This window comes from Bombyx mandarina, chromosome 07 (genome assembly GCF_030267445.1).
Source record: "Bombyx mandarina strain Sakado chromosome 07, ASM3026744v2".
NCBI lineage: Eukaryota > Metazoa > Arthropoda > Insecta > Lepidoptera > Bombycidae > Bombyx > Bombyx mandarina.
This window is the reverse complement of record NC_143214.1, coordinates 6,374,701-6,518,371: the sequence shown is the minus strand read 5'-3', so window position 1 is coordinate 6,518,371 and position 143,671 is coordinate 6,374,701. Positions and strand designations below refer to the sequence as shown.

The following is a 143,671-nucleotide window of genomic DNA, read 5'->3' as shown; positions in this document are numbered from 1 at the left end:
TAGAAGTGGATTTTGAATATTTCAGTCCACGTGCCTACGCTATTAAAATCTAATAAAAGAGTAAATACTATTTACGGTAAATTATTGGTGCCTAAAAATGAATAAAAAAGATACGGCAATCGGATCCTGAAAAAGAGGCACACTACATGTTCAAGAATGACTTTCTTGACAAAACAAAAAAATCTGCGCGTATACAAAACGTATATAATCTGTCCCTTTACGTATCCCGCCATCTTGCATATTTTCTACCGCAAAGCATGCTATTTGGTACGCCTAGTAGTTTTATTATTATTTTTCTTAGTTCAAATTTAAAAGTGTAACATTAAATTACTATTAAAAATATACATAACTAAAACCCGATAGTCTAGGTGGTTTTTATTCACAATAAATTCATAAACGATGTCAATCGCCGCATTCTGTTACAAATTCTACATCCTTGTTAATCCCTAACTGACTTCCTCTCTTTATTCTTATTTTGATCATTACAACAAGGATATTGCGGAGAAACCGACAAATATGTATGTATTGAAGTCGCCGCGCGTGGTCTACGGTTAGGGCGCCCAGTAAATTCGTATCGAGCGATGCGATGTGTCAATGTTGAATCCCACAAGCAGGTACCAAATTCTCTAATGAAATACGTAACTACTTAACACATATATTTACGAATGACTTCCTCTTTGAAGGAATCATATCGGATAAGAAAAATGAAAGCTGCAAATTTTACAATTTGCATAATTATTGGTCGTATTATAAGCTCGCACAGGTAGATACCACCACCCTGCGTATTTCTGTCATGAAGCAATAATGCATTTCAGTTTGAAGGATGGTGTAGCGGTTATATTATAAAACTGAGACTTATAACTCGTGTCTCAAGATGGGTAGCGGCTTTAGCGTGATTGATGTCGATGGGCTCCGGGACCACTTAGAACCAGATGAGCCGTGAGCGCGTCTATCCATCTTAGCAATAAAGAGCAAAATGTACCAATAAACACATTTATATAAAATTAATAGTTCGTTAGGCCATTCACACAATACATATTTTTTATGTATATCATGCCTATTTCTCCCGCAAAAGCAGTCATAATCTGTAATGTATGCCAATATGAAGAGCGGTCACCTCAAAATGTTCCTTAATCGCAACGCAACGCAACTGTGACTGGCACATCCGGGTGATGGAAGGCCGGCTATCCTCAACCCACGCTGGTTCTGACTCAGCGGGGTATTCCGTAGGATAGACCATTCTAACCGGCGCCATCTAGGCGGGCTTCGGATAGCCTGCCGACCGAGAGGGCTGGTGGTCGTGGCGCCGACGACCGCCAGTCCGGCGTCCCGAGGGGGAGGGTGATGGGAGAGATGTGCTCCGCACTAAACGCTTCACTTTCCCCCCTTTGCCTTTTCATGAGTTTTGTCTCATGCGAGGTTTGGACGTTGGTTGTTGAGAGACAGGAGGTTTTAGTCGAGGTTCGGAGGTTAGGAGGTTCGACTCCGACATGCCCCGCCCTCCATCCCCAGTGAAGGGCGGAAGTCCGGCGATTTCCACCTGACAAAAAAAAAAAACTGTGACTGGCAGTGGTAGTTTGTGTAGAACTTTTTGTCTCTAAAATTTAACATCACGCTGTCACCTGCCCATCGAAACCTCAAAAAATCTATTAATTTAGATATAGAATTCGTGTAATCCAATAAAACTTTCACGAGGTCGTTTTGTATACACATTAAAATCCAATAGTTACTAAAACGAATGTTCGTAAAAACCGTTCGTATTTCGATATCAATACAAAATAACTTACGTGTGACATAAAGTAATGAAATAGTAATAGTGGTCTAGTTTGTAAATGTAGAGATTCGTGGACGGCCGTCGCGACATTTGGATCATGCTCCCTGGTCATACGAGTTACACATACGATTGCGAAACATTGTTATTATGTTGTTCAAGGTAACGTTATTACCTAGTCCATAGATTACATAGTTAGTGTATTACAAGTAAACAATATTAATCCGAATTAATTTCTCAAATGACAGAATTCACTAAAACAACATTTTATTTTGAAAACAAATAATTTCTAATAGGTCCGGTCCATACGAAATACTTTGCAAATTTCAATTGTGTTGTATAACTAATATTATGATTGGTATAATTAAAGCGATTAAGAAAAAAATCATTTCATCTTAAAAATGCATAGGGTGATAGATGATTATTGTACATATTTTATTGGCAGATATTTGTAAAAGTAAAGTCATTATAAAATATTGTAGAAAGCATAAATGAAACGGGCAATGCTATTTATGTTCACGCATGACTTCAACCATGAAAGAATAATATCGTATACTAAAAAAACAAATGCGTGAAATTATAATTTTCCTAATTACTGCCCTGCCTATTTCTGCCGGGAATCAGCAATGCGTTTCGGCTTGAAAGATCCAATAGTCACTATTACATAATGTATAATTAAGATTTATGTTGAGTATGGCATTGATGTGTGTCTATCTCAATGTATATGAGCTTCGATGAGTAACTAAGGTTGGCCGTGAGTTCTTTCTCCCGTCTAATCTTTATATATAAAAATGAATTGCTGTTCATTAGTCTCGCTAAAACTCGAGAACGGCTGGACCGATTTGGCTAATTTTGGTCTTGAATTATTCGTGGAAGTTCAGGGAAGGTTTGAAAGGTGAAAAAATATAAAAAAGTTCGGAATTATATAAAAACAAACAATTTTGTTATTCCTTTGATGTGTCCCCCGTTGGTCTTTTATTTATCGATTGAGGCACTACGAAGTCTGCCGGGTCAGCTAGTTAATAATAAAAATCGGACACATAAAAGTAATAGAAGATTTTACACCTGTTTATCAATTTAATTATATTATCATAAAACTTTTTTCAGGTTGCCACACTTTTAAACTTTTTTACTTTTTTTTATTTTTTATTGCTTAGATGGGTGGACGAGCTCACAGCCCACCTGGTGTTAACTGGTTACTAGAGCCCATAGACATCTACAACGTAAATGCGCCACCCACCTTGAGATATAAGTTCTTAGGTCTCAAGTATAGTTACAACGGCTGCTCCACCCTTCAAACCGAAACGCATTACTGGTTCACGGCAGAAATAGGCGGGGTGGTGGTACCTACCCGTGCGGACTCACAAGAGGTCCTACCACCAGTGAAATGTGCCAGCAAATAAGTAATAACGTAGTTTATTTGATACTAGTTTGAGAACAATCAACAAGTATAGTATAGACCCGTGCAATATTAGCTCCTTAACGGGCATCCATGATGAATGCATAAACCCGTCCATGTGTCATTTGGGCGGTTCAATTTGCATCACAATGAAGTTTGCAGCACAGGTGAAGGACGTCATCTAGACGAAAACTGTCTCGTGCTCCAAATTGCTAGTCAAGCGGTTGTCATTCTTCGTGCATACAAAGTTGCCGTGTTCGAATAGTAATATAAGTTACATACTATTGAAAAATTTTAGACAATTGTCATGTTTAGTTGTGGAGTAAATACTTTTACTTTCTGCATTCATTGTATTTAATCACCAAGTTAGCTTTGCAAAACATTATATGTATTTGGAAACAAAGTAGTGTAGTTTTTCGTTTCTCTTTTTTTTTGTGCATTTTAACAATTACAGAAAACATCAATAGGAACATTAACAGAAAATGAAGCAACACCAAAAAAATCTGTAATATTTATATATTCTGTGAAGTTAATTTATTTTAACAACATACAATTTCTAGTCATAAATTCATCGATAATAAATATCATAAATATAGCTTTTGCCTGCGACTTCGTCCGCGTGGAATAGTTACTTTGGTATAACGCTAAATTTTACCCGCGACTTCATTTACGTAGAAGTAAGTGTATTTTTGAATAATAGAATGTAAGGAGCTATTTAAGGTACCAAAATCATGCTTTTTAGCCGACTTCAAAAGAGGAGGTTATTAGTGCTCCGCTCGTATTGGTCTTAGCGTGATGTTATAAATAGCTTATAACCTTCCTCAATAAATGAGCTATCTGACACTGAAATATTTTTTCAAATCGGACCAGTAGTCCCTGAGATTAGCGCGTTCAAACAAACAAACTCTTCAGCTTTATAATATTAGTATAGATAAACTTAATCCTGGAATTAACACCGTGGCGTATTTCATTTTCCAGTGTGTGTATTACGTCAAGGCAGGTTGGACACGAAAGCTCGGTGTGCGTTGAGCATTTTCCTGTGCACGTGCGTCCTTCACAAGGTTGCCAACTGTTGCACAACTTTCGTTCATGACACGCAATATCATAATATTGAATCCAAGCATAGTTTTTATTTTATTTTAAGGACATGTTATACTTTAGTGACGTTGTCAGAGTGGTAAATTACGTTTATTTCTAATTACCAGCTAAACATTTTTATGTCTTAGTCCGTGTAACTAAATTATAAAAGTCATGTATTTTTTGTAGTTTTTTCTTTTAGATCAAATTTGATTATTTACGATTACATAATTACGATGGTAAAAATGTACTAGAAGAGCTTTCGGGATTTAGCACCAAGGAATCCCAGCCCGGCAGTCAAAAGCGCCCCGAGCATCGTCGGAGATTTCACCCTTTGAGACACAGCCCACGGGATAGCCCGTTGGATTACAACCAGCGTGAGGCGAGGAGCGTTATATTACACTGTTGCTATTTCTTAAGACACATGTAGAGTAGGCTGTATGTCGTATTTTCGAGTTTATCTCGTCTGCCCTGAAACTAGCATACGAAGAATACTTTTTTTTTCCTGATAGCCTTGAGAGGCTATTTCAGCGTAACCTTAACTAGTAGGTGAACTCACGGGGCAAACCGGAGCGATGCTAACACTGACCTTAGTAAGAGTAGTGCTTCGCAGAATCTACCACCGGACCGGAAACGCGACCCACTGAGAAGATTCGGTGAGAAACTCAGTGGACTGGGAAGAATACCCTAAATCATTACAGTACTAGAAGTCAAATGACATCTAAAGAGAGAAAAAGAGAAAAAAGCACTATCACATGCCCTGTTGCTTCTTTCTGAAAAATAGTTCCCTCGTAACAGCCTGATTTGCTGTTTTATTTCCAAATAAAATTAATACAGATTGTTTTAGTTAATAAACGTTACGATGCAGAATGAAAAATTTTCATTGTGTTGATACATTTATTTAAAAAATCAAGGAAGTGATTCGAACAAATGAGCGGAACAAAATTAAAAATCTTTTGTCTTACACAAAAAAACCTAATTCGATCCGGATTATTCATTTTAATATATTCATCAGATAAATACTATTCATATTATAATTTTACAGCGTCAGCAACAATGAAGATTAAAATGTGATAAATTAGGGAGTTCCGTTTTTTTTTTCACAAAAGAAATATTTATATATTTTTTTTTTTATTGCTTAGGTTGGTGGTCGTGCTCACAGCCCACCTGGTTTTAAGTGGTTACTGGAGCCCATAGATATCTACAACGTAAATGCGCCACCCACCTTGAGATATAAGCTCTAAGGTCTCAAGTATAGTTACAACGGCTGCCCCACCCTTCAACAAAAACGCGTTACTGCTTCACGGCAGAAATAGGCAGGGTGGTGGTACCTACCCGTGCGGACTCACAAGAGGTCCTAGCACCAGTAATTACGCAAATTATAATTTTGCGGGTTTGATTTTTATTACACGATGTTACCTTCACCGTGGATGTTAATCGTGAACAATTGTTGAGTACGTATTTCATTAGAAAAATTGGTACCCGCTGGAGATTCAAACACCGGTGCATCGCTCAACACGTATGCACTGGACGTCTTATCGTTTAGGCCACGACGACTTAAAGTAGTAGTATGTAGTAAGTAGTAAGTACCTTGGCATGAATTACTGACACCATTTTTGAAATAAATATTGTAACTGGAGTACGTTTTTGCGGCCATTTCTTGTAATTCGAATTCAGCAAAATCTCAACATTTTATGGAACTAAATATACTATAAAAACTAGGAACAAATATTGGAATTCAGTAAAGGCTAGCACGATCAATAACTAGATCGGAGCAAATAAATTGAAACAGATCTGTACAATTTAAACTTATCTAAACCTGATTCAAATTATATTAAAATATGTTTATTTATTTATTTATTTATTTAGACACACCAACAGCAATACACACAAAACATTCAAGCTTAAAATTAACATGTATATAATTAAGTACTGGCATGTAAGCCAGTTACAGGCATGTACAGCAATCTCTTATAACAAACTATGACATGTTACAGCAATTTTACAAACAGCGGAAAAATAGGCTAAATTTATATGTTAACAGTACGACAAAAAAAAGTATATTTGAAAATAACATGAAAACAAGAGTTAACTACTTAACATTCTCTAAATATGTACCTAATATTATTATGTTATACATATTATTTCAAAACATCTAAATGTAGTCATCTAAATGAAGTCGTCGTGGCCTAAAGGATAAGATGTCCGGTGCATTCGTGTTGAAGCGATGCACCGGTGTTCGAATCCCGCAGGCGGGTACCAATTTTTCTAATGAAATATGTACTCAACAAATGTTCACGATTGACTTCCACGGTGAAGGAATAACATCGTGTAATAAAAATCAAACCCGCAAAATTATAATTTGCGTAATTACTGGTGGTAGGACCTCTTGTGAGTCCGCGCGGATAGGTACCACCGCCCTGCTTATTTCTGCCGTGAAGCAGTAATGCGTTTCGGTTTGAAGGGTGGGGTAGCCGTTGTAACTATACTGAGATTTTAGAACTTGTATCTCAAGGTGGGTGGCGCGTCTACGTTGTAGATGTCTATGGGCTCCAGTAACCACTTAAAATCAGGTGGGCTGTGAGCTCGTCCAACCATCTACGCAATAAAAAAAAATAAAAAAATAAAATAAAAAAATGTACCTACCAACTTAAACATTTTTTGCGGTTTAACTTTACAAACTTCGTAGTCGTCCGTGACCACGAAAGTATTCGTAGAGTCGAATATATTTTTTTGTGCCTATCTGCGATCAGCCCTGAACTATGAGCAGATGCGTTGCGTGTCCCATCGCGTCGAAGAGGCTCCTCACCAGGAGACTCCTCTTTGATCACCATCTGTCATCAACTCCTTGTATATCATGACGTTTCAGTCGTCTGATGTAACTGACTTTTGTCAACGCATTAGCTAGGGTATTTGGGTGGTCTTCCATTAGTCCCTGTCAATCTTATCTCTTCCTTAACAGTTCTCATGTTCATGGCTTCATGGATCTCAGTGTTTGTCACAAACCATGATAGAATATTGTGTAACAAATAAGAAAAAACTCGAGGCTAAACAGTAAAAGTAGTTTTAAATATCGTGAAAACTAGTGCAAATCGAAGAAAATGCTCTATTGTATTGCAAATCATGAAATCGTTCCCGTGAAATTGGTGTGTCATAATGAAATTCGATCTATACAATTACAAGGATATGGCAATATGGCATTTACATACCGCTAAGGTCATGTTACACGACAGGGTTGCCCGGCTGCGTACGCTATACGCTCGGTACGTGATAAAGAAAGTAAGTAGCTACTTAGCGAATCTGATTGTATCAAGTTATGGATCAATTCAATGCACGAGCCTTTTTAATGCTCTCATTAGGAGTTCGCCCACAAATAAGTTCTAAAAATGGTTGGATATACTGGTGTTTAATGAATTTTGCATAACTCTTATGCATAAATCTTAATCGATCCATTATTCTATCGATCGCACCAATTAAAACATGGTACTTTGTAGGTGCAAAATATTAGATGAAATAATATTTCTTTGGATAGGTTTTTGTCTGCGATTTTTCAACAAAGACAAGGATGGACTTCTTACTCAATAAATATTCAGACTAAGATATCTATGTGTGTGTGTGTTATCTTCAAACGTTGTTATACAACTTTTGTGTGGGTTGGTGTACGTCGTGGCCTAAAGGATAAGACGTCCGGTGCATTCGTATTCAGCGATGCATCAGTGTTCGAATCCCGCAGGCGAGTACAAAATTTTCTGATGAAATCGTACTTTACAAATGTTCACGATTGACTTGTGAAGGAATAACATCGTGTAATAAAAATCAAACCCGCAAAATTATAATTTGTGTAATTACTGGTGGTAGGGCCTCTTGTGAGTCCGCACGGGTAAGTACCACCGCCCTGCCTATTTCTGCCGTGAAGCAGTAATGCGTTTCGGTTCGAAGGATGGGGCAGCCGTTGTAACTATACTGAGACCTTAGAACTTATATCTCAAGGTAGGTGGCGGCATTTACGTTGTAGATGTCTATGGGCTTCGGTAACCGCTTAACACCAGGGGGGTCGTGAGCTCGTGGACGAGCAAAAAAAAACATATTTATATTTATTATTCATTAAATTAAATTGTTTTCTAAATTCAGCTTAGCCTCCCATATGAGCAAACAGTTTCAACTATAAGACTTTCAGAAGAAGGAAAAAAATGACACGTATCCAGTCTCGAACCTGCGACCTTTCGATTAAGTGGCTTACACACGATACCGCTGAGAGTCGTGTGCGTTAGACCTTGGACTGGATTACGAATAAAAACGGGCTCACACATAATAAGTTCACATATTATTATATACAACCGGTTTTGAAATAAGTGGTGCATTTGGATTTACAATATCTTCTAAATTGTTAATGGCATGCTTGACCGTTGCATTCATATTGTGTTTCTGTAACCAGTCCAGCACTATCTCTGTCTCATCGTGCCGCTACAACTCAACGTCGGTTAATGATATTCGGCGAAGCACTTATGCGCTATGCATATGCACTATGCACATGCACTATACATATACAAATAAATGAATATTTACATACTTTTACTTTTTTGTGTGTGTGTGGTTTTTTATTGTCCTTGTAGACAGACTAGCATACTGCCCACCTGATGATGAGTGGTTATCGTCGCTTATGGACGTCAGCAATGCCAGGGGCAGAGCCAAGTCGCTGCCTACCGCTGTTTGTTTGTTAGGACCAAAGAAAAGTTCTTACTAATTATTTTATGTATGTGAATATAACGTCCTCAGTGGCCAAACAATTCCGAGCCGTATATGGTAGCCTAGAAAAGACAAAACCGTCTGTTGTTACACACGTTAATCCTATCAGTATTTAGTTATACAAAGGAGAAACCCCATTTTGGGCCTAAGCGTTACACGAATGGGATATGTACCAAAAAATTCGTCTATTTTGCTTGATTAACCTATTGAAATCTTAGCTTCATTGACAATGGCCAAGTGTAGAAAATAAGTGGAATTCTATTTTTTGTTTTAAACAATCTTTGTAAACATCTGCAACACTTATTTCAATATACGTAACTAGCTCCACAAACGTGCGGATTAGAATTAGAGCATCCCTAAAATCCATCCATTTAGTGGAAAAGTGGATCCATTTAGTGTAAATCGAGTGTAAAAAATAATTAATACTCTTGTTTTACGATAATTGACTGTTTTTATAGGTATTTTAATCAATGTAAATAGAGTATGGCCATCGAATCGTGACACAACTACTTACAATGGCGGCAATTCAAAATATCTACAACTGACAACATCAAATATAGCATGAAAGGGTAGTTTTGCATTTTTATATTAATGTGACTATGCCATAGAAAAACACAAATGTATCAAATCGTGTTATGTTATCTTTAATGTTGCCAACTGAAGATATTTTGGATTGCCGCTATTTAGTTGTGCCATGATTCGCTGGCCAGACTATAAACTTAATCTCATTGAATAACGTAACGTAAAGCACCAAAATCTACTAACAAAAATCATTAAAAGAAATAAATAACTGTGCCATTTAGTTATGACACGAAATCATGTCGGCGCGGCAACTGCGGCAATTCAAAATATTTTCAACTGGCAATCTTAAATATAACATGAAAAGGTCGATTTGGTACTTTGAGTTTTTCTATGGTGTAGTTATATTAATAATTTTACTGGTGGTAGGATCTCTTGTGAGTCCGCGCCTCCCACCCGCCTATTTTTGCCGTAAAGCAGTAATGCGTTTCAGTTTGAAGGGCGGGGCAGCCGTTGTAACTATACTGAGACCTTAGAACTTATATCTCAAGGTGGGTGGCGCATTTACGTCGTAGATGTCTATGAGCTCCAGTAACCACTTAACATCAGGTGGGCTGTGAGCTCGTCGAAGGGTATCTAAGCAATAAAAAATTAAAATAAAAAAGGCATGAAATAAAATGAAATGAAATGTGATGAGATAATATGGGAGCACGGACTGATTTATATTTTATATAAAAAAGTTATCATATAAATATAGTTTTTCATATAAAAAAGTTTTCATTAAAATTAAAATAAGACTGACCTAAAGGTCTTAGTTACCAGGTCATAAAATCCCTTAAAAAAATCATTTCGTGCGCAGCGCGTTTCGCATTACGTTGTTTTTAATTTTTGGCTTTCGTTCGTTTTCGTAAACAACCTAACACGCGATTTCTCGTAACAGGTTCCATTTTTATTTTAAAGCAACCTGTTGCTGCAACAGGTTTCGTAAAAAATTACTTATACTTTACTATATTAAAAATTAATTAATTAATTACTTTTACTATCTTATATTTATTATCCTTTAAGCAATATAAAATATTGTTATTGTGGGAATAGACGACGAAAGGATAATCTTTCACCGAGCGGATGATATTGCATTATATTCATTATGGGTGTCGTTTGTGAACACGTTTTAAGGACGCATGTGGGAATTGAACAGCGGCGTAGTCGCATCGTGCGAAATGACTATACCGGATTATCCTTTAGGTCGAGACGACTTATAACGGGTACCTACGTGTGCGCGATCACAATACACTAGTCCACGCATTAAGCAGCAATCATCATCATCCTCATCAGCCCACAGATGTCCACTACTGCATATAAGTTTTCTCCAAGGTTCATCACAATAACCAGTCTTGCGCTCGCATCCAGCGATTTCAGGACAGGGGACCAGCTTGTTACAGAAAGCTTTGATATTATTGTCATTTTGTGGTGAAACTGAAAGTGTATGATAATCATCTTGTAATAAATACATATTATGAATTCCAACCATCCGACTATGGAATGAGCTTCCCTCCACGGTGTTTCCCGAGCGCTATGACATGTCCTTCTTCAAACGAGGCTTGTGAGACTATTAAGCGATAGTCAGCGGCTTGGCTCTTCCCCTGGCTGAAGTCCATGGGCGACGGTAACCACTCACGATCAGGTGAGCTGTATGATCGTCGGCCTACAGGGGGAATAAAAAAAATCCATTTCGTAACGATCACATCAGATCAACAGACGTCCCCCCTAAGACATTTAAAAAAACCTTCATTTATTAAAGCACCCTTTGATGAGAATGAATAACATTACTCCAAATTAATAACATCATTATTCATTGACAATGTCCACGCTTGCATTTTGGAACAATAGCACAACCTTACCTTGACATTATACAATATAGGTGGATAATGATTGTTATCCAACTGTGCGCATTACTAACCGTCGCTGGTTATCTATTTGAAAGCTTGCATAAACTTAATTGAAAATAATAATTGATACCAACTTTTTAATGACATTTCGAGTTATCTCTTCGTTCAAGTGAAGTTTAATTGCCTTAAAGTTGATCTGGTGAGACAATGAACGCAAACTTTAAAATTGATCGCGATTACAGTTACAAAAGAATACTTATTGTATTTAATGGACGATAGCATTAAGCTCTTCTTTTATTTGTTTAAGTTCAACGTGCTCGCTTAAAATACAAATTAAATATTAATTTAGTATTATCGAGTTTAAAATACTAAATTACCTAACATCCGTCGGAGTAGTAGAAATCCCTTAGATTAATTACTTTATTCTATGAAGTATCCTCGCCAATATTTCTAAAAAGCTTCCTAATGCATAACACTAAACACAAATACAATCTTGAGTTTTCGTACATAAATATCAAGTCCATGTGGATGAGGTGCAGCATCCTGCCTATGACTACCAAGAAGCCATCATGCATTTCGGCTTGAAGAAAACCCATTGGTATCGGTAATTTTATATTTGAAGATAGACAATAGCATGAACATTTTGCTATAATCTTCGATAAGCTCTTAGTAACATTGGGGTTCCAGTAGGATTATCAACCTTACCTATAAAAAAAAATTTACAGAATCTCATTAAAACAATTGAAATCCACGATTCGACATTTAATTTATTTCAATCAAACTTTTAAGCTAATTACACAATTTAGTACAAGCGGAGAGTGTAAGCGAGTGCAAGAATGAGTGCGAAGCTTGTGTAGCTTCATGAGTAGGTAGTTTCGTCTTTTCCAAACAAATGATGCGATTACACTAATGATGGGCTGAAATCCTGCAGTCAATTAACAATTTCGAAGTTCTTCCATGATGCAGGAATAACATCACGAATTTATTCCTGCCTTAGCTAAGCCTAAGCTTTAATTTTTGTTAGCTAAGCCTAAGCTTTAATTTTTGTTACGTGGGCCCATGTGTTTGTACCACGCTCCCTCCTATTTCTGCCGCGAGTTAATCACGCGTTATAGTTTCAAAGACGGAGCAGCTGTTATAAAGTAGTTGCGACCTCAATCTCTTTTTTTATGGACGACCACCCATGTTTCACGTTGTGATCGCCGTGGGCTCCGGTAAGAAGCTAATATCATCTCGTCTATCTATTTACAGCAACAAACGAACCCACCGCGACCCAGTACTCAATTTAAAACCTTGACTGTATTAAGGGCCAACGACTCTGTTTACGGGAAATAATTAAATATCGTTTTATTTATAGTAATTTAAACCGGAATTAAGTGACATTTTGTTTTGAAACGTAATTGTTGATTAATTAACGTTCATTAGATTAAAAGCACTCGTTATTATTATTTTGACTCTAAAACACTTGAAAAGTAGGTTATTTTTCGTTGGTTTTTATGAATGCAATGACCTCAACCTCTATTTGGTATTACGAAGTCTTACTGGAGTTTAAAAGCACATCTAAACATGAAATCGAAGTCTCAATTGTGTTTTATAACGGCTCTCCCACCCATCACAGAGGAACATATGATTATTTCACGACAGAAATAGACAGAATGGTGATAGATATGTATATATTATGTATGTTTACGTACGGGCCCACATGTTTTTTTTTATTGCTTATGTGGGTGGACGAGCTCACAGCCCACCTGGTGTTAAGTGGTTACTGGAGCCTATAGACATCTACAACGTAAATGCACCACCCACCTTGAGATATAAGTTCTAAGGTCTCAGTGTAGTTACAACGGCTGCTCCACCCTTCAAACCGAAACGCATTACTGCTTCTACATACTACTACAATATATTGTTATACTAGCGTTTCGCCCGCATCTTCTCCCACATGCTTTAGATTTAATATCATGTAGTAGATCAATGTTCAGCAGTAAAATGAATGAAACGGAATAGCCTATAAATTATTAAGTAGACGGTCCGCAGATGCTAGGAGCGGACAGCGGACCCATGGGATGGAATTTGGGGCACTAATCACTAAACAACTCCACTGCACTCTCGTCCAAGCGACCGATCCTCCCCAGGTCAGAACCCGGGAGGGGTAACGGGTTACCATGATCAACACTGCAACCAGATAATGCAGCTCAAGGACGCTCGGCTGACGGAGCCTTCGAGGAAACCGAAGGCTCTGAAACATTAGGCGTCTGGTTATGGCAGCTTGTCAGACCGCTCAGGCAGTACAGCTGGTGTCCCGGAACACCCCGCTGGACTAGAAGCAACCTGCCTCGTCAGGACAGGGTACACCACCAACTGATTACTCTTTTTTTCATGATGATAGTGTTCCCCCTCGGCAGTTAGAGTGCAGGTAGCATACCGCGCGCTCTGCCCCTTCAGGTCACCTTTTGACCTTCACCGAGGGGAAGCCGCCTCCTACAGAGGGGCCGGGACGAACATTCGAATTCCCTTTTCCGGTCTACGGCTTGACGGTGACGGATCAGTAGGGTTAGAGAAGAGCTATCTCTCTTTCTCTCTCCTTCCGCCGCCTCCTTCTGCGATATGGTGGACTCGCAGAACTCGAGCATCACCTTGCCACAACAGCCCAAAAATAACATTGTTTTAAATTTGTTACATTTTGATTTGTAAAGATCGTCATTGCGCTTTTTATTATTATTTGTTTTGTATGAATTTGAATTATTATTTCATACACCTAACCAAAAACAAATCCGTATTGTATTTGCCAAAAATAAAATATTGGGGAGCATTGTACGAAACAAAACAACCTCAGTTCTCACACTATCAAAACAAATTGTCGTATTTTTAAGAAGCCATAGAAATAAAACGTGATAAATAGACAATCAGGTTGCCAAAATACTAAAAAAAAATTCAACATTATGTACATATTTTACAGTTCAAATTCACTAGTCTAGTATATATATATATATATATATATATATACGTTTTGGAGATACAAACATTATATAAATAAGGCCAGTTCCAGTGATCTTTAGAGTGCAACGTACGACCTAACGCCCATGGCCTGATGACATATAATACCAACCATTTTTGTGAAGTACTTATGCACCTAGTACGTAAGAAGGGAACCACTACAACGACAAAGAAATAAAATCATGCAATAAAGTTTATCAAATTTTTGTATTCCATGTAAAATGTTATTTTTAATGAAAGTAATATGGATGCAAAATCTGAAGTAAATCATCATCATCATCATCATCAGCCTTTATCTGCCCACTGCTGGACATAGGCCTTCCCCAATGCCTTCCACAAAATAAATGATATAAATAAATAAAATAAAAATAAATATCCAAAATTAAGGAGCGGACGGTTAGCGTGGTATGGACATGTGATGCGTAGAGAGAAGATGCATGTGACTAGGAGATGTATGGAAATGGTAGTGCAAGGTGGAGGGGGAAGAGGTCGACCGAAGAAGACATGGATGGAGTGTGTGAATGACGATATGAGAGAGAGAGGAGTGCGTGTTGAGATGACGGCTGATAGAAGAGAATGGAAGAGAAAAATTAGCACTGCCGACCCCACCTAGTGGGATAAGGTGGAGAAAAAGAGAAGAAGAAAAATAAATATCCATCAAAACGTAATCAAAGATGGCGTGTTGAGTGTGATCTTGCGCGATTACGTACCACGTACGTATCCTTCCAAGAGTTGGAGAGCTATTGTTCGCTATTATTAGTCTACGACCCCCTGAAAAGTCTTGAGGGAGTTAGGAAGCTAAATTTTAAGCGCGTTTAGGTATATGTAGTATTATTATCATCTGAGGCATTACAGCTGCGGGTGGACCTGGTAAATCTCTCCAGTCTGATCTTTTCGTGGCTTTCCTTCTCCAATTCCAACCCCTAAGTTCTTTGTGTTTTATTCGAGGAGATTAAACGATCTGATTTGAAAAGTTCGAGGCCCATTTGTATATAGTTAAATTCGTTAGTCACTTATAGTATAAATATGTAAAAATAGATAACGTAGGTCGGTGAACAAGCTCACAGCACACTTGTTTCAGATGGTTATAAGATAGGCCATAGATATTAGAACATGAATGCTGACACCCAACTTGAGACATTAAATCTAAATCTCAGTTGTATCATTTTGTAGCATTTTCCACCCTTGCAGCGGAGGAACTGACGTGAAGGAACTGATGATTCCCTCACGACAGAAACAGGCAAATTGGTGACAGCTATCTGATCGGCTGTCTATACGCTCTACCATAAGTGAATATTTATTTTACACCACCACTATTTTTTACACGAGACCAAGAAAACACTTGGACCATGACAAAATTCATGTTTACTGCTTTTTTTCTAGGAACTCACCTATCAGCCCCTCGGGGCTAAAGCTCATGGTCGCCTATCGTCGCAGCCAAATAGTGAAAGGGTGCGCCCCCGCTGGTAGTATAAAAGCTACGGGCAATCTTCGTAAAATATCATTCGAGATCCACGATCAAGTCACTCACAGTACAATGGCATTCAAGGTATAATATTAACACTATCGTTAAATTAATTCATTACTAAATTTATTTTATAAATTACATACATACATTAGAAGCAATTTAATTTATTTTGTACATACCAAGAATTAGGTTTAATTATGGTGTGTGTGTATTTTCTTTTAGGTCTCTTACCTTTCTTACCCTTAAATTGATTGCATAGATTTAAATAATATACTAGCAGAACTGATAGACGTTGTTCTGCCCAGTAAAAAAATCCGGGAATATGGTTGTAGCGCCATCTACCAAGCCCAATTCTAAATCTTTGCAAATTCAATTGTCAGTATCCAGGAACGCATTCAGTGCGCACAAAAATTATTAAAATCGTTTCATTTAAATGAAGTTCAGTACCGGTAAAATGGGGCGATTAGGGATTGAGAGGCGAATCGGGAAAAAACCGGGAAAATCTTTCGACGCTCAATATAAGTTTTATATTCGTTGCAAAATCTTCCATTTTTTGTAGTTTAATAGTAGAATGTTGAAAGTTCACAAAACAACTCTGAATATGCATGATAATAGCTGCTAACTTATAAAAAATCGCGTATCAAATTAACTTCCTGTGGTGGTAATTATTTTAGTGCTAGAAACTTTGCTCTCTTTTATTTATTTGATAATAATAGAAGACGACTATGATTTATAAACGTTATTTATTGTTTGAACCAGCATATATATTAAAGGTAAGTCTCAGTTATTATTGGTTTTAATGTATTTGATTAAATAAAAATACATGTAAAAATCTGTTGTTTTTGGGGATATTGGGGACGTCTTAGGTACAAATAACAACGAAAAAGAGGTCAATTGGGATGAAAATACGTGAAATGGAAACGACCTAAGTATAAATAGGTACAGGTTTGTAGGGTTGTCTATGTAGTTATAACAATATTTTTTAAATTTGTTAGTAAAAATCTGGTTTATTCGAAGCGAAATTGGGAATAAGTCTTTAGTTGAAATAGATAAGTAATTTAATATAAGGAAGTCGATTTTGCAGAGACATGTAACAAGATCAATGAAATCTCAAGGTGGACAAAAATGTCTAAGTAATACATAATAAAATATTTAATATTTGTTCAGAGTGGGGGTATTCATCTGATTAATCCATAGAATAACCGACACACCTAGTCTCTTAACCCAGATAGAAATATCAGCCCCTAAGTACTTACCAAGAACGGAGAAATATAAACCGTTTCTAAGAAAGCCCATTATATATGTATAAATATATATATATATATATATATATATATATATATATATATTTGTTAATGCAATTAATGTTGTTAATGCACTGTCGATTGCACCTATAATTGAGGTGATGTCTGCCATGTACTTTTGTCAGTTTTTCAATTTTTTTTATTGATGATCACTTTGTTGGTGCAACTAAATAAATAAATAAATTAAAACTATATATAAAAATAAAAGTAGTGCCAACCCTAGCAAATTTCTCATTTCGTCCCAATTAACCGCAATTTTCGGGTAAATAGGGATTACACCTATTTTTGCATTTTTTGCTTAAACTGTAATGCTAGTTGTATAATTTTAAATTAGACAACAAAGATGCCCCCAAGACTCAATCATTTTGATCCTGATATAGCATTATATACATCAACAACTACCTTAAAATTGCTCATAAAGTTGGAATTTGTCCCTAATCGCCCCATTTTACGGTATCGAATTATCAATAAATATAAAGATTAGAAGCATTAACATTTTCAAATGTTCCATTTAGAATTAGAGTGTATTTCCGTTTAACATTTTAATGTTTCGTAGATTTATCCGAACATTACAATTTGCCTAATTGTATTGTAATATTATATTCTGATATGTTATTTGTTCACAGTTCGTAGTATTGGCTTGCCTGGTAGCTGCTGCCAGCGCCGGTGTGGTTCCAGTAGCGCAATACGGTTACGCCGCACCCGCATTGCACGCAGCACCAGTGTCGTACTCCGCCCCCATTGCTAAAGTCGCTGTCGAAGAATACGACGCACACCCTCAATACAGTTTCGCATACGACGTACAAGATGGCGTCACTGGTGACTCGAAGAGTCAACACGAGACCCGCGACGGCGATGTCGTTCAAGGCTCCTACTCCGTGGTTGACCCCGATGGCACCAAGCGCACCGTTGAATACACCGCCGATCCCCACAACGGTTTCAACGCTGTCGTGCACAGAGAACCCCTCGGCCACGTCGCTAAAGTAGCATATGCTGCACCAGTCGCCAAGATTGCTGCCCCAGTTACTTATGCCGCATCCCCGGTCGTACACTCTGCTCCTATCGTGCACTCCGCCCCTGTCGCCTACTCATCCCCTATCGCTAAATACCCTGCCCCCTTCACCTATTCCGCTCCCATCTACCACCACTAAAACGTGCCAAAAACTAAAAATCTAATTATACAATTTAATTGTATTATTAGTTTATTTTATTAGGCAAATTAAATTATTTTCAAATAGATTCTCTTTTCATTCAAGTCACTTATTATTATTTTTAGTATTTCCTACTAGATAATAATAATAGGTCTTCAACTATGAACTTGCAGTTTTGCAATATTGGCCATTTGAAATGTAATTTATGTATGGCTGGGCAAAAAATCTAAATTCAAATGCATACTATTTTAAAAGTATCTAATTATATGTTCAAGCTCAGTCATTCGTTTACTGATTAGTGTTCTGTTTTCACTTTATTTGTTTCTTTTTCATTAATATGGATACAATTTTCATTTAAAAAATGAAATCCGTGGTCGCCCCACAACTATACTTAACAGCGATTAATTAAAGGCGATAGTGAAAGCTAACGACACTCACGTATCAAGCATCAATAATATTGATCCGTTTTCGTCAAATTGGCGTGATAAAAAAAATAAAAAAATGCAAATATAAAAAAGAACATAATGGTAAGCCTAGAAATGATCCCAACTAAAACATACTCCTAAAAAGTCATGGTCAGTTAGTGGTCTAGTGCCGGTATAATTAATTAATCACAGCTTCTTACCAAGTGGTACCAGCATTACTACGGATGTGTACTGGGAGGAACTGGACACAATGATGGAGAAGCTCGTTAATCTCCGGTCAGCGTTGTTTAATCGCTCATTCCCACTACTCCTAAACGAAAACGTTTGACCTCATACGGCACAACAGACGGTCCCTAAGCTAAAACAGCTAGGGTTGGAAGTTTTGCTTCATTCACGGTACCCACCAAACCTAGCGCCGACAGACTTTTACTTTTTCAAAAGTTCGCACTGCTTCTTGGAAAGAAAAAAAAATCTGAGGCGCCTTTGACAAAATGCCTTTGAATATTTGTTGGCTCCGGTAGCCCTAAGTTCTTTAAGAACGGTATTGGAAAATTACCACTACGCTGGCAGAGATGCATCGATACCATGAGTGCATATTTTGATTGATAGAAATAAATAAAAAATATAGATAAAAAATCATTAACTTTTTGTATACTAAACGACACCTTCATAGGAAAAGACCTGTACCGGTTAGCCATCATACAACGCAATTGACAGATGCCTGAATCTCGCTTACATTTTAAAGATAAGCTTGCATCTATACAAGTTCCGAACAACAACATTCGAACCGTCGGTCTACGGAGCAACATCACCCGCTCGGTGGAAGATCTTCCTTCCGTTATTAAAAACTTCTAAAGACCTATTTACCAAAAATAGTACTCGAATAAAAAAAGACATTTTCCTTTTCTCCCCGCACGAATAAGTACAACCATCCTGCTTATTTTAGCCGCAAAACAATCACGTCATGCGTCATTTCACCTTTGAAACAGGGGCATTTACAATAAATTAAGGTTTTGAAAATGCACAAGCACATATTGTGTCAAACTGTGCGCTTTGATTTTTATGGGCTCCAAATATAAGTAATAAAAGAATATTTTATAATAAAAGAGAATAATGTTTTTTTTCATAGCGAATTATCGGAGTTTTAGATTAAATTATGCATTCTTGTAAAAACAATAAAAATTTAATTACAGAAATATCATAACATGAAAATACAACGGGCGCATTATCGCTATTAATCTTCCAGGCAACCGTAAGATGAACAAAATCATAGAAGAAATAATGATAGCTTGCGGTGTAACAATTTCAAATGCTTAATTGACTGAATGAGATAGAAAAATATTAATTAAAACATAGCATTTTATGAATGAATAAATAAATAAAAAGACATACCTACAGGCGGCATAGACATGTACTATAAAGTATGTAAGTAATAAGAACTATTTTATGACAAAAAGTAATAATTATGAAGAATTATTATAAGAATACACATTTTTGCTCCTACTTACGCCGAAAGTTCGGTTTTCTTCCCACTGTACAGGGAAGAAAGTCTAACTTTTCCTCCCGCTGTACAGGGGAGAAAGTGTAACTTTTCCTTCCTGGGTACTGACAAGTGCGCATGCGCGTTAGTGTCTACGTCTGCTCTCACGCACCTAAAATTCTCCGCCATTGGTGTGCTCGGGTAATTTGCAATATTGTGTTTAGTGTAAAAGTGAAACAAACAAAAGGCAATAAAATTTAATACTGAAGTATTAAACAAGGATGAGTTCATCAGATAGTTCTTATTCAATTAGTAGTAGTTTATTTAAAAATTAAAAAACAGTTACATTGTTTTTTTATGAGTATGGCCCCGCCTACCCCCTGCCAGGGCTTCGCCCCTGGACCCCGGCTCGGTACTCCACGAACTTTCGGTCTGGTAGGAGAAAAAAATAGTATGTGCACCAAGGGAGAAAAGTAGGACATTTCCTCCCGCGTGTAAAATTGCAAACCCGTACTATATACATAGAGCGTTTTTTGTGATAACTAACCATAAAGGTAATATTTTCTCAACATCCCTTTATAGAATTTTAATACTGAGTCAATCTTGATCGACAAAGGAAGTACATCCCATGGCCGAACGGATTCAATAGTTAGCGATTGGTCAAAAAAACTTGAGGATAGGCATCACAAAATGTAGGCTCTAAATTATAACACATTTTAAGGTAGGTAGGTACGATTGAAGATAATAGTCTATTTCAATTTCCTCCAAATAGGTTGAAATCGTTCTACCTAGATGGATTTTGTAGCCACCACTAGTATTTCAAATTACAATTTTAATACTGATGGAATATTCTTGTTAAAGGTAAAATCCATTCGACATTTCTCACTAATTATGCTCCCCACAAAATAACATTATTGAAGTAATACTATTTTACGATCAACAGTTTTCTTAACAGCTTAATAGGGCCAATGCCTACTCCCTACCAAAGCTTCTAAAATCCCCAGAAACTGACCGAAAACATTAAGCAGACCTCTTTAATCTTGTACATTAAATCATAGAGTTTTAGAGTTACATTGAAGCATTATGATCCTAGATTTTTTTGCCTCTCCAAATATCAAATAGAGAAACAAGAATGAAATCGATCAACATGACATTTTGAAATGTAAGCTTTATGCTTTTAAGATAAGAACTATTTAGGTTTAAAAGCTTTAACTTGACGTTGACAGATCCTGACAGCTGAGAGAAACCAAACAAAACAAATATCTGCAGCAGCCGACGCCCAAACAATAATTATTTTCAGAAATATAAGGCGTGTCCAGGGCGTGTCGCGCTACCTAAAATAATAGTACTGTACCGCTGATCTTACTATTGCACACCACGACCTGGAGTCATTCGGACGTCCGCAACCAGTTAATATCGCTAGGTTATTACAGATCATTGTTTTTTTTTTGTGTTTTTAACTAAAATTTTACAAATTTAACCATCGCATTTGTTAAATGGAGTGATTTTATTAAGTTCCCATCGGTTTTGGGCAAGGCATCAGTTAACAATGGTCTCTACACGGGGGCTACGATATAAATTCACTGAGGGGGAACGAGTCCTGTGCTACGAGCCAGACCCTACTAAAGCCAAGGTGCTTTATGATTCCAAGGTAAAATACTTCTTTTTTTAAATATTTTTTTTTTAAACAAAAAACGAGGAATCTACCAATATGTAAAAAACTATAAATGTTTTAATTAAATGAAGCAAAACCTTAAGGCAGAACCTTAATTTAAAAATACAAAAAAAATCCTTCATTTACTTGTGAAAATCAGAATCTGTTTTACTAAAGAACATTTAAAAGTTGACCACACCCAAAACTTTCTTTGTATATAATTAATGTTATATAATTACAATTCAAATAATAGAAGTATATATAATATGAAAAAAAAATAAGAGTGCTAGCTTTAAAAATTTTGATGAGAACATAATCCAAATAATACATTTGCTTTTGGCATCATGTTACTTAAAAAATATTCCAATCAAATATTGCTTTAAAAAGCAAAGCAAGTTGCATAAAATATATTATTTTATTGGTAGCCACACCCGGACCAGACTTGAGATGTATAATCTTAAATAAATTAATATATTACTATATAATGATACATGCTCTACATTATTTAGTAACTTTTTCATAAACCACTTAAACTTGATTATCACAAAGAAACGGAATGAAAAATTATAAAACTTTAACATTTTCTATTATAGAGCTTTTTTTTTACAAACGTCAATCTTAATTTTCTATAAAATACAACAAAATCCTACCTAAACCTATCTGCTCATTATAATTGGAGCAAAAATATAGTAGGAAATGATTTCTTTATATTCATTTCAAGAATTTGCACGAACAAAGCAAACCGTGACCACACCCTATCTCGCACATTGGAAGTGCAACAGCTCATGTGTAGTTAAATCATATCAACATTTTAATGAATATAATGATATGTATTGGAACTGAAAATATTTATATCCAGATAATATATATTTTGAAAACATATTATTATAATAAAAAAGTGAAATTTCGAATGTATCAAACAAAGAATTTATAGTGTGTCTAAGTTTTTTATTTTTTTATTGCTAAGATCACGACGAGCTCACAGCCCACCTGGTGTTAAGTGGTTACTGGAGCTCATAGACATCTAAAACGTAAATGCGCCACCCACCTTTAGATATAAGTTCTAAGGTCTCAAGTATAGTTACAACGACTGGCCCACCCTTCAAACCGAAACGCATTACTGCTTCATGGCAGAAATAGGCAGGGTGGTGGTACCTACCCGCACGGACTCACAAGCAGACCACCACCAGTAAAAAACATATTAATAAAATAATGAAATTTCCATTAAAATGTATTGAACAAAGAATTTATAGTATGTCTAAGTAAAATACTATTGAATTATTTCAATAAATAAACAGGTTCTTGAAGTCGTAGAGAGCAAAGACAAACGAGGGCGTAGAACTGTTGAGTATCTAATCCATTTCCAAGGATGGAACTCTTCGTGGGATCGCTGCGTCAGTGAAGACTTCGTTCTCAAAGATACAGAGGAAAATCGACAGCTGCAACGTGATTTAGCTGAAAAATCACAGCTTCAGTTGTAAGTATTCATCACTACATAGTATAAAACAAAGTCGCTTTCTCTGTCCCTATATCCCTATGTATGCTTAAATCTTTAAAACTACGCAACGGATTTTGATGCGGTTTTTTTTAACAGATAGAGTGATTGAAGATGAAGGTTTATGTGTATAATAACATCCATTAAATAGTGGAGAAATCAATAATAAATTACAGTTTCCGAAGCGAAGCGAGGACGGGTCGCTAGTAACACTTAAATGAATCTTTAATATGAATAATTTTAATAAGTCGTTATAGACAATTTACTGTATTCTTATGCATTTTAGGTCTAAAACTACTAAAATTCCTTTTAAAATTAATTAAATATTTTCCGATCAGAATTAGGCCTATAACAACTCTTATCTCTCGATTTCATGTCAATCTATGTTTTAACAACAAAAAATCGATTTTCGATACATAACATTTGAATATTGTATAAAATTTCTGCAGTTCATTGTCTGCAACAGCCACGCCCTAGGCAACGCAAACATCCCCGTTAGCTATTGCGCATGAAACCTAGCCACGTAGTACATACCTATAGACCTAGGTACCTAGACATATATTAAGCGTATAATTCGAATACATGATGGCGTGTGTAATGAAAAGTATAATTTATTTGTATCTAGGATTTATTGTTTATTAAAAAACAATAAAAAAAAATTAAATCCGCATTGTGCATCCTGATTTGCAAAGTGAATATTCCAAACAAAAAAAAAGCGTAATTGTAAAGAAAAACCTTTGATTTTATTAGTTTGTGAAAAACCATTATAGAATTGCATCGCAGTATTTCCGATACCTAACATTGGGATTTTTTTTTGTTAGAGGGGCTTACTTGTACCGTCGGGAACGAAAGAAGGGTGGTAGTACAAGCGCCGCCGGGGCGGGGCCCGCCAAGCGCACCCGTCATGGCTTTAGCGACGACGGCTCTTCGACAAGTACCCAGCCAGACGGTAAATATAACCATAATCTATAGCACACCTAGGGGGAAGCGATCGTTATTAGCGTTCCGGAGAGTCTGCTACCTCAACATATGTATACCTATTATTTGATTGGAAAACGGCTATGGGGAGAGAGACTGTCTGTTGCAACTCTATCGGATTTTCGTAATTTAATTGGTTGTAGCTTCGTTGAACAATGATCGAAGGCTTGCAGAAATGATATTATTATTAAATTTTTATTAAAATAGATGCAACACAGATTTTTTTAACAGATTTATACTTTACGATTAAAAGTTGAAACAGTCGTCACAGTGGCTAGCAGATATTATATTTGATGTAGATCATGTTTAAATATTTATGAAAATAGATGTAGCTACGCGCACAGGCGTTTTACAGATACATATATAGTTTATTATAACGTACTCTTGAATTTTATAGCAATTTTTCTTGGATTTCAAAGTTGGAACAGTTGTCGTCACAGTGGCTAGCAAATATTATATTTGATGTAGAGAACGTTTCAATATTTATAAAATTAGAATATGCCCGTACAGGTTTTTTTTTAAAACGGACTTTTAGAGGTTTATGCTTTACGATAAAGTGCTCTTGAATTTTGATATCTATTTTCTTGGATACGGTTTATTCAGAAGTCGAAACGGCCGACACGGATTCATCGTCTGCTTCGGCTGCCAACTCTCAGCCTCGTTCTCCGCCGCCTAACAATAACCCTCCAGTCGGGAGAGCTCACATCACGTTACCATTCCCTATCAGGTAAGGACTTTAAATTGTAACTAGAATTTCCTTAACGAAAACCTTTTTTTTATTGCTTAGATGGGTGGACGAGCTCTCGGCCCACCTGGTGCTAAGTGGCTACCGGAGCCCATAGACATCTACAACGTAAATTCCGCTACCCACCTTGATACAATAAGGATATGTATATTTAATTCCCTTCGACTACATTGATTAAATTCGCATATCGGTTTGCTTTATTATTTAAATTTTTATTATTCCTATACGTTCATATGGACGGTGTATTAAATAAGGCAGTTATTCTAACACTACGACCCCAAGTCTCGAAGTGGGCGATCGATATTCAAGTTGCATTGATAACCGCTTAGTACCAAACCGTCTGTTAGTCCGTCTGTCAATAATAAGTTAATGCGTTTTGAAATTAATAAAACGATTTATCAATAACATTTTTTCAATCAATTTATAAATAAATTATTTGCAATCCTAAATTCATTTAATTTGCATTATTATGAAGTCCACTAGTTCTACTTTAATTAAATCAACTATTGCAACGAATAGTAGTCGCTAAGGCAGTGGTCAGACTATACTTGCATATTTTTTTTGACACATATTGATATACCGTAGTGGTCAGTACCGTATAACGTATATTATACATTCATTATAATTTGTTATGTATAAATCTTAAGATTCGAAAGACTGAAAGAACAAAGTTACAGTAGGCTGGGGGAATAGGGACTAGAGGTAGAATAGGGACAAGTCTGAGATATCACAATACTTTTGTCGGGTTGTTAGAGATTTAACTTTATTGAACTGAAAATTACTAAGAATATTAAATAGTTTAATTCAGTCATCAAAGTTTTGTAACTCATTAAAGATGTTAAAAAGTTAATTACCTAAAATCAGGTAGTACCTAACAACAAAATAATGCCAGCCCTATCGAAAAACTCTATTGTCCCCATACCATGCTTGAGTTTTTGTAACTTTTTATGATTAATCTTTAATAAACTATATCTTAATGCATTATAAATAAAAAATTTAACTACCGGAAACATTATGATCTCCGTTTTATTACTATAAGTACAAGAAAAAAAAAACGATAAAAATCAATGTCGAATTAAAAAAGTTTTTTTTTATTGTTTAGATGGGTGGACGAGCTCACAGCCGACGTGGTGTTAAGTGGTTACTGGAACCCATAGACATCTACAACGTAAATGCGCCATATGCGCAAATGAGATATAAGTTCTAAGGTCTCAGTATAGTTAGTTACAACGGCTGCCCCACCCTTCAAACCGAAACGCATTACTGCTTCGTGGCAGAAATAAGCGGGGTGGCGGTGCCTACCCGTGTGGACTCACAAGAGGTCCTACCACCAGTAATTACGCAAATTATAATTTTGCGAGTTTGATTTTTATTACACGATGTTATTCCTTCACCGTGGAAATAAATCGTGAGCATTGGTTAAGTACGTATTTCATTAGAAAAATTGGTACCCGCCTGCGGGATTCGAACACCGGTGCATCGCTATAAACGAATGCACCGGACGTCTTATCCTTCAGGCCACGACGACTTCAAAGTGTCACGATTCCCCCCATTTTACGGTACTATTTATGTGAAATAAATTATGAATGTTATTTTGGTTAGGGATCGGCTCACGTTCGATTTTCACATAGTGGTGAAACGCGGTCGGCTGTCTAGACTGCCGGCCAGCCCCTGTGTTGTCGAGATCCTAGAGTCGTTCGTGAAATGGTATGCGCGCGCCGGGGCCTGGCACCAGCCGAGGGCGCGGCACGACCCGCCACAAAGGCCGGACCTACAGGACGTCTCCTGCAGGTGCGCAATATTATCAAAATTGTTTCGTGTTCACAGATTCAGAGAATTGTTCTTCGGTTTTAGCGAGACGTGGGCGTAATTAAAACTACTGCTGGCGTTTAATCTCGCGTTGTTTATTAAAGAAATAGCATTTAAAAAAAAAAACGTAAGATATATATAGAGATATTTTAAGAGATATTTTTTATAATAAACTACGTTACTACAACATACTACGTTATTTATTTGAACCTAATTATATATTTCAGGCTATTTTTAAATTAAATTATTTATTAAAAATATTCTAGGCTATTTTATTATTATTAATTTATTATTATTTTTGCATAGAAAAAAATTCAAGACTGAGACTAATACCTATAGGTTCTGTCCTTTTCTGTTATATTAAAACGATTCAAAGAAATTTTTTATGTTTTTTCTACCAACTTCAAGATGTACGATTAACTTGAAAATTTTCACACGTATCAAGGTCCTATAATAATACAATACTTTAATTAATATGACCTAACATCTAAATATTTGCTTGACAATGATTACCAAAGTTATAACTTTTTTTATTTAGTTCAGCTTGCTATTAAAACGAGTTTTTTTTTTGTTTTAAATTAGTAATCTTAATATACATATTTTTTTTATTTTTTTTATTTTACTTCTCTACTAGCGACCCGCCCTCGCTTCGCTTCGGAAACATTAAAACACACATGAAACCAAAAAATAATAATTAAAAAATAAATAAATAAAAGTAGCCTATGTTCATCAGGGACAATGTCGGCTTCTAATGGAAAAAGAATTTTTCAAATCGGTCCAGTAGTTTCGGAGCCTATTCGAAACAAACAAACAAATCTTTCCTCTTTATAATATTAGTATAGATTCTCTAGCTCTATTTATTTTACTAATCTTTTAACTTCTATTAAATGAATAAATTATCAGCTCGCATGGAGTGTTTCTACGGCTTTACTTATTTCTTTAAGAAAATAATCACGCTGTATATATATTATTATTGGTTTTTCTGCGTTAACGAAACATATCAGTCCAACAATAAGCTCGCCTGTCTTAGGGGAAACGATACGGGGATGCCTTTGCCTGTTCCTGTGTCCATTCGTAAATAAAAACTATTGTATAGGTTAAACCTTGTACGTGAAGTCGCGGACGGGATCCGTGTGTACTTCGACTTCATTCTCCGCGGCCATCTCCTCTACAAGCAAGAACTGCATCAGTACCATGAGATCTGCGGAAAATTCATAGACGAGTAAGAAATCACAAACATTTTTTTCTTGTTATTTACTAATCTTTTTTTTATTTATTTTCGCAATGTCGACTCAACGGTTGTATATTAGGGAATTAAAACAACAATTTGAAATTAGTTTAAATACCAATGAAATATATCAGTTGTATTAAATACGTGGTAATTTTAGAGAATCCGAACTTTTTTTTATTGCTTAGGTGGGTGGACAAGCTCACAGCCCACCTGGTGTTAAGTGGCTACTGGAGCCCATAGATATCTACAACGTAAATGCGCCACCCACGTTGAGATATAAGTTCTAAGATCTCAGTATAGTTACAACGGCTGCCCCGCCCTTCAAACCGAAACGCATAACTGCTTTACGGCAGAAATAGGCAGGGTAGTGGTACCTACCCGCGCTGACTCTCAAGAGGTCCTACCACCAGTAATTACGCAAATTATAATTTTGCGGGTTTCATTTTTATTACACGATATTATTCCTTCACTGTGGAAGTCAATCGTGAATATTTGTTGATACGTATTTTATTAGAAAAATTGGTACCCGCCTCCGGGATTCGAACACCGGTGCATCGCTATACACGAATCCACCGGACGTCTTTTATCCTTTAGGCCACGATGACTTCTAAACGTAACGTCCGTAACGATATATTTTCGCCGGTGAATCTAAATGAAAGCAATACTTTATACGCAGGCAAGAAGGTGAGAAACTGAAATATGTGTTTGAAGAAGAAGAATGTCACTCCCAGGACGAGTCCACCGTCGTTTCGGTCGAAGAAGATCTCAAGAGCCCAAAAATACCAGAGTATTCTCACTTGCCGCCGGATCCAACCGACTGTGAAAATAATGAAGGTAATTGCATTAGATCTTCAATTGAATCTCGTGTTTATTATTTGAAACAAACTGCCAGACCTTAAGATAGCGTTAGTTCCATTTAACTGCAACGGGTGCAACGAAACATAAATATCATTTCTTTTTTTTTTACAATATTTGGCGGTAGTTAGCGCAGTATTCAAATGTAGATAAATAATATTTCAGGCGTCCACGACCACGAAAACTCTAAAGTACATTCGAAACATCAGAAATAATATTGGAATACCAATAAAATACGAAAAATATCATAATTATTTCTAATTCTAAATATTTATAAACGACATATAATGTATATGTTTTTCTAATCAATAGTTCGAATTTGATAGCAGCCTTTTGATTGCCATATTGCTTGAGGCAAGCAAATGAGTTGAATACTTATGTCGAGGCGTTGCTCATGCTATTATAATAATGTTATTTAGGTATAGGACTGACAACCGTGAGCACTCATTAACTCATTTGACTATATAGAACGTAAGCTTGTGTAAGCAGCAAAAGAAATCTCGATACACTATTTAGCTGTTTATTTTTAATATTCAGCCATTTTATTAAACGTGCCTTTCTGCTGTGCTTCTTAATGCTAAAGAAAACTGGATTTTCAATTTTGAAGAGGAAGAGATCGAAGAAGGTTCTGTAACTATGGAAGAGAACAATCAGGAGGACGAAGAAGTGATGACCGGTGAAAGCGTCGAGAAAGAAGCTTCTAAGACTGATTCGGCCGCCGAGGAGACCGTCGCTGATGACGTCAGCGAGGACGGCGCCCCCGCCCCCGCCTCCGCCCCCGCCGGCGCCGCGCGTCGCATCGGAGCCAGGAGGTGCGTTCGCCACTCAAACACAATGACATGGATTCATATCAAGGGATGAAAGGCTATTTATTTCGCTTAATACGTGACATTTATCTTAATAATTAAAACCCACTGAGTCTCTCGCCGGATCTTCTCAGTGGGTTGCGTTTCCGATCCGGTGGTAGATTCTGCGAAGCACGGCTCTTGTTAGGATCAGTGTTAGCACCACTCCCGGCTTGAGCCCCGTGAGCTCACCTACTAGCTCGATGAATCTAGAATAACTCCTCGAGATTACTAGAATAGGTAGGAAAAATAATAATAATAATTAAAATTCCGTTTTATTTGCTATTAGTAACAAACAGCAGTTCGATATTTTTAATTGGTACTTTAATAAAGCTTAACCAATTCAAATAGCTGAAGTTTTTTTTTGTTATAATATTGTTTTTTTTGTAATAATATTGTTATAATATCATCCACAAGGTGGACAGACTTGATTTAGTCATCTACGAAGTATTGGAATGTACACGTACCGCCACAAATAGAGATTGAGAAGTCCCTCAAAAGCCATACGTAACCGCGACCACTCCGCCAGGATTGTACGACTGAGAAGAAGAACTATTTCCAAATTTTAAACTTTGAATGGAGCTCCTGTTATGTTACAAAAATGTCGCTTAAGTCAAAATATAGCCTTTCACTCCTCGATATATACTTAGATTTTAATGTATAATTCTATATTTCGGCATCAGAATCATGAGGTCGAACTCACTATTTCAAATTTTGAATGGTATTCGTCTGTTCTTACTTTAAAATCGATGAAACGAAAAACGACTAAAAATGACAAACCTATGTTAATATAATATTTAGTACGCGAGAGAACGAGACAGATATACAATTGAAGGTTTCGCTTCTACAGAATTACCTAAATACTTGTCTTAGTTTCGATGTATTGCAACTATAATAAATTGTTTAAAGAAATAATGATACGAAAACTAAAATCAATAGGAGTTTAAAACAATGCATATTAGACCTTATGTCTCTAATGTCTTTGTATAGATTGCCTTGAGTCGTCTTGCTATAAACATGGAGGAAACATTATAACACTTTAGGGCTTTACGCCTTTATATTCTTAACCTTTTGACTGCTATGTAGGTCACCCCCCCACTCCAGTAACAGAAATCGACATAATTACTTAATTGCGCCACGTAGGACACCGGTAACCTACATGGCAGTAAAGAGGCTAAATTATAAGAAGAAAAAAACCTATAGTATTGCTATTACGTCATATAATGTTTTTTTTTTATATAATGTGTAATAATAGATTTAAACACGAATTGTCTTGAAGTTTAGTTACTGTTGTTAGGACCTCTTGTGAGTCCGCATGGGCAGGTACCACCGCCCTGCCTATTTCTGCCGTGAAGCAGTAATGCGTTTCGGTTTGAAGGGTGGGGCAGCCGTTGTAACTATACTTGAGACCTTAGAACTTATATCTCGAGGTGGATGGCGCATTTACGTTGTAGATGTCAATGGGCTCCAGTAACCACTTAACACCAGATGGGCTGTGAGCTCGTCCACACATCTAAGCAATAAAAAATAAATAAAAAAAGTTTCGCGGCTGTCTGCTTTATAAACACTATTACTAATTGAATTAATTCTCATCATGATCATTGCATTTAATGAGTGCCCGGTATTTCGGCGCTGTTCCGAGCGTGATCACGGGCAGTCTGCTTATGACGACAAGAACTCATACAATAACATTGTTTATAATTAACGTATTGTTCTATGCTGAAGTTTGTGGTGAATTATACAGGCTTCGTTCTCACAAGTCCGTTGTTTCGCAATCTGAGAACGAGGAGCCGGCACCTTCGACCTCGACTGGCGAACCGAGGACATTCGAAACACTTTCCTCCAGGTAAATATATTACACTAATGTTTTTTTTCTACCTACCGCCAGTAACTTCAAGGGGTTATATCTACTAGCTTCATCGAACGTCTAGGCGAACTCACAAGGGTTCAATCTCGAAGACTTTGCCGAATTTACTAGCGGATCGGAATCGCGACCCACTGTGACGATCCGACGAGAAACTCAGTGGGCTGTATATTCGTGTATAAGTTTTGTTTAGATCGAATTTCGGATAGCAATTAAGAACCGCTCGCTCTTACCGCTCGCTAACGGAGGAGTTGGTTTTTTACATGCCGGTTCAATTTGACACTTTTTTTAAGGAATCTTATGACCTGGTAACTAAGACCTTTAGATCAAGTCTTATTTTAATTTATAATCTTATTTTTATGTAAAATGATAATATGGAGTGAAATGAAATGAAATGAAGATGATTAATTTGAGACATTAATCAACTGAGATGAAATGAGATGAGATGATATGGGATGAAATATAATCTCAGTAAAATGGTGGTTATCTACTAAGACTTTTCCAGTGGGCTTTTTGGAGGATCCCGAGAAGCTACGTCCAGCGGCTTTGTTTCATTTTCCCACATTTGTACACTTTACACACACAGATACTAAACATTTAATAAACTATTAAACATTTAAACCTGAAGAAACACTAAATAGACAAAATAAAACAAATCACATAACTTCACTCCTCGCGTTCCCGCCAAAAAGTCCTATTTTACATTTTTATCGTAATCGTAAACAAATGATAAAAGGTTAATTCAACAAGAAGCATAGACACGAAATTTTCTGTATATTATACATTCTATTTCAGTTCGCGTTTCATTCTAAACCTAATGGTAATTAAAATAAAAACGTTATTTCGAAGTCACGTTTCTACTTCGATCTGTAGACTCCAATAACTAAATGAAGCCAAGTCGGCCGAGTTTTATTCTATACTGTGGTGCAAAAATAAACGCTACGCACATATATGCGTCCGATTACATGCGTACATACATGCGTGCGAAACGGCGTACATATTACGCAATGTACTGTGAAATGTGATACTCGCTGGCGGTAGGTAGGGTAGGTACACGGAAATACAATTCCAAGCAAGATCATTTAACTTAGAATATTGCACGCAATTATACATGCGTCCGTAATTGAAATTCCTGAGATATTGGCGTGGGAGCTTTCCGTGAATAAACGCTAAGAAGATTATCTAAAAAAGGACGTAAAATATTTAAGACAAATAACGACATGAAATATTTATTGAAGAATACTCGTTTTAAAATATCGTATGTTATTGTGCACACAGAAAAAGGGTTTGACAAACTATGGTGTGTAATAAAAATCAAACCCGAAAAATTTGAATTTGCGTAATTGCTGGTGGTAGGCTGCTTTGTATGACACGTGACACGGCAGAATACGGTTTCACAGTTGAGGCAGCCGTTGTACTGTAAAAACTGAAACTTAGAACTCATGTCTCAAAGTGAATGGCGGCATTTACGTCGTTGATGTCCACGGACTCCGGTAACCACATATCACCAGGTGGGCCGTGAGCTCGTTCACTTATTTACGCAATAAAAAGTGTAATTTGACAGTCGATTTTAGTAGTGTGTAGATTATAATGGGTTACCGTAAATTACGTCCGCGTTGTTTCATTTTGAAGTGTGTCACTTATGGACAGCAGCAATACAATAACAAAACTATGTCACTTCGCTCACATTTCAGTTTTACGTTAAATCGTTTTTATAATAATAATAAAAATGAGATGAAAACACCGAACAAATGTATTATTGATGAAAATACAAAAAAAAGAAGGAAAAAGGCTGTAAAATCTATTATTAACTTTTTTGTGCTGCGAAATAATCGCTCGTCCCGTTAGTCACTATCCTATTAAATTATGGTAACCAAGAAGGACTTCACGGCTCAAAATAATCAGCGGTGTTCATTTTGTGCTATTATTTATTTATTTCATTTACTTCAGATTTTGCATCCATATAACATTCATTAACAATAACTACAATTTCAGAATAAAATAATAATAATAATAAAACAAAAAATAAAAATTTATTTAAAAACTACTTTAACCTAAAAGCTGGTTTGGATCCAAAGTGTTCACCATTCATAATATAATATAGAAATAATTATAATATACCTAGTCAGGTCATAAATTCTGTCACATGTTTAATGTAAAATAATTGAAACAAGTTTATTCATTATGTAACCATTCATATACCAAAATGAACTTATCAAAACATAGATTCTTATGACACTAAAGTTTATTCAAAATGACCTCCGTGATTTTGAATACAGGCCTTCAATCTGCGCGGCCAGTCGTCTACCGCAGCACGAACGAGGTCCATGTCAATATCGGCGGCTGCCTTAATCAAGGATGTCTTGAGTGACTCCAAATTGGGATGAGCCTTTGAGCACGCCTTTTCCTCCAAGTGTTGTAATCTAACGGATTCAAATCTGGACTGGAGGAGGGCTAGTCTTCGTGCCGGATGAAGTCGATTTCACGCGCCGCCAGCCAGTCTTGTGTGCTCTTCGCTCTATGAGCTGGCACCGAATCTTATTGGAATACCCAGTGTCTGTTATTGAACATGGTATGAGAAACAGGTTCCACAAGGTTCGTTAGGACTGTATTTTGATACAAAACTGCATTCGTTTTTACACCTTTCTCACAAAAATGTACCTCTGTTAAGCCCCAATAAGAAACTCCCAACCATACCATGAGCGAGGATGGAAAATGACCTCGTTGGACACGCGGAATACGGTTGCTCGCTTCTTCACTACTGTGTGCGTACACCTTATCATTTTGTTTGTTGTAGCTCTCTTCTACGGTAAAAATTTTTTCATCCGAAAAAAGAATTTCCCGATATTTTTTTCCCGCGTACCGCTTCAACAAAGCGCGGCATCTCTTCAGTCTCAGGTCCATTAGACGAGCATTCAAACGATGTCCTGTTTTTCTTCGATATGCCCGAAGCCCTAAGTGTTCATTTAACACCCTTTTCACCGTGGTTCTGCTTAACCCCATTTGATGGGCCAACAGTTTCTGCTTACGTTTGGGATTTCTTTGAATTCGCGCCTTCACAGCTTTTATCACTGCTGGAGTCCTAACAGATCGAGGGCGACCACTTCTTGACCTGTCATCTACACTAGAGTCTTCATTGTATCGTTTGATGGTACGATAAACGAATCTTTTGGTTATATTCAAAACTTTCAGTATGTTAAAAATTTGAATTGGCGCGTAACCGCAACGATGCAACGCAATAACTGCAACACGGTCTTCTTTAAGCGTCCACTCCATATTTAAAAATGAGTAAAAATTCTAAAAGTATACATTTTTATTTTCATGAACAATTCGAAATTCGAATTCAATAAGCTTTTGTGTGGCCAGCATTCTAAAAGAAAAGTTTTTACTGTGTGACAATACTTATGACCTGACTAGGTAGAACATCTTACATCAGATGGGCCAATTCCCTAATAAAGCCCTTTATACCACATACATATAAGCATAGTAAGCTACACCCGTCCTAACCCTAGTTTTATAACATTTCATTGTGTACTAACAACTTAGAATATAATAATAATTCACAGGTTAGTTTTACAAAAATTTTTCAGCGTGGGAAGTAGCGGCTCGTCCATGAGCGAAGGTTGGACCCATCCACCGAAAACAGCTCCCGTATCCACCAGCACTCGCACTCCGCTCTCGCTGCTCTTGGAAAAGGTAGTGTATACGTTTTTTGGGTATGACCAAGTGCAAATAGATTTAAGCATTCATCGAAATTTACAAATACACTCCAAAGACAAGAAAAAAAAATCCGCCGCTCTTCTTAATATTAAATTGGTTTTATTGTAATAAAGACGGAAGAAAGCGTAATTGTTGTAAGAAAGAAAATTAACTACTAAAGTAAAAAATTGGTATGTATTGATAATAATATAACCAGATAGCCTTTAGATAATATAAATAAACTAGCTGTACCCGTCCAATTCGTTGGGAATTTAAAATTAACATTATTATTTATTGTCATTATTATTAGGGAGTCCAACACTCATATAAATATTAGCTTATCCATTAAGTACATGTATTTTCTACATGGATACCAAGTTTCAAGTCAATCGGATGCATGGTTCAGTATTTATAACGAAACATCCGTAAAAACCACTGTTGATTTATATATTAGTATAGATAACTAAAAATTTTCAACTTTCTATCTCTATAAATATAATATGAGATATTAATTTTTTTCATAGTTTTATGGCTCTGGTGTAAAGTTGGCTTTTTCTAGTTACGACACTTCCGCTTTCTTCATATTCTTCCGTCATTGTTCAAGCGAATGAAGTTACACATGATGGGAGTATACTATTACAGTACTATATCGAAATGATCAGAATCTCGCATGCTTCGATTAAAAATTGAAAAATTAGTTTGAGGTAACGACATGAATGATCTTCCATCGAACGAGGGTTCTTGGTCACTCCGGGAGGTCAACCGTCGAAATCTGTTTTAACTTTGACATAAGCAAGCAAGCCTAACTTGTAAATGTCGCCAGCGCGATTCAGGCCATTATCAGATTTCTTATATTCTGTGATATCTATAAGTATTAAACATTAGTATCTTTATTCGGTTTACGGTAGCCCGCTTGTGGCCTTAACAAATTTAACAATACAGCACTGAAAGTTTGACAACATTTGACAGGATATACATAAATCCATTTACATTCGGACTTCGATGAATCTATACTGATATTATAAAAAGAAAAGATTTGATTGTTTGTTTGTATTGAATAGGCTCCGAAACTACTAAATCGATTTGAAAAATTCTTTCACTGTTGGCAAACTACACCATCCCTGGGTGACATACTCTGTATTATATTCTGCAAAAAAATGTTGGGTTTCTTACTAAAACTCCAATAATGTTACGCTGGGTGAAAAAAAATTACCTAAAGTATTTTTTACCTAAAGTTTAAATCGCGTGCGCTACTACCCGAGCGAAACCGGGAGCGAGCTGCTAGTATCTAATAATTTTAAGAGTTAAATTACAGCTATAGTTAATTCATTGTGTGTGTTAGTGTTTTTTTTTCTTACATAAAACATTATTTCTTAGGTCGCTAAATGGCAAATGATTCCTCGCGACGGCACCGAACACTTGCCGTGCCGCGTCTACGGCGCTATTCATCTTGCCCGCCTCTTTGGTGCGTATGACGATTACCTACCGTTGTTGTTTATCCTACCAACACTGATAGCCTTGAGAGGCTATGTCAGCGTAACCCTAACGTGTAGATGAGCTTTCGGGGCTCAAACCTGGAGACGTTGCTCTAACACTAGCCCTAGCTAGAGAAGTGCTTCGCAGAATCTATCACCGGAAACGCGACCCACTGAGAAGATCTGACGAGAAACTCGGCGGACTAGCTACCGTTACAACAGGGAACCGGGCATATTGTTTTTTCAAAAGTATCACGCAATCTTTACAAAATTCAGTCAAGTCGAGTGACGTCATTTGGGGCCAACAGAAACTACTAGCGATTTACTATTATGCATTGATAAATAACAATTAAACACATTATGAATTGTGATCGATGCTCAGTTAGACATAAAAAAATATCAGAATTCTTACAGTTTATCGATAAAAAAAATATATGTCTCCCAAAAATGTTAAAGCTTTTTAACTGTTTTTTTTTTGTTAATGGTCTCCGATTGCGTATTACCAAATTATATGATCCGCTACGAAAAGTAGATAATTAATTGTAATTGTGAATATTCTCATTACAGTGCGATTACCGGACTTTTTAAACGCTTCTCAAATGCCGGACTGCAAGCTGCGGCTCATTGTCAGGCACATTGACATGTTTGTTCAGTAAGTAGCAAAAAATATCGACTATTTCGTTCATATTATATTTGATTGGGACGAATTAAAAGATTATTTTTTTATTTATTTTTTCTCCAGGTATCTGAACGAACACAGCGAGTGGTTCGGCGAATCTTACTACGTGGCAGACAGCATCTCGCGATCTCATTAATAACTTAACCACTTTCAATATTACTTATCAAGTCTTTTGGCCTCATCTCATAATAATAATAATCAATAATCGTATTTTAGTTTCACTACATAACTACTAGTAGTTTTCGGAGTAATCAATGCATTAGTTGAACGATTCTCTGAGTATATTATTATTGTATTAGTAGCTTCTTATAACTCATATTTGGAGCCGGCGTAATTGTAACATCTGTCACCGTCCAGGTAAAAGAAAAAATATTATCAATTTTTTCTTAGGGAATAAGTCGAAACTGAAACAAGTGACTTCTTAAAACGCCTTTCGTAGTGTTTGTTGAGTAGTCATAAAGACATAATCAACTAGGTTTATGTACTTGTAGTGTTGCATTGAAACGAATGCTTCTAATGTAATCTTTGTATTGATGAAAAGAAAAAAAAAAGGATTGTGTGCTTTTATGAAACCACGGTAAATGTGAAACTTTTTTTCACATTATAGACATTTAACTCTGACAAACATTTACATTAAACACTGACAAAAACAAAAACAAAATAGCGTGGAGCACTGGCACAAATGAGTAATAGTCTATACACTACATGGTCAGCTGCTGCGAACTATTGGCGTCGCCTTAATGGCCTTGGTTGCTCTGACGAGCGCCCTTCACTTTATCCGTACTCCGCGGCCGACCGTCACGCGACATGCAACACACAGATGAAAAAGTTTGAGTCGATGTAATAAAAGTTTCACTTTGGCTATTTATCGTAATAACGTTTTTTGCCAAAATATTATATACTTTACGTACTTATGTAGGTATGTGTAGTTTCCCTATGGCCGTGTAATACGAGGCTTGTTTTTCATTACAGGATATGTTTATGTCAGTAAATGAAGAGGCGTTTTCAGCCAGGATAATTTAATTATATGGATTGTGGGGTAGTCCGATAATTCCGTAGCGGGTAATTAAATAATATGCTTTTGTATATTATGTGCAGTGTTGTCGCACATCGGTAGCTACAAATAGAATCCGCCTAAGAATGTAATGGCTGACCGAATTTGCTGGTCGTGTAGACAGCTATTAGCACTTTGCCATTGTTTTTGTTTCCTTGAAAAACCAGCCTCGGATCAATCGAACGATTAAAGCTTAATTCTCTTACTAATTTCAAAATACACATTTAAACAGTATTAGCGAATAATAGTTTAGGACTGTTATTAGTAGACGGGCTTACGTACTGAAATGATGTCGTTCGAAATAAGAACAACTTATCTATATTTATGTATTCTCCTATTCTAATCATTTTCGTTATGTCAGTTTAATTTAAAAAATTATATGGTTCGTCATCGAAAATCAATACTAAATTAATTTATGATTTGTTTATTAGGCACTAAGTTATGTATTTGTTTATTTCAAGAATAATTTTAACTGTTACCTAAATTTATATTTTGTGAAAACTTCACTCGATCGGTATTAGAATATTATGTGTGTAATCTATGGGCAGAATAGAGGCTTCAGAGTTACACTTTTACTACTAAATTTCCTTATACTCGCATTTTTTAGATATTAGGTTTGTGTTTTGTTTTGAGAAAAACTTTTTAGTTGTAAGTGGTACCTACCGTCACTAGTCCTCAGAGATGTAAGGTTTGATGCAGAGACGCTACTCTTCGCTGTGTGCTTAGTGCGAATTTTTTAACGTTCTCGATAGCGTAAAAGTTAATCCAATTTTGTATGCAGTAGGAACAGCGCCCCTAGCGGCAAACATACGCAAACGATCTAATTCCATACAAATATGAGTTAACTTTTACGCTATCGAAAACGTTAAAAAACTTGCACTAAGCACACCGAACGCACAGAGGACGGGTAAAAGAGAACCCTTCAAAAACTGTAATAACAGCCAAAATGAAAACAGTAAACAAATATATTTGGCATCCGTTGACAACATAAAACTTGAAAGTCGCATATCATATTTTATCGAAAATTGTGTAATCAGAATCTACGAATCGATATAAGAAATTAGAAATAGTCTACCAATATATTTCGTAAAAATCGTAACTAAAAATGTTAAAAAAGTAATTTATGCATTTTTTAAGAATCAGGACATTTCTAGTAATTATTTCAAGTTCATGTCATTGATTTCTTTACTTAATACTCTTAAGTAATTTTACAACTATATTCAATCCAATTTTTTTATCTTCAGAAAACGATTTCGACAGAGTTCAAATTTAAAAAGGGGTTCTCGGTTGAGGATGCATGTGCATTTATTTAAAAAAAAAGTAATGTTTTTAATGATCTCGTGAAAGAAAAGTGGAAAGGCTATTGGAAAGTGTTCCAATAAATATGTTAACTGTAACGTCATGAACGCACTGAGGCAACATCTGTGATTTGTGTCAACTGATTCTCTTTACGTAATTAAGTTTATCGTAACAGGTATCAGTTTTAATTTTAGCATTTTACCTTTTATTTGAGTTGAAAGGACGACTTCAAATATATACTTCAGCGTAACTCCAAAATTTGTTTTATTTCAAAATCACGTTCACACAGCATTCATAACAAAATAAATAATGCCCAAATATTGAGAGGCATTAATGAATTAATTTTCTAGTGACTGACGATCCTCAATCAACATTCGGGCGTTAATTATTTCAAAAAACTTTATTAACGTGGATTATCAGAAAATGTGACATTGGAAAGAATCTTATAATCTTATAGTATTACTGGACAAAATAATAGGTAATAAACTTGTTAATATTGAGCATTTATGAAATTTATCATATATAATTAAAAAAATGGTACTATCGAATATCCAAAGCTCGTGACATATAATAAGTACACTTCACTTTAATCAAACATAATTATTTTTTGTCCTCATGCACAATTTAGTAATCTTCGTCCTTATAATTTCACACGATAATGGAGTTGTAAAGGGCAGTCTGCAAACTCCGCCTGATGGTTCCGAGCATTAGTCTTGTTCCATCCGATGTATGACGCGGCGGTACTCGATCTCGAGCGAGTGGTATTGACTGGAGAGTCTCGCCTGTGTCTCATTAGCACCAGTAACTGTCACAGTGGCTACAAACTCTTCAGGTTTCAATACTTTCTGAAGCTTTTTCATTTCTAGCTTCTTTTTCTATAAAATATAATTAACATCATATTCTGTAGCCTCCAAACGTTTGTTGCTGAATAAGAATGATATGATAACGGTCCAGTGATTCTCAACCTGATTTGGTATCACAATACACTTTTACGGTATAAAAAATTTGACAATACAGAAAGAAAAAGATAAAAGTCGTTTCTTACCTCTAACTACATACATGTATAAAATTTGGCAGCAAAAAGTGCCTGTGACACAGTGGTTTAGAATCACTTATATAACCATTGGTCAGAAAGAAAGCAGAGGGACTTCTCCATTTAGTTAGTCTTGCTAATAGTAGATTGCATAAGTAGGTACTAGCATTTTACCTATTACTACCACGAAGCAATAATGTTTTTCGGTTTGAAGGGTAATGATATGATAGCCATTATACAATACAATTGAAACTTCAATCACATTTCTCGAGGTATAGGACATTGTTCGCATTGTGATATGTATGGGTTCTGGATAACCACTGAACAACAGGTTAGCTGTTTCACTGATTAATGCAATAAAAAATATTAATTTAAAAAAAAATTTTAGAACACAAAAAAACTAGACTAGTCTATACATTATATAATCTTACTGTAAAATGAGTCCCTTTTTGTGAACTATGATAGAATTCGAATTACATAATATAACATTCCAATACTGAGCATGTATGTTTTCTAAGTTTAAAATAAAAGTGTCTATTTTTTATTATTTAGGATAGTGAAAATAAATTATTGCACTCATAATGTAAGAATCTGGTTTGTTCTCAATGTTGCTGCTGGCAAGAATAAGTATTACCATTTGACTTACTTCTGTTATGAAGTAGCCATGTGTACTGGATTTGGAGGTTGGGACGTTGGTTATGTCGATGGATTCCGTTAACCACTTTAAAACCAGGTGGGTCGTGAATTAGTTTATTCATCCAAGTACAATAAAAATATTAAATTGGTACCTGAAATGGAGCATTCAGTCTGTTCTTAACATCTAATCTATAATTCAAATATGCAGTCTTATCAGAAGTATTTGTATTCTTCAAACGCAATATTTCATAAATTCTCCTTGCTTGTTTTTTGTTTATTTTAAATTTATTTCGCGCCTGGATCGCCATTTCAGCTGAGAACCTTCAAGAAACATTACATAATTGGATTATTTCGATATGCAAAAGAAGTTTACATTGATCAATTTTAGAATCAATTAATACAACATTACAAATAGAAAAAGCACATACCCTAAGTATAAGGCAGCTGGCTGAAATGCCGGTAATCTTTCACAGTTCTTAGCATCAACATAATCTCTAACCCTTTGAAAGTCAGGTGAGGGGTCTTCAACTGTGAGATCTATCACTTCAGGTATTATTATAAAGTGAGAGTATATGGCCTAAAAATACAGATTGAAAATACTAGTAACATTTTATTGGTTAAATTTTCCATTTAAGCAATCAAAAATTTAACTCAACTAACTGAATAAGGTAAACGTAATCTACATAATATGTATAGACCAGGGTGTTTAACTGATCACATAATAATGTCATGCATTTTTCAACATCACTTCATTCAATTTGTAGGTGACTATAACCACAACATAGTGTCATAATATTATCTTTTATGAAGCAAAATTGGATTAAGGCTGAGCTTTTCTATGTTTTACAAAAAGGTTTATCTTTGTCCATGAATTATAAATATCACTTTCTATCGCAATAGGTGAGTAAATTTCATGACAGTATTACCTGTAACATTTGTGCACAAATTCCGAGTTTTCTGAAGGGCGGTAATGTGAGAACTTGTGAGATTCGTGGACGTTGATGGTTTGGATAGGCATAGTATCTGTATACAGTTGCATAGGCAGCTGTAGCGTATCGAACACTGCCTTCACTCGTTTGATATTTCTCAAAACTGGAACATAAAAACCTGTTCTGAATGATCTCATTTTAAAAACTATAATGCTGTGCGGGCGCTGGGCAATTGAAGCCGCCATCGCCCGAAACATTTCTTGTCGGATCCGGATACACATTCGGTGCTTTTAGGTTTTTCAAGCACTGGTCACCGTTCTCGTCTACTCATCAATTACGAGGAAGAGTTCTACAACCGAACTAATCGATATACGCAACCCACTGAGTTGGTGACCGTACCAGTGAGCTCGGTGGATCACCGCGATGCGCTTTTGCGATCATCATCATCGCCATCATCATCACGACCCCGTCCGGTCAGGAGTCCTCGGGGTGGCTGCGCGTCTATTTAAAGTGCCGAGCGCAATTGCCTCTCCTACCTCTCTCGGGTTCTGTTCCAGCAGAGCTCACAATCTAAGGCGACTGTACAGGAGAGCTCTTTAGTGGATGGGTTTGGTACTACTACACATCAAGACGCCTGCTCAGTTTGGATATCTAAGGAGACTCAACCCAGGCCCAAAAATAAAAAAGGCACAGAACAGAACTCTCTATCAATTGTTTATTACAAAAGTTATCCTCGCCATGAGCCTCATTCTTCAGGATGGATTAAATAAACCATGCAAGTTGGTGCTAAAAATACGGGGTCTAACATTTTTAATTGCTTCAATGATAATTAAATAAAATTTCTTTAGTAATTATAGATTTCTTAATATTCTTTTCCCTACCTAATCATTCATAATCTAACACGCTATTTCAACTACACTTGGACTGTTGGATGAATTCACAGGACTCAAACTGGAAGGATTTGCTAATGCTAGCCCTAGCAAAATCAGTGCTTTGCAGAATCTAGCATCAAAACAGAATCGTGACCGACAGAAGATCCAGCAAGACACTCAGTAGGTTATATCTATTGTTTAAGATGTTAGTTGAACTCTTTCAACTTGTTTAAACTGAATGGTGACTGGTTCTTGCTGTTATTTATATTTATAATTTTATTTATACTAATGGTAATAAAAGTAACAATCAATTGAATTTTCGGCAGCTTACATTTCTAGCACCAGACATATCTCCTAGTTTTAATAATAAAGACTCTAAAGCACCTAATACCATAAATACACATGCAATAACAACTTACACTGTGAAGAATGTCCACTGATCATCATCAACATCTATGAATGACGCTGCATCTACATACCACAGGAGAAATGTTTGTAAACGTTGATGGTATTCTAGAAAACCTTGAGTTGAAGTCTCACAATAATATACTTCAAATGATCTGCTCTCTCCATCAACTGTAAATTCAGATTCAATTTGAAAAATTAAATTTTAAATCAGAAAATATGAATATTTTAATAGTTTACACAATGACCATTAGATCAAATTGATAAATTTTATGTCGTTTAACAAATGAACTTGGGTATTATTTTCATTTAATATTTTTAATTACAGAGGTTACATTTTATGCACAGCTTGTTATGACAATTGAGACCCTTGACTTATATACAAAATATATGTATCAAACTGTATCCAGTAGTAAATTATTATAATATATTAATGTGCAAAGAGGCTTCTGGGGTCCTATTATACAGTTCACAAGAAACTGCAGGAGCCCGAGTTACAGAAAAAAATGCAACTAAAACACTGTAACATATAGTATATGTATCTGTGGCTTAAGGTCTGTTGATATACTAATGGTAGCTTATCATCTACCCATCTGACTTGTCTAGAGAATTCCACAAATCAAGGACATATTTTACATTACTATACATTTAAAAGCAACTACTACACAAATGATGGTTGTTTAAGGTTTTTAATTTAATCTCATCATTCAGAGTTCACTTTTACATGTACAGGTACCATACCGAAATCCAGAAATAGTTGTGCATGATGTCATCATTCTTATCCATAGTATTTATGGAATGTTAGTTTAATATGTGAGACCAGAATAAAAATATTTCTGGGAAACTTAATTTTATGAATATTTATTTTCTGTTTTAGTAATAAAAACCCAGGAAATGAAAAAAAAAACTTACAAGGGGTTACATTGAATGCATGCAGCATTTTTCCATGTGGTGTGAATGACTCATCTTTCTTTAATTGTGACACAAAGTGATCCAAATTAGTGATATACCCTGGTGCTATAACTTTAGTCAGAGCACCCTCAACATCATCTGCTTTCATTCCTTCTGACTTACTTGGTTCGATCTATTAATTATAATTGTAGTACAGAAAAAAAAAATGTGTTATTTGTACAGGAAAAAGTACTGAATCTTTAGATTTTTTTAAAGCTCTTCAATAAATAAAGACAAATTATTTTTTTAAACTTGGTCGTAAATTAAATAGCTAAGGATAGATATATGGTTTATATCTATACATATAAATAAAATTAGAGTCTGTTTGTAGTATTGAAATAACCGCTTTTTACCACATTACACCAAAATAACATTTTTTACAATTTTTATCTGTCTATCTGTCTGTTTGTTCCGGCTAATCTCTGGAACGGCTGGACCAATTTTGATGGGACTTTCACTGACAGGTAGCTGATGATATAAGGAGTAACTTAGGCTACTTTTTTTAGACTAGCTTCACCCCACGGCGTCACCCGCGGTACGACAATAACCGCGGGTAGCATCGCGGGACTCAACTATTCAATAATAAAATTTAATGTTTCCAAAGCGAAGCAAGGGAGGGTCGATAGTTTCAAATAAAATTTAAAAATGATATAGAAATAAATAATAATACCTTATCAGTATAATCAATTCCTAGATATGTTTGCAGACTTCCTGCACTGTAATATAATTTAATGTGTAGATCTGTATATCCAAATATATTCTCATTCTCTCCAAATACCTGGTGACACATGTCGGGACCAAAGCTCGTCTCTTCATTTTCGAGATCATCTACCGACCTCACTGAAAAAAAATAAAGATCACAACCTTTATCTACATCTGCATATAAATTTAAATAGCAATGGAAACCGGGATCATTGGAAGTTTTTTGGGAATCAATAAAATCTATTGAAATGTCTAAAATGTGTTCAAATACAATTATAGATTTCATTTTCTTTTCAAAAATTAACTGTTAGCGTGCTTACCTAGTTTGAATTCCAAAACGTCGTTCCCATCAACAACTAAGTGGCACAAAGCATCAGTCATTTTGTAAAATTAACAACGGATTTTGCCGCAGCAATTCCCGCGTAAATTTTATTGTCAATATTTTTTTAATATTGCAAAAATGGAGGTGTGTAATTTACATTTCAATTCCGATAGAAAGCAAATTTTGCTTTACACTTCTCACTGCAGAAAATCTTCATGAATAGTAGGAAGCAAATTTTTTTAGCTTCTATTCCGTCTCCTTGGATATGTTTACTTTAGAATGGTTTTCCTAAATATTCTCCAAAATCTATCTGCCTGACTGAATGAAATTTGAACTAGCAGAGTGAATAATGTGATCATAGATAATACACACAACAAACTTGGAAACTTCAAAGCTATAGCTTTTTTTAAGGGATTTTATGACCTGGTAACTAAGACCTTTAAGTCATGTCCTATTTTAATTTATATTCTTATTTTTATGAAAAATGATAATATGGAGATAAATGAAATGAAATGAAGATGATTAATTTGAGACATTAATCAACTGGGATGAAATTAAATGAAATGAGATGATATGGAATGAAATATAATCTCATTTCTCTCAAAAAAAAATCAGTGGTCATTTAATGAGATTTTTTCAGTAGACTTTTTAGAGGATCCCGAGAACTTACGTCCAGCGGATTTGTTTCATTTTCCCACATTTGCGCACTTTCACAGATACACAGAACAGTCAATAAACCATCGTTATTACACATTTAAACCTGAAGAAACACTAAATAGACAAAATAAAACAAATCACACAACTTCACTCCTCGCGTTCCCGCCAAAAAGTCCTCAAAGCTATAGCCAGTTTAAAAACAGCATAGCTTAAAGTACCTAGTGTTCCGTTTTTCCAACTGAAAACGCATACGTATCACGCATCATACAGCTTAATCTTTTAAATAAATATTATGTTTTATGAAAAATGTTATGGAACGAAAGAAATGAAGTTGTTTAATAAGATACATTAATAAATTGGGATGAAACCGAGATGATATGGATTGAAATATAATCTCATTAGAATTTTCAGTGGACTTTTTGGAGAAGAAACATTACATTAACAAAGTAAAACAAAGAGATTTCAACATGAAATAAGTAGTACCCTTGTACTCTGTATACATATCGTCGTGTTTTTTCTAACAGCTGTGTGTACAAAATATATTAAATAAATAAATAAAACAATACATAAACTTGTCTCCTCGTGTTCCCGCCAAAATAATTCTTAATCCTACAAATTAATTGAGAAGGAAAAAAGGACTTCAACACGACATTGACACACTTGACGTTGGTGGCAATTTTGTCTTCTTTGCTCTTTGAGTTAATAGCAATAGTTTGGAGTATAAACTATAATAAAACTAATAAAAACATTTGTTGAAAGCATACATTTTTAATATTATGGCAACAAAAGAAAAGTATAGAGGTTTGAAATAGGTTACCGGCTCACCAATGTCTTAGATCTTAAGATCGATGTGTTGTTTCACCGCATACATAGTGATCGAAAGCGTCCGCGTCGAGATTGGGGCGATCGGATTGTGATAGCTCGGTCTTGTACCAGATGAGTGTTGGAGCTTCAATGGTCACTTAAAAATATAATAAGCATTTGCTACTTTGTTGTTTCTTAAAATCCCTAAATAGTATTGGTCTTGGTAAAATTAATTTTGTGGAAACAAAACTATGTACATTGTGGTCTTTGCAAAATGAATTTGTTTCATCTGTGTAAAATGTATTTGTCATTCATTCATGTGACGTCATTATGACCTGGTTGGGTTAGGTTTGCTTGGAAATTTTTGTTATAAACCTTGTATTTTGTTAATAATAATTTGTTGTGCTGCCTATTTTACATTAGTAAATTTAATAGCTCCCAAAATAGAGGCCTTTTTGGTGCCAACAAGTGTTTTTTCAACGACGTTCTCTGGCGAAAATGAATCGCCATGAAGGTGGGTAATGATAATCAAAATTTGGTAGATGCTTTTGTGACTGAATTTTATTGCGAAATTTAGCGAACAGACATGATAAAATAGTTGAACACATAGTTATTAAGCGGAATAAATATATTTTACTGAAGAACAAAGAACAGTTATGTCGTCATTGTATTTATTGACAAATTTCAGGAGTCAGCTGTGATTCTTGTTTGAAAAATAACTTTAGAGGACGACGATACAAATGTTTGATTTGCATCGATTACGACTTGTGCGCTACTTGCTACGAGTCCGGCGCTACCACGAATCAACACACTACCGAACACCCCATGCAGTGCATTCTTTCTAGAAGTGATTTTGGTAAGACAAACCATCTTGTATTTAACATAATACGTCCTTTAACAAAACAGAATATGTTATACCCAGCTCCAAATAAATCAGCACTTATATAGTGATCTCAAAATAAATATTAAATACTATGATGTGATTTCTATATTATAAAGACTAAAAATTGTAAAATGATATGCATGACCTAAAATAAATAAAATATAAGATTTCTAGAATTCAGCAAAGCTTAATAGTAAACAATTAAATTGAATCAGTCCTAAGTGTGGGAATGAAAGCAAAATAAAACTCTTTATGATATACTTTTTTTACAAGTTGCAATTTTATTTCCTAATTCACATTTTGTCACTTGCTAGTTCACTACTTTTACTAAAATACCAGCATACCCAGCATAACAAAATTAACACCATTAGTACTAATTATTACATGGTGTATCAAAACTATGATGAGTGAAAACAGGACTAAGGGGTACAAATTGATTTGTAGTTTTCAGTTTATAGATAGATAGATCTACATTAACTCTTGGAGTGTAAATCTTTTGCTGGGAATGGGCAACCCATAACATTGTTCGAACAGAAATTACTAGTAGATTTAATGGAATATTTAGTAATTGGGTTTTATTAATTGGAAAATGTAAATGTGTTTATCTTTTCTCTAACCCATAATGCCACAATTTTTATTTTTAATTTTTCCGACCTATTCTGGGGTCATTGAGGGGTCATCACTTTAATGCTTGATTCACAGAACGAGAATATCTTTAATTTTGAAGTGAATTCTTGATTTTTGTTGATAGGAACACTATTTGAATTTCTTTGACTCTTTATGTATTTTGGCCTGAAAGTTGAAACTGAAAATATACTCTAGCTGATTCTAATATACCTGACATAATCCATTTTTAGGTGGTTGACAGCATAACGGTGGTTGTTTAACCCATCACTGCTTAGCTTATACTGCAGGTTAAATTCAATATTCGAAACCTTTTCTTGTATGAGACCAATGTGATGTCTGCTATTTGTTAATACCATTGAATAGTTCATACAATACTTTTCTTTGAAATTACTGAAGCAACTACATTAATAATATCGCACAGCAAAAAATAAAGAATAATATTTTAATTTATACAACATTATAATCTTTACTTACCTATTTTAAAATTATATATCTAAATTACAAAGAAAACTAACTTTATAAGTTCAAATAAAATACGAGTAGACAAAATATATTTGCATATTACATTTTTTACATATTTTTCATGTTTTGTTATGAATAATTTTAAATTAATTTCAAGTTATTCAACCTTAGGAGTCGAAAGCAAAAGTTGCTACCGGAAAACAATCATAGCACTTTAAGATTCCTGATAGCGACATCTAGCGAGGGATACTGGAAACTTGATATTTCTATACTAATATTATAAAGAGGAAAGGTTTGTTTGTTTGTTTCGAATAGGCTCCGAAACTACTGGACCGATTTGAAAAATTATTTTTCCATTAGAAGCCGACATTGTCCCTGATGAACATAGGCTACTTTTTATTTTTATTTTTTTTTATTTTTTTGGTTTCATGTGTGTTTTAATGTTTCCGAAGCGAAGCGAGGGCGGGTCGCTAGTAAACTCTATTTTAGATTCCGAAAGTTTATTTTTTCAAATATACCATTTAAAATCTAGACTGTCTAATTACTCGCTTCTTCAAAATCATAATTATTTGAGGAGATCTAAGCCACCCGAATTCTAACAAAAATATTTAAATCAGATGGTGAAACTTGATTTAAGAATTATTGACTGCATTAAGGTGAAATGATGCCTTTTTTAAGTTTAAAATTGGTTTAAGCCTAAACTCCATGTATCAATAAAAATACAATGAAATATAATTATCTGTTTTAAATAGTTAGAAAACGTAAATGTAATGGAATTTAAATTTAAAATTAATAAAATTTAAATAAATAAAAATATATGGCTTTTCATTCACTATATTTTATAATACGGGAGCAGTTTGTGACTTTGTCAGCTTGAGCTTATTAGTGAATATCCTTCCTTTGAGTCAATAGGGCGATGTTGATGAAATAAACATTAAATTTCAAACAACGAAAATTTTTTGATTCCTAACATTAACCACTGAAGACTTTTCCTCTGGTGCCGCTTATGGGTCTCTTATTGAAGAATGAATTTTTTTGGAATTGGCAACATTGACAGTACAAAGCATTATATTATGAAATCCTTTATATGTACATAATTTGAATTGAAGCAAATAGATAATAAACAATCATTTCTAAAATTTCAGATTTATATTATGGAGGAGAAGCATTAACATTGGAACAGTCACAGGCGTACACGTGTCCTTTTTGTAACCGCATGGGTTTTACCGACACTGGTCTCATGGAGCATGTAACGGCGGAACACGCTGACACAACCCTTGCCGTAAGTTACGGTTAAAACATAATATTATTTTAATAAATTGTTTACAATTATTGGTCCCTATGTTTAATTTAAAACAGTAATGCATTTCTAATCTTCATGTTTACAATACAGTTAAACCAATAGTATTCTCGACAACATTATCAGAGACTTGAATCGTTTTAAGGGAGAATTAATACCCATTGTCAGCAATCCTACTTAAATCCTGATATAAAGGCAATAGTTTGTTTGCTGGTTCGTGATTATACTTATTAACGAATTTAGAAATCATTTAATGGTTTATGAATGAGATTGTGGCACCCGTGGCGCCTTTTGCGGTAACCACCATCAGGTGAGCCGTATGTTCAACTGCCTACAAGGGCAATAAAAGAAACAAATTTTGGCGAAGCAGCTCGACCTCCACGGTCAGAGTCCTAGTGGAAGATCCAAGACAAGAGGGAATGCAATATTAGTGACGATGAAATCTAAGACAGATCAAGGTGGAGCAGAAAAATAAGGAAGGCTAACCCCTCCGCCACCTGCGATGAATAGCTAGGAAGAGAGAGAGAGAAACAAAGAGGGAGATAACCAGTGTGGCACAATTAACATGTGTTTCCATTCTTTCCTCAATTTTCAGGTAGTTTGTCCGGTGTGTGCATCAATGCCAGGTGGTGAGCCTAATTTCGTCACGGATGACTTTGCTGGCCATCTTACACTCGAGCACAGGACCGGGTCTAGAGATCTCATCTCTTTTTTGATATCCTTTTTAATAATTAAAAGTTTTAGCATAAAATTTAAATGCTTCAGCATAGGGAAATACGCTGTGTTGCTTGCTATGTTTATATGCTGTGCGCAATTCACGCCCAGAGAGCGACAGATCGGGAGCACAACAGTTTTTAGATGTTAATATAGACAATATGACGTATTTTATTTATGGCCGTATTTATTGCCAATATAAAAAGGCAAGTTTTGTATTTTAATGAATTTAAATATTTTTTTGTGCCAATGCTCTAAGATGGACAGAATTTTAAGATTTTTTAAACAACAGTCAATAGGCACTCGCTGGGGTAATTTATTACGATATGATTTTTTTTTTACATTACCTATCCTATATCCTGCGTGTATATTTGATCTAAAAAAATAATAATATTAATTGGTCAATGTTTGGTATGACATATTATGATATACTATGGATTTTTTTTTGAAATTATGTTTGTCATTCGTATTAAATGAAATCCTTGACATAACGCACGATGAACCCAGTGGTATCCGGCATGGCGGAGTACGACGCATGCCCCACTCCGGTCGCGGCGTGAGTCGCGCGCGCCGTACCAACATGCAGTTCAGGTTCGCATTCAAATCAAATCAAATCAAAAAAAAATTTTTTTTATTCAACATCAATGAAAGTACAGCCCACGCGCGATCTCCGAGGAATTTTAAGGAATGTTGACGTAATGAGCTAGTGTTGTAATTAGTCGATATTGCGCTATCGATACTAACACATCTTAAGCCTTCGAGCGAGTGTAAATTATAAAATAGTTTTATGAGGGTATTATGAACTTCAAATAAAAAAAAAACAATTGATCACGTATGAATTTAATTTAATGAACTGATACTTATTGAACAAAATGAACGTGAAATCTTATTAATTACTCTCGCAATCAGATTAATCAGTAGTTGAAGTATTTGATGTACTATTGTCACTCTCCTCGCGGACTTCAATAATAAATGATTCGACAACATCCTCCATTAAGCCATCCTTTTGCCAGTAATGTTCCTCTAATGCTAAGACATGTTTATTATGCTAGTGCTCGCCATTCCTTTTTCATCAAATTAAATGGCTATTTGTGCAAACAAAAAGACTTATAAGTGTAAGACTATTTATATTAGAAATCACACGTAACGAGTCGGTAAGCGTACTCTAACGTTAAGGTCGACACTAGTACTGGGAGAGTGCGGGGTATGAAACGACGGTCGGGCGCGGTGCACGCCCGCCCGCTTCCTCAGCCCCCGAATCCCCGGAGCTCGCGCGCGGACTGTACATACCTGTTGAACGTCAAAAGAACTACATACCGCCAATTCACAAAAACTAGCCTCCGTCCTGAGAAGAACTGGCAAAAAACTCAGCGGGCATTCAAATATTCGTCTTCTCTCATTAAAACTGTATAATCTCAAAACATACTAATTTTACAGGAGAGTGTTTTAAAGGTTTAACATGTGATATTTTTAATATTAATCATCTTTGCAACATTTATTTTTTACCAGTTATATTATCTGTCTTTTAAAGTAAGATAAAATTATGTATTAATTTTGTTCATAGTAGTCAAAACATAGGAAAACAAAAAAAAAAACAAAAACTAAACTACGCTCTTTTGACAGTATTTATGAGAAATATACTTGTGATACCAAATGATTCCGCATATTAACTCAATTTTGAATGTTTTTTGAAATTGTACACTTTTAATGCGAAAAGACGATGGTCTTATTGTTTATTTATTTATGGACTGAAAACTTGGACTAAATAAACTGGTGGTGGACTAAAAAAAACTTTTCTTAGTCCACTCCGGAGACGCCATATATGGTAACAACTAGCAAGGTAATAGGCAAAACCTAAAAATATAGTATTAGATGAGACAGATTAGGTTTCGGTAGAAGATAAAATTTACCGCCGATTCATCAGTTTCAGTTTGATCAAAGTTTTTTTTTATTGCTTAGATGGGTGGACGAGCTTACAGATCACCTGGTGTTAAGTGGTTACTGGAGCATATAAACATCTACAACGTAAATGCGCCACCCACCTTGAGATATAAGTTCTAAGGTCTCAAGTATAGTTACAACGGCTGCCCGACCCTTCAAACTGAAACGCATTACTGCTTTACGGCAGAAATAGGCAGGGTGGTGGTACCCACCAGCGCGGACTCACAAGAGGTCCTACCACCAGTAATTACGCAAATTATAATTTTGCGGGTTTCATTTTTATAACACGATGTTATTCCTTCACCGTGGAAGTCAATCGTGAACATTTGTAATAATTTAATAGCATTATGACACAGAGTTAATAATGTTTTTGCACGTGAGTGTACCATGCGCGAACTTACTTACCCCCACTACGTCAACAAATGCTCAAGAAGTTTGCCGGCTATTATACCCGCCTGAGATTCGAACACCGGTGCATCGCTCAACACGAATGCACCGGACGTCTTATCTTTTAGGCTACGACAACTTAAATTTTACCGCCGATTCATCAGTTTGAAGTATGATCAAAGTCGAAAGAATATGCGATGTGTTTGTTGAACAGTACCGGCGGGGGCGGGATCTCGTCGCTGTCGCCGTCGTCCCGGGACGCGGTGGTGGATCCGATCGCGGAGCTCCTCTCCCAGCTGTCGGGCGTGCGGCGCGGCGCGCAGCCCGGCACTCCCAGCCAGCTCCAGCAGCTACAGATGCAGCTGCAGCTCGAACGACACCAGGCAACTGTCAATATCACTTTTATTTCTTCTACATCTCGCTCGTTATTACACGCTTTATATTAGCTTCACTTGTATGTATGTTTGTAATTGACTCCTTTAGACGCGATTTTGACCCACTTTAAATGGCCAGATTTCATTCGAACTTTGTAGTCGTTATCGAGGACCGATGACAATACACTATTTTCAATTTAAATTTATTAAAATTTATTTTCTATTTTTTAGTTGAATTTTATATAAAGCGTGTTTTTTAGTTTTTTTAAACTATTATTTATTTCTTCTCCATCTTTTTTTTTTATTTTTTTTATTGCCTTTGTAGGCAGACGGGCATACGGCCCACCTGATGGTGAGTGGTTACCGTCGCCCATGGACTTCAGCAATGCCAGGGGTAGAGCCAAGCCGCTGCCTACCAAAATATAAAAATCTCACTCGTTTATTTTCATTTACAAGTGGTCCCCCGGAGGTCGAAATTTGACTATAATTAATTGAAACTATAAGTTGTACACTAATATTTTGAGACATGACACATAAGACATAAGACATGTCCTTCTTCAAACGAAGCTTGTGGAGAGTATTAAGCGGTAGGCAGCGGCTTGGCTCTGCCCCTGGCATTGCTGAAGTCCATGGGCGACGGTAACCACTCACCATCAGGTGGGCCGTATGCTCGTCTGCCTACAAAGGCAATAAAAAAAAAAAAAAACTAATATTGTTCTATTGTCAAATACTATTATAATTCTTGTAATCACAGATCTCGCCAAGACTACACTTTAGACAAAAATGTTAAAGACAAACAACAATATTTAATCTATTCTCAATTTGACAACAGACTTTAAGCAATGTAGAGTTCTTATAGTTTTTTTTTGTACAGAATATCAGAACTAAGTAATGAAATATGTACACTTAAATCGGGTGCAGTTGCATACAGTAAGATTGGGTTCACACGGCATTGTCCTGCACGTTTTCTTTGTATTCGTTATTTTAACGTACAATCACCCGGGTGTTCATACAGGAGATTTTCATTCGTGTAAAAACGAAGGTGTGAACGAGACAGAGCTATATATACTATGCGCCTACGTTACAGTTCATTCGATTTGCTTAACAAGTCCGTTGAGTATTCGTTTAAACGCATAAACAGTGTACGGCTTTTTGGAGTACAAACGACATGCACAATGTATGTGCACTATTTATTCGTTAAGATGTATACCGCAAATAAACGTGCAAGACAACGCCGTAAGAAACCAACCTCTAAGGCGCGAAATACACACAAACGGCGAGGAGTTCGGCGCGGCGCAGCCACGATGCAGCTTCAAAACATTTGCATACAAATTTTCTTTTCAACAAGTTAAATTCTTCGTTTAAGTTATCTACCGAAATATCGTCTGTCAATTATATTAAAGACTAGTTGACCCGGCAGGCTTCGTAGTACCTGAATCGATAAATAAAAGACCTAAACCTTGGTATAAAACTAACTTAAAACAAACAAAAGGAATCCGTCCGACGGGGGACACATCAAAGGAAAAACAAAATTGTTATTTTTATTTAATTCCGAGCATTTTCATATTTATCTACCTTTTAAATCTTCTCTAGACTTCCACAAATAATGACTAGCAGCACGAACTAGCAGTCACAACACTAATGTGTTGCAGCAAAGCAAGCGCATCTTCATCTGAAGCGGAAGACGTGCTATCGCAACGAAATCAGCCTATATAATGACGCATCGTGTCGTCGCTTTGCCTCTTCTATATAAATTTAAATCGCGTTTAAGACTTACGCCGTTTGTGTGTATTTCACTCCTAAGAGTGTACGTAGACAACGACGGATCCAGGGGAGGTCGTGGGGGTCATGACCCCCCCCCCCCGAGCTGGCTCCAGGACTTAGGTGGAACATAATGATTTTATTTATATATTTTGTCACCATACAGATTTTATGTGACTACATACCTTCAATATTTAATTAATCTATACCTACATATAAATAAAATTAGAGTGTCTGTTTGTAGTATTGAAATAACCGCTTTTTACTACATGTATATGAATATATATACGGTACATACACCAAAATAACATTTTTTACAATTTTTTCTGTCTTATTTGTTACGGCTAATCCCTAGATCGCCGGACCGATTTTGATGAGACTTTCACTAATAGGTAGCTGATGATATAAGGAGTTACTTAGGCTACTTTTTTTAGGCTAGCTTCGCCCCGCGGCTTCATCCGCAGCTACTGTCGTACCGCGCACAACATGACGGGCTTCGCCTATCAATAATAAAATTTTATATTTCCGAAGCGAAGCGAGCGCGGGTCGCTAGTTTAATATAATATAATAACTTTGTATGATGGAAAACGAACGCATCGAAAATTTTGACTATGTAATGGCGCCAAAGCTGGACCCGCCCTTGTACGTAGACGTGTATGTTGAACGATCGCGTACGTCACGTTGTGTGTGCGTGTGTGCGCAGGCGGCGCGACAGCAGCTGGAGCGGTTGCCGCGACGCGGGGCCGCCAGCTCGACGGCCGCGCCGCCCCCCGCGCCCCAGCCCGCCGCGCAACTGCAGCAGCTGCAGCACGACAGCAGCGACTCACAGTTCCTGCTCGCCTCTTTCCTGGGTAAGGCTACGTTCACTTTCTTTTTATTTTATTTTTTCCTACCTAAACTGATAGCCTTGAGAGGATATATCAGCGTCGCCTTAACTAGTAGGTGAGCTCACGGGGCTCAAACCTGATGACGTTGCTAACACGAACCCTAGCAAGAGCCGTGCTTCGCAGAATCTACCGCCAGATCGGAAGCGCGACCCACTGAGAAGATTCGGCGAGAAACTCAGAAAACCCGTTATAACTTTTTACTGATGATAGGACCTGTTGTGAGTCCGCGCGGGTAGGTACCATCACCCTGCCTATTTCTGCCGTAAAGCAGTAATGTGTTTCGGTTTGAAGGGTGGGGCAGCCGTTGTAACTATACTGAGACCTTAGACTTAATATCTCAAGGTGGGTGGCGCATTTACGTTGTAGATATCTATGGGCTCTAGTAACCACTTAACACCAGGTGGACTGTGAGCTCGTCCACCCATCTAAGCAATAAAAAAAGTTGCTCTTGAGTTGTTAGGTCTTCTTCGGAGGCGCTCGAGCAGCTGTTACCAAATCCCACCCTGCCTGGCTGAGCCTTTGCTCGCCCATCTGTCCTTGTGGAATTGGAAAGGTCTCCGGGCCACTAGTAATCCTTCAATAATAATTAAAAAAAAGTTTACTGATGGTAGAGGGCCGCGTATTTCTCAGGTGTCTTAGGCGGGGGAGCCGTTATACGCATAAAAACTTGATAGTCGTGTCTCAAGATAGGTGATAGCATTGACGTTGTTGATGCCCATGGACTCCGGTAAATACTTAACAATAGTTGGACGATCAGCTCGTTCACATGTCGATCTTTCTGATATTTTGGAATAAAATATTTGAGGTGTAATAATGAGATCTGGTACACAGGAGGTGCGAGTACTGCGAGCGCGTCAGAGACAGAGAGTCGTGCGGCGTTGCTGCGCGGATTGATGCTGGCGTCGCTAGGTCGCGCGGCGCCGGCTCGCGCCCCGCCCCCCGCCGCGCCGCCGGCCCCCGCGCCCGCCGCGCCCGTCGCGCCGCGCGCCGCGCCCGCTCCCCCCGCCCCCCGCGTCAAGCCGACGCCGCGCACCAAGCTGCCGGTGCGGCCCCGCGCCGACGCGGCCGCGGATGCCCACTGACGCTAGCCGCCCGCCGCTCCTCGTTTCTCGCTGACTCCTCCTAGTGAACGCTTGGGATACGTTCGTTTCGTTGGCTTTCGAAATATCAGTGTGGTTTCCTTTGTCTTAGAGGAGTTATAGTGGTGGAATGTTTCGATCGATCCGGTCGAGGTCGTGGCCGCCGTCATCCCGCGCGGACACCGCGGCTCTCGACCGGCACCGGTTTTGTTGACGTTGAGTTATAGTATTTATTTGAAGGCGTGGGAGCCGCCACGAGCGTGATAGAGGTAGTCGTAGAGTATAAAAATATAATCTTTTCTTTGCCGCGCTCCAGTTAAATGTTGATTGACAACTTGTAGATATTGTGTTTCTCTCTACTCGAAACCTACTGACTCCTCTTAATTTTATTAATTTGGTTTTATTGCAGTTGAATATTATGGTTGGAAAACTACTTACACACTCTTTCACTAGCTATTTGATGAAAGTGCTTATTAGTTCGATTAATTATTATACTCCAACATTACAAAATGTTTGTATGTACCCTAATTAAATTATATAATATTAAAATATAGTTGTGTATTCATTTTACTTTAGTCTTTGATTAAAACAGTTATTCGAATAATAAATTGATTTGCTGATTGGCTGAAGTTGCACATATCAAAAGTGGTTTTGCAGCCATATAATTACTTACAGTATCACAATTTAATTTGTCAATAATGTCAATTCTTCTTATTAATCTTCTACATAAAATGGGGCTGGCTTCGTAGAATAATAGTAATAATATTTGTTGAACAATATTCATTCAATAATTGATTGAAATAAATTAACAGTACACACTAGAAAAAAAGCGAATTTTCTAAAAATAAATGAGTATGTACATATTTATAAAACCACAATTTATTTACTGATGTCATGAAAATTGGTATTACATATTTTGTTAGAGATGGAAAAGTGTATCTCTTGTTGGAAACTCTTATAAAGAAATAAATGTTTTATAGAGTTTTATTTTTATTATGAAAACAGTTTGAAAATAATTATCAGTATGTATATACAAACCCACAAATATTTTAAAAATATATAAAATCAATGTTTCTATTGCACAGGGATTATACTTTAATACACAAGGAACACTAGAAGCTGCGCCCCTGGTCGCTTATATAAATATTAAAATTTCGAGTGTATATGTAATTAAATTTCTGTTATGTAAATTTTTCTAAACATCTTAGAGTTCAATTTTTAGCGTGAAATTCGTTGCATTGCAAAGGCTTTGTTGAGAAAAACCGCTCATATGTATTGCGAAACCTGTCGTGAAAATCGTGGCGACAGGCACTGAATAATAAAATTAATGTGGGACACCCCGTATATGTATATATGTATAGGGTGTTCCACCAAAGATATATCAATTCGAAAACTGTTGATAATGGCTGTTTTCCAATTACAGCACAAGAGCGCATTATGCGGCATAATGCTCAACTAAGCTTCAGCATAATTCGGCATTGTGCGTCACTGAGTCGCATTATGCTCTATAATTAACCATTACTAATGGTAGTTTTCCAATTATATATCTATATATATGTCATATGTCAAATGATGTGAATTTATATCGGAATTAATCGTATGAAATTGAGTGTTTCTTAAATAAGCACTATTTCTGTGATATCGCTTTCGTTAAACACTTTTTGAGCACGTGATGAACAATCTGTATCTTCTAGTTCGAAGTCACGTCATTCAACACTTTTATTTCACAAAAATTAATATCCGTAATACAATTTCAACACACGAAAGTAAAAAAAAATATATAAAAATCCAATTAACATGAATTAAACAAAAAACAATTACTGTTAATTGTAAAAATCTCAACTTCTGGTTACTTTCGTAAGCCGGAAGTAACACGAAAACAAAGCAAACGCAATAGTGCGACCCGCCTACTCCAGCAGGTTCTCCAAACTCTAAAAAGGGCATGTGATATCAGCTGATTGAAACACACACACTGACTTCGCACCTGTTAAATTTCGTATATTTATTTAATTAGTTGAAGACTAACTATGATCAAAGTAGATAGTGTACCTACTTCTGTCAAATGATAGGTACTAATCCTTGTTTCTCATGTCTCAAAGTAGGTAGTGCTATTCACGTTATAATATCGATGAGTTTTGGTATATTAACCATTAAACACTATGTGACCCGTATGCATATAAATCCGCTACACAAAACTTGCTAAAAATCTCGAGCCTTGGAAGGACTGCCGGGGCCCCTAGTCGCACCCACTTTGCCAGGGCTCCTAGTCATACCGACCATGCCGCCATTTCAAACTCCTTTTGTTTTTGTAATAAAGGTTAAATTTAGGAACATTCGCTGTAATAAGGTTGAAATCCTGCAGAAGTTCATGATCCGTAGTGCCTAATATTAATCCTAACAGTATTTTTGTTATATAAATTCAGGGCTGTTATCAAATAGAGGGAACAATTATCTCATGAATTCGTTTTTATATGAACCTACTACAAGTAATTAAGACAAAAAAAAATTCTAACGTGATCCACATTGTTAATTCTAATAAATCCACATTTCGGTTTGATATAGCCGTCAGCCCTCATGTCTCTGAATGCCCATTGTGGTATGTCTGCGCCTATAGTGGATACTCACGGCAGACGCAGTACTTAAGCTTAAAGATAATTTCAAAATAATATTGTAAAATAAGTTTTTATTTATGGTGAGGGCTTCGTGAGAACGCACTGATAGGTAGGAGGAGGACCAGGAGGGGTGAGATTAGCTAACAGCTGCCCGAGCGCCACCGAAGGAGACTAACAGCTCAAAAGCAGTAGCTTCGCAAATCTACTACCGGATCGGAATAACGACCCACTGAGAAGAACCGGCGAGAAACTCAGCGGGCTGATGCATGGGTTAGGTCTGATCGATAATTAGACCCTCGGTCTTTTTATACACTTAGCACCTGCTGCTTTCATTTCCTATAAACCGGTGACTTTAATTTAGTTTTATATATTTGAAAAAGCACGTAGCTCTCAACACCAGCAAGCAACTGACATCAAGAATATACTGAAGACTCAAGTGTATTTATTTTAACGGTTGTACTGCTCTTCAAATTGCAATGCATGATTATTTTTTAGTGGAATTACGTACCCGTAGGAATTCATTACTGATGATAAAGATCAGTAAATAAAACTAAGTTAATCTTATGTTCAATTTTCTCAACGTGAGGGCTCGTTGGGTACGTGTATATTTAAAAAAAATATATATATTTATGTTAATAACGAATAAAATTACATTTGTATTCACCATTGATAGCTTACACTACACTGCCTTATTCCAGATAAGTTCCCTCGAAACTTCTGTAAAGCAAACAAAAGCAGTGGCATTTTTTAAATCTTTCAAATGTACAAAACAAAACAGTTATGACTGGCATTCTTAGTGAAAGTATTGGCTCAATAAACTACGCTCTCTTTGTCTGTCCAATTTTAAAATGTGCAATTCAACACGTTCACTTGCTCCAATTAATGAGACTTTTTGGCAGGAACAACCTAACAAAACGAAACAAAGCCGCTGAACGTAGCTTCTCATCCAAAAATGTTCAGTGAGTCTCAGTGAATTACCACCATTTTACTGAGATTATATTTCATCTCATATCATCTCACCTCATCCATTTGACTTCATACAGAAAAGGGCCGTTCAGATTGTCCATAATCCCATCCTCACGGATCGTTTGGAACCTCAGGGTCCTCGCCGGGACTTCGGTTCCCTCTGTATTTTGTATCGTTTGTTCCATGGGGAGTGCTCTGAGGAATTGTTTGAGATGATCCCCTCATCTCCTTTTTATCATCGCACCTCCCGCCATCGAAGCAGAGTTCATCCATATTATATGGAACCGCTGCGTTCATCGACAGTGCGTTTCCAGAAGTCTTTCTTGCCACGTACCATCCGGCTATGGAATGAGCTCCCCTCCACGGTGTTTCCCGAGCGCTATGACATGTCTTTCTTACAACGAGACTTGTGGAGAGTATTAAGCGGTAGGCAGCGGCTTGCCTCTGCCCCTGGCATTGCTGAAGTCCATGCGCGACGGTAACCATTCACCATCAGGTGGACCGTATGCTCGTCTGCCTACAAGGGAAATAAAAAAAAATTTCATGCCAACTGATTAATGTTCCAAATTAATGAACTTCATTTCATTTCACTTCATATTATAATCATTTTTCATTAACAAAATTATAAAAGATTAGGATGTATAGTATGATAACTTTGCCTTTCTAGTCGCAAAAATAGAACTCTACTCCAATTATTGATCTGTGCAACAAGTACCTATGTACAGTGCTTTTTGGCGGGAACGCGAGGAGTGAAGTTGTGTGATTTGTTTTATTTTGTCTATTTAGTGTTTCTTCAGGTTTAAATGTGTAATAATGGTGGTTTATTAATTGTTTAATATCCGTGAAAGTGCACAAATGTGGGAAAATGAAACAAAGCCACTGGACGTAACTTCTCGGGATCCTCCAAAAAGTCCACTGAAAAAATCTCAGTAAATGACCACCATTTCATTGAGATTATATTTCATCCCATCATATCATATCATCTCATTTCATTTAATTTCATCCCAGTTGATGTCTCAAATTAATGATCTTCATTTCATTTCACTTCTTATTACCATTATTCATAAAAATAAGAATATAAATTAAAATAAGACATAACCTAAAAGTATTAGTTACCAGGTCATAAAATTCCTTAGGAAAAAAATTAGTAGAGCTATGTACAGTATGTATTCTCAAATATATTAAGTGTATAATCTATGGTATGTATGTACCTCTAATATTATAAACTTAACCTAATGTTATTAATATTATGAGTAATTAAGTATTAATTTTGTGCGACCTAATCTATCAGCGTTAATCATGCTTATAGAATAAAAAACAATACAGCATTACTGCTCGCGACTTTACTTTTACTTTCAACATATAGTCACAACAGCTGTTAATTAATAATTGTAACTATAGCTCTGTGTAAATAGAACATAAAAGCAATCGATTTGCTCTGAAAATTCAAGTTTCTTTTTTAATAGAATGGCATCCGAAGAACAAAAAGCTTTATCTACATTTCTAAAAGATGTGCATTCTGCCCTAAGAAACTCCACAAGTCAAATCGGGGTCGAGAAAGCTTGGAAGGCACATAGCAAAAATACAGAGATCCTTAAAAAATATGCACAGTGTATGGAAAAATTGGCTACAACATATTGGGAACACAGTGAGACTATATCAAGAATAGATTGGACAGCAAAAATTTGTTATGAATATTTCATAAACAAAACTTACTTACATTACCGTGAACAAGAACAAAACATAGCAAATAAAATGCAACTAAAATTAAACACTGTAGAATCATTTTCAGAAGTACTGAAGTTGGTTGATGTTGGCAGTTGCTATAATCCTTTTAAGTTATATAATTATTTTGATGTTTTTGCTATCGATTTATGCCCTGCTAATGAGTCTGTATTACAGTGTGATTTTTTAGATACACCAATTGGCACTAGAACCGTAATTGAAGACAATAAAGTTAAAGAAATAGGAGAAAATAGCTATGAAAGTGTGACATTTTGTTTTTTATTAGAATATATTCCAACTTCCCAGCTTCGAATAACTGCATGTCAAAAAGCCTATGACATATTGAAACCTGGTGGGTTGCTTACTGTTACCACACCGGATTCGAAACATGTTGGAGCAAATAGCAAAACAATGAAGTGCTGGCGTTATGCATTAGCCTTAATGGGTTTTTCAAGAATTCGTTATCAGAAATTTCAACACATGCATTGTATGGCATTTCGAAAGTGTTTATTGAAAGATGTAGCTATTCGCTGGGCTAATATTCATAAAGAACCTTTTATGGAATATGCAATACATATACCACAAGATTTTAATACTAATGAAATTATAAAAAATTCTTCCCAAAACCAAGTCATCAATCACATAGTTGATGATTTTCAAGAATTGCCATTCTATAACATGAACGAATGATTTAATATGTAATTAAAATGCTTAACAAATATTGACTTAGTAGAATGTTTTATTTATCTAAAACAATACTTATATACTAATCTTAATTTGTTAGAGTAGACTTTCCATCATCAGAAACATGTTTCTATGCAACAGCACCAAATTTGGCTTTACGTTTTTCCAATTTCTCCTTTAGTTCAATATCTGTCATTATTTTGGAAACAGATTCACCAAACCTCTCTGCTCGCTTTCTAAGTTTTTCCATATTTTCGTTTAATGTCCCTGTACTAGTGAAGGTGTTCTGATTATCATTTTGATTAAACCTTTGTTTCCTGGCTTCCTTTCTCTCAGACTCAGACATTTTAATAGGCAAACCAAATCTTTTAGCACGCAACTCTAACCTTTTCTTTGGATCTAGATCAGTATTTATTTTAATGACATTATTACTTTCGGATGCCGTTTTCGGCTCTACAGATTTTTCATTAATTTGATCATCAACGGTTTTAGAACTGACAAGTGAAATTGATGAGGGTCTATTCAACACAATTTTCTTAGCACTAGCATTTTCTGCACTTTTATCTTTGGTTTCTGCGTTGGTTTTGCGTTTTAATGTTCGTGTTGATTTTGTTTCTACAGCGATTGTCGCAGTAGAAGACTGTTCCGCAAGAACTAAATCTTCGTTTAAAGTGTCCACGGCAGTATCATCAAGTACGTCTGTTTGGCTTTTAACTTCTTCGTCTTCAAAAACTCCGTCCGAGTCCATTTCGTCAAATTCAAAGTTGATGTCGGTGTGTTCATCTTGAGATATAATTGCAGCTTGTAGTCTAGCGATTAACTCTGCTTTGTCGCCGGCGTATGAAAGTCCACGTGATTTTAATTCTTTACGTAGTTCAACAACTTTCATCTTAGTCACATCGGAAACTGTTGAATCCGCCATGGTAATTATAAGTAGTTTGCGATAATGAACAATGAACTTTTAGTATGCTCACACGCGACGCTTAGCGTTAGCTTACACTAGAAATTAGAAATATGAAGTGTATAATCTACGTACACTAGATTTTTTGAAGAGATTTATGACCTGGTAACTGAGACTTTTAGGTCATGTCTTACTTTAATATTTTATATTCTTAATTTTATGAAAAAATATATGGATTAAAATGAAATGAAGTGAAGATGATTAATTTTAGACATTAATCAACCACAATGAAATTAAATTAAATAAGATGAGATGATATGAGATGAAATAAATCTCAGTAAAATGGTGGTTATTCACTGAGATTTTTTCAGTTGACTTTTTGGAGGATCCCGAGAAGTTACGCCCAGCGGCTTTATTTCATTTTCCCACATTTTTGCACTTTGACAGATATTAAACAGTTAATAAACTACCGTTTATACACATTTAAACCTGAAGAAACACTAAACAGACAAAATTAATCAAATCGCACAACTTCACTCCTCGCGTTCCCGCCAAAAACTCAGTTACATTACAACGTAAAATGGAGCATAGATTACACGCTTAATTAAAATAAGTGCAAAATTTACACAACAACGCACCTGACAGACTAATTATAGAGGGTAGAAGTTTAAACAGCACAATCTCTGAAAAAATGTGTGGAAAAGTGATTAAATGACTTTTTACCGGGAACCCGGCTTTGTGTGAATTGATTAATTTTATTTAATTTAGAATTTCATTTCGTCATGCTTAAACGGTACTTATTACAGTAGCTTACATTCCGCTCCGGTGATAGATTATGCGAAACACTCCTCTTGCTAGAGCTAGAAATTGAGCAGGTTGTAAGTTCACCCATCCGCGAAAACCTGGAATAGGTAGGGAAAACATATGTAATTAATTAGTACAAAATCTCTAAAAAATATTCCAATTATACGCCGTATTTATAATCAAGTGATATTAAGAGTGTTCATGTCGTAACTACGTTCATGCTTTGAAATTAGAAAAAACTTAAGTCTCTCCAAATGATCGGAAATCGGAATAAAGTTCACAATAGAGTCATACAATCATACACAGAGCATATAAAAAGATAGGCGAAAGTTTATATTTGATTAAAGCCAATGAGGACGTAATTTGACTACAAACAAAGGTTGAAAAATTGATTAAATATATTAGTATATAATTTTAAATTATTTTTCATAAAAAATTGGTTGTCTGTAATCAGCTACACTATTGTTATGTGCTTTTATTTTTAAAAAATGGTCGAAGCCCATTCATAGATAAAGATTTTAAATTACTTATTTATTGTGTTTCCTCCGTCAGAATTACAGTGTAGGTAGGTATGTAGTCTTTGGTTATGGATTGAATTTCCGTGCGAAATTTCAATTCATATCATGACATTAGAGGGTAGCTACCTACTAAAAAATTTCAATGAATATCCAGTTTGATGGGCATAGAGAAGATTTATGGGTAGTTTTTAAAAGTAACGATACGCGACTACTGTCGTCAATTCAACTCTGTAACCATAATGGACGGTGCAATCAATAATGATGATCGAGATCAAATTGTGGAGCAACTTCTTAGTGAATACGACGAAATAATTATGCCTCTGCCGGCGTATGCGTCCGAACCTCACCTTCTAATTTCTCGGGTATAATTACTTTCAATAATAAATTTATAAAAAAATTAGATTCACTATAAATCTATGGCAATTTTATCTGTTGAGTTACTTAATTACTAAGGTAAAATGAATGCATCGAAACACCGGAACAAAAATAAGATAAAACAATGTTTAAAAAGAAATTACATTAAATCGTCTCCCGAAAACCTGAACTCTTATGAATTCCCAAAGCCAGTCTTACGAGATAAAAAATTGGCATGCTTGCATCCCACTTGCTGGTTAGTGATAACTCTTGCTCACATTTATAGAATACAATTGTTTTGTTTCCTTTCCTTACAAATAAAACAATAGTTAATTAATTTAAATTCATAATTAGATAATAATAGTTCTTTGTTATTTAAGGTCCGCAAATCTTATATGGATTATATGGTGCAACTCTTAAAAGTTAACTATGAAACAAGCCAGCGAATTCAACACCAAAAACTCCATTTTCCCAGTGCTATTTGGAGATGTGCTAAAAATATAGAAATGAAAGCAGCACAGAAATGTATGATTGTACAAATTTATAGAAAATATATTGGATCTGTGGTACATGTGCATAATATTAACAAATAAAATTGTTTTAATCATTAATTTAAAAAAATAAAACAAAGTTTTGTTGTAGGTTCAGGAATTAAAAAAAGATACAAAGAATAAAAAGATTAATAAAAAATTATATGAATACCTAAATAAGCATCCAGAAAATGATAAAAAAGTTCAAACAACATTTATCAATCAAAGTGCTTGTACTTGTCCATGTGTTTGCATGAAAATTAAGAGAAGACGTAAAAATGATACTCAAAGTATACTTGAGAGTAACAAGCAACATATAACACCATTGAATGACCAATATAAAATACCGGTTGTCATTAATATGCATCCAGAGGCTCAAAATCCAGTAATTACCAAAGATATTCATGCTATGGAAACAGTACTGCAATCTGACACTATATCTAAACCGAACAGTGTTTCACCAAAACTTAATATGCCAAAGCCAGTTGATGATCTTGACACACATGATGAGTTAATGATGCAACTGGAAAAACTGTTTCATGGGAATAAAAATGATGAAGATTTATTCGAAACAACTCTCTGCAACATGCCTACTGATGGTAACTTATTTGAAGATTACACAGTAAATAATGATGCTAGCAATGTAAATACATCAGTTATTGAAAATCATGCAAAACAAATAAAGTCACTAGATGAAAAGCTAGCATCATTAGCAGACATGCTTGTTAATAACACCAAAGATAATTCTGCACGTGAAGACCAAAAACTGCAACAACCAAAAGCACAAACAGTACAACATAAGAAGCAAAATCCAAGCAAGTGGTTATGTGAAGAATATTTTTTAAAAGTCAAATTATTTGAAATACTTGATCTTATTGGAGATTCAAATAGAAAAAAATTAGCAAGGGTATAGATACTGATGCAGAGCTTCGCTTAATCTTTTTAAAGCTCAATTATTTAAATTTGGTAATTTTTTGTTTTCGTTTTAGATCAAAGAATTGTTTGCTGATTTATTTGGACCAGACAGTGATGATGAAAGCATACTATCGCCATTAGAAGAAACCCCTGAGTTTGTTCTGAGTTGTAAAGAAAGAATTGCTCCCTGGGTTGTTAAAATACTTACTCCTGTATATACAAAAGGTCATATTAAAGGGAAAGCACTGTTCAAAGCATTAGCGAAACATCTAATTAATTTAATTTATCAGTGCAGCCACTATCCAGGTAATCCTGTCAATGGTTGATATTCATTTTAATGAAATAGTTAGTTCTGAAGTAAGAAATACTTTCATTTTCAGAGGAGTATGAAGTGAAAAGTTTTGTTTGTGACTTCTTGAAAAGTCACAAAGTGATAAGATGTGAGGCAGATTTCCACCAATTTAGAATAGAGAATCTTTAAATAGATACTATGATGCTTTAAATATTATGTTCTGTGGTATACATATTAAAATCATAATTCTCAGCCATGTCAGTAAATATTCCATAATAAATTCAGTTGTAAAAAGTAGAATAATGTTTAAATCTGTAACATTATTTTTAAAGTAGAAGTTTATTAATTTAAACATAATATTCCAGTTCAGTTCCAGTTAGTATTTTAAAGTTAATAAAAAAAGTTTTTCGTAGCCTCCATAATAATTGTCAAAAAAATAAAAGATTCAAATTACTTTTTGTTTAATTTTATAAAATTATTGTATATCCATATTCGAAAAGTACCAAAGTGACATTGAAAGTTATTAGACAAACACCGGTCACTCACATGCGCACAAATACGCAAACCCGCAAGTGTAGGACGACATTTGCAAATTATTTTACAAAGTTTTCGCTACGTTCGTGGTTTTCCAAGCTGTGTCGGTTTTTTAACAGACATCAAAGCGCGCGAACCGCGAACCTTCGCGTAGTCTCCCACACATTCGTTTGCCCAGTTGCGCCGACGATTGCGAAGGTAACGGACGTATCGCCATTTTCATAGTTCGTGACGTCTACTGTGTAGCGTATCTTCATCAAAAGAAATCCCATAAAAACAGCATGGCTGTTAATGATGTCTGGAAAAGAATTCAAAACTCTTTTTCTCTTCAATGTTCTATTGACGAGTTAAAAAGGAGGAGAAATTCGTTAGACATTCGTAAACAAGTGGGAGGAAGCGCAAACGGGTTCGCAAATTGAGTACCGAACCCATTTGCACAGCCGCTAGGTTTGCGAATGAATGTTTGACGGCCCTTCACATGCGCGCAAACATTCGTACAATGTACGAATATGCGCGCATGTCAGTGGCCGGCATTAGAACAAAACAACATCATGTATGTGCATGTATGTGCCTAAGTCGTTTATGTATTTTTTTTAAAATCCATTCCTTCAATAATTAAGCATTCATTAATATGGTAACACCACTGAAAATCAATGGACACTTTTCTACAAAGATAATCCCACCTTTTTTAAGACGCTCTCCCCAAACGGAAATTTCATAATTTATCACCATTTTTTCGGTGTCTTGAAACTCGAGTCTTTTTCTTTTTTTAACGGAAATAAATAGCAAAATTCGAAGTCTGCGGTATATATGTAGTCATATGGCGGATGAGTCATTAATGTAGGTACTGTAGAAGAACCTAAAAATGTGATTGCTCCTTCGGCGGAATGTGTTTTGTAAAGGTCGATGCTACTACCAGGACGCTGCTACTGTATACTCTAGTGAAGAAACCCTTTTTTATCCAACATAGTGATTGTCGTGATTCTCGTGATAAATTGTGGCCAGTCCGATGGTAGAATGAAAGAATCATCTTGTTTTCCAGTCTCCATCCTCTTTTCATTTCACTATTTTTTATAACTATTTGAGGAAAAAAAAACACCAACTGGGATCGGAATCTGTCGAATCCTATCAACACGACAGCACATTAAAGAGCTTCTAGCAAATCGTGTTTTTTTTTTAAATGTGGTCTTTGAGATTTATTTTCATACGCTAACCGGTGTAGATGTTAATACTATTACGGCCTGGCCACGGGGATCGGCGGTGCGAACAGCGAAGCGGTGGACGAGGCGACCATTCGCGCAGCACCGTTTGCAGGCCACGGGTACTCACGTTCGCCGCCGCGACTAGTAAGGAAGTCCGACAGCGAAATGTCTATATCGAAATTATCTCGATATTGCTTACAAATTAATAGTTTTTTGGTTCAGGACCTATTATTTGGAAAATATTGTGAAGTACATGATTTGAATAAGAATCGGAGTATACCTTTAGATGGAGAATTCCACAAGAAGTACGAGAAATACTTTGGGTGGCTAGACTTCCAAATAGCTGGTCTAGCTAGTATTTCAGCTATATATTTTTTTTATTGCTTAGATGGGTGGATGAGCTCACAGTCCACCTTGTGTTAAGTGGTTACTGAAGCCCATAGACATCCACAACGTAAATGCGCCACCCACCTTGAGATATAAGTTCTAAGGTCTCAAGTATAGTTACATTGGCTGCCCCACCCTTCAAACCGAAACGCATTACTACTTCACGGCAGAAACAGGCAGGGTGGTGGTACCCACCCGCGCGGACTCACAAGAGGTCCTACCCCCAGTAATTACGCAAATTATAATTTTGAGGGTTTCATTTTTATTACACGATGTTATTCCTTCACCGTGGAAATCAATCGTGAACATTAAAATTTGTTGAGTACGTATTTCATTACAAAAATTGGTACCCGCCTGATATTCGACTACCGGTGCATCGCTCAACACCGGACGTCTCATCCGTTCGGCCACGACGAGTTTAAAAAAAAAAAAAATTTATAAAAAATATAAAATATAAAAATTTCGGCGTTCATTTTTCGCGGCGAAAACAACTAAACTCATTTAATCACTGCACTATTCGCCGCGACTACCGCTCGACTCCGTGGCTTGCGCCGTCCTTATTCATGCATTTGTTTTGCTCGCCCGCCGCATCGTAAGTCGCCCGCGCGATTCGCTCGGTACATTTCGCCGGTCGCTTCGCCGGTCGCCGGTGCGCGTGGCTTGTTAGGTACATTTCTATGCTCTTATTTTAGTCGCTAGACGCTTCGCCGTTCGCACCGCGCGAATATTCGTATCGGCGAATGTCCCGTGGCCAGGCTGTTACAGACCGATATCACCGCGAAGTTTCACGATTTAAATGTATGGTGACAAAACATTTTAAATTTGCGTAAAATTTTTTTAAACGATGACACGCAATATACATTTTTACATTATGCAAGGGATTCACCTGATCCCTCGAAATGCTGTTGGACGCTCCTAATTCTAAAGCTGGTAGCAGCCATATCACGATTCACTATCCTCGTCGAAAAATTCGACGTGAGATTCAGCTATAACATCAACCCGCAGATTTTCGGGCCAGTCATCAGCAATCAGATTTCGATCTGGTAGTAAATGCATTCAAACTACAGGTCCGATTTGAAAAATTTGTTCAGTGTTAGATAGCTCATTTATTAAGAAAGGCTATATAACATCACGCTAAGACCAATACAAGCGGAGCCTTGAATATATTAAGTGTATAAATCTATGAGCGGAGCACTAATAAAGAATGTTTCATAATCGATTTTTTTTCTTTTGAGAGCTTCTGCTGCGTGCGCTGCGGAAACAGTTAAAGTTTCGCTAAAATAATGTATAACGAATATTGTTCCCCTTTAAAATTATTTTATCTCTATATTTTATGGTTGGCTCACTATAACGTTTTATATGCTAACCAAATTTATTCTAAAATAAAGCATTATTTGTGAAGGTGTTTTTATAAAGATGATATTAATCCCTATCCAAATAAATACGTTTATCATTACAAGTATTTAATTTTAATTAAATTTACCCACACTTGATTTTAATGAGTATGAGAAGATATCGCAGTTTTAAAATAACATCGCAGCAAAATAATGATCAAGCGTGTAATATTAATGTACTTACAGGGTGCCGGCCGGCCGGTGCGCAGCTAGAATAAAAAGAATAACAAGAAACACCCAAATCACTTCAAGACAGGCTATGAAAATATTTTTTCTGGATTTTTTCAGAATCCCATCATCAGATCTTGATGATTACAGGACCATTCGGGAAGTCAACCCTTTCGAACAAAAAAAAGAAAAAAAGATTATCAGAATCGGTCAAGCATTCTCGAGAATTCTGGTGGTAGGACCTCTTGGGAGTCCGCACGGGTAGGTACCACCACCCCGCCTATTTCCGCCGTGAAGCAGTAATGCGTTTCGGTTCGAAGGGTAGGGTACCCGTTGTAACTATACTGAGAGCTTAGAACTTATATCTCGAGGTGGGTGGCGCACTTACGTTGTAGGTGTCTATGGGCTCCAGTAACCACTTAACACCAGGTGGGCTGTGAGCTCGTACATCTAAGCAATAAAAGAAAGAAAAAAAATCGGTGATCACATAGATAAAAAATGGTGGTCGAATTGATAGCCTCTTTTGAAGTCGGTTAAAAAGTTTGATTTTGGTACCTTATATAGCTCCTTAACATTCTATTATTCAAACATATTTTGACTTTATACGTAAATGAAGTCGCGGGTAAAATTTAGCGTTATGCCAAAGTACCACGCGGACGTTCTTAAATACCTTTAAATACATACCTACCTTTTCCCATACATATATGTACCTACAAATTCCAAATATAAAAATTATAATTTTTGTTTTCACGTTTTACTTGAGTTGTACATCAGAGGCAAAAGGAATGTGCAGCCTTTACACTTAAATCTTTTGTTATTAGAGATCGAAGTAATTTCTATATTAAAATGAAAAGTCAAATGGAATCGACTGAACTGAAATAAATTATTATAGAATGAAATAAAATATAATTAAATAAGGTAGGATAAGAAATAACCGAAGGAAATCAGATTCTTAAAAATTAAGTGTAAGTTGAAGTTGAAATCATTTATTACAATAATCTCACAGTGAAATTGTAGGATTTTGTTTCATTTTAATTCAATTAATCCACATTTAATCTTGAAGAAAAAAAAACTAGACATCTGGTATTACCACCATACATTTCTCGGTTTATTGTACACACTTTTTACTTTATTTTTTTTTAAGAGATTTTATGACCTGGTAACTGAGACCTTTAAGTCATGTCTTATTTTAATGTATATTCTTAATTTTATGAAAAATGATGTTATGGAGTGAAATGAAATGAAAATGATTAATTTGAGACTGGGATGAAATTAAATGAGATGATATGAGATGAAATCTAATCTCAGTAAAATGGTGGTCATTTACTAAGATTTTTTCAGTGGACTTTTTGGAGGGTCCCGAGAAGTTACGTCCAGCGCCTTTGTTTCATTTTCCCACATTTGTGCACTTTCACAGATATTAAACGGTTAATAAACCACCATTATTACACATTTAAACCCGAAGAAACGATAAATAGACAAAATAAAACAAATCACACAACTTCACTCCACGCGTTCCCGCCAAAAAGTCTCACTTTTTACTTTACAGCTTACACTCTCAAATATATTAAGTGTATAATCTATGGCTTACACTACCATAGATTAACACAATGAATTATGTGGTTGAAGTGGGCTATCAAGAGTATCAAGTATCAACAGGAGTTTGAACGCTAACTTTATCAAATAAAAAATAAATAAGTTTAAGAAATGCAAACGCGATGATGTTATTAAATTCGCTATGAAAGTGTACACATATTGATTTAAAATACACGTAAATATTAATTTAAATGTAATCATGTGGAAATACGTCTCACGACGTATACGAGATACCTTTGAAAGAAGTGTAGCCCAATTTGAGAACCGTAGCACTGTTGGTGTTGTTAACAGTTCGAGTTCATCTGATGAAAAAAGTCTATGTACTCCATCTCGTTGGTTTTCATCCTATAAATGCTTGAGCTCGTGTAGGAATGACGGGACAAACAGCAAACGATGGAATTTTGAGCACAGAACTTGGATTGATGCCATTACATGGGTGAGCCTATTTTTTTTACAGATAATTTTTTTGTTACACAAATTACGTGTTTGAATATTTTTTAACCAAATTTAATTTCCAAGCGGATGTAATGAATGAATATACTTTTTCAGAAAAATAATTTTTTCATCTTAAACCATCATGCAGTATTCTTCTTTAAAACAAACTTTAAAGAGCAGCAACAGAGCCGTAAGCAGTAGGTCATGATATTGCACAAAAACCTTGGACTGGCCGGTCCAATCTCAGGCCCTGTCGCATAGAAAGTTTATGGGTTTTATGGAAAAGTAGAATCAGATACCATCAAGCAAGCATTTGGCCAAGACCTGTAACTCTTTCAGCTAAAATCTTTCAAATAGTTAAATGTTAGTTTTTTATATCACAACAATATATACAAGACGACTGTGTAATTCATCCCTGCTATATGTTTAAATACTTACATAGATATTAAATTCCTAGGAGATCTGATTGATATTCACATGAATGTTTGTTAAATATAAGTTTTAAATCCACAACCCTCACCACAGCAGTATAGTCAGGGCACTAAGTGTATTTTTAAATTAATGAAATCTGTATTATATTTTAAAGAAGCATCTGGCTCCATATTGCTCATAATTTGAATGTCTTCAGCAGAGATGACATTATTTTCTTTATAATAATCATCAAACTTTTTATAACAAAAGTTAAAAGGACAAGTTTGATTATTAATTTTACAAAAACTAAATAAAGAAACTGTTTACTTGTGCTATATTTATAATTGTTGTCTTTGTTGGCGCTTATTATTATAAAGAATTGTAACTGAAGCTACAGCATTTTAGGTGATGTTAAGTAAAAAATTTAGTACCAGATACATATCTTTAATTCTACTTTTCAGAGCAGTGGATTAATAATTGGCTGGTACACAAGTCAGCTGATTCATATAAAATACAAATACCACAGTAATCAGTATCAAAAGAAATGTCCTACCTTGTCACATATTGTGAATAGTCTACGGCCATATTTTATATGTTCCATAAACAATGGATTTCATCAAACTTCTCCAGTTAGAATTGAGAAAATTATCAGTACATTTACTCCTTCTGTCCATTCCATTTCTAATGAAAAGATTGAAGAAAGTGAAGAAAATTTAACTGAAAGGAAAAATTCAAGTGAAAATGATCTGGGACAAGTCTTAAATTCTATTGAAAATCAGCTGGGTTTAGCTGCTATAGAAAATGGACATTATGAAGATGGACTCAATCTTCTAAGGTTAAGCTTTTTTTACTATTCATATGAAATTGATTTATGAGTTATTTGATTGTCGTCTTATAAAGTTCAGAAAAAAACAGGCTACAAAAACACACATTACAAAACTGTAATGGATGATTATTTCAGGTCAGCTGCAAATCGTGATCATGCACCAGCACTGTATAATTTAGGCTTATGTTATGAAATGGGTCTGGGAGTGTCTGTTAATGAAAAAATGGTAACAATCTTTATATTCTTTAAATATCAAAACTAACAATACTGTATTTTTGACACCTTTGTTAACTAGTCTAGTGTTTTTTTTGCATAAATTGGTGAGCAAACTCAGGGGCCCATCTGGGATTAGGATTAGGTGGATACCAGAGCCTAAAATAACATAACATATATGCTGCCAACCCACCCATCTTGAGACATCTTTCAAACTGGATTACATTACTGCCTCTCAGCAGAAAAGGACAGGGCATATGTTTGTCTGGGCAAACAAGACTTGTAGCTAGCACCAGTAATAAGTAGAGTGATTGAGTGTGTATAGCTTAATACCACTTTATTTTTCTCATTGCTTAAAATAGTTTATTCATAAATATTGTAATATCATAGGACATTGAAGAAAGGAAATAAAGAAGAGTTATTGTTATACATATTGTTCCTACTAGTTTAGCCAATGAATCTATGCTTTTATTATTATATATTATTTATAATATTAACAAAATATGAGAAACTTGCATTGCAATCCAATCTTTTTGGGACCATATAATTGTTGTATAATGTACATGTAATAAACAATGTATATAAAAATATATATTGTATTTTTAGGCAATGGAGTTATATAAATCGGCTGCGACATTGCATCATCCAGGCGCTCTATACAACTTGGGAATTTATTACGGCCAGGGTCGAGGTGGGCTTCAGCAAAACTCTGAAACGGCTACGCGTTTGCTCCGTCTTGCCGCCGTTCAAGGCCAGAAAGATGCTGTAGAAGCATTAAAAACGCTCAATTTGAATTCTGTAGAGCCACCAGCCGAAAATCACGCGGACACGCGTATTTTGCTTCATAATTATTCAGCACAAAATAATCTTTACATACCAACGCAGACAACTCTTTTTGTTGACAACTTTAATCATTTGAAACACCAAAACTATAGAGCAACAATGTGCTAGTAGTACGTAGCAAACGTATTTAAAGATGAAAGGTGCTGGGCTATAACAAGTTAGCGAACTTGCTACCGTTGTAATTGTATACTACAACTACAACTTTGTTTTGTAATGTCTTTATTAATATAGATGACGAGCAGTATAAAACACATCGCAATGTGATAATTGTAATGAAACTGGATCTGACTAACTGCCACATGCTTATGTTTCAATTGTTATAAAGCAATTCAAAATTAGGTTCAATTTTAAATGCCAGAATAAACTTCCCTAATAATTTGATTAAATTATTTTTTTCATTATAACAAAAAACCGCCGAATATAATGAAAATGTCCGTTTCGACATTTGAATAATAAATTGTAAATTTATCTCATTGCGAAAAAATCTTGAATAAATAACTTTGAATAAATGTCTCAACTCTTTTTTTATTAATTTCAAACCTTTGGTAGTGGTAGCCAAACCTTTAAAAAAATCTGTTCGTCCTTAACACGTTGAACTGGTGGTAGGACCTCGAGTCCACGCGGGTGGTACCACCACCCCGCCTATTTCTGCCGTGAAGCAGTAATGCGTTTCGGTTTGAAGGGTGGGGCAGCCGTTGTAACTATACTTGAGGCCTTAGAACTTATATCTTAAGGTGGGTGGCGCATTTAAGTTGTAGATGTCTATGGGCTCCAGTAACCACTTAACACCAGGTGGGCTGTGAGCTCGTCCACCCATCTAAGCAATAAAAAAATTAAAAAAAAACTGATTTATTGTGACATTTTTTTATTGCTACATACACTTTGAACAAAGCGACTACGGTACGCAATTTACAATTTTACAATATCCGAATTTGCCCTTAGTCCTTAACCACGACTGAAAAAATATGGAAGAGCATGATTATGGTAACATCACATAAAACGTCGAATGAAGTTTTTCAATTTGTTACTTTCTTAGTTAAATCTTAAGGCATCGTTGTGCTTCTAATGCTCTATTTTTAGCACAGTTTTCATCTCAGTCCTATTGCCCCAAGAATTGGACTTTCCAATGTTACTCTTTTTTTTTTCTTCCTAAGATGGTAGCTTTTAGAGGCTATGCCAGCGTGACCGAGCGAGTAGGTAAGTTCACGGGGCTGTAACCTGAGATTTTTCACTCACTACGTTGACACAGTAAGATTTGGGTTTTACCGTAACAAGAATGATTTTTGGTACCTTATGGGGCTATTCCAACTACGCGTGGACTGTTCACAGGGTTTAGCCTGAGAAGACTTGCTAACACTAGCCCTAGTGAGAGCAATATTTCGCTGAATCTACCACTGGTTCGAAATCGCGACCCACTGAAAAGAATCGGCGAGAAACTAACTCAGTGGGTTGTGTTTATGGACCAAGTTGGCCAACGCCAATGCAAAAAAAACTTAAATTATTAATATTTTGAAGGGATAGGTAAACAATATATTTTATTGCTTAGATGGGTGAACGAGCTCACAGCACAGGTTTTACGTTGTTACCGGAGTCATCCATCAACCACATAAGTGTCGCTACTCACGTATTTTTTTTAATTTTTTTCCTACCTAAGCTGGTAGCCTGGAGCGGCTATTCCAGCGTAACCGTAACTAGTAGGTGAGTTCACGGGGCTCAAACCTGACGACGATGCTAACACGAACCCTAGCAAGAGTCGTGCTTCGCAGAATCTACCACCGGATCGGAAACGCGACCCACTGAGAAGATCCGGCGAGAAACTCAGTGGGCTGTCCGAGAGTTAATTTACTCGTCGAGCCCTTCGTCGCAAGCGACGGGTTCGACGAGAGCGGTGACCGGTGCTTGAAGTACCTAGAAGCACCGTTAGTGGATCGGGAGGACCCGAGATTACGTGTTTTGGGCGACGTCGACTGCTTTCCATTCTGTCCGCAGGATCGGGAATGTAGTTACCGGCGGCCACGATGAGAGGGTTCTCGTGTCGTGCCGCTTTATCGAAGTGGCGCATCGACGCCGACTGCATATACTTACTGGTGGACTCTAAGTCCAGGTCGTCATGGAGGTCGACGTTCCTGACGAACCACGGGGCTCCGACGGCTATCGTGCAAAAATGGGATTGAATAATTGGGAAGGATTTTAAGTGAGTGCGGGCCGCGTGGGCGAACACTACACTTGCATAGGTCATGACGGGGCGTATACAAGTTTTGTAGAGTGTCACCTTATTTCTAAGGGACATTTTACTTCGCCTGCATATCATCGGGTAGAGACGTCCTAGAATGAAGGCGGCACGGTCGCGTACCGTCTTAATATGAGGGCCGAATGTCATCCTTCTGTCGAGGGTGACGCCTAAATATTTGACCTTCGGGGCCCACGGTATGGACTAGTCTGAGATATGAATGAAGTCTCACTTTATAGTACAACGGCTACCCCACCCTTCAAATCTGAATGCTCTTCGAAGACATAAATGAGCAGAGCAGTAGCAAACTCACTAGATCGCTTTGGCAGAGCAATTTTGCCAGTAAAATAAAGTCTGGGGAATCTTCCTAACTTTCATGTATTGATTTTCCAGAATTATTCACATAAATTCAATATTTTACATACGGTCGATCGAAACGAATAAGGTTCCGATAAGAATTGAGATTGATGAAATACTCACAACGGACTATAATGATTATCCCGTATCATTTTAAAGCGCAGTTTTCATTAGCATTTGAAAAATGCATTTTCAAAACAAGTTTCTAACGATTTTTAAAAATGTTGAGTTGAATTTTTCGTCATCCATCAGACACTACTCGGACCACGTGACTGTTAGTGCAATTCTACAAACAAAATATATTACCAGATCAAATTGTACTTTATTGTCGAGGTAGCTTTATTTCTTGCTATTATCAAAAATAAATTAATGTGGATGTTAAAGACAGTCCTTCTCAATTTTCAATCAGCTATATTGTAGAGTTAATTTTTCAAACTTTCGTTTGACGAGATTGACACATAATAAATAAGCCTATAATAAGCAAACTTTTTAACCTGGTTCGTATTACATTTATTTATCTAGTCAATAAATTAGTATTAATGTAATATTTGATCATCTGTGATTTAGGGTGATATTTCACTGGGTAAACAGGTTCGTGACTGACACCAAACAGCGTTAGATTTAATAGAGATGGCGCACAGTGGGTCGATACTATGATTTTAGTGACTTAGGCACCAACTTTGTTTTTTTTCATTTTTCTTTATGTAGATAGATAGAGCTCGTTAATCTAAATAATAATTGTTTTAGGCAAAAATTACAAAAACTTTATAGTTTGGTCAGAAAAATGTGTTTTGTGATTTTTTTGTATGGAGCGGATCACATTAAATTAAATTCCTGCTAAGTACCGCGAGGTCCCGCTTTGAAACTTTATTTTCCTTATACCTTGTCTAGTCTACTATCATTTGATGCTATGAACATGTGCATAAAGTTGCAACTCTGCCAAATAAATGGATCGAAAAAAATGAATAAATACATAGAATAAAAACCTTTATATTTTTTTTCGTAAGTGCTTTTAAGTTAAATTTGATATGGATTAGTAAGTAAAAGCACGTAATGATACCCATAATTACATAATACCTAACAACAATACATTTAGTAGGTCTCTAATTAAGCAATCTCTCTAATTATTAGGATAGTTAACATTATTTAATTAGGATAACTAGTTAAGCAGCCATTACTGGGTAGTAGAAAATATAGTAAGCATTTGTTTGTCTCTGGAAGTATAAAGTGACCATGTTTATTATATACTAACTAGTGTTCGTTTATTCGTACTACTACTAACATCTCGTGATTGTCGTTGTGATCTTCCTTTTTCCGTTATAATGAATAATTTTGTTGACAATTTAGAACTATTTATGATTTTAAGAGAGCAACTACAGTCGCTGTCTGATAATAAAAAATTCTTTCAATTCCTACAAAATCAAATAAACGTGACCGAAGAGAAAAGTATTGAGCTCCAAAAATTATGTATGCACTTTTGTTCAAATATAAGTGCAATATGAAAACGAAGTAGTCGCATGTTAGCACAGTTTATAAGAAAAAAATGTGATTGGTTAGAAGGTGCAATAAACTGGCCTGTAGGAATGATATCTGAAGCTATCAACACTGCACAGGAAAGGCTCGAGATTTCTAATACTGAAGATGTTGAAAATGTACCACCCTCAAATGTACTACAGAAGCCTCGACCCTCGACATCTACTTTTACGCCTCGAAAACCTTTTGAAGAATTGGGATCCGGGCAAAAACGAAGACGCATTGAACAAATTTACCAATCGCTTTCGTTATCCCCGGATGAAATGAAAGCTACTACAATTGATAGTTTGAGAAACACTGGAAATGAAGATGTAGGAGAAATAATGAACCACTAGTCAAATCACCCCGAAGATCTAAAAAAAGTTAAGGAGTGTTTAAGTACAAGTAAAGTGAAAAGTAGTACATATTCTCCCGATAAGGCACTATTAGTTTCACTTAAATTAAGTAAGTGGCAGTATATAAACCTAAGAGAAGCAGCAAGTGAAAATGGGTCTGATTTATACCCTTCTTAATATAAAATTAAGCAAGAAAAGACCAAATGTTATCCAGGGAAAGACGAGGTAATTATTACTGAAGAAGGAGCTGTTATTAAAATGCAAGCATTACTAAACTTGGCGCTATATAGGCTTTTAGATGTGATTACTTCGGATTTGGCAAGCTTGGCTTTCGGACTCGGCAAGAGAGCTACTGCTTATAATCAAATAGGCTTTGATAGAGCTCCAGGTCAAAGTAATTATAAACAGAAAACTGAAACAGAGTTTGATGATTAATCTATTTTTATGGTCAGTCTAGTTCCTATAAGGCTTCAGAAATTTGATGGAACAGTTGTTTGGGAAAACGATCTACCCTAATCAACTTTTTATTGCCGTCCAATAATGTTTAAGAAACGCAGTCAACAGTGGCAATTATAATTTTTATTAACAATTTATATGAGTCATGGATACTTGAAATAAAAACATTATTATTATTATTATTATTATAAAAGCTAGTATAACAGAAGAAATAGAAAGACTTCAGCCATCAAAAATCAAACAAGTTGAAGTGAAGCATCAATTGCACATGACGATGATAGACGGCAAAATAACCTCATATGTGTCAGAAACATTTTCTGCTGTCTGTGATATTTGCAAAGCAAAACCGTCAGAGTTTTTTGGAGTCACTTGCTTGTCAAAGAGAAAATAATGAAGAAATATTCCAGTATGGATTTCCATATTTACATGCCTGGATAAGATGCATGGAGTGCTTACTTCATATCGGTAAATATCATTTTATTACTTCACAATTTTTTCATCGTATGTAGTTTCATGTGAGATTATTTTTTATATGACACTTTTTTGTTTGCGTCTTATCATTTGGACTTCAAGAAATGGGGTTGCAAGGGGGGATGACAAAGAAAAAATATAATCAGAAAAAGCGCTATACAGCAAGCGTTTAAAAAGGAATGCGGTTTACTTATAGATGTTGTCAAGCAAGAAGTAGAAACAACCAATGATGGCAATACTGCTAGAAGATTTTTCAGGGATGCAGAAGGAACAGCCCGCATAACAGGAATACGTAAAGATTGAATAGAGAGGTTTCACGTGATTCTTCAGACTGTTGCATCTGGAGAGCGCGTGGACCTTTCCAATTTTTCCGAATTTTGTAGATATACTGCAGAATTGTATGTTAATTTATATCCCTGTTATTATATGCCTTCCAGTATCCATAAATTGTTGGCTCATGGCGATGATATACAATAATGAAGCACTTTGGTGCCATTCAAATAGGTAAGCTCTCGGAAGAGGCAGCGGAAGCTCTCAATAAAGATTTTCGGAAATATACAGAGAGTTGTTATTCTAGAAAAATAAGTAGAACGTCGACTAATGAGGATATTTTACACAATCTTCTTTTGTCTTCTGGCCCAAAGATCGAATGGTGAAACAAAATATATAAAACTTAGAGAGATTGCTTAATTAGAGACCTACTAAATGTATTGTTGTTAGGTATTATGTAATTATGGGTATCATTACGTGCTTTTACTTACTAATCCATATCAAGTTTAACTTAAAAGCACTTACGAAAAAAAATATAAAGGTTTTTATTCTATGTATTTATTCATTTTTTTCGATCCATTTATTTGGCAGAGTTGCAACTTTATGCACATGTTCGTAGCATCAAATGATAGTAGACTAGACAAGGTGTAAGGAAAATAAAGTTTCAAAGCGGGACCTCGCGGTACTTAGCAGGAATTTAATTTAATGTGACCCGCTCCATACAAAAAAATCACAAAACACATTTTTCTGACCAAACTATAAAGTTTTTGTAATTTTTGCCTAAAACAATTATTATTTAGATTAACGAGCTCTATCTATCTACATAAAGAAAAATGAAAAAAAACAAAGTTGGTGCCTAAGTCATTAAAATCATAGTATCGACCCACTGTGTGGCGTAAGTTGTAGAAACCAATGATAAACCGTGCACGCGTTAGCAGTTGTTGGCGTAACCAAATTGACACAATCATTAGAACAGTTCAATTTGTGAACATGATTAGGTTGCGCCGCTAGTTTCTCAGTGAAATTGAAATTTATGGTTGCCCATAAAATATTACTTTAAAAATAGAACCCTGGTGATCCAGACAAAGTTGAAAGGGTTAAAGTAGAGTTCGAAATGAGTTTCCACTAAAATGCATTAAACAAAAAATCACATTTATTAATTGTAGGTGTACCTTTTATTGAATTATTCCCAATATGCTTTCTGAAGTCCTTAATGTGGATATTTTACACATTTTCTAAACTTAACACATGTTTTTTGTAATATTTTCATATTGATTAATTTTATTACTTAAAAGACCTCTTTTAAGTATTCTATAATAGTAAAAAGTCCTGCACATTACACATGTTTTACATTTTTATAAAACTATTACACCTTCATAAGTTTTTAATGTATTTAATGTATGAAATAAAATTTCTTCAAACAATGCACACAATACGGAATGACTTAATTCACATGTTACAAACAAACTTTACGAAGCTACGAATTCTCCATCACAAATAGATCTTGAAAATCGGCACTGCATTCAACTTTTGTTAAATCCTGTAATAAACACAAAATATGTTGAAGATTTCAGTTTTTTATGCTCCATTTGCGGGACTGTAGTTTTTAAATCATGATAATTTTCAATGTATTTATGAACTTGAAATTCAAATACCTGGATACATATAACAATAGTATAGAGAATAACCAGAACGGTAAAGAAAACAGCAGTAGTATTATGCTTTTGAAGTATAATTATGTATCTATTTAATTATTACAGTTAGGCCTCCTGTGTGCTTAGTGCGAGTTTTTTAACTTTCTCGATAGCGTAAAAGTTAATCCAATTTTGTATGCAGTTGGAACAGCGCCCCTAGCGGCAAACGTAAGCAAACGATTCCATTCCATACAAATAAGAGCTAACTTTTACGCTATCGAGAACGTTAAAAACTCACACTAAGGACACTGATGTTAGCGGTAGTATGCAGACCTAGTATTTGCGTGGATAGTCTCGAGAGGGCGGTGCGTATCTGTCGGGGTAGGAGGCACCCGGCGGCGGCGGCTGGTAGGACTGGTAGGAGCGCGCCTCGTAGCCGGTGTATCGCGTGTCCCCGCTCCACACCTCGCTGCTGCCGCCGCCGCCGCCCCCGCCTCCGCCACCACCGCCGCCACTACTACCTAGCCAATCAAACTAGCATTTAAGTATAATTCTCACTACTAGAATTTTGTCAGTACTTTAAAAGTAAGGTACAAAGTAAAGATATTTTATTTTTTATCAGTTTATTCCTGAACTATGGACCTATTTAATGGCACCGTTTTTTTTCTGAAAGTTTACATTTTCATTTTCATAACACTTCAAAGTATATTAGGAGGAGGATAATAAAATTTTCTATAAAATTACGATTTTTGTCCCCATTATTGGTTTATTGTTTTATTAACGTTATGGCAGTCTTTACCTTTGGTGGGGGGTGCCGAATCAGTATATCGCGGCGCAGTGTTCCAGCGAACCTCTGGCTTGGCTGGCGGCGACGGGCGGTATGAACGACTTTCACGGGAGTCATACGAACGGCTGCATATTAAATAAATTAAATTTTTTTTTATATCAACAATTATTATTTAAATTAATGGAAGTTTTCAAGTAAATATAGCTACACACCCGGGTTCCTTCGGTCTAGTTCCAGGCGGTATTGGTTGCCTCGCGTCATCGTTAGTGCTTCCGTTGCTCGAGTATTTAATTGCACTTGCTGGAAGTGAAAAGTTTTTGTATAATTAGTAATGAAATACTTGGTACCTACTTAATCTCGACACTTGCGGCATAAGCACGGGGATCCCTCCATCCTACTTTTCAAATTTTCCTTGTATATACAAATTATATTGTAAAATTGAAGACCCAAATAAAAAGACGAATTCGTATTGACGCTGGGTAGGTTTGCGTTGTTGTAGTTCCGGATGGCGCAATGTAAATTGAATTGTGACATTACAATAGCTATTGGGCAATAAATTTCTGTTTCTTGTTTTATTAAAGATCAATACTGTGAATTTTCTAAAATGGAGATAATAGTTGCGCCAATTATTATATCGGAACGACAAATTACTTATCTGAACCTCGGATGAGATAATTCAACTGATTGACAAGATAGCGCAGGGTGTCTCTTGTCCACCACTGGCCTACCGTGCAGTATAGTTTAGAGGTGGTGGCCAGTGTTAAGTGGTAGTTTTTTTTTTTTCCTACCTAAGTTGAGTCTTGAGAGGCTATATCAGCGTAACTAACTAGTAGGTGAGCTCGCGGGGCTCAAGCCTGACGACGTTGCTAACTCGAATCCTAGCAAGAGCCGTGCTTCGCAGAATCTACCACCGGTTCTGAAACGCGACCTACTGAGAAGATCCGGCGAGAAACTCAGTGGGCTAGTGGTAGTAAGAGCGGGGACTAACAGGAGACGTGTCGCGGGTAGTCGCGCTTGTAGTCGCGGTCACGGTCGCGCGGCGCGGTGTCGAAGCGCGGTGGAGGGGGTGCGTCAAAGTGGGCGCGGGGCGGCGGGGGCGGGGGCGGAGCGGCCCGCTTGTGTCGCTCGCGCTCGTAGGCCGGCTCTACACCCCCGCGGTACCCACCACCGCCAGACCCTCCGCCGCTGGTGCTCTCGTACCCGCGCTTACGACGTTCTTCCTCTAATCTGTACAGACATTTTTTTTATTGACAAGGAGGTGATTTATGAGTATTAAGCGATTTTATGAGCAATAAAAAACAAAAAAAATCTTGAAAGTTTTAAATTAATCTAAATTTAGATACCTGAGTTGTGCTCTTTTCAGTTCCAACCTCTCAAGCTCAAGTTTCTCACGTTCCAATCTATGTCGCTCACGCTCTAATCGCAGGAGTTCATTTTTCTCACGTTCAATTTTTTCACTAAAATGTGTCGATGAATTATAATTTTTTAATAGCTAAGTATTTGTAAAGTGTCATCAGATTGCTTTATCGTATATGCTGATAATTATGAAATTAACAACAGAAAATCTCAAAATATTTACATTTGGTTAATTACCACATAACATAGGGAAAATAAATTTACCCACCCAATTGCATTAAAATACATTTACCAGATCTGGTCACAGAAATAAAAAAGGAATCAACCTAAGTCTTAAGTCTTCGAAATTTTTTGTTGTCAGCCAGGCCCTTTGTATTTAGTACCTGGAAGTCAAAATAAATAAAGTTTTATAACCGGTTGTATATTTACCGTTCAGCACGGAGTTTCTCTCTCTCGAGCGCGAGACGATGTTTCTCCTGTCGCTGTCGGCGCTCGCGTTCCCGCAAGGCTTCCTCGGCGGCGCGACGGCGGCGCTCCTCCTCGCGGGCGGCGCGGGACCGCTCACGGGCCCGGGCGACGTCACGCTCTTTCTATATACAAAAAAAATATCTTTTAATAATCTATTTATTATAAACTTGATTTAATAATTCCCATTACGAAAAATGACTCTTGCGTAAAACGCGTGCAAAACAGCTTGCACGTCGTCTTCTTAGGCCCCCCTTGTCGGTACCCAGATCGACATGTAAGGGCGACCCGAAACACTTAAGAGGGCCAGGGCTTGGGCGACATACGCTTCCCGGGCCCCCTCCGTCCGCGTCTCTCACGCGCCCCGCCACCTCCTTCTGTGAGATAGTGCACTCGCAGAAGTCGAGTATAGCCTCTTCCACGGCTCGTCGTCATCGATGCTAACCTCCTTCTGTGAGATAGTGCACTCCCAGAAGTCGAGTATAGCCTTCCACGGCTCGTCGCCATCGATGCTAACCTCCTTCTGTGAGATAGTGCACTCGCAGAAGTCGAGTATAGCCTTCCACGGCTCGTCGCCATCGATGCTAACCTCCTTCTGTGAGATAGTGCACTCGCAGAAGTCGAGCATAGCCTTCCACGGCTCGTCGCCATCAATGCTAACCTCCTTCTGTGAGATAGTGCACTCGCAGAAGTCGAGCATAGCCTTCCACGGCTCGTCGCCATCGATGCTAACCTCCTTCTGTGAGATAGTGCACTCGCAGAAGTCGAGCATAGCCTTCCACGGCTCGTCGCCATCGATGCTAACCTCCTTCTGTGAGATAGTGCACTCGCAGAAGTCGAGTATAGCCTTCCACGGCTCATCGCCATCGATGCTAACCTCCTTCTGTGAGATAGTGCACTCGCAGAACTCGAGTATAGCCTTCCACGGCTCGTCGCCATCGATGCTAACCTCCTTCTGTGAGATAGTGCACTCGCAGAAGTCGAGTATAGCCTTCCACGGCTCGTCGCCATCGATGCTAACCTCCTTCTGTGAGATAGTGCACTCGCAGAAGTCGAGTATAGCCTTCCACGGCTCGTCGCCATCGATGCTAACCTCCTTCTGTGAGATAGTGCACTCGCAGAAGTCGAGTATAGCCTTCCACGGCTCGTCGCCATCGATGCTAACCTCCTTCTGTGAGATAGTGCACTCGCAGAAGTCGAGTATAGCCTTCCACGGCTCGTCGCCATCGATGCTAACCTCCTTCTGTGAGACAGTGCACTCGCAGAAGTCGAGCATAGCCTTCCACGGCTCGTCGCCATCGATGCTAACCTCCTTCTGTGAGATAGTGCACTCGCAGAAGTCGAGTATAGCCTTCCACGGCTCATCGCCATCGATGCTAACCTCCTTAAGGTCACGGTGCCACCCCTCCCGTGCGGGGGCAGACGACCGTGTGTACTCTGTGTATGTGTGTACTCCGCCGTGTCCAAGTCGCAACCACTATGGGGTAGTCATACTTATTGGGGCTATGAGCAATTAAGAAATATATTGAGTTTAAATCAACTACCCAAAATTACCAATGAAGTTATGTGTAAAAAGAATATGAAATAAAATTACCCATATTTTCGAAAATGACAGCACTTCTCTAGGGGATCGTCTTCGCTCATTACTTTTAGTGCTCCTTTTAGGCTTTTCCTAAAGAAAAAAATTTATTAGACATACAACAAATAAATTAAAATATAATTAATAAAATATGCAATGTTCACCTCACCCTATCAGAGCGATGAGACTTTTCTCGTGTGCGAGATGTAGAGCGATTGCTCTCAGAAGCAGACACATCCCCTTCCTTTTTAATTTTGATATCTTTATTTTCGTCTTTTACTTCCTGAAATAAAATTTGTTTCGTAGGAAAATATATTTAGCGTTAATTATTTTAAGGACTTGGGAGCTCAAGTAAGGACTATATGTTACAAACCTCATTTTCTTTACTTTCTTCCTTCTTGTCCTTACTTGGCCGTCGTTCAGGCCGCACCACTGGTTGTCTACGGGATGACGACTCAGATTCCGATTTAGCCTTCTCAACAGAAATCATGCGACCATGTAGCTCTGAGAATCAGATCATATTACAAAGTTAATTACTAATATGTACTGAATTTAAAGTGTTTTTAGAAAATGTTATAGAATTTCGTTTTTTTTAAATTGCAAAATTTCTTGATACCCAAAAGTTACCTGTTCTGTGCAAATTTTTGATGCAGTTTTCCGCATCTTGTGCTGTAGCCACGGTAACATATCCAAAACAACGTGATCCAGGCCATTTCGCTGTTGTTACTACTTTCGCTCCAATTACCTAAAGGTAAAATTATGATTTTGATGATACAATTGTGCTGTTACTTTATTAACATAAAATGAATGGCATCTATCTGATTTAAATTAGCTTTATACTTTTCCATGTTTACTGCAGAGTTGCTTCAGGTCTTTGGCACGAGTGTCCCCTGATAATCCACTTATCCAGAGATTACGAGCACCACTCTCTTTACTTTCATCTTTCTTTTCCTTTTTGTCACCTTCATTATCTTTTTCCTTCTCATCTGTTGAAAAAACACAAATTTACTGTAATATTAATAAACAAAAAAGATGCACTTTGTCATAACAATATTATTATGTCATACCTTTCTGTTGATTATCATGTTTGTCATCCTCGTTGCTGCAAAAATAAGAAAAAACAGTGTACTTAAAGCTTAAATTGCTACTGTTATATTTATACCTTTATCAACATAAATTCTAAGTTTGTGAAACCTTTATATCTTGATGGTGAATGATACAGAAATACAATAATCAACTACAAAGTTTTGCATAATTATTCCACTGTTCATGAAGTTAGAAAGCAGCTCGAAGACTCGGTTGATTCACGTTGCACGTTGTTGTTGTGGCCGAAAACTCGAAGGCTGGTTCCGCTGCTTGTTGCATTGTTCACACCTGAACTCTGTTGTTTTATCTTCTAAGCAAGATATGTTAATCTTGCAGAAATTGCCTGCTGTTCCTTTTCATTTTCCAGACTGGATCCTCTGTGTTGATGATGTCAGCTGTAGATTATTCCAGGTCAGCAATATCCAGTTTATGGTAAATTAATGCAAAACTTTGTAGTGATAAGAAAAATTAAATTAACGTATACATGACAATCGGAGCAGAATAGTTGCGTGACGGGGCGAAGCAGCTGCCGTTCGACGTACACCAACCTAATGGCTGAAGTTTCTGCATTAACTTGATGATCCTCCGTTGAGATGGAATCGCAGCCAGCAGCAGCAGTGTCCTGTGTGGTATTCTCGTTGGTCGTCCCCGTGTTGTCCTCGTTCTCACCATCATCTACACCAGTATCAGTTGTGAGAGGAGGCAGCACTGGTCGCTCATTAGTATTGGAGCGGCCGGCACTGGCTCTTGCCTGTAGAACTCTTAATATCTTGCTTAAAAATCTTCCTTGTTGTCTCACTTGATGATGTAAGTACATAAAATTTTGACCTGAAAACTCGATTGGAGATTAGCACCACCATCTGTATTATAGGAGCCCTGAGTCACAATGTCCATTATAATAATTTTTTTACATTCTGTAGACACTGGTATCACCTTGTAATGAGGAACACAAATCAGGGAGGTCAGCTCTGTCAATTTGCACTGGGGCATAACTTTCTCCAAGAGGTAATTGCAGCAATTCAGGATTCATTTTTACTTGACACAGCAGAGTGCATTGCACGTTTCTTCAAATGCATTGCATTGATTCCTTGTTGTGGCCATCTCAGTCAAATCAAATCAGCACCTACTTCATTTTAAATTGTACCACTTTCCGATCAACACATTTTTTTTCAATATACTTTTAAATTTCACTGATAGAATAGACAAATTTCAAGAAAAGTTGTTGCTTCCTAGAAGCAATACACTATTTGCACTGTTTTTTTACTCATACTGTATTTGATTTAGTATAATATTAAATGATGTCTCCAGTGGTCATATGTAATTGGCATTGCAATGCAATTATTAAAGTCATATTAGTTTTAACTCAGTTCAACTGAAATCAAATTAATCCAATGAAACTTACCTTTTTTATTACTTTTGGTGTTGGTGTCAGTCTGCAAGAGATAAGGATGAGAGTATGAAATTGGCTTATTTCCAATATTTTAACTATCTTGATTTAGAACCATAAATATAGCAACAGAGAAGGTAAACTGTCAGCTTTTTGCAGTTGTTAGGCTAGCTAGACAATTAAATAAATAAAGTGAACTTTCATTTTATTGCACTTTATATTTTTATATACACAACAAACAATAGAACATTGATGTGGATTCTTTAATCTACTTCCATCATGTACCCATTTGTGACTTTAGTATTTGCCGATGGTAGTTTTACAGTTACACTGAAGAAATAGAAACATACCTCCTCATTAAGTAATTCGTCATCTCCAATATCTAAGTTGATACTATCATCTGCATCTGTGTTTTCTTTATGGTCTTCATCATTCTTTTCTTTATGAATACAGGGTTTTTTAGCCGGGGTGGTTTCTTGATCATCCTTTAATTCTCTTTTTCTACTATTTTTATCACTTTCGTCAACTTCCATATTGGATTTGCTGTTAGGTTCGTCACTTGATTTTTGTTTAATGTTCTGTTCAATTTCTTCTTCTTCCCCAGCGTCGTCCTGTACGATCATATCTTCCATAAGCGGCGTCTCGTCGCTTTCCTGCTCTAGGGAGCTTTCCGTTCGCCTTGTTCGCTTTGAAGGTGTCTTTGCGTCAGAGGTCGTCAATTCAAATTTAAAAGTGGTCGGATCATGTCCCTCCTCTTCCAAATACTAGAAATATATAATTTAAAAAAATTTAGTGGCTTTACTTTTTCGGAAATGCGATAATTTAAGCACGTCATGTTACCTTCGACAGGCGTTGTATCAGAACACCACGAACACCGCTCTTGTCTAGGTTACGTTTCTCTAATTCGGCACGCAAGTCTATTACTCTAAGATCGTTCAGTAAACGCTTTTTGTCCGACATCGTCTAGTGTTATTTTCGGAACGTAGCTATTATTATCTCAGTAAAATTCACACTGGGTACCTACTAACAGCATGAAATATTTTCAAATTTCCATTTCTTATTAAATTTCAAAATGGCGACTTAATGGGAAGACACGCGCATAGCCCATGCGATGATTATACACTTATTAAAAAAATAAGGGATTTTATGACCTGGTAACCTAGATCTTTGAGTCACGTCTTATTTTAATTTATGTTCTAATTTTTATGAAAAATGATATTCCCTGTTTTCCAATTACAGCACTGGAGCGCATTAGGCGGGATAATGCTCAACGTTGAATGTTCCAACTACAGCAACGCTTCGCACAATCGAGCACTCTTAAAAGTACTGCTCTCGCGTGATCCTCGCAATGATACCGACTCAGTGACAGAAAATTTACAAGTGTTTTTTCTTTAAGTTGGCATTGATCGAAATTTTGTTTATATTATCGTTAATAATATTATTTATTGTTGAAAAAATTTGAAAGGCTTTCGTTTCGTCGTAGTTTCTTGGAAATAATCAAAGTTATTCAAACTGTGCTAAAAAAATAAATATAAGTATGGATGATTCAATTAAAAACTATATAATTCTCTTAGAACTCATTTAAAAAAAATACTCAAAACGTAAAAAAATGTTAATGAAATAATCAAAATCCAAATTACTTAAAATAACCGTAAATAGTTTTCAACCAATTATTATTGTTTACCACATTATTTATACATTAATGAGGTTGCTAACTCCATGAATATATTCTTTTCAACATTGAACTTAGCGCACTCTGCTGATGCATTTGAAAACTATTTCCTCCTCCTTGCGTCGTATTCCTCCTCATTGCTGAGGGTCGTGACCACCCTTTTGTATCACCTTCGCACGCACGTAAAACTATTTCACGTTCCAATTAAGCTTCAGCATAATTCGGCATTGTGTGCCATTGAGTCGCATTATGCTGTGTAATTGGAAAACTACCGTATACTGGAATGTGTGGTACTTAATCTTTGTATGGTCATTTCATCTTACTGGCTCGGAGTACTTCTTGGAATGGGTGGACAAGCACAGGTTTAGCAACGAGAAGTAGGACTTCTCAACAACCCCCAATCGCCTCTAAAGGAGTCTTTACAGTTCAACTAACTCTGTCGGTTGTGCTTAAGCTATCGTTTATAGGAATCGCAATCCACTCTCAAAATTTGACGAACAAGTCAGTGGGCTGATGTTATGAGCTAAGTGTCTCGTCGAAATCATCGACGAGAACTGTGGCCTATGCTGTGGCTGCCTGCTGTCTTAAATTGAAGTAGTAAAGGTCAGTTCATCATGACGTGTAGATGTGTATCGACGGTGCTGCGCAATGCATGAGCCGTCAGGTGTGCTATGGAACGTGGAACGTTAAATAATTACTCTCACAGACTAATCAGGTGAGTAACGCGAAGTTTGTATATTCCAAAATTTTGGATATCGATTTTGTATGACCTCCAAGAATGGTAGTGGTAAGAAGAAGTGAGAACAAGAGAATATGAGGGATAAGTTGAAAAAATGCCCAATTATAACAGCATATTACAACTCAAAAATCCATCAAAATGGCGCTATTATTTATATAATCGTAAACGAAGATATGTATGCATAGTTGAAAATTTGAAAATAATGACTAGGCACTGTCTTTGAAATTACACTATTTACTACGGTGCCAACAACCAAATTCGTTAAAATTTTGTACACAGAGTGTGTTTTTGCCACGATCCACAAACCACCAATAGACATTCTATTTGTAAATATCGAAAGGCGAAGACACAAAGATATTAAACAGTTAATAAACCACCGTTATTACACATTTAAACCTGAAGAAATACTAAATAGACAAAATAAAACAAATCACACAACTTCGATTCTTGCGTTCCCGCCAAAAAGTCGTATTCAGTTGTTTTTTTTTTAAAAGGATTTTATGACCTGGTAGCTAAGACTTTTAAGTCATGTCTTATTTTAATGTATATTCATATTTTTATGAAAAATTTAATTATGGAGTAAAATTAAATGAAGATGATTAATTTGAGACATTAATCGACTGGGATGAAATTAGAAATGAAATGAGATGAGATGATATGGGATGAAATATTATCTCAGTAAAATGGTGGTCATTTACTAAGATTTTTTCAGTGGACTTTTTGGAGGATCCCGAAAAGTTACGTCCAGCGGATTTGTTTCATTTTCCCACATTTGTGCACTTTCACAGATATCAAACAGTTAATAAGCCACCATTATTAGACATTTAAACCTGAAGAAACACTAAATAAACAAAATAAAACAAATCACACAACTTCACTCCTCGTGTTCCCGCGAAAAGTCTCGTATTCAGTTGTTTTTTTTAATGGGATTTTATGACCTGGTAACTGAGACCTTTAAGTCATGTCTTATTTTAATTTATATTCATATTTTTATGAAAAATGATATTATGGCGTGAAATGAAATGAAGACGATTAACTTGAGACATTAATCAACTGGGATGAAATTAAATGAAATGAATTGAGATGATATGGGATGAAATATAATCTCAGTAAAATGGTGGTCATTTACTAAGATTTTTTCAGTGGAGTTTTTGGCGGGAACGCGAGGAATGAAGTTGTGTGATTTGTTTTATTTTGTCTATTTAGTGTTTCTTCGGGTTTAAATGTGTAAAAATTGTGGTTTATTAACTGTTTAATATCTGTGAAAGTGCACAAATGTGGGAAAATGAAACAAAAAGCCGCTGGACGTAACTTCTCGGGATCTTCCAAAAAGTCCATTGAAAAAATCTTAGTAAATGACCACCATTTTACTGAGATTATATTTCATCCCATTTCATTTCATTTAATTTCATCCCAGTTAATTAATGTCTCAAATTAATCATCTTCATTGCATTTTACTCCATAATAATCATTTTTCATAAAAATATGAATATAAATTAAAATAAGACATGACTTAAGGGTCTCAGTTACCAGGTCATAAAATCCTATAAAAATAGTAAACTAATATAATAATCTGTGCAGAAGCAACTCGTGATCCTGTGTTTTATGCTATTCTTGTGATGAAAGTTATTTAATTATGATAATATTTTCTTCACTATTTGATAGAAAATGTGCTGTATACCATTTTAATTTTCCCTCAACAATTCAAAGTTAGATAGGTAAGGATTTCTCGACAATCAACATTGCACCATGTCAAATATTGAACCAGCTCACGATTTGTTGGATAAAGTAATTTTGAGACAACTTGACCTTTTAGAGCAAAAAATAAAGTGTGAATTGAACATAGAATCTAATGTTAACAATGGAAGCATTCACCTTGCGAAGTCTCGATACATTATGGGACAAAGTTCTGTGAGTACAACCAAATTACCCACTGAAAGTAGTCCCGATTTTTCTGCTTCAATAATGTGTAAAACAATTGAAGAAGATGGAATGATGAAACTAAAATTGTACCAAAACAAAGAAAACACTATAGTTCCACTACATTGGTTTGGTGTTTTGGTGCCGCAGAACCTGCATATGGCACAAAAAATATTTCAAACAACATTATCATATGTTGTAGAATGTTCAAATATTCAGTTACAACTCGAAGAAAACATGAAGAACATAAACGCTCTGAGAAAATATTTAAATATTATTTCAAAAAGTTAAACTTTATTGTAATTAATGTGCTTTGTTAAGTTTATTCTAATGCAGATTTCTCTAATTAAGCTGTTGCAAATAAATTATTGTTAATTTACAATAAAATCAGCATTGAGTAATATTGTGTAAATATGTTTTGTTCATAATAAACCTTTTAAACAAGCATTTATTATTTTTAGGTAATAAACAATATGTAAACAAAATAGTTTCAAGAAATCATGCAAGAGCATAATTATATAAAAAAATTAGTTGAGTGTTGAAGTGATTCTAAAATATAATAGAACTCTTTAAATAAGAAACTGTTTTTAACATCAATATCTGTTTATTTGCTTAATCCATAAAAACACAATGACTTAAAATAATTTAATTGGTTTATGCTCAAATTTTTCATTTTTGTAGGCACTAACACATTGTTTTTAGTTTATTGAAATTTATCCAATCTGTATTTAAATGTCAATATATGCATTGAGAGCCTTGATAAAACTCAAAATACAAAGATATCTGAACAAAAAAAATTGATGACGTCTGATATTATGAAATTGAAATATGTCATAAGTAATTATAAGTAAACTAAACAACTTTTAAAATACAATCTTATGTAATGTGCAATTCGATTGTGTATTATTAAAAATATTTAGGAAATTTTATAAACTTTTCAGATTCTATAAACTAAAAATTTAGTTACACAGTAACTAAATTTAGTTACACAGTAACTAAATTTTCTCTAAAATGTCCACGATACTATATTGAAATACGTTCATTTGGACTGGAAAATTTTCCTTTATCCCTCTGTCTCCCGAGATATGGTTATGAAGAAGTTTAAATACCTACTTGTCAGGATCTTTATATAATCAATGAATGGCCTCATGTGCTTTTTGCGTACATGAAATGACAAGTTTCATAATATTACTACTTATTACTTCAGTAAGTATGTATTGACATAGAAGTTAAACCGACTAGCACCAAAGAAATTAACGTGAAATAGCTTCTCAGCAGTCGGAGATTGTCTTTCCTTTTTTAATTACATTAAGTGGGAAGATAATGGTCCACTTGGTTTACCGGGACTCGAAACAAAACATGTGATACATTATCCCTATACATCGGAATGCACAAATGCTCCAATGTAGTAATAAGTAGGACGGTAGTTTCTCCTTAATAGATGATATTGAGAGATGCCAATCAATGAAATATGTGTACAAGTTTACAATATTAAGTACCTAAATATTTTTACGTAGCGCCCGTGTGGGGCCAGTCCCTGACCGTGGAGGTAGCGAAGCTGCTGCAACGGCCGCAACGCACCATCGCGGTCAGGGTCATCTGTGCCTATCGCACCATCTCCCTCGAGGCGGCTTGTGTACTGGCTGGGACGCCGCCTTGGGTCCTGGAGGCGGAGGCACTGGCCGCTGATTATCAGTGGCGGGCAGACCTTCGTGCCCGGACGTGGCACATCCCAGCCCCAGTATTGTCAGAGCGCGGAGGGTCCAATCTCGACGGTTCGTGCTGGAGTCGTGGTCCAGACGGCTGGTCGATCCTTCGGTTGGTCGTAGGACCGTCGAGGCGATTCGCCCGGTTCTTGTGAATTGGGTGGATCGTGTCAGAGGACGTCTCACTTTCTGGTTCACGCAGGTGCTCACTGGGCATGGTTGCTTCGGTGAGTTCCTGCAACGGATTGGAGCCGAGTGCCACCATTGTGGTTGCGACATGGACACGGCTGAGCATACGTTCGTCACCTGCCCCGCATGGGAGGGGTGGCGCCGTGTCCTCGTAGCAAAAATAGGAAACGACTTGTCGTTGCCGAGTGTTGTGGGATCGATGCTCGGTGACGACGAGTCGTGGAAGCCGATGCTCGACTTCTGCGAGTGCACCATCTCGCAGAAAGAGGCGGCGGGGCGCGTGAGGGACGCACAGACCCGCCGCCGTTGAGCGGGGGCCAGGGAGGCGGATCTCGCCCAAGTCCTGGCCCGCTAAGGGTTTCGGGTCTCCCTCACATGTCGGCCTGGGGACCGGCGAAGAGGGCCTAATAAGACGACGCGCAGCTGCTCCGCACGCGTTTTATGCATGAGCATCCGGGTGATGGAAGGCCGGCTATCGTCAACCCACGCTGATTCTGACCCAGCGGGGTATTCCGTAGGATAGACCATTCTAACCGCCGCCATCTAGGCGGGCTTCGGATAGCCTGCCGACCGAGAGGGCTGGTGATCGTGGCGCTGACGACCGCCAGTCCGGCGTCCCAAGGGGGAGGGTGATGGGAGAGATGTGCTCCGCACTAAACGCTTCACTTTCCCCCCTTAGCCTTTTCATGAGTTCTGTCGCATGCGAGGTGTCGATGCTGGTTATTGAGCGACAGAAGGTATTAGTCGGTCCGACTCCGACATGCCCCGCCCTCCATCCCCAGTGAAGGGCAGAAGTCCGGCGATTTCTTCCTGAAGAAAAAAACCTAAACATTTTTAGGTAAAAATCTCATATTTTTTAGCTTTGTTTTTTCGACAACTCCAATGATAAATATAACTTATGTCACGCAGTCACAATAATTGGCAATTCAATATACATAGAAACCCAATTAAAAAAATACTGACTACAATAATAAAACACATCACTAAAAGCTAAATACAAATTTTGTATAGGTATTTTATTAACATTTTTTCTAATAATTTGGTTTTGGAAAAGAGACCACTGAACCGATTTTGTTGATATTTGTGTGAAACCAAACTAAAAATATATACTTTCAAATAAAAGCATAATTTGACCGCTCTAGACATGTCATTACGGTTCTATCAGACCCAATAATTCTTGTATTAGACGCCTTCAGCTATAACACTAGGAGCAGAGTACTCGTCGAACTCGACAAAGAATTCGATATGCAACCTAACCCTGACATCAGTCCGTGAGTTTCTCGCCGGATCTTTTCAGTGGGTCGCGATTTCGATCCAGTAGTAGATGCATTTGCGAAGCAACCTTGAGTTGATAGGTCTCCTGGAGAGGCGCTCGGACAGCTGTTAGCAAATCCCTTCCCTCGTGGCTGAGCCTTCTTCCGCCCACCTGTCCTGGTAAAACTGGAAAGACCACAGAGCCCCCCAGTAATCATTCATTCCAAAAACATATTGATAAATGTCGGTGTACCTAGGGAACATAAAAAAAACCGAACAACCTCCTTTTTTATTCAAGTGAGCTAAAAAGAAAGAACAGTTTTCTATAATATAGAGATTATCATTTACGGCTATTGGTTAATATGTATACTAGAATTTATAAAAGTTATGCACATCTAATCAAATTACAGTTAGTTTACATATTTTAATCTCATTTATGTCATTCAATATTGTCCATTAATTTTGCAGGCAGTTTTCGTTTATAATATTATTATGTATGAACTCTAACAGCTTAACCCTAAACCGTCACTAAATATTTAAACCGATGACCAAATCTATGTATAGTGTAACATCAACTTACTATTTTAAAGGGGCTGTGGCATTCACTTTGTATTTAGGAGGTACATTGATTCTAGTAGCATCTAAACACTAAATAGATAGGTCGTCATCTGTTTAAAATCCACAATTAATGTTCATAATAAAAACTCTTTGTGATCGAATTAACAATTAAGAAAATATGTAACGGTCCTTTTGATGAACTTTACATCATTAATAAAAAAGAAAATCAAGTAAAAGCTGCACGCGTCGTTACAAAATTAGAAAACTAAAGTTGTTTAGAAAATGGTGTTTAAACTTTTAATTTGAATCTTGTTTTTAAATATTTTGTATTAACTGTTTAACTTATTAACTGTTGTAACAAATGCGTGTTCACGAGTGACTTCCACGACGAATGAATAATGTCGTATGCTAAATAAATTTATGATATTTGTAGAATTCTAATTTTGCATGATCCGATTTGTCGTATTTTCAAGCCGAACGGATAAGTATTACCTTACATTCAGTTTTTTCTGTCGCAAAGTACGCATCCGTTTACGAAGTCATATATATTATATAATTTATGTGCAATTATAATGAAGATTTTTAATGTACTCTTTAAATACAAAAAACTTATTTCTACGTAATTGATTACGCATCTAATGTATTGTTAATAAAGCTCAAGATTGTGGAATAGGTATTCATATTATAATGTATGTACCTATCTATTTTGAATGCCAAAACATTAATTTAAACATTCTAAATTGTCAATATGTATTGTATTATCAGATTGTCACATTTGCGTAAGTTCAAATTAAGGAAAAAATCACATGACATAGGTATTTACTAATATTTTGAAGAATTACTTACCCTGGTTTTTCTTTAGTATTTTTGTTAAAACACTAAAATAAGTAGGTTGTCAAACAATATTTATAAACACTTAATAATGTATATGTTTATGTATATCCTATTATCTACCTTTTAACTCTAAGCTGTTTCGTTGTTTTTGGGTTACACACAATGAATGTTGCACAGCGTGCTTAGTGCAAGCGGTGCCTAGTGACAAACGAAGGGAAGCTACATTCCAACTCAATACAAATTTGAGTTAACTTTTACGCGATCGAGAAGTTAAAAAACTCGCACTAAGCACACAGATGTGTTTAAATCGATTCCAATAAAAATTTAGTATCCAATTTGGTTCATTTACAATTTAAGAAATACTTACAACAAAGTTATACAAAATTTAAACATTATGCAAAATAACAGTTGAAAAAAAAGAAATAAACAACAAGATAACACAGGCAATTGAACTTAATGCTAATAGTTTCTTTAGTGTAGGTAATTACTGAATGATTTTCGAATTAGAGTTATTAGCTGAAAATGGCGATATAAGCGTCATAATTATACATAAATAATTCATTTTGCTAGTAAATAAACATTTTTTCTTGTATTAGAACATATTTTTTTATCTCATGTCTAAGACCTCATTATCGTGATCGCAGAGTAATACCGAGTTTTACTGATTAATGTTTATTAGTAGTATGTTTGTAATTTTGTGTGCATTTATCAAATATTTAACCAGATTGCAGGTATATAATAATAAATGTTTATACAAAAAATGTGATGTTAGCTGTGGTATCATGATGTCAATTTTTAATCACGATTATAATTAAAATACAATAAAAATGTGTTCTGTTATCTGTGGTTATTAACAAATCTCAAAAATTATAACAATAATTAACCTCAGAATCACAGGTTCACCTATTAATGATAAACAACAAGCTAAAATTTGTACCCTGATATATACTTAGTAAAAAGTAAATAAAAAAAATTACTAAAGTAAATTTAACTTCAGTACCAACGAAATTCTAAAAACACTACACCTAAATAAGGTTAAATGAGCCGTGCGTTCAATAATAATATACAAATAATAATAAAGTTTAACAAATTTTCTTAGAATTAGTTTAAACTGTAACATGAAATACATTCACTTATAGTAACGGGTTTTTATTAACAATATGAAATTATATTACAATATTGATGACTGAATGTATTTTTTTACTTATATAATATGTTCTATAGTTACTACGGTGTTTTATACTGTGCGAAAAGTTGCATGCGTAATTTTTTGTGCTAACTCAAATAATGGCATCGTGACTAGACTTGTCAAAAGTGTAGAAGTTATTTTGATTTTCTTAAAGTAAGTCGTACAGTACAATATCAATATCGCATGTTTTGCATTTGATATTTAAAATTTTTTCGAAGCTATTAAACTAAACCCAAACTATTAAATAATACCATTAAAATATTTCAAAATTCAACAAAATAGTTTTATAAATTAAAATGTGTGTCAATAAATCCAATACAAAATATTATTTTAAACTAAACAACTTACAGTTCCAAAACAACTTAGTAAGTAGTAAATGCATAGGTAATTTAAATAAAGAGATCAAGTAAAATAGCCTCACGTTGGGCGCCAATGTAAACTGTAACAGAAATGTAAAAAAAGTAGACATATTTGATTTATATTATAGTATTTGAAATTGTATAATTACTTATCACTAAGATTTCTGTGAGGCTGGTGTATTATTCCATTAACGTTATCATGGTAAATAGTTGTTAATTAAGAATTTATTTCATAAAATACAACGCTTTCTCTTTATTTGATGATTGCAATTAAAATTTATGTCAATGAGTGTACAATTTCTATCGACACTTAACGCAACTGTGGACGCGAAGACGAATAATTCGTAGCAACACCTAAATATGGCCTCAGCAACTTGAACACGAGCAACGCGTACATATTGGATAAGGCTGTTTTTCAGCCTAGTGTTATTGTTCTGAAGCTCGGAGTTTTCACATGTACGTCTCATAGACGAATATTGCTTAGATTAACAAAGGCTGGTTGGTCAATAATTTATCCATTATCTTTAGTATCAGATTCCATGGCTCGCCATTCGCCTCGCGTGCACGTGGAGTCCCGCCACCATGCCTGCACGTCGCTGTAGTGAGTATTCCTTTGCCGTCTTTCGTTCGCGTGAATCATCGCACATACGCGGCAAAAGAAATAGGTGTTAATGAATTCCCCTGTTCCCTATAATGGTAAAATTTTTTTATGATTGTGCATCATTTTATGGAAACATTAAGACAATTGTATTTACGTAGATGTAAATTTATTTTGTTTAAATCATGGATTTAGATACCTAGATATTAAAAAACCATTATTTAAGTCAATTACCTTCCATTTAAAGTAAGAGTTGTATAGATCCTGGTCTTCATCAAGGCGATGTAAGTACGCAGCGAGTTCTTCAGGACCGGCAAACTCTTCTACATGAATGTACGAATTACGTGGAGCCACTGCTGCATACTCTGATGGCCGGGCTCCCATCACGATTGGTAAAACGTTGTGTCTTAAAATTAAATGATAGGAATAATTAGTTAAATTTAATTGTATATAAGTATTAAAGGTTAAAGTATGAAGTTGTCGTTTCAGATATAAAATTTAAAAATCTTTTGATGAGAAAATGTATAATTTCATGGTGTTTTGTTATAAGTAAAACTCGAGCTACCCACAACTAACTTTTAGTGACATTTCAAAAGATTTCCAACAACCTGCCAGGTCGGATATCATAAATATTGTAAAGAAAAAAGCTATTACAAGTGCACAAGTTAACCATGAGAGACAGAGTGTCGTCTCTCTATCATTTCATTTAGTATTATGTTTCGAAATATTTTACCGCCATTGTCTAATGACACTGAAAGCAAATTTAAATAGGTACATAGAGCATACGTTTAGAGCATAGTTTAAACGGCATCATTATGCGTTAAAACATATTATTTGTAATTATATCATTATTTTATTTAAACTCGTAGTGATTCGTTAACTTTAGAATCTCAGAATTCTGGAAACAATGCGCACACTAGCTATAGGGGAAAGTGGGGGAATTGGAAAAACTTAACTTCAAATGTTCAAAACTAATAGAAAAAAGTCATAAACATAATCAACTTTCATTGAAAAGTAAGCTTTGCTTACCTATCTACTTATTGATAACAAAAAAAATCTCCAAAATCAACGTTTTATTAAAAATATTAATAAACTAAAAAAACAATAGCGTTCCTTTTTACCCGACACCATATGGGGTAATTGGGAACGTCCCGCGGGGGAAATGGGAACGGTACGGGGTAAATAGGATCGACATAATTAAATCTCGATAATAACTACAAATTGTTTTATCAGCACATATCTCATATTAACCTTGACTTGTTTCGCCGGCAGTGCATTTTTCATGTGCCCAGGATTTATGTATATGGTGCACATGATCCAATCATCTGTCGGTGGTGACTCATATTTTTCGTTACACATTATGCAGTAAAACTCTTTTTTTTTTCTTAGAAGGGTGGACGAGCTCACAGCCCACCTGGTGTTAAGTGGTTACTGGAGCCCATGGACATCTACAACGTAACTGCGCCACCCACCTTGAGATATAAGTTCTAAGATCTCAGTATAGTTACAACAGCTGCCCCACCCTTCAAACCGAAACGCATTACTGCTTCACGGTAGAAATGGGCAGGGCGGTGGTACCTACCCGCGCGGACTCACAAGAGGTCCTACCACCAGTAATTACGCAAATTATAATTTTGTGAGTTTCACTTTTATTACACGATGTTAATCCTTCACCGTGGAAGTCAATCGTGAACATTTGTTGAGTACGTAATTCATTAGAAAAATTGGTACCCGCCTGGGATTCGAACACAGGTGATCGCCAACACGAATGCACCGGACGTCTTATCTCTTAGGCCACGACGACTTCAACTCCTCTTCGTTTTCATTTTCTAAAGCCTTCTTCAAATTTTTTACGACTACTCTTGATTTTTAGCTTCTTCTTTGTAGTATATTGCAAGATCTTCAATTTTGTATTTTGTTTCAGTCTTACGTACATAATTTCGAGACATTGCGGGTAATTAAGAACGCAAGAGGTAATTAGAAATGTTCCCAATTACCCGCCTGATGCCGTTCCCAATTGCCCGATTAGTCAATATAAATCAAAATGGCCGCCATGCTCAGTAGAATTTTTGGCGAACTTCAAGTCGCGTAAGGTTTGAAAACATACAGTACGTACATGATAGTAACTAAATGGTGTGCCTTTTGAACTCAAAAATATTATAGTAACATCTACACATGATAAAAATTACATCAGAAACGTAAAAAAAATTGTTGGATTTATCGTGACAGCATGCGTGCAACCTTTCACTCTCACTTATTGCCTACGACCTTAAGAGCCCTGGAAGTATGCGTTGAAAAATATCGGGATGATCTAATATAAGGGGAAGTAGTATTTACCTAGCTGTTCCCAATTACCCGCCGTTCTCAATTCCCCCACTCTCCCTATATCAAATTTTATTTGAACAATGTGTGTCCTTAAAGATACAGCGTGTAAGCAGACCGAGCCGAAATCATAATAAAACACTAATATCGGATACTACTGATTTGTAAAATATGTGTACTGGCTTTTTTTTTATTGCTTAGATGGGTGGACGAGGTCACAGCCCACCTGGTGTCAAGTGGTTACTGGAGCCCATAGACATCTACAACGTAAATGCGCCACCCACCTTGAGATATAAGTTCTAAGGTCTCAAGTATAGTTACAACGGCTGCCCCACCCTTCAAACCGAAACGCATTACTGCTTCACGGCAGAAATAGGCAGGGTGGTGGGACCAACCCGCGCGGTCTCACAAGAGGTCCTACCACCAGTAATAACAAAAGATTCGTTTAGTTCTGTTTTAGTGTATATGGAATATGAGCCAAGGCGAATTTTATTGAGTTACATTTGTGAGAGGCAAACAGAATAAGAAAAAAACGTATCCGTGCCCTCACATCAGCTACATACTTATACATTTGGAACAACATGCTTAAATATTGTTTATTATCTATTCAAATTACTAAGTAATCTAATATATATAAGATATTTACTGTAATCCATTGACGAAGAATTTTTCCGTTATGTAATCCCGACAGTTTGAATTTTCAAAAGCCAAATAAAACTTGTATTCTTTGTCCAACATTTCCAAGCAGTTGGGGTCGGTTCGTGGGCAGTGATGAGAGCCGCACGCGCCGTATATGTCCACTTGTATGAATTTGCTGAGTTGCCGCGCGTACTGGAGCCGACGGTTGCGAGCGTGGCAGTTTGATACAAACCACGCTACCTGTGCAAATAAAGTTTAAAAAAAATTAAATGCGATCATAAGGAAACGAGTAATCGCTTTAAGCGGCTTTTTTAACATACTAGTAGGACATTTTAACACTTTTTTTTTCCTACCAAAGCTGATGATGCCCTTGAGAGGCTATATCAGCGTCGCCTTAACTAGTAGGTGAGCTCAAGGGGCTCAAACCTGATGACGTTGTTAACATGAACCCTAGCAAAAGCCGTGCTTTTCAGAATCTACCACCGGATCGGAAACGCGACCCACTTAAGTCATAATCGAGGCATAAATAAGAGATTATTCATTCGAAATTAATAGGGACCAGTGATTTTGTACCTTCTTCGTTTTATTAGCTGCATAGTTCCTTTCTATATCTTTTTCAGGAATCAAATTATCATAATACACCCATCTTTCGTAAGGTGCTACTATATCAGAGTCTCTGCGGTAAGTTGCAGTCCAGTTAAATACGTCGAAGGATGAAGAGCGCAAGGAAGCTGTGTGGTAAGGACATTCCAAGTAGTAGAGAATCCAAATCTGAAATTAAGGGAGCACAACTAATTAGGTTATATACTATTAAAAATACAATTTAATATATAAAAATGAATTGCTTTTCGTAAGTCTCGCTAAAACTCGAGAATAGCTGTACCGATTTGGCTAATTTTGAGAAGGTTTAAAACGTAGATAAATATGAAAATGCTCAGAATTAAATAAAAATAACAATTTTGTTTTTCCTTTGATATGGGGGACACAATGTACCCCGTCGGACGGATTCCTTTTGTTTGTTTTAAGTTTATTTTATACAAAAGTTTAGGTATTTTATTTATCGATTAAGGCACTACGAAGTCTGCCGGGTCAGCTAGTATCTAATATAAACGGTAAAAATATAACTTTTCTATCATTATAACAAATTAAATTTAACCAACATCCCTACTTGTTACTGCCTATCTGAATATGTAGATGATAGGTTTAGATTTGTAATGTTTAACGACGGAGGGAAGATTTTCCATCGAGCGGGTGATATTGCTCGGTTGGCGGTCCGAATTTTGTTCGGAACTTGTATATATATATTAAGCAAGTTTATCTTGCAAATGACGTCAGCGAAATTTAGGCATCTGTCAAATACCTTGTGTTCTGTGACGGCTACCGCCACAGATTTATAACTACATGTACTATTTGTTTCTTATTTTTTCGTTTATTCTATAGATGGTTGAGTTTTACTGCTGGGAGAGCGTTGTAAGGCCGGGTAGGTGCTACTGTTCTGCCTATTTCTATCGCGAAGCGGTTAGGGATAGCCGTTGTACAATACCATAAACCAATCCTATTGTAATGACTATGGTGTTTATAATGTCTATGAGCTGTAGCTACCACTGAACACCAAGTAGGTTGTGAACCCGTTCATCCATCTGAACTATAAAAAGAAAGATGTTAATCGAACGTGAAGCACGTAAGGAGATTTTGAATTTTTTTTTTTTTGTCGCTTAAGTAGTTGGGTGGACGAGCTCACAGCCCACCTGGTGTTAAGTGGTTACTGGAGCCCATAGACATCTACAACGTAAATGCGCCACCCACCTTGAGATTTAAGTTCTAAGGTCTCAGTATAGTTACAACGGCTGCCCCACCCTTCAAACCGAAACGCATTACTGCTTCACGGCAGAAATAGGCAGCTTGGTGGTACTTACCCGCGCGGAGTCACAAAAGGTCCTACCACCAGTAAATACCGTTACCTGATTAGGAGATCTTTTGACGTTAAACGGCGTATGGTGGTCTTTGAAGAGTATAGCGTCTGCAGAGGCGGCATCCCTCGAGTCCGCCGTAAGATGACACCGGTCTATGGGGCACTTGTTTCGGAGGAATTCTGTACGACCACCGGTTACGCCCCACGCCCCGAGGCCATTGGCAAGTAGTATTTTTTTAATAGGCGCCTCCTCATCGTTCGGTAATATGTATGATAGCTGTTGAACGATTCTGAAAAAAATAATAGTAGATTAAAAGGATTAGTTTTCTTAGTTTCCGGTAAGTAAAAATATGAATACGATAAATCGAGATTTCAATATCCAGTGATCTCATCCTTCAAACTGGACGCGTCAGAATTGCTTTGGGACGGAAATAGGCAGGACGATGACACCAACTTGTGCGATAAACCACGTCTCAAGATCGGACCTTGTTTCTTTGGTTCAGGAGGAAATCACCGCCATTCTGCCGCGTTAGGGGGATTAAGCGGGTAATGTTGGAGTTGACCAAGCTACGGACTTCCAAAGACTTTCATATTTACATTCTTTAAAAAAAGCACTTAGACTATATTGGAGCGTAAGCGTGCGAGGTAAAAAAGTGGCTTAGAAATGTATTAAACAGTTTATGAGATATTTACACTCTGTTTAGAGTTTTCCACAAAGATTTTTTTTTGTTACTTGCGTTCGTATCGAAATTCTACCTTAAACAGACAATTCAGGATTTGAGGTCTTTTTATGTGTTTTATTTCTCTTTTATTTGGTTATTGTCAGTTCTTCTTATCAAAGTGAGTGTGAAAAACTGGATTGTTTCCATTTCTTGAATGAAAACACTAAAGCTCGTCAAAAGTTAGCAAACAAAAAAAATCGGTTGATGACAGAAAAGAAATAATACACGCAGTTCAAAAACTAAAAAAAAACAAGCTTAAATAGCAAACAGAACTAGCGATAAATAATTATTTTTTTATCATTTTGTTACTGGTCAGGATATTAGAGTGAAGCTATAACATTATTGTGTTGTCACCGGTTCTTGATGCAGTGCTCAAATTAATCCGACATCTTGAAGGCCGCCGGAACAAACATTCCGTTGTTCAAACAACAAACAAACATACACGCATACTAACCAAATTAAATAGTGTCAGAAGTGTGCTAGTTGATTAGTTATATATTTATTTCGAATTTTAAATTACTATTTTAATGTATTATTAAATACCGACTTGTACGTCCAGATTTCTAATAAAACTACTCCCTATTTCTTTACTTTAAACTGTTTCTCTAGACTGTGGGTAACTTAACTTGACTAAGTTAATACTTACTCTTACGAAATATGTACATATTTTATTATAACGCATGCGAAATTTGCAAAACCGGGTCTCAGTTCCATTGTTTAATTTTTGCGGAGATCATCTAATTTTTTTATGATTTATCTGTATCACTGTCTTATCTTCAGCCTTTGCGAGTTGTATCCATAATTAAAACTACATACAGCTAATCTCCTGTCTGTTATATATGACGTTTCGAGAAGATCTTTAATAATTGACAAACTCCAAATACTTAGTCTGGCCATAAATACTGTTGCAATTGAAAATAAACAAAATATTACATTTGAATTTGGAATCTGTCAATTTTATATGTTTGCTCATTGAATTTCCTCATTTTGGCGCCAATTGTACAATATTTTGCGATATTAAAATGGAGTGGAGTGATAAAGAGAACCGAATCGCTGTGATTGCATTACACAAAGTAGGTATGGAGCCAAATGTAATTTCTAAAACTCTCCATACGCTTGGTATTAGTAAAATGTTTGTGTACCGGGCTATTAATAGGTGCAATGAGACCTCCTCTGTTTGTGACAGAAAAAGATCTGGCCGTCCACGTAGTGTTCGTACGAAAAAGGTGGTCAAAGCAGTAAGGGAAAGAATTCGAAGAAATCCTGTCCGAAAGCAAAAGATTTTATCTCGGGAGATGAAGATAGCACCTAGAACCTTGTCGCGTATTTTAAAAGATGACTTAGGACTTGCAGCCTATAAGAGACGTACTGGTCATTTCTTAACTGATAATTTAAAAGAGAATAGGGTGGTAAAATCGAAACAACTACTGAAGCGGTACGCAAAGGGAGGTCATAGAAAATTTTGTTTACGGATGAGAAAATTTTTACAATTGAGCAACATTTTAAGAAACAAAATGACTGTATTTATGCTCAAAGCTCTAAGGAAGCTTCCCAATTAGTCGACAGAGTGCAACGTGGGCACTATCCGACTTCAGTGATGATTTGGTGGGGTATTAGCTATGAAGGAGAGACTGAACCGTATTTTTGTGAAAAAGGTATCAAAACATCGGCACAAGTGTATCAAGATACCATTCTTGAGAAGGTAGTGAAGCCCCTTAACAACAACATTTTCAATAATCAAGAATGGTCCTTCCAGCAAGACTCGGCGCCAGGTCATAAAGCTCTGGCTACGCAGTCTTGGTTGGAAACGAACGTTTCGGACTTCATCAGAGCTGAAGACTGGCCATCGTCTAGTCCCGATCTTAATCCGCTGGATTATGATTTATGGTCAGTTTTAGAGAGTACAGCTTGCCCTAAACGCCATGATAATTTGGAGTCCCTAAAACAATCCATACGATTGGCAGTGAAAAATTTTCCCACGGAAAGAGAGCGTGCTTTTATTGATAACTGGCCTCAACGTTTAAAGGTACTGCAGCCAATGGAGACCACTTCGAATAAGCTTTTTATACTTTAAATTGTTTTATATTTATGTATTAAACTAACACACTGTAAAAGTAATAAATGTTATTTGCAATAGATTTTTTTTATTTTTAATTGTAACAGTATTTATGGCCAGAATAAGTACATATTCGCTTATGAAAAAAGTTTTTTCCAATTGATAGCGAAGCCAATGAAAATAATACAATATCCTAACTTTAATAGAGGTGATTGAGGCCTATTTAGTGAACAAACAAACAGACACAACTCCTGAAACTGTTGTTTCTTTCTGGGTGCAATGAAACATAAATGTCAATAAATAAATAAAAATCGCAGTTTGCATAATATTCGAATGTCGTGCACTTTACTCGTTTTTGACTAGAACAATTTCCGGTTGTTTCTGTATCCGAAACGATAGAAATTATAAGAACGGGATTAAACCGCAAAAGTATTAATAAAACTAAAAAAAATAGTGTAAATGTCACTTAAATTTAAAAAAAGTGAAAATTAATGTAATGAAATCACTCGGCACTGTCATTCTCAGACAATTCAAAGAGAACCAAAATCCCTCAGGATTGTCAGTGCATTTTTAGACATAATTTCTCCGTCCTCTTGAAGGTTTGACGTGCCCTTCTTCAAACGGAATTTAATAAGAGTTTTCAGCCATAAGCCGTGACTTGGGCTATGTAACAGCTATTACCGACGTCCATAATAAACGAAATAGAATAAAATATTAATCTTTTTGACTGAATCTTTTTTTTAAGAGATTTTATGACCTAGTAACTAAGACCTTTAAGTCATGTCTTATTTTAAATTTATATTCTTATATTTATGAAAAACGATAAAATGGAGGGAAATGAAATGAAATGAAGATTATTAATTTGAGACATTAATCAACTGGGATGAAATTAAACGCAATGAGATGAGATGATATGGAATGACATATAATCACAGTAAAATGGTGGTCATTTACTGAGACCTTTCAGTGGACTTTTTGGAGGATCCCGAGAAGTTACGTTCAGCGGCTTTGTTTCATTTTCCTACATTTGTGCACTATCACAGATATTAAACCGTTAATAAACCACCGTTATTACACATTTGAACCTGAAGAAACACTAAATAGATAAAATAAAACAAATCACACCACTTCACTCCTCGCGTTCCCGCCAAAAAGTCGACTGAACCTTAGTTTAAATTAATGAAGGCTCTTTTACATAACTCAATAGCAGTGTCAAGTGTTGTTACCTGTCATCCCCAGGGGCATCCTCAGGGAATATTTGTGCACTAGGATCGTGTTTCCAAGGCCGTTGTTCACCTCCGCGCATGAACCAGTGGCGACGGGATACGGTGTCCCCTTCCTCGTGTAGCACCTCTTCTTGAAGTTCGTTGGAACGATCCTTAAAATAAAAATAAATCAGTTATAGTACAGTAGAAATACTTTTTTGCTTTAATGAACATACAGGATTACGACCTGCTTGGTGTTAAACGGTTGCCACATAGATATATTCACATATATCGGTAATTTTTACTTTATATCATTGCCTGAGACGTGAGGCACGAGGTACCAATGATTATTGTATAATAGCAATACCACCTTTCAAGACAGGTAGCAAAATTCTTCGGTGACACTAATGGACAGGATGATACTACCTACCCTCTCACAATAATTACGCAAACAAGAAGTAGTCATTGACGTTCCTACCTGTTTCAAAAAATATTTAAATTACTATTTAAATTTTTGTTATCATTTAACTTTTCCGCACATAATACAGAGAATAATAGCACAGCATGTGAGTACATACATATGGAAATGAGTACGATCTCACTACAAAATAATTAGCCACCTTACCGTGACGAATTGTTTTAAAGGTCGATATCAAATGAATGCGGGTGATATCGTAGCTATAAAACTTTAACGGGCTTGTAAGGTACGTGGAATTAAATATTAAAATAAGTATCGACCTTAATAGCTGAATGCTTGATTTGAAAATTATTATTCACATTTCAGCAGGAAAATGCGCCTAGAAAATGATCAAATATACAACGCAAAATTTATTATTATATTTAAATGTACAAATAGCTGGATAATAGATTCGTTTATCTTTTTCGGATTATTTCCTTACGATTATCATTTAGTTACTGTTTTTGGAAATACATTATACAAATCAACAAACAATGTTAGATCTTCACGAGATATTGGAGTATTTCACAACATTTGCCTTTTTCGAGTTCTGGATTTGGTATTGGTATGGGATGCTTGGGTTTCTACTGGTAGAGTTAATGTAGTGTTCCGACATTTCTAGGACTTAAAAGAGGAAACCGAAAAACACAAAGTGCTCCGGGTCCTCTTTCCCAACTTCTCTCTAAAGTTTTTTGTCTTAAAATCTCGCAAATAAGCCTGCTCGCATTATCGTTTGGTCGGTATCCGATTTTTTAGTGGTGGTAAGACCTCTTGTGAGTTCACACGGGTAGGTACCACCACCCCGCCTATTTCTGTCGTGAAGCAGCAATGCGTTTCGGTTTGAAGGGTGGGGTAGCCGTTGTAACTATACTGAGACCTTAGAACTTATATCTCAAGGTGGGTGGCGCATTTACCTTGTAAATGTTTATGGGCTCCAGTAACCACTTAACACCAGGTGGGCTGTGAGCTCGTCCACCCATCTATGCAATAAAAAAAAACTATTGTGTAAATTGTTCGCACTTACTTGAATATGCTGGTCGTCTTTGAGCGAGTGGATCTGTGCGGCAATGGTAGGATTCTGTGCAAGGGGTGTGAGAGGTCCCGGGCGCGGCAGCAGGATTAGCGCCAGCGCAGTCAATACTAGCGGAAACAAGAGTGCCACGCGTCTTAAAGCACGCAGGGCCCGAGCCGCCCTCACCCGCATCTCGACTTGCGGTTATCCGCCCTGAACCCCGGTCCAGATGCACTTCTTTATTATTATATCCATTTCAATGGAATTAGAATCGTATGTGTAATGCCCGGCTATCTGGAATAAAGGCAGTAAATAAAATTGAACTTTATGCAGTCAAATTGTGTAAAATGAGATGACATTTCAATTGCGACAAATATACTGAAGACGAAATTTTCCTTATAATTATACTTCTATGTTTATAAAGGTGTTTGGCTTTATTTTAGTACCATAATTATTTAACAATGTTGGCTGTATTGCACTTTGATAAATTTAAAAACTGAAATGTCTAAATAATACAATAACAAAAAAAAAAACTATAGTCGAATAAATGTCGTTTGATAAATTTTGACACAAAATCAGAGTAAATAAATAACTCTTTGCTGTGTTTAGTTTCAAAGTTGATAGCCTTTGCACTGCATAGCTTACCATCGATTAGTGCAGCGGTCGGGGAACCTAGGCAAATTACCCCAAATGGGGTAAAATGAAATTTTGGGGGGTAAAAATGAAACTTTTGTGAGTAAAAATTAATGATAAAATTAATAATATATATAATAAAAGTATATATTGAAGTGAAACTTCTTTAGAATCGTAAAATTTTTAGTTATATTCTTTTTAAAATTATCATAGGGGCTATTATCATAGGGGCTATAATATGAAAAATACTAAAAAGAAGCGATTTTTTCGTTTTTTTTTTTGTTCTTCGCCATGGAGTAATATCAACTTACACAAAAATATTTTGAGGTAACAATTAAAAAAGTTCCCCGACCGCTGGATTAGGGTAAAGAACTAATGAATTCTTGTAACGTGTAGTTGTATCGAAATTCGAACCGAAAATTTGAGCACAATTTAAAGCTTTAGTACTTCACTATCCGTCCGTCGAAGTAAGTAGTAGGTATATTTAGATTATTTTCCGACTGTCTTGAAAAATCAACCCTATGCAAAATATTAATTCGAAAATGCCAATTCAAGACCTGCAATTGCTAGTTGAGGGAACTGAGGGGTTGAGGGGACATTATCAGACAGCAGCCGGTCTCCACATAATAAAGTAAGTTAAACCAAACTACAGCTTTTTTATGTTTCATAAGTAAGTAAATGAGTCGTCGTGGCCTAAAGGGTAAGATGTCCGGTGCATTCGTATCTAGCAGTGCACCGGTGTTCGAATCCCGCAGGCGGGTACTAATTTTACTAATGTAATACGTACTTAACAAATGTTCACATGAGGGAATAAAATCGTGTAATAAAATCAAACCCGCAAAATTATAATTTGTGTGATTATTGTTGATAGGACCTGTTGTGAGTCCGTACGGGTAGGTACCACAACCCTGCCTATTTCTGCTGTGAGCAGTAATGCGTTTCGGTTTGAAGGGTGGGGCAGCCGTTGTAACTATACTGAGACCTTAGAACTCATCTTAAGGTGGGTGGCGCCATTTACGTTGTAAATGTCTCTATGGGCTCCAGTAACCACTTAACACCAGGTGGGCTGTGAGCTCGTCCACCCATTTCAGCAATAAATTAAAAAAAAACGTGCTCATAGTGCCCTTACAACCTATATATGAACGCTTCGTTGGTCTAGGTCGTTCGCGACACTTTCATGAGTTGTTCTTATACTTCCAGTACCTACCGAAAACAAAAGAGAAACTTCTAGTTATGAGCCGTTGAACGTGGTATTAGGTTAAAAAAAAAAAACAATTTAATACAAATTTGAAAAAACTTAAAGATAATAATAGTATTTGCATTTAATTAAAAGTAAATACGGATGATAATACAGTATTAAAGGTACTGGGTGTAAGTAAAATAATATCAACGTGACGTAAGTACATCAACAGACAGAAAAGTAATGGTATTTGATTTTCATAAGGTATTCGAGGAAATGTTTCTTATCAACCATAGTCGAAACTTTACAGTCTGGTGATTTCTATGTACCTACGTCATTAATATTAAACGAAATTGATAAATTTGTGAATGCAAAATTAAAAAAAATTGTTGCATTATGCAAATTAAAACAGTTTTTAACCTAACATAAAAGTGTAACAGAATGTGTGAGAATAAGTATATGGACCATCTCAATGGAAGCGTTGTTGTTGTCTGACACTTTAGTGATGTCATAAGTCAAACGCCTCGAGCACTTTTATGAAATAATGCGCCAAGATCCATCCTTCGAGTTCTGCGGCAAGTAGAAATAGAATAATCTTAGTACATTTCTTTTTACTTTAGCGTTCTAAATACAGTTTTAGTTTTGAAAACCTAATATATGTGACACAATATAGTACAAAAATGCTACCTATGCTCTAACTTTAATTCTGCAGTGTTCCGCTATGTTTATTCAAAAGCCATTTAATTCGAAGGTTTAACTTCTTCGGCGCCGGCCTTTAATTTCTTCAGCCTCCGAGTCTCACAAATCCCTAGCGCCCCCTAGGCGCGGAAATTTCGTGGGGGCTTCGGTCCCCAGCTCAAAAAGCTGCTACTGTCTGAATTTTGTTGAATAAATTTTTAATCACATCGGGCCGGAAAGAGATAAAAGCGGTGACCTTGACACATCAACAATATATTTTTAATTGTGAGAAGAAGGTTTCCTAATCAATGAGATGACAAAACCTTAAATTAAAAATATTTATTGGCATTGCGTGACCGTTGGGTGACTGAGGTTACGATCCAGCTGGTATTTAGGGATAAGCGGAACCCTCCGCCACCGTACTATGGTCACACCGTGACCGTCGCCACCTACCTTGAATTACGAACCTCAATTGTATCATAGGCTCGAAGAGAGAGAACACATGACAGTTTCGCGGCACAAATACGCAGTATAGTGGTACCTACTCGAAAGGGCTTACAATATGCCTCATAACTAGTTTCCTACTCGATTAAAATAATGTATCTACGTAATTATAGTTATAATTTACGAAATCCTGATTAGGATTGGCCCTCAGATATTATAACTAATATAATATATATTATCGTATGAAATCACAGATAGTAAATAAACTTTTCGATTAGACCACGTGTAAGGCGCGCTCCACTTATCCACTCCACGATAACGACGATTAAAACAATTCTATTTTATTTGATCGCTTTAAATTCGTGTTTACTTTAAATATCACATACATGTTTATACCTATTTAAACATATGTTATTTGAACTATTATAATACGGATTAGGCACAATTTATCTATAAATTTGAAATTTAAACAATGCAATTGTGGCTATACATGTTACAGAATAAGTCTAATTAAATAAATAAAAAAATATTTAGATGAAAAATTTTAACAACAGGTCAGCCTAAAATTGTACTATGTACTACATATATATTAGTATATATGTACGTCGCCGTAGTGCTCGGTATGTATAACAGCGATGAATGATATCTGTCAATTTGTAACAGGCAATGCGTGTTAGCTTTCACTACATTTATCATGTCATTGTCACTGTGTGATACATGCCAATTCTATGGTATTATCTACGCGTATCTGAACAAGGTGTACAATAACACAAACTGGCCTATTAATTTAATCATATTGTTAGTGCGAATTATCGTAGTAAATGAGTTACACAACAATTTACCTAAGTACTTAATTGGTTATTTTGAACCACGGATTGTGTTGTCTAAATGACTCTTTTCGTATTATCAATCCCTTCTTTTCTAGAACAAAGTCACCCTCAAAGATTTGTATATAGCTCATCTTGTTAACGCAAAAAAATATTTCTATGTTTTATTGTCAGGGATACCTACATCTATCTTGATTTTCAGTGTTTAAATAGAATAAATTTAAAATCATAGATAGTACAGAGTAAACTATACATAAAATACAAATAATTAACAAAGAAACAAATATTTTACTGGTGGAAGGGCGCCTTTTAAGCTCGCACCGGTAGATACCACCAACATCCTGCTTACTTCTGTCACAAAGTAGTTCAGGTTTGAAAGGAGGGACAGCGGTTATAAAAAAACAATCCTGAATTTAGACTTTTTAAAACTATTACGATTACCCACCTGGTGTTAAGGGGTTATCGGATGCCATAAAGATAACCTCGCGAATTTCACAGCATGCCTTGGGAAAAGAAGATGATGTCTCAATTGAATTGACTATCTTATTTAAACTGAAACATGTCTCAAAAAGGCCCGAGTAATTGATATTGGTTTGACTGTGCCTATGGAGGGTTTATGTCCAAAAGCAAAGGTGATCTCTGATCATCAGGCTGTATGTGCATATGCCTTCAATAAAAAGCAAAAGTACATATACGTATTTTTTTTAAATGTCGAACTAGTAGGTTACGTGATCAATTATGTTATGGTAAAACACAATTAAACGAAGCACCTCCGTCTCGTGTGTAAATGCCTAATTTCGAAATCTTTTGTACATTATGCAATGCAACGTTTGGAGCCATTCACCTTTTTTGTAAGATCAGCGTATTCATTTCTTCAACGTAGTTATGTTTAGTGAATTTTTTTGGGGTATATCTATCAGCATCTTGATGTGTTTCGGTATCAATTGAGGTCACGCGTAAGGGTATAATTTAACGACCAACTGGATACAGTTACAGCTTACTAGCGAATCTACCGTTGGGTCTGTGTATGTAAACAAAAATGTGGGACGTCATATTGACACTACTGTGATGCTTTTATTAACACGAAACTAAATAGGTATAAGTGGAACTGTATCGAAAGGTCGTCTCGCGAGTGTTTTGTTTGCTTTTCATGTTTACCGTGAAATGTCGCGAGACACGGTCATTCTTGACCATCGAATGCAACTACGTAAATCAGCGAGAAACTCTAAAGCAGAAGTCCAATCTGAGCTAATTCTGGATAAATATAGGAAGTGGGACAAGGAAATAAAAACAAATTAACGGTTTTGTTTAATAATGTTATGTTACAGGTTGAGGTTGAGGTTGAGGTTTGAGGTTTTTTTTTTTTTTTTTTTTATATTTACTAACAATCACGCCGCGTTAACTGGTCCCGTGATAAGTTCGTAAAGAACTTGTGTTACAGGTACCATATAGCGGATATAAATGTAAGATTTTCATTATACACATACATATATTTAATATACATCCATAACCCTGGAAAAGACATTTATATTTATCATACAAAAATCTTCCCTTGGCGGGATTCGAACCCGCGACCCCCTTGTGTAGTGACCATGTCACTTACCACTACACCGGACGGCCGTTTGGCCGACGGTGTTATGATTAAGCGGAAATTGTAGCCTGTAGCTATCAATGTAAATGTCGCTACTTGTTCCTAGGCATGAGGTCAAAGTCCCAATTGTATAACGTCTGTCAAACCCTTCGAATTGGAACGAATGACAGCTTCGTGGCAGAAATAGGCAGAAGGTACCTAACCGTCTAGACCGAAAAACGTGCAACAATGAAAAACGACATCAAAAACATCTGCATGTTTTATTTCTTTATTTAATCATTACATAATACAAATTAAATAAAGAACAATAGCAAAAAAAACTCCATTGCAACCGCGTGTCCATAAGAAACCTCTCCCTTCTTTCGTAATCTAAATCTTGGTATCAAATCATGTTTTTGTAACCTTAGGCATGCAAGCTAACTGTTCACTTGGTATTAAGTGCTTACTGGAGGCCGGACGCAAAATTGAGGGTGAGACAGGTGACAATCATATTATGAATAAATCAGGTCATCTTGTCAAACCACATAGTCGCTATATATTATTTAAAAATACATGAAAAGCAACAGCTTTAAAAAAAACATTATCACCATAATCGGAAATCACAGAGAATAAAGTTCTTGGTAGCACACGTATAAACACCCGAATTGAGAACCTCCTCCTTGTTGCAATCGGTTAAAAAGTATCTTATGTCTCCGATTCGTGAAAACCGCAGAATGTACTATATCATCCCCTCAAGTCAACTTCATAACGAGGATATTCGGACCGAAGAGTGAGGTATGCAATGTTACTAATTGTAATAGTAAAAATACGTACACAGTATAGTAGGTAAGTACATTCTTGTGTAAATGTGTCATTTTCTGACACATTAAATATCAGTATTTGGTATCGCTGTTAAGACTAGATAACTGTTGGCTAGAATGTAATTTCAACTTCAATGTAATCAAACACAACTGAAGATATCGTGCTTTAATCTTAAACCATTATAAAGATAAAAAAGAATTGTAAAATGAATGTGTAATTGTAAAGAGAATAGATGCTCTCGAAATGTGGTGCTGAAGAAGAATGTTGTAAATATCGTGGACGGAGTTCAGAATGAATCAGTCAATTCTACAGGAACTTGGCATCAAGCAGCGACTATCCTCCATCGTTCAGGGTTGCATTCTCAATTTCTTCGGGCATGTGTCGCGGCGGGGTGACGACTCAGTTGAGCGCCTTGTGGTGCAGGGCATGATAGAGGGTACAAGACCGCGCGGCATAACACCGTTATGATGGACCGACCAAATAAAGGCAGCTCTAAACGGTCCCATTAACAAGAAGAGTGCACAAGAAGGGCCGCGGTACGCGAGGAATGGTGACGTCTGGTGAAGCGCACCACAACCCGAAGTGATGACCACGACCACTCTGCCAAGAGGGCATGCGACTGAGAAGAAGATGTGTAAAACCCCACTATGGTTTGCGACGTTTGAGATTAGTGTATCTTGTTCAATACCTACCTTTATTAGTATCGCTTGAAGCGTATCATATAAGATACAGCAACATATCTATCTATGTCAACCCACTCAATGTCATAAACTAAATAATTGTAAACAGTCCTAACGACAGTTTTGTTTTGCGATGTTAAAACTAACTTCTAAAGTTACTTCGGATTAGTTCGATCGGTGCTGAAGGATTTAGAAATTAATGAATAGAACAATTTTCAAAGTTATGTACCTAACAAAATTTTATTCTCGTAAGACTGATCTGGTAAAACCAAACCCGTAACTTTTTAGTTATCCCTACTACCAGAACTCAGACTTTTTGGCGGGAGCCCGAGTTGTGTGAACTATTTTCACACAACTCGGGGATATGTTATTGATTAAATATTGTGGGAAAATGAGACAAAGCCGCTGAACATAGCTTCTCGGCTTCTTCTCAAAACTCGCATGAAGCAACTACCATTTTAATGAGACTTTGTTCTATCCTATCTGATCTCGTTCTATTTAATTTCATCCTAGTTGACTAAAGTTTCAAATTTATTAAATTCATCTCATTTCGCTTCAAATGATCTTTAAAATAACAGGATCAAAGAAGAAAATATATTTGGCTTAAAGGCCCCGTAACTCGGCCATATTATAGACAATCTTTAAACAAAACTAGAACAATTTTGGGATCTAGATAGTTTGGGGCCAGATGATCGTTTGTGATTTATTGTAATTAGGTTTCAAGCTGGCATTGCTTAGCATCCGTGATACGTACATAAAAACAGTGTAGGGTTGGTCTGCAAATGAGTTTGACTGAACCCTAATAGTCAACTTTTTACAGCAATAAACGACCCATCTGTCCTGGTGCGGTATATTCCACAATACGGTATACTCCAAAAGGAAATAAAAGTCTAAGCTAATCTCCAAAACTTTTCCAGTTATTTTTATTCCAATCAATTAAGAAATTAGTTTCACACATAATTTTGAATTCTAAATTAAGAAATATATCGTAATAAATTATGTATCAATTCGATTTTTTTTTTGTTTCAGTAGGTCGGTAAAGGCATAATGCGTCATAAACACATATGTTGCAAGTTACTACATACATTATCAATTGTGTTATTCTCAAAACATTCTGTTCCCGCTGTCAAAACATAAGGAAATATGCAAAACATCGATTGTCGTAATGAAATACTTGTTCCATTTTAGTATTCAGTTATGTTCTTCTCTAATTTACTCATCAAATAAAAAATCACCATAGAAATGAAACATTCATTTACTAGTTTTGACGCATCTAGAAAAAATATACATATTTTAATATTTTCTTCGGTTTTCGCGAGTCATAGCTATAATTAAACTACTTTAAGGTTTTTTTCTAATTTTTATTGCTTAGTTGGATGGACGAGCTTACGGGTCACCTGGTGTTAAGTGGTTACCGGAGCCCATAGACATCTATAAATACCTACCTTGAGATATAAGTTTTAAAGTCTTAGTATAGATACAACGGCTGCCCCACCCTTCAAACCTAAACGCATTACTGCTTCACGGCAGAAATAGGCATGGTGGTGGTCACAAGAGGTCCTACCACCAGTAATTACGCAAATTATAGTTTTTCGGGTTTGATTTTTACTACACGATGTTATTCCTTCACCGTAGAAGTTAATGTTCACGACATTTGCTAACTACGTATTTCAGTAGAAAAATTGGTACTTGCCAGCAGGATTCGAACACCGGTTCATCGCTAGGTACGAATGCACCGGACGTCTTGTCCTTTAGGCCACGACGAATGTCGGGTTTTCCGAAGGTTCTAATAAGTGTATTATTTATGCACTTTAAATATTTCGATTTTTATATCATACTTATATTCTGACAGTCGCAAAGCTACTGAATTAGTATTTATGAAATTTAGCAAGAAGGAAGCATAGGCTTAGAAAGAAGCATTTTATTATAGCATATTACACTCTCAGTTTATAAATGTTTAAAAAAAGCGATTAGACCATCAACATAATTTTATAAAAGTATGTTGAATTAAGTTTATTTTTAATTATTGATTATTTGTATATATTTTAATTATTTATTACAATTTTTATATTTATTATTAGCTTTATTTAAATTATATTTTGTTTTATTTTAAGTAAGTAAGTTGACTTGGCGTTATGAAGTAAACATTTATTGCATATATGTATAATTAAAATTGGTTTCTTCAGCGCAATCACTAACATAAAATTGACGTCTTTAAAACATACGTGCGTTTGATGGAAAACGTATCTGGAAGGTTCAGACGTTATCAACAGCCTTTTGCTTCGTCTGTGTGCAACGGAATGTTCGAACGTGATTTTTACCCAATTCAAAAAGTCAAATTAAATTGAAATTTAGCTTACTTCTTGCCTGAGACCGAAAAGAATGGAGTGCATTCGAAGAGACCTACACTCAGCATTGGATGGACACGGGTTGAACAAGAGAAGTGTCTCTCACACTTATCAAGGACCGTTGAAAATATAGTAATTTAACGATCTAAGACTTTTATCAGGTTTACCGGAATATGAATGAGAAATAATACAATGATATTAAATATCGATTGTACTTAGCAACACGAAAAAGCATTTTAATTAAAGAATTGAGAAGCTAAGCAGAAGGTAAGCATTTATCACCATCACTATATATGCTAGCTTACTTATTTAAGCTCATTAGGAAAGATTAAGTGAAACAATATGGTATTTGGGCAGACCGCCTTGTACGAGAGACACACGTGATGTCACGTTAATAAATTGTAATGTTTAGTAACATTTTAATTATATTTCATAATCTGGTTAATATTTCTAAATCTAAAATTTAAGTGATCAAAGTCAAATATTTATTTAAATGATTTTATTTTAATTGCCTTATAGGATTTCAATATTTCCCATTGTTGTTAATACTGCGGTTTTATTCTGTTATGCTTTTAAAATGATTGGTGTGAATAAAGAAAATCGATAGGTGAATTGAGATGTATAGTTACGAAGTAGGTTCGATAGGCTATTTTTATTGATTTCTTATCGCATACTAGGTATTAATGTTTTATAGCATGTACAAGAACGTCAGTGTTTCAGTTAATCTAAAACTTTTTTAAATACAGAAATAGGTAGTTAGTTCTATACATTTAGGTATTGTATGTTCCGGCTCGGGTAAAGTTTTATGTAATATAAAATTAATAATAATCTGATAATATTAATATGTGATATACAAATAATAAATTAATTATTTATTTGTTATCTATGGGCATAAAAACCTGTTAACATAGAGGAAAATATTAAACTGACGGGTAGATTGTAAATTAACGCTTGCGTACATTTCGCCTATAGTTATACTCGTACGTAGCACGTACATAATTATATTTTGTTATTTAATTGTGTTGTTATAGGTTGTCTGTATTGACAGTTTTGTGGTTTGAATCAGAAATTGTTTTTTTTTTTTTTTAAAAAAGAACGAACTAACAAACGGATGACAATAAAAGTCAATTTCGATAGTTTCTTAATATAATCTATGAACGATGCACGATACTTTTTGATATAAATAAACCATATTGATGTATTAACCCAATTAAACTTTTCGCCGGTAGTAAAACTATATACAGGCTATACATTAATAGACCTGAAGGTTGAAAGTGTTGTTTGAACAAAATATTCTTTTTCGTTTACGTAACACATTAAGGGTTCACAATTTATAAGGTTGTCAAAGATACGACTGAAACATTACGTCCAAGATCTAATTATCTCTGTTATATTATTTCATTCACAGTTTTCATTATAATTTTGCATTATTACGATGTCTTGTGTTTTGTAATTTGATAATTTTAAGGAAGTTTCGGATACAGAAGAATACAAAATGTGTATTATAGTCGAGCTTACATTGTGTATGCTTCCCAAGCAGCCTTATTACATACTGACATTCTGTGCTAGTACACATTGACGATTAGTATGTAACAATATTATCTTATATTAAGTTATAATATTGTAGGTATCATATGAAATGGTTGGGAATGCGTGGTGACACTATTAATTAATGTTAATAAGTGATAATCACTATTAATTACATTTTTATTAATTATTATTTTATACGTTATACATTACGAACCATTTTGAATTGCAACATAAAGTTGACGGGATGCAGTTGAAAAACGATATTTGTCCTAGTTTTATTTTTGTTTGATCTCAATATAAGTACTCACCGTTGTGTGCTCAAGATAAAGAACGATAAAACATACTCACATAAAAAGACTCTTGTTCCATTCACTGATAAATTGATAACAGACTTCACTGACCAGGTAACTTGACCGATACTTAAAATATGTTATTAAAAGTTTTATTATTATTATTATTATATTACGATACAATAATATATCCGGGTGTACAGTATGTGCGTTCACGTTTGTGCGTCAATACCAGGGCGGACTGCGAGAGGCGCGCGCTACTCGACTTCTAGCGTGTTATTGGCGAAAAACTGCGGCTGCGTGCGCACTCGTCTGCCGCAGATCCGCGCCGCATTGATACCGCGCCTTGTGGACTCATCGTTCACCCACCTAACCCCGTATTGCTTCAGCCTTCACACAGGAAAGGTTATATCGGTGTAAATAATGTACTATGATAATGCGTCAGTCGATAGATAGGTTCTATTTTTATTAGGTTAAAAATGCACAATGCCTTTAGAAATAAAAACAGTACAACTTATTAAATTACAAGTTAAATGGAACATGACAATTTATTTACAATTTTATACAACAGTTACAATTTTAAAAGTGTGGATAGGTAAACGAAGTCACAGACCCCTTGAGGCTGTGACCTGGAAGGTGGGGCACAAACGTTGTATGCGCTCATAAGCCGAAAGGGCTGGTGGTCATGGCGCCGACGACCGCCGGTCCGGCTTCCGGAGGGGGAGGGTGATGGGAGAGATGTGCTCCGCACTAAACGCTTCACTTTCCCTCTTTGCCTTTCCATGAGTTCTGTCTCATGCGAGGTTCGGACGTGGGTTGTTGAGCGACAGGAGGTTTTAGTCAGTTCGACTCCGACATGCCCCGCTCTCCATCCCCAGGGGAGGGCGGAAGTCTGGCGATTTCCTTCTGACTAAAAAAAAATTACTTATCTTCTGAATGAGATTTCGGCATCTATTAAATATCTTGTGCTCTGTGATAGGTATCACCACATATCTACCGCAGCCGAGCAGAAAGACAGTTTTCGCCCGGTTTCTGTACCCGCAAATCTTTAAGGTCCTTTTCGTGTCTGTTAGATGACCTTTGAAAAGGATTATGTTAATAGTGAGAATTCCGTCAATTTGATTACATGTGACGAGTTTTCTTGTAGTAGGCAGTGGCTCGGCTGTATACTCTGGCTCACTGGGACGCAGTCTAGTCACTGCCTGTCCAGAGGGTTAAAGGCAGTGACGTCCTCGGGTTCTGTGTCTTTTGGTGTCGAGGTGGCGTAATTTGCGTAAGTCAAAAAGTTTTGAAGTCGTCGTGGCCTAAAGGATAAGACGTCCGGTGCATTCGTGTTGCGCGATGCACCGGTGTTCGAATCTCAGGCGGGTATAATTTTTTTTAATAAAATACGTACTCAACAAATGTTCACGATTGACTTCCACGGTGAAGGAATAACATCGTGTAATAAAAATCAAACCCGCAAAAATTATAATTTGCGTAATTACTGTTGGTAGGACCACTTGAGAGTCCGCGCGGGTAGGTACCGCCACCCTGCCTATTTCTGCCATGAAGCAGTAATGCGTTTCGGTTTGAAGGGTGGGGCAGCCGTTGTAACTATACTTGAGACCTTAGAGCTTATATATCAAGGTGGGTGGCGCATTTACGTTGTAGATGTCTATGGGCTCCAGTGACCACTTAACACCAGGTGGGCTGTGAGCTCGTCCACCCATCTAAGCAATAAAAAAAAGTCAGCGCTACCTGAACCCTTGCCTTTTCGGAGTTCTGTCTCAGCTGGGATTGAAGTCTTGTGTAGAAAGGCCTTTCTACACAAGTGCATTGCTTAACGAATTCGGCTTTCCTCCACGTACCTCAGAATAGCTCAATTAATTCTTCAGTCATAAAAAGAAATGTCCAGACACCTTGGGTGGTAATATGACTAGTTAAAATATTCTCCAAGATTAAATAGACAAAATTTTAGAATTTTAAAATATGATAAAATCCTACCAATAGATTAACGAACAAAAAGATAGAAACCAATTTAAAATTTGTAAATCATCCATTTCTGTGCTTCAAATGATGTCTCTAAATGATGCGGTAGTTAAGAACTTTGAAGTCGCCTTGGCTTAAAGGATAAAATGTCCAGTTAACTCGTATTAAGCGATGCGGCTGTGCCGGTCAAATCCTGTAGACAGGTACCTAATTCTAATTCCAAGGAAATATAATATAGTAAACATGTGTTAACGTCTGATTTCGAGAATAAAGAAATCGTAAGAAGGCATCGTTTGATAAAAAAGAAGCCCGGAAAAAATATATATAATTTTGCGCAATTATTTGTTGCTACAGATACTTAATTTACGGCTAGGTGTAACAATCTTACCTTTGAGGCGAAGCAGTAAAACCGCATGTTTCAAAGTGGGTGGCAACACTTTTTTGTGAATTCTTTGTTCCGCCATTGACTCAAAACTAGGTAGGCCACAACCTTGACCACATAGAACGTTAAAATAAAAAAAATAACGGAAGTCCGATTGGTAAATGTATTTGTACTACGATACGCAAAGTAGGTGTGTGTTGTGGTTTGGTGGCATTCATGAGACGTAGAAACCTACTTCTTTTAGCAAATGAAAATGCCTTTTTATGAAATTCAAAACGTTACGGAAACTTGGTGGATGCTTCAACTTTCATCATTACCTAGCAGCAGGAGAGCGCAACGATCGTCTGTTTATTAATGAAATAAGTATGTCACCTATTGTTGCATGAGCTCTTTTGACATCTCATCTCTGATGATAAAAATGTTTACTTGCAACATATTTTTACAACAACGATGCTGCCACTAAGATGTATCATTTCGGGAAATTAGTCCAGGTTATTATACTTTTTATTAGGGTTCTGTCATCGAATAATAAAGTAAGGCTTAGCCATTTTACTCGCTGATTTTCAGCACTAGAAATATGAAAGCTTTGTTTGTTTGTTAAGGACTTTATAATACTAGTCCGTAAAATGTAGAGCAAAAAAATTTTGTATAGATGTAATTAGCGGTAGGCAGCGGCTTGGCTCTGTCCCTGGCATTGCTGAAGTCCATGGGCGACGGTAACCATTCACCATCAGGTGGGCCGTATGCTCGTCTGCCTACAAGGGCAATAAAAAAAATGTGCTGCCGATTTTTTAATGCCCATGAACATTCTGAAACAAACTGATGTGGTAAAATTATATGTAAGCTTTCAACGGAAAGTAGTTTGAGGGAGATAAGAAGTTTTTAATATACTACATCGTTTTTGTTAAAACTTGACTTTGAAATGAATTTCAGTCGTGAACGTCAATTCTAACCGGAGATCCTTCCAGTTGACCTGCACTTAATCATCTGGTTTTTTAAAATATAAACTGTTTTTATGGTATATGAGTCACATTTTGAATTTCATAACGTAGGTATCTTAAAAAAAATCTAGTTGATTTTTTTTCCCTACCTAATCGTTGGTCGCCTAAAGATCTATTCAAACTACGCACGGACTTACCCTAGAAGATAACCTGCAACATTAGTAAGAGCAGTCCTTCACTGAATATATACCACCGGATTGGAAAAGCGATCCGGCGAAAAACTCAGTGGGTTGCGTTAATGGGCTAAGTTGCATGTCGAACGTTTCGTCACTTTCGAAGAGTTCGACGAGAACAGTGATCGGTGCTTAGAGAGCCTAATAGCACCGCGGTTGTCTGGAGGATAAGATGTGCTTAGGGCGAGGGCGGTTTTGCCTTGACCCGTCGTCTGGATCGGGTATCTATTTTGAAGCGATCACGATAAGAGGGTTATCGTGTCGTGCCGCTTCATCAAAGAAGCGTTCTGACGCTATCCTCAGATACTTAGTTACCTATTTATTCTAATTTGAGGTCATCGTGAAGATCTAAATCCCTCATATGTTTGTGATAAACAACTATGTAAGCATTTTTTTTAAAAAACTTTTAAAGATTTAAGTTACAATAAATATTTAAGCCCGAAATATTCAATTCAGTAGGAATGTACATATATATTCGGTAGGTTATTTGTGATCGTACTGTTGTTAATTATTATTTAATATCAAAGGAAAAACACGATAGCTTCACATTAAAACAGTGTACCAGTTACCAAATTCTCAAAATTGTGTTCCAGTTTCTGAAACATATTTCTTTAAATGTTGGTCACCAAACTAATCCATGTAATCCAATTAAGCCTGATTTATTATCGTCTATATGTGGCTTACAAGTAACCTTTCAAAAACAATGCATATTTATTTAATTAAAAGTCTATTAATAATATGTGACAGAACGAACTATTTGAGGTTTCACAAGAATTTATTTCGCGAGATATTTTTAAATTACCATCGTTCTTTTGTTGCTGTCAGTCAGCCCGGCGGACGACTGCGCCAAATCCACACGCATAGTCTACGTTGAAGTTTGAATCATTAGTTAAATCCAACGGTTATAAAGCAAACTCGACGAGACTATCAAAAGACACAGGAAATTACGAAAATGTGGGTTGAAATATCCTATTTTAATGGTCGAATGCATTATTTAATATTAAAAAATGAAATTATTTGGTCTTCATTCTTCATGTAGAAGAAGTTTACTACCTTACGTACTATTCGCGTTGAGCGATGCACCGGTGTTCGAATCCCAGGCGGGTACCAATTTTTCTAATTCTAACACGTACTCGACAAATGTTCTCGATTGACTTTCACGGTAAAGGATATCGTGTAATAAAAATCAAATCCGCAAAATTATAATTTGCGTAATTACTTGTGGTAGGACCTCTTGAGAGTCCGAACGGGTAGGTAACACCACCCTGCCTATTTCTGCCGTGAAGCAGTAATGCGTTTCGGTTTGAAGGGTGGGGCAGCCGTTGTAACTATACCTACTGGAGACCTTAGAACTTATATCACAAGGTGGTGGCGTATTTACTTTGTAGTTGTCTATGGGCTCCAGTAACCACTTAACACCAGGTGGGCTGTGAGCTCGACCACCCATCTAAGCAATAAAAAAACTTTCTTTATAATTTCGCAAATTTTGTTATGGTTGTAGTTACTTTAATATCACGTCGTTTTACGCCGTCGTGACGGACGAACTTAGTTCGATAAAGCAGTGTTTGTCTTAAATATTAAGTGTATTATCTATGGTGTTAAGTATGTAATGTATTGTACTTATATTCGTAGCACTCAAATATGCAGCGTGCCGCACTATCTCCGATCGTCCTTGACCTTTACCGGGAATATAATAATCCCCTATTATTCTCCGATAGCTGCAGAAGCCATCGAAAGGTTGTACTTTGTCACAGAAAGTTTGAACTAACTTTTTTGAGATTCCGCTTCTGCGTTAGTCCTGTCTTGGGTACAAGTCGAGGAAGAGAAACTTAGGGCCAAGTAGCATCATGTAAACTGGGAAATTATGAATTGAATGTCAGGATTAGTTGTATGGGACATTTATAAAACAAATTCTCCACATACCAGCCAAGTCTGGTACTTTTACCACTTCTAGGTCTTCTCTGATCACTTGCGAAGTGGATTCTTCAGTAGATGGAAAAGAGAGCAATGTGGATGCAGGGGACAGCCTATATTCTATTATTAAGGTAGTGATTACTGTGCTCCTCAAAAAACAACACATATATTTTTAAACAAAAAGAATAAGGCTTATTTCCTTGGACTATTTTATTAACCCCACAATTTTCAAATCACAAATCACCATTCTTAAAATTATTAGTTCGAAAAAACGTCATGACATTGCAGTGACAATAAGTCTCACAAAAGTAAAGTTTTGAGGAACGCTCAAAATTCCCTGAAACTATACAAAGGTATGCATAATTTATATTGAAATTGATATATAAGTGCGGCAATAATATTTTAACAACTAATATCTAACATGTACTTAATTATGAATTACTAAATACTTCATAAATGTTTGCACCTAATAGCTTCAACTTTTCATTAAGTGTTAGCTGTTGTGTTAATAAATCTGGAATGTTGTTGTCACCTTTGCAAATGTTCTTAGTAATAAGGTCATTGATAACAGGTAACAATTTAACAAAGTAAATCTCTACTTTGTTCACATCAACAAAAGGCTCGCTCTTCAATTTTAATACTCCACTTGTGATGACATGATCTTCTACTTCTAATTGATTCTTACTTGGTGGTATCGATTTGGTCACAAATAAATTTGCAACTTCATCAATGACACATGAAAAACTTCTGCTAACTGATGACATTGTAACTGAAATTACTTCATCACTTTCTAAAATGTCCATTGTTTCTTTAACAATTGTATCCAATTTCGAATCATTTATTTCATTGTGACCAATTAAATAATACACCATGTTTTTTAGAGGATCACCTTCAACGGTGTCAGTACACAAAATAGTTTGAATAGACCAGAACATCTGCTCTACTTCCTGTAAAGTGATCTTTTTTTTAAGCAAAACTGGTTCTACAACTCTTTTAACAGTTTTTTCAATTCTCTTGATCAAGTCTTCTATACCTTGTCCTACAAAATAGTGGCACAGAGACAGGTATTTTGTTTGCAAGTTACTATCTACAATTGGATCTCCTTCTTGTACAGAGTCTTTATATAGATAACCACCAATGACATTTAATTGAACTCTGAGTGCAACTTGAAGCATGCACAAGCCATAGACTAAAACACAAATTCTTGTAAAAATTGTGATTTTCAATTGTTCCCATAGTGCCAATTTATCGTCAGGATTCTCTTGCAGTTTTTGTACAATCTCCTCTGTGTTTAGCAAACTCAAAATACTTTCAGATACAATTTTAGAAAGTGAAAGTATTGTTTGGTTGCATGTTCTCTCAGTGCCTTCAAAATGCTGTTTTTTGCGAGTCATCTCAAAGAACTTTTTTGCTTCTTTCTCCTGCCAATCTCTTAGTTTTTTCTGAGCATAGCTTGTGAGTACATAAAGCCCACCTACAACTGCTCCAGTCACAAAGAACTTTCTTCTATGACGATTTAAAAAGTTTTTGATGTTAGAAAACATTTTGAGTTTGATTTATTGCAATTCTAATGGAGCATCAGATCGGTATTTAGTTGTACTCATTAGCCTCTTTGTAATATAAGTTGTAGCATCAATAAACCTTTCCACACAGTTCATAATACATACTTCAGTCTTCGAGTCTAGCCGTGTTGATGGTTTTCCCATACATGTGTCCCAGCAGGTGTCTGTGAGACCGTGAACAAGGACCTGAAACATTTATTTTTAGACGGCTGAATTTTTTTATTCACTTCATTTTGAAAAGAACTAAATTAATGTAACGTTTTAGCAGTGTTTTTAACGATCATTCACTTTAAATTAAAACTTAATCACGTTTTGGTTTTAACATTTTAAACAATAGAGTAGGTCAAAGGTCAACTCAACACTGTATTTGTAATTTAATTAACAATTGTAATATGGTACTTCTAAAAATTATCTGCTACATTTTAATAATTTGCTGAGAATTCCACTAATATCTGGAGTAATAACCTGGAAACGTTGTTTTTGTGTTTCGGCGAGAATGAAGTTTTCCAGTTGCGGATCGACGTTGTCTGTTTCTGACATAATCAAAGGCTGATTTTATTTAAAAACACTTCATATGCATATATCAGAATTACAGTTTCTATTTTCTCTAATCAGATATGTACACTTTTTACTTTTAACAATCATTAGAAGAAATTAAACATGGAGTAGATTAAGCCACAGTCCAGTAACAGTACCGTAACTATTAACTAATAAATTAATCTGTGCCACAGTCCAGTGCAAGCGACTACTAGGACTTTTTGGCGGGAACGCTAGGAGTGAAGTTGAATGATTTGTTTTATTTTGTCTAATTAGTGTTTCTTCAGGTTTAAATGTGTAATAACGGTGGTTTATTAACTGTTTAGTATCTGTGAAAGTGCATAAATGTGGGAAAATGAAACAAAGCCGCTGAACGTAACTTCTAGGGATCCTCCAAAAAGTCCACTGAAAATGTCTCAGTAAATGATCACCATTTTACTGAGATTATACTTCATCTCATATCATCTCATCTCATTTCATTTCGTTTTCATTTCATTTCATGCCATGTTTCATAATAATCAACTTCATTTCATTTCATTTCATGCCATGTTTCATAATGATCAACTTCATTTCATTTAATAATATCATTTTTCATGTAAAAAAATTATCATCATAAAATAAAAAATAAGACTTGACCTAAGGGTCTTAGTTACCAGGTCATAAAATCCCTTAAAAAAAGCGACTACTAACCGTAATTAACACATTTTAATTAAGTAGTACCATTTAATTAAAATGTGTTATTTACGGTTAGTAGTTGTAACATGAGCGTTAACTGTTCAAAAACAACACATAAATAGCAATAAAGTTTCAATACCAATTTAAATCAACACTTCCTCATCATGTAATATTTCTATTATTTCTAAATAAAATACTAAAATAATTATATGAAAATATAAGAATCCATTTAAATTTATGAAACGATAAATGTATTTTCTTGTAGATATACGCCATAGATTTTCCAAAAAAATACATAAATCATAAAAAGAGTTTAGGCTCTTTTTATGATTTATGTATTATGCTGATAGCCTTGAGAGGCTATATCAGCGTTACCGGACAAGTAAGTAAGCTCACGGGGCTCAAACCTGGCGAAGTTGCTAACACCGACTCTAACAAGAGCAGTGCTTCGCAGAATCGACCTCTGGAATTAGTATAGTAGTTATGGTATCCACTTATAACGAATATTAATACCACAGGTTAATTGGAGTATCATAGTTAATTTTGTATTCATACTGCTATAGAAATATTTTTTTAACTTTACGCTTTGATCATGGTTTTTTTTTTATTGTTTGATTGTTGATTTGTTCACTTAAAAATGAATGTAGGTCATACGGCCAAATCAAGCAAGGGAGATATTTTAAGGTAGAAACTGTTTTGTGGAGACCGCAGTGTAATTAAAGGGGACTTTCATTTCGACAGGCAGCGGTTTAGTTGTGTCTCTAGCATTACTAATGGCCATAAGCGAAGGTCTTGTCACCACTAATCATTAGGTAGGCAGTATGCTTGTCTGCCATCAATACCAATAAAAACACCGGTGTACCTTTTTTGAAAATTATATTTATTATTTATTTCTAAATACATAAATTATTTGCTTCTTTTAATAATACCTATATTATTGTATTTGCATTACAGCTCATTACCACAATTCTAGGAAATAAATAAAGTAACATTTAAATATTACCTGCCGCTAACTAATACACCCTTGACTGTGCTCGCGCAGCACCCTGGAACCAGAGCATGCCCGATTCCAACTGAGCAACACAAAGCTGGCCCCTCCACGTGGTTAGGTAATACCAAAAATTGTATATAATTTCGTTTCATTTCATTTTACTTTTCGTACAACAGACCTGTTTTCGGCCTTTGTTACAAAAGAAATGACTGTAAGAGCTTATTCCCTTTGCATACTTAACATATGCATTATATATTGTGTATTATGTACGCATGCCTTAAACAAAATAAAGCACAAATGTGGGAAAATGAAACAAAGCCGCTGGACGTAGCCTCTCGGGAACCTCCAAAAAGTCCACTAAAAAAGTCTCAATAAATAACCACCATGTTACTGAGATTATATTTCATCCCATATCATCTCAGCTCATTTCTTCTAATTCATGTCAATTTAAATTAATAAACTTTATTTCATTTCACTTCATATTATCATTTTTCTTAAGAAAATATATAAAAGATTCGGCTGTATGGTACGAAGCCTTTGCCTTTACAGTTGGAAAAATATAACTACTACTACTGACTACTACATAAACAAAAAAAAGTTGTTTTTACGGCTCTGCTCCTTCCTTGCACATGTAAATAAAGAAAAATGGAATTAAAGTGGAAAAAACTTGATAACAGTACTTTACGCGGTTATACTGCCGTAGTACCAAGTGTTGCAGTTGGTAATGTGGGACAGCTTGCATGTGATTTACTTATATCATCTTTAAGAATGAAAAAAATTGCTTCAATAAATAGTATTGCAATAGTTCCAATATTGGGGTATGACCCATACGATCATAATACAATAGATTTATCAATGTGTTGTGAATTATACAAGTGTGACGAGAAAAAAATTATTGTTCTACAACTTCGGGCACCATTGGTGTATAAATTTGCAACGTCATTTTTGAAACAGATTCTTGAAAAATTCAAAGAAAGCGGTATAAATGATATTGTGATATTAACAAGTAGCTATGCACACGAGAAGAAACACATAATGACGTCACCATTTAGATATTTGGTAAATGAGTATAGCTCATACAAAAATGAAATACAAAAATTAAACTGGACCGAGCATGAAATAATTGAAAATGGAATTAAAATACTCGGTGGAGGTTTTGCTTCTTTACTTTATGAAATATGTATAGAGCAGTTGGTACCTTGTTTAATTTTGTATAAATATTGTTCTGAAGGAGATAATATACCAGATGCATATGAAATGATCCAATACTTAGATAGTCTACTGAGAATCTTCAATAAAGATAAGGATCTGTCATCTCAATTGGTGCAGCCTATTTCATGGAAATATTTGTATGGGCGTCCTCCACCTATTGGCATTTATTAAATAAAAATAGTATTTGTTTTACAATAGTGTGGCATTACTTTTTATTCTATTTTGGATAAGTCAGTCAACAGAATTGAAGGAATAATCAGATCTTTCTCACCACAGTTTGTATCTACTTCAATAAATTATAGTTTTTTTCAAATTTGGTTTTATTTAAATTTATGTAGATTTTATTATAATTGTTTTATTTGAAGTTATCCTGGCCTAAAGGATAAAAAGTCCAGTGTAATCATATTGGATGATGTGAATATGCTAGTGTTGAAATCCCATAGGCCGAAACCAACTTTTTAAATAAAATATATACTTGACACAAGCTCATAAATCAACGTAATAAATCAAACCTGTTACCTGTTAGTTACCTTCAGGATTTTGCTCAGTGGCTCAGCTCAAATCAAAATGCAATTTTATATTAAAATCTGAGATTAAAACATAAAAGCTATAAGACAATTCAAAAAGCTAATGTAAAATAATTTTATATGAACATACATACATACATTTTCTTTTATATATATAAATTTAATATTAACATTACCTATGGCTCAAATAACCTATAATAATAAAAACTTACGTAACTATTTTCATCGCACTTAATACAAATGTGCAGTTTCATATTCCCCAAATCCTGATCACACAGGAGCCAGTTACAGTCGACGCATTAGACACGTCCTTATGGACCCATCAGATTCAATAACGCAAGCCTTGCATTAGACGCCTTTAGCTCTAGGAGCAGGCTTGGGGACCCCGGTAACCGTACTCGTCGAACTCGAAAGAACGTTCGACGTGCAGCCTAACCAAAACATCAGCCCGCTGAGTTTCTCGACGGATCTTCTCAGTGGGTTGCGATTCCGATCTGGCAGTCGATTCATTTGCGATGGAACTACTTCTGAGATGTTAGATCTCCTTTGGAGGCGCTTGAGCAGTTCTATCAAATCTCACCCCTCAAGGCTGAAAAACTGGAAAGGCCTTCGGGCCACCAGTAATACTTCAATAATAAAAAAATATTTCATATCAATTTAGCTTACGGTTATCGAGTTTTAGGTGAACATACATACATTATCTTCTATAAACTTAGTTTGGTCATAAATACTGTTATGTTACAATTAAAAATAAACAAAATATTACATTTGAATTTGGAATCTGTCATTTTTATATGATTGCTCATTGAGTTTTCTTATTTTGGCGCCAATACATTTTACAATATTTTGCGATATTAAAATGGAGTGGGGTGATAAAGAAAACGAATCGCTGTGATTGCATTACACTTATAACACTCAGCCCCCACTACCACCCCGCCCGCAGAGAGAGCGGCGCAGCGGCCGACAGGACACGCAGCCTGCCGGCTTCGCTGCCTGGCTCCTCTCCCTGTGGGAGAAACTGTCCGAGGTGATCTCCGGAGTGATCCGTGAGATCGCCTCGGGAGCCAGTCCCTTCGGGGCCTTGCTCGCGGGGTTCTACCGGATGATTGCGCAGCTCAATGGCTAGCCAGGAGTTGCGCATCATCTACTGGAACCCCGACGGGATAGGGTCCCGGAGGTCGGAGCTCATCCGACTCGCCCAGGAGTATGACCCGCAGGTTATCCTCCTGGGCGAGACCAAGCTCAAACCTCGACAAGATTTTAGGATGCCCAACTACTTCGTGTACCGACGGGACGAACTGACCTCCAACGGGCGCCCGTTCAGGGGCACTGCGGCGCTCGTCAGGAGGGACGTGGTGCACGAGGAGCTTGAGCTACTGACCTTCGCCTCTACCAGAACGGTCGGGGTGAGGGTCCACGTACCGGGGGCCGAATTGCGGATTTATGCCGCGTATCGACCCCCGGGTCCTGATTTTGTCGAGGACGATATTAGACGGGCCTTGAACCATGATCGCCATCCGGCCTTGGTGGTCGGGGACCTCAATGCGAAACATGTCGCTTGGGGCTCCCGAATCATCACGAGGCCCGGAAGGCGATTGTACGAGGATGCCGAAAGGGGACTACTGCGTGGTCGGCCCCAACGAACCCACCCACGTTCCAACGTTGGCCCGGTACCAACCGGACGTATTGGACGTGTGTGTTCACAAGGGGCTACGGTGCCCTCTAGCGATAGAGGCACTGTACGACCTGAGTACCCCTCACCTACCGATCTTGGTCACGGTGGGTTTGGGGCTCACTCGGGTCGCGACATCCCCTCTCAGGCCTAGGGTCGACTGGCAGTCCTTTACGGGACTGCTGGCCGACCAATCCTTGTTTCAAGACCCGTCTACCCCTGATGAGGTCGACACTGCGGCTTCCCGTCTCGTCGACACCATCAGGGGAGCCCTGGACCAAGTGACGACTCTGGTACCCAGCGGGGGGCCCAGAGCGGAACTCCCGGTGCACCTCAAGACGTTAATTCGTCGGAAGAGGGCACTGAGGAGGCTCTGGGCGACATCTAGGTGTCCCAGGATTAAGCGCGAGCTCAACCGACTTGAGGGTGAGCTGGCGACTAAGATGCGGACTTACCGGGGTGATTCCTGGGAGGGGGGACTGTTGGACGCGTCCAACGACCGTACGATGGCCCCCCTTCACCGCATCTGTCGTCGGCTCACCAACAAGCCTTCCCCCACTTGCCCCTTGGAGGACGAGGGGGGAAGACGGTGTTTTACCCCGTTGGCTCGTGCTGAAGTCCTGGCCAACTCGCTGGAGCGGCAGTTCACCCCGAATGTCTCTGCACCCTCGATGGCTGCATTCCATCGCGAGGTGTCAGAGGGCGTAATCCAATTCCTCAAACCGGAATCGCCGGGAGTCGAGCTGGGAGATGACGACTTAGTCACTCCCAGCGAGGTGTGCCTCCTCATCAAGTTGATGAAGAAGCGCAAAGCCCCCGGCGAGGACGGTATTCCTCCCCTCGCCCTGCAAAACCTCCCTCCCTCAATGCCCGCCCGTAACATGTACGAGCGAGCCGAAAACGGGCCCCATGAGCATCTCCACAGCATAGCCCCGCTGCACGCCAGACCACCGGATGGTACGGCGTTGCCGCGGGAGCTATTGGTACCCCCGACGATCGTTCGGAGATAAAGCTCCTCGCCGGCTGTGAGGCCGGGGAGGACCTATGAGCGCCCCTCTCGGAGCTGAGTTTTACCAGCCTCTAGTCCCACGCCTCTTGCCCGTTTGGCGGGTCCCCCGTAAGGGGACCGCGGCTACACCCCGTAGGTGCAGCCTCATTTCCATTAGGGGCTTTGACCCCACCCCCCACCCCCTTTTGGGATGGGGTATTCACACCCGCTACAGTCCTCCCCCCCTCTCCCCATTGTTACAATTTTACAATGGGGAGAGGGGGGGAGGACTCTAGCGAGGAGCGCGGCTTGCTCTCTCCCCCATATTAGGTTAGATTAGGCTATGTTAGGTTAAGCTAGATTAGGGTTAGGTTTAGGCGTGACGGCGCGCGCTGTCCCGGCACTCCACGGAGTGCAGGAACGGCGCGCTGCTGTCACTTAGATGTAAGTTAGACTAAGTTAGGTTTATCTTTTATCTGGAGGGTAGATGCGTCACTTATCGGGGACGTGACGGTGCCGGTCGGCACCTCATGTCGTGCGGTGTTCCACAGGGATCGGTCTTGGGACCGCTCCTGTGGAACATCGGCTACGACTGGGTGCTGAGAGGCGAGCTCCCGTCGGGCGCCAACTTGACGTGTTATGCGGACGACACGCTTGTCACTGCCCGGGGGAGCTCGCACAGGGAAGCGACGTTGATAGCCGCGGCTGCGGTGTCACTGGTGGTGAACCGCATCCGGCGCCTGGGCCTGGAGGTGGCCCTAAACAAGTCGGAGGCTATGGTGTTTCATGGCCCCCGACGTGCGCCGGCGCCGGGATCACACATCGTGGTAAGTGGGACCCGGATAGCTGTCGAGTCCACCATGAAGTATCTGGGATTGGTGCTCGACAGCCGATGGGAATTCGGGCCCCACTTCCGGCGGCTGGTGCCCAAGCTGATGGGTGCAGCGGGCGCGCTTTCAACGTTGCTTCCCAATTTGGGGGGCCCGAGCGCCGCCTGTAGGCGGTTGTACGTGGGGATCGTGCGGTCCATGGCCCTGTATGGGGCCCCTGTGTGGGCGATGGACATGACGGCCAGCACACTCGTCATTCTGCGTAAGCCGCAGAGGGTGATGGCCGTCAGAGTCATCCGCGGGTACCGCACGATTTCCTACGAGGCGGCTTGCGTCCTGGCCGGATCCTCGCCCTGGGACCTAGAGGCGAAAGTACTCGCGTCATTATATCGATGGCGCGAGGAAGAGCGGGCACGGGGCTCGAGGCTGGTGCAGCGGCGGATCGCGCTGCGCCGAGAGGAGCTCCGTCTGGGCTTGGTGGCGGAATGGCGGCAAAGGCTTCTGCGCCCTACCGCCGGCCTCGCAACCGTCGAGGCGATCCGGCCAGTACTCGACGACTGGCTCGGGAGAAGGCACGGGTCCCTGTCGTTTAGGGTGACACAGGTGCTGTCGGGGCACGGTTGCTTCGGCAAGTACCTGTGCCGCATAGATAGGGAGCCGGACGCTCGGTGCCACCACTGCGTCCACTGCGGGGAGGACACGGCGCAACACACGCTCGCCGAGTGTGTAGCTTGGGAGGAGCAGCGCCGTGTCCTCACAAATGAAGTAGGAAGCGATCTGTCGCTGCCGGCCGTAGTGCGGAGGATGGTCGGCAGCGCAGAGTCGTGGGACGCGGTGGTGTCCTTCTGCGAGGACGTGATGTCGCAGAAGGAAACTGCAGAACGGGAGAGGGAGATCTCGACTCCCTTCCCCGGCCGCAGAAGGCGCACCGGGCGCAGGACAAGGGCGGACAACGCCCTTTTCCGCCCCCCATGAATGGGTCCAGGGGCGAGGGACTTGGGAAAGCCCTCGCCCCCTATTCGATGGACCTGAGACGGAGGCGCATGCGGGTGTCGGCGCGTGCCTCTGAGGCGATGCACGGAGTAGCTGAACGCCTCACTACTCCGTGCAGGAGACGAGGCCTGGACAGACCGGGCCAGCACTGGTGTGGGGCTGCGGAAGAATTTGGATTCCCGCGGCCCTGCGCGCACGTGTGGGTGGACACCGGGGTGGTTTTAGCGAGTCCGGCACGCCCCTCCGCTTTTCCCCAGGCGGAGGTAGTCCATGAGGATTTCCCCCCGAAAAAAAAAAAAAAAAAAAAAAAAGTTAGGTTTATCTTAGGTTAAGTTAGGTTAAGATGAAATTGTAAATAGTACACGGGAAAAAAAAAAAAAAATTGGAGGAGAGAGGCAGCCGCCCCAGAAGAAAGAAGAAGAAGAAGGAAGAATGAAGAGAAGAAGAAGAAGAGAAGAGAAGAGGGACGAAGAAAGAAGCCGACCCCACACATATCATCACGCCTGCCTGATAGCCCATCCAGCAGCGCATCACCCCTGTCTTATTAGGCAGGGAGTTACATGTCCGGGCAGAGGGGTTTCCCCGAGGCCCGCTCCGTGCCCCTGTAAAGGGATACGACGACCCTCCGTCGCATTACACAAAGTAGGTATAGAGCCAAATGCAATTTTTAAAACTCTCCATACGCTTGGTATTAGTAAAATGTTTGTGTACCGGGCTATTAATAGGTGCAATGAGACCTTCTCTGTTTGTGACAGAAAAAGATCTGACGGTATACCTACGTAGTGTTCGTACGAAAAAGGTGGTCGAAACAGTAAGGGTAAGAATTCGAAGAAATCCTGTCCGAAAGCAAAAGATTTTATCTCGGGAGATGAAGATAGCACCTAGAACCATGTCGCGGATTTTAAAAGATGACTTAGGACTTGCAGCCTATAAGAGACGTACTGGTAATTTCTTAACTGATAATTTAAAAGAGAATAGGGTGATAAAATCGAAACAACTACTGAAGCGATACGCAAAGGGAGGTCATAAAAAAATTTTGTTTACGGATGAGAAATTTTTTACAGTTGAGCAACATTTTAACAAACAAAATGACCGTATTTATGCTCAAAGCTCTAAGGAAGCTTCCCAATTAGTCGACAGAGTGCAACGTGGGCACTATCCGACTTCAGTGATGGTTTGGTGGGGAATTAGCTATGAAGGAGTGACAGCCATACTTTGTGAAAAAGATATCAAAACATCGGCACAAGTGTATCAAGATACCATTCTTGAGAAGGTAGTGAAGCCCCTTAATAACACCATGTTCAATAATCAAGAATGGTCCTTCCAGCAAGACTCGGCGCCAGGTCATAAAGCTCGGTCTACGCGGTCTTGGTTGGAAACGAACGTTTCGGACTTCATCAGAGCTGAAGACTGGCCGTCGTCTAGTCCCGATCTTAATCCGCTGGATTATGATTTATGGTCAGTTTTAGAGAGTACAGCTTGCTCTAAACACCATGATAATTTGGAGTCACTAAAACAATCCGTACGATTGGCAGTGAAAATTTTTCCGATGGAAAGAGTGCGTGCTTCTATTGATAACTGGCCTCAACGTTTAAAGGACTGTATTGCAGCCAATGGAGACCACTTCGAATAAGCTTTTTATACATTAAATTGTTTTATATTTATGTATTAAACTAACACACACTAAAAGTAATATATGTTATTTGCAATAGAAAAATATTTTTTTTCCTTTGTCTCTGTATTTATGGCAAGACTAATTATGTAGATTCCGATTGTAATTTTGAATATAATTTCTTAATGGAAGCTCTAGTGTTTAAAACATTGCAGGGAGGCATTAGTATCGTGAATATAGCGACATATTGCGAGTATCTACATAGGCGAATGTAAAGGGCAAAACCCAAATAGACAAAGAAATTATTCCTATGGGAAATCTTCCTCATTTCTGATTCTGCGAGAGAGCGTACCTTACCGTAATTAATTAGACCCAGCCACGATCACAGGTATAGCTGTTCAATATCCTCATCAAAAATTCAAAGCGCATCGTTGATAGGAATTGTTCAATTGCCTCAAAAATAATGAGTACTTATCTCTCCGATTACTAAAACGGTAAGTGCCTACTCCAATTCCTTTTTAGTGAAGTTATATCACACTAATGTCATATGTAAGGATATTTAAGTTATAGTAAAGAATAGGGCTATCATCAGCTTAAGTTTTTTTCTGTATGTAACTGATACCTACTTGGGGCTTCTAAACCAGATATATCGTGGGCCCCTATACTCATCTACACATGAGGTCGAATGTGTGCTTAGGGAAGCGCAAGCTGTGAAATACTATTATTACTGCTGTTCTCTCAGCTGTGTTGGAGACGTTCAATATTTTATAATTAAGTTGTGTCTTCCAAATAAATCTTTATGAACGCCGCTCGAAATATGGTTGATATTTCGAGATACATATTTCTATCAATACTTTTGGAAGCATTAATTAGATTTGACTAAGTCTATAGCTATCTAAATATTTCTTGGAAGTGTGGCGAATTCGTAACAATAGACAATATAGAATATTATTATGTTTTTTGTTACATAAATTCAAGTTTCATTGTGAAAGTCGTTTGAGAATATGCGCTAGGGGTACTTAGATCTTTTTAGAAAAGTTTTTTATAAGTCAAGAAATAATCTTCACAGAAATTAGATGATAGCGTGTACAATACGTGATAGCGTGTTCAAAAGTCGACGAATAGCACTTTAATGGTTCTTGCCAACAAAAATTGCAAAGAATCGAAAACATCGGAATTATAAACGCGAGAATAAACCGTAAAAGTGTTTTTAATCGTCAATTGAGCACATTATAAATAATACTGTGAACGGAACGTTTAAATTAATCCCGGGTCCTCATAATTGATTTCTCGGTCAGATCGAACCCACATTTACGAACAATATTTTATAAGATTAGTGGTCATTAATGACGCTTTTTGTTTAACATTAGGCAAATCTGGAGTTTTGGGTGTATTTTTTACACTACCATCGATAAATTTGGAAGTACATACATCTGTTTCATATAACTAATAAAACATTTTAAGACCTATACACAGAAATAATAGGATTATCATACGACATGGTCAAGTTTAATATAACATCAAAATAAAAATAATTTTACGGCATTTTTGCCTTTCATTTGATTTTACTTGGCTTCCAAACTTTTCCTTCCAATTTCCAAACTTTTGGACGGCAGTATATGTTATTCCGATGTTAAGAATTAATTCGTGATTTTTTTATTACTGTGGAGAGGAAGTTAATAAACGAAAAATAATAAAGGAAGGAAGCAAGGAAGTCTATTAAATAACTAAGAATTCACTAACCTCGACTGACAATGTTCACTACTATACATGTCATAAAACCACATAAATAAAAAATAGTTTTTTTTTTGTTACTCGTAGTATTACTTTTAGTACTCGAATGCCTAAAATGTGTCCTAGATTGTAGGTATTTTCTTCCGTTGTGACAAATTACGTATAAATCATAATGTTGATAATGTTGTATGATGCTGTAAATGTTGCTTAACAATGAAAATATCAACATAACAACCTGCTTACACAAAAAATGCTTAGGTTAAAACTTATTTTCTAAAATGTTTAATTGTCAAGTGTATTGTAGAAACAATACGTGCGCCTACACAATTTTATGTACATGTTCATCACTACATAGCATAAAACAAAGTCGCTTTCTCTGTCCCTATGTATGCTTAAATCTTTAAAACTACGCAACGGATTTTGATGCAGTTTTTTTTAATAGATAGAGTTATTGAAGAGGAAGGTTTATATGTATTATATAATAACATCCATTAAATAGTGGAGAAATACTGTTATTTTTGAGGTTTCTAATGTGATGTCGTAAATAATCAATAATAAAATTTCATGTTTCCGAAGCGAAGCGAGGGCGGGTCGCTAGTTACTAATAAATATTATTATGTTAGTGCGTATTTTGTACATGCGTAGATTTTTTTTTTAAGAGATTTTATGACCTGGTAACTAAGACCTTTAAGTCATGTCTTATTTTACTTTATTTTCTTAATTTTATGAAAAATGTTAATATGGAGTGAAATGAAATGAAGATGATTAATTTGAGACATTAATCAACTGGGATGAAATTTAATGAAATGAGATGATATGGGATGAAATATAATCGCAGTAAAATGGTGGTCATTTACTGAGATTTTTTCAGTGGACTTTTTGGAGGAACCCGAGAAGTTACGTCCAGCAGCTTTGTTTCATTTTCCCACATTTGTGCACTTTCACAGATATTAAACAGTTAATAAACCACCATTATTACACATTTAAACCTGAAGAAACACTAAATAGACAAAATAAAACAAATCACACAACTTCACTCCTCGCGTTCCCGCCAAAAAGTCAACATGCGTGGATAAATACAAAACACCACAGCCTAAACGTAAGTAGGGGAAAGTGGGGGATATACGAACACCTAAGGGAAAACTTAAATAAAACAATGGAATTTAATCACAGATTTTTTAATTTTTTTTATTATAAAGTTTACTTATCTGTCTAACTTATTCACTAATCATCATTTATATTTTTTTAATAAACTGCCACAATATGAAAGAAAAACAAAACCCTTAGTGTTCGGCTTTGCCCGACATCAGTCGGGTAAATACGAACACCAAGTGGGGTGATTACGAACCAACATTATTAACGACATAGATCACATTTAAAACCCAACGATGTTGACTGTCCGTCAGTACAACTCTCGTGAGCCCATTTTTTGCACACATAGCACACAATCTAGTCTTCAACGGGAGGATCTATATATTTATGTCTACAAAAATACAAAAGTAGTCTTTATTTTCTTTTTCGCTTTTTTCTTTTTTTTTTCTTATTTTGACTAGAGTCACTAAAGCCTTTTTTTATATTGTTCAAATTCTTTAATAATATTTCATACTTCTTGTTTGAAGGTGTTCTCTCATTACATTTCAGTCTTTTTATTTGGGTTCCTTTTTTGCCATCTTTCCGTTTTCTTCTTGATTTCTTACGTTTCCTGATCGTCTGTAAATCAAGGTTTTAATCCAACCATGGCTGTATTAACACTTCTTTCATTAGATGGTTAAAATTAGTGGTTTTTGGAACATTATATGTTTCTGCTGCTTTACGTCGGTTTTAACATCGTCTATAGCCTTTTTGAGATCTTCTAAACTATACTTCAGTTCGGTCTTTCTTTTGTAAGTACAAGGCATCTGTAATAATATTTTAAAAAAGTTGAACGGGGTACTAACAAACGGGAGTGGGGTAACGGCGAATGTTCGAGATTGCCCGACATGGAGTGTTCGTCTTTACCCCGCGGAATCGAAAATAATTAAAGGTCAAAAAACAATTTTGGTTAAATTTATTTTGCCTACTACATCATTATCATTTAGCTGAGTAATATGTGATTATTCCACTATTTAAAAGCTGAATTATTATTGTAGATAGAAATAAAGTTACATCAACTTGAATTTACCAAAAAATTACATCTAAAACATACAAAATATTGAAAAATGCATACCTTTTTAAGTACGTGTGTCCGCGTCTCCCGTGTTATTGACTGGCGTCAGTGGTGGCGTGATCTCCGAAATGGCGGCAAATAAAATTATGATATATCTTTCTAACATATTAGAACCATTGAATTCGGCATTACCCAGCGTTCGCGTTTCCCCCACTTTCCCCTAAATGTCATATTTACTTACATTATACTTATAACACACAAACGCGGCGGTTCCATATTCAAAACATACTTGTACATTTAATTGGAATTCGACCTTTTTCAAATAAAGTTACTTTTAACGCCACTATGAGATCTCATATTTTTCACAACGGTTATATTTATGAGGCTACACCGCAATAAAATTTAACTTTACGGCCGGACTTAACTCACGGAACGAATGCTCAAAATTATAATTGTTTGTTTACGTTTTCGCATAACAGACACAGCTTAATTGAAATGTAGGCAATTGAACATAGAAGT

The 143,671-nt window shown here is 36.7% G+C and overlaps 13 protein-coding genes and 1 long non-coding RNA gene across 25 annotated transcripts; 8 read left to right on the top strand and 6 right to left on the bottom strand.

Moving 5' to 3' along the window:
* The first annotated feature begins 15,785 nt into the window (after window positions 1-15,785).
* CPR67 (cuticular protein RR-2 motif 67) lies at window positions 15,786-18,404 on the top strand. The gene is made up of 2 exons (XM_028175098.2): window positions 15,786-15,944; window positions 17,794-18,404. Exons 1-2 carry the CDS (start codon window positions 15,813-15,815, stop codon window positions 18,316-18,318), a joined length of 657 nt encoding a protein of 218 aa, XP_028030899.2. The 5' UTR covers window positions 15,786-15,812; the 3' UTR covers window positions 18,319-18,404.
* A 3,062-nt stretch (window positions 18,405-21,466) lies between these two features.
* On the top strand, window positions 21,467-40,163 carry msl-3 (male-specific lethal 3). Of its 4 annotated transcripts, none has more exons than XM_028175264.2 (13): window positions 21,467-21,874; window positions 23,176-23,354; window positions 24,194-24,321; window positions 24,954-25,077; window positions 26,698-26,886; window positions 28,001-28,126; window positions 28,812-28,969; window positions 29,574-29,802; window positions 31,580-31,681; window positions 35,266-35,395; window positions 36,776-36,863; window positions 37,441-37,525; window positions 37,616-40,163. In XM_028175264.2, exons 1-13 carry the CDS (start codon window positions 21,773-21,775, stop codon window positions 37,686-37,688), a joined length of 1,713 nt encoding a protein of 570 aa, XP_028031065.1. In that variant the 5' UTR covers window positions 21,467-21,772; the 3' UTR covers window positions 37,689-40,163. The 4 variants fall into 4 exon arrangements, with proteins under 4 accessions (XP_028031065.1, XP_028031067.1, XP_028031068.1 ...); XM_028175266.2 differs by having other exon boundaries at window positions 21,468-21,874; window positions 35,290-35,395; XM_028175267.2 differs by having other exon boundaries at window positions 21,469-21,874; window positions 29,598-29,802; window positions 35,290-35,395.
* Hat1 (histone acetyltransferase 1) lies at window positions 40,153-46,558 on the bottom strand. 2 transcript variants are annotated; one of them, XM_089728557.1, is made up of 8 exons: window positions 46,426-46,558; window positions 45,402-45,571; window positions 44,693-44,864; window positions 43,795-43,951; window positions 42,501-42,666; window positions 42,003-42,151; window positions 41,727-41,895; window positions 40,153-40,780 (listed from the first exon to the last, which is right to left on the bottom strand). In XM_089728557.1, the coding sequence occupies exons 2-8, from the start codon at window positions 45,519-45,521 to the stop codon at window positions 40,613-40,615; spliced, it is 1,101 nt and encodes a 366-aa protein (XP_089584683.1). In that variant the 5' UTR covers window positions 45,522-45,571; window positions 46,426-46,558; the 3' UTR covers window positions 40,153-40,612. The 2 variants fall into 2 exon arrangements, with proteins under 2 accessions (XP_089584683.1, XP_028031018.1); XM_028175217.2 differs by lacking the exon at window positions 46,426-46,558 and adding an exon at window positions 45,754-46,149.
* Window positions 46,559-47,517: 959 nt separating this feature from the next.
* Kcmf1 (Potassium channel modulatory factor 1) lies at window positions 47,518-58,618 on the top strand. The gene is made up of 8 exons (XM_028175215.2): window positions 47,518-47,730; window positions 47,905-48,072; window positions 50,334-50,470; window positions 51,084-51,203; window positions 51,699-51,793; window positions 53,745-53,919; window positions 56,369-56,516; window positions 57,384-58,618. Exons 1-8 carry the CDS (start codon window positions 47,715-47,717, stop codon window positions 57,632-57,634), a joined length of 1,110 nt encoding a protein of 369 aa, XP_028031016.2. The 5' UTR covers window positions 47,518-47,714; the 3' UTR covers window positions 57,635-58,618.
* Window positions 58,619-62,406: 3,788 nt separating this feature from the next.
* Samtor (S-adenosylmethionine sensor upstream of TORC1) lies at window positions 62,407-63,663 on the top strand. Its single transcript, XM_028175222.2, has one exon. It carries the CDS (start codon window positions 62,677-62,679, stop codon window positions 63,622-63,624), a length of 948 nt encoding a protein of 315 aa, XP_028031023.2. The 5' UTR covers window positions 62,407-62,676; the 3' UTR covers window positions 63,625-63,663.
* LOC114243656 (uncharacterized) lies at window positions 63,656-64,540 on the bottom strand. The gene has a single exon (XM_028175223.2). The coding sequence runs from the start codon at window positions 64,538-64,540 to the stop codon at window positions 63,749-63,751; it is 792 nt and encodes a 263-aa protein (XP_028031024.2). The 3' UTR covers window positions 63,656-63,748.
* Window positions 64,541-65,167: 627 nt separating this feature from the next.
* LOC114243676 (uncharacterized) lies at window positions 65,168-68,385 on the top strand. Of its 2 annotated transcripts, none has more exons than XM_089728555.1 (5): window positions 65,168-66,203; window positions 66,576-66,761; window positions 66,838-67,632; window positions 67,715-67,946; window positions 68,021-68,385. In XM_089728555.1, the coding sequence occupies exons 1-5, from the start codon at window positions 66,081-66,083 to the stop codon at window positions 68,119-68,121; spliced, it is 1,437 nt and encodes a 478-aa protein (XP_089584681.1). In that variant the 5' UTR covers window positions 65,168-66,080; the 3' UTR covers window positions 68,122-68,385. The 2 variants fall into 2 exon arrangements, with proteins under 2 accessions (XP_089584681.1, XP_089584682.1); XM_089728556.1 differs by lacking the exon at window positions 65,168-66,203 and adding an exon at window positions 66,313-66,451.
* Window position 68,386: 1 nt separating this feature from the next.
* On the bottom strand, window positions 68,387-73,133 carry LOC149502639 (uncharacterized). Of its 3 annotated transcripts, XR_016323292.1 has the most exons (3): window positions 72,306-73,133; window positions 71,634-71,787; window positions 68,387-68,764 (listed from the first exon to the last, which is right to left on the bottom strand). It is a non-coding gene; the product is annotated as an uncharacterized LOC149502639 (long non-coding RNA). The 3 variants fall into 3 exon arrangements; XR_016323291.1 differs by having other exon boundaries at window positions 71,634-72,318; XR_016323290.1 differs by lacking the exons at window positions 71,634-71,787; window positions 72,306-73,133 and adding an exon at window positions 69,150-69,694.
* An 81-nt stretch (window positions 73,134-73,214) lies between these two features.
* Window positions 73,215-76,450, top strand: LOC114243665 (uncharacterized). Of its 2 annotated transcripts, none has more exons than XM_028175239.2 (4): window positions 73,215-73,649; window positions 74,521-74,894; window positions 75,021-75,111; window positions 75,705-76,450. In XM_028175239.2, exons 1-4 carry the CDS (start codon window positions 73,413-73,415, stop codon window positions 76,047-76,049), a joined length of 1,047 nt encoding a protein of 348 aa, XP_028031040.2. In that variant the 5' UTR covers window positions 73,215-73,412; the 3' UTR covers window positions 76,050-76,450. The 2 variants fall into 2 exon arrangements, with proteins under 2 accessions (XP_028031040.2, XP_089584684.1); XM_089728558.1 differs by having other exon boundaries at window positions 73,241-73,649; window positions 74,526-74,894.
* A 6,274-nt stretch (window positions 76,451-82,724) lies between these two features.
* Window positions 82,725-91,210, bottom strand: LOC114243585 (uncharacterized). 4 transcript variants are annotated; one of them, XM_028175123.2, is made up of 17 exons: window positions 90,728-91,210; window positions 90,238-90,651; window positions 89,903-89,933; window positions 89,049-89,175; window positions 88,482-88,516; window positions 88,255-88,400; window positions 88,042-88,159; window positions 87,788-87,918; window positions 87,584-87,697; window positions 87,430-87,507; window positions 85,800-85,960; window positions 85,358-85,471; window positions 85,003-85,241; window positions 84,227-84,314; window positions 84,027-84,139; window positions 83,526-83,748; window positions 82,725-83,133 (listed from the first exon to the last, which is right to left on the bottom strand). In XM_028175123.2, exons 1-16 carry the CDS (start codon window positions 90,845-90,847, stop codon window positions 83,561-83,563), a joined length of 2,217 nt encoding a protein of 738 aa, XP_028030924.2. In that variant the 5' UTR covers window positions 90,848-91,210; the 3' UTR covers window positions 82,725-83,133; window positions 83,526-83,560. The 4 variants fall into 4 exon arrangements, with proteins under 4 accessions (XP_028030924.2, XP_028030923.2, XP_028030922.2 ...); XM_028175122.2 differs by having other exon boundaries at window positions 83,535-83,748; XM_028175121.2 differs by having other exon boundaries at window positions 83,561-83,748.
* A 2,668-nt stretch (window positions 91,211-93,878) lies between these two features.
* On the top strand, window positions 93,879-95,151 carry LOC114243635 (vacuolar ATPase assembly protein VMA22). The gene has a single exon (XM_028175194.2). The coding sequence runs from the start codon at window positions 94,048-94,050 to the stop codon at window positions 94,507-94,509; it is 462 nt and encodes a 153-aa protein (XP_028030995.2). The 5' UTR covers window positions 93,879-94,047; the 3' UTR covers window positions 94,510-95,151.
* Window positions 95,152-99,094: 3,943 nt separating this feature from the next.
* Window positions 99,095-122,517, bottom strand: FucTA (glycoprotein 3-alpha-L-fucosyltransferase A). Its single transcript, XM_028175228.2, has 8 exons — window positions 122,291-122,517; window positions 111,243-111,524; window positions 109,783-109,934; window positions 105,828-106,068; window positions 104,440-104,637; window positions 103,874-104,106; window positions 101,140-101,311; window positions 99,095-100,995 (listed from the first exon to the last, which is right to left on the bottom strand). The coding sequence occupies exons 2-8, from the start codon at window positions 111,420-111,422 to the stop codon at window positions 100,819-100,821; spliced, it is 1,353 nt and encodes a 450-aa protein (XP_028031029.1). The 5' UTR covers window positions 111,423-111,524; window positions 122,291-122,517; the 3' UTR covers window positions 99,095-100,818.
* Window positions 122,518-127,865: 5,348 nt separating this feature from the next.
* On the bottom strand, window positions 127,866-130,111 carry Pex3 (peroxisomal biogenesis factor 3). Its single transcript, XM_028175186.2, has 2 exons — window positions 129,701-130,111; window positions 127,866-129,421 (listed from the first exon to the last, which is right to left on the bottom strand). Exon 2 carries the CDS (start codon window positions 129,215-129,217, stop codon window positions 128,105-128,107), a length of 1,113 nt encoding a protein of 370 aa, XP_028030987.2. The 5' UTR covers window positions 129,218-129,421; window positions 129,701-130,111; the 3' UTR covers window positions 127,866-128,104.
* Window positions 130,112-132,002: 1,891 nt separating this feature from the next.
* On the top strand, window positions 132,003-132,963 carry LOC114243629 (proteasome assembly chaperone 2). The gene has a single exon (XM_028175187.2). The coding sequence runs from the start codon at window positions 132,084-132,086 to the stop codon at window positions 132,819-132,821; it is 738 nt and encodes a 245-aa protein (XP_028030988.2). The 5' UTR covers window positions 132,003-132,083; the 3' UTR covers window positions 132,822-132,963.
* The last annotated feature ends 10,708 nt before the right edge of the window (window positions 132,964-143,671 follow it).

Excerpts from the sequence above, each read along its gene's own strand:
- CPR67 (XM_028175098.2), top strand. The coding sequence starts at position 15,813 with ATGGTCGCCTATCGTCGCAGCCAAATAGTGAAAGGGTGCGCCCCCGCT. Across the intron at positions 15,945-17,793 it reads ACAGTACAATGGCATTCAAG|TTCGTAGTATTGGCTTGCCT; the intron begins GTATAATATTAA and ends ATTTGTTCACAG.
- msl-3 (XM_028175264.2), top strand. The coding sequence starts at position 21,773 with ATGGTCTCTACACGGGGGCTACGATATAAATTCACTGAGGGGGAACGA. Across the intron at positions 21,875-23,175 it reads AGGTGCTTTATGATTCCAAG|GTTCTTGAAGTCGTAGAGAG; the intron begins GTAAAATACTTC and ends ATAAATAAACAG. Across the intron at positions 31,682-35,265 it reads TTCGAAACACTTTCCTCCAG|GTTAGTTTTACAAAAATTTT; the intron begins GTAAATATATTA and ends AATAATTCACAG.
- Hat1 (XM_028175217.2), bottom strand. The coding sequence starts at position 45,814 with ATGACTGATGCTTTGTGCCACTTAGTTGTTGATGGGAACGACGTTTTG. Across the intron at positions 44,865-45,401 it reads GAATTGATTATACTGATAAG|ATCGAACCAAGTAAGTCAGA; the intron begins GTATTATTATTT and ends TATAATTAATAG. Across the intron at positions 43,952-44,692 it reads TGCATTCAATGTAACCCCTT|TTGATGGAGAGAGCAGATCA; the intron begins GTAAGTTTTTTT and ends CTGAATTTACAG.
- Kcmf1 (XM_028175215.2), top strand. Across the intron at positions 50,471-51,083 it reads ACGCTGACACAACCCTTGCC|GTAGTTTGTCCGGTGTGTGC; the intron begins GTAAGTTACGGT and ends CTCAATTTTCAG. Across the intron at positions 53,920-56,368 it reads TCGAACGACACCAGGCAACT|GCGGCGCGACAGCAGCTGGA; the intron begins GTCAATATCACT and ends GTGTGTGCGCAG.
- Samtor (XM_028175222.2), top strand. The coding sequence starts at position 62,677 with ATGGCATCCGAAGAACAAAAAGCTTTATCTACATTTCTAAAAGATGTG.
- LOC114243656 (XM_028175223.2), bottom strand. The coding sequence starts at position 64,540 with ATGGCGGATTCAACAGTTTCCGATGTGACTAAGATGAAAGTTGTTGAA.
- LOC114243676 (XM_089728555.1), top strand. The coding sequence starts at position 66,081 with ATGGACGGTGCAATCAATAATGATGATCGAGATCAAATTGTGGAGCAA. Across the intron at positions 66,762-66,837 it reads GAAAATATATTGGATCTGTG|GTTCAGGAATTAAAAAAAGA; the intron begins GTACATGTGCAT and ends GTTTTGTTGTAG. Across the intron at positions 67,633-67,714 it reads ATAGAAAAAAATTAGCAAGG|ATCAAAGAATTGTTTGCTGA; the intron begins GTATAGATACTG and ends TTTTCGTTTTAG.
- LOC114243665 (XM_028175239.2), top strand. The coding sequence starts at position 73,413 with ATGTGGAAATACGTCTCACGACGTATACGAGATACCTTTGAAAGAAGT. Across the intron at positions 73,650-74,520 it reads GGATTGATGCCATTACATGG|AGCAGTGGATTAATAATTGG; the intron begins GTGAGCCTATTT and ends TCTACTTTTCAG. Across the intron at positions 74,895-75,020 it reads GATGGACTCAATCTTCTAAG|GTCAGCTGCAAATCGTGATC; the intron begins GTTAAGCTTTTT and ends TGATTATTTCAG.
- LOC114243585 (XM_028175123.2), bottom strand. The coding sequence starts at position 90,847 with ATGTCGGACAAAAAGCGTTTACTGAACGATCTTAGAGTAATAGACTTG. Across the intron at positions 87,508-87,583 it reads AGTCTCATCGCTCTGATAGG|GAAAAGCCTAAAAGGAGCAC; the intron begins GTGAGGTGAACA and ends TTTTTTCTTTAG. Across the intron at positions 83,749-84,026 it reads TTCGGCACCCCCCACCAAAG|GTAGTAGTGGCGGCGGTGGT; the intron begins GTAAAGACTGCC and ends TTGATTGGCTAG.
- LOC114243635 (XM_028175194.2), top strand. The coding sequence starts at position 94,048 with ATGTCAAATATTGAACCAGCTCACGATTTGTTGGATAAAGTAATTTTG.
- FucTA (XM_028175228.2), bottom strand. The coding sequence starts at position 111,422 with ATGCGGGTGAGGGCGGCTCGGGCCCTGCGTGCTTTAAGACGCGTGGCA. Across the intron at positions 106,069-109,782 it reads GATGCCCCTGGGGATGACAG|AATCGTTCAACAGCTATCAT; the intron begins GTAACAACACTT and ends TATTTTTTTCAG. Across the intron at positions 100,996-101,139 it reads ACTCTTACTTTAAATGGAAG|GGAACAGGGGAATTCATTAA; the intron begins GTAATTGACTTA and ends TTACCATTATAG.
- Pex3 (XM_028175186.2), bottom strand. The coding sequence starts at position 129,217 with ATGTTTTCTAACATCAAAAACTTTTTAAATCGTCATAGAAGAAAGTTC.
- LOC114243629 (XM_028175187.2), top strand. The coding sequence starts at position 132,084 with ATGGAATTAAAGTGGAAAAAACTTGATAACAGTACTTTACGCGGTTAT.